At 45.7% G+C, this 132,409-nt stretch overlaps 1 protein-coding gene and 3 long non-coding RNA genes across 7 annotated transcripts; 1 reads left to right on the top strand and 3 right to left on the bottom strand.

The window, feature by feature from the left end:
* Positions 1 to 3,481: 3,481 nt before the first annotated feature.
* On the bottom strand, positions 3,482 to 8,987 carry LOC129152061 (uncharacterized). The gene is made up of 2 exons (XR_008558806.1): positions 8,263 to 8,987; positions 3,482 to 4,317 (listed from the first exon to the last, which is right to left on the bottom strand). It is a non-coding gene; the product is annotated as an uncharacterized LOC129152061 (long non-coding RNA).
* An 11,840-nt stretch (positions 8,988 to 20,827) lies between these two features.
* On the top strand, positions 20,828 to 58,325 carry SEC23IP (SEC23 interacting protein). Of its 2 annotated transcripts, none has more exons than XM_054728672.1 (19): positions 20,828 to 21,169; positions 26,135 to 26,667; positions 27,441 to 27,663; positions 28,980 to 29,173; positions 33,066 to 33,155; positions 35,115 to 35,235; positions 36,369 to 36,458; positions 37,439 to 37,580; positions 39,479 to 39,687; positions 40,056 to 40,174; positions 40,490 to 40,642; positions 42,556 to 42,651; positions 46,668 to 46,865; positions 49,568 to 49,723; positions 50,732 to 50,834; positions 52,081 to 52,266; positions 52,942 to 53,104; positions 53,607 to 53,708; positions 56,554 to 58,325. In XM_054728672.1, the coding sequence occupies exons 1-18, from the start codon at positions 20,842 to 20,844 to the stop codon at positions 53,686 to 53,688; spliced, it is 3,186 nt and encodes a 1,061-aa protein (XP_054584647.1). In that variant the 5' UTR covers positions 20,828 to 20,841; the 3' UTR covers positions 53,689 to 53,708; positions 56,554 to 58,325. The 2 variants fall into 2 exon arrangements, with proteins under 2 accessions (XP_054584647.1, XP_027992164.2); XM_028136363.2 differs by having other exon boundaries at positions 20,963 to 21,169; positions 52,945 to 53,104.
* Positions 58,326 to 58,996: 671 nt separating this feature from the next.
* LOC129151984 (uncharacterized) lies at positions 58,997 to 66,937 on the bottom strand. 2 transcript variants are annotated; one of them, XR_008558690.1, is made up of 3 exons: positions 66,720 to 66,937; positions 66,326 to 66,514; positions 58,997 to 59,079 (listed from the first exon to the last, which is right to left on the bottom strand). It is a non-coding gene; the product is annotated as an uncharacterized LOC129151984 (long non-coding RNA). The 2 variants fall into 2 exon arrangements; XR_008558691.1 differs by lacking the exon at positions 66,720 to 66,937 and adding an exon at positions 66,615 to 66,636.
* Positions 66,938 to 107,166: 40,229 nt separating this feature from the next.
* On the bottom strand, positions 107,167 to 112,206 carry LOC129151985 (uncharacterized). 2 transcript variants are annotated; one of them, XR_008558693.1, is made up of 4 exons: positions 112,189 to 112,206; positions 111,833 to 111,919; positions 107,494 to 107,512; positions 107,167 to 107,295 (listed from the first exon to the last, which is right to left on the bottom strand). It is a non-coding gene; the product is annotated as an uncharacterized LOC129151985 (long non-coding RNA). The 2 variants fall into 2 exon arrangements; XR_008558692.1 differs by having other exon boundaries at positions 107,167 to 107,512.
* Positions 112,207 to 132,409: the final 20,203 nt, after the last annotated feature.

The following is a 132,409-nucleotide window of genomic DNA, read 5'->3' as shown; positions in this document are numbered from 1 at the left end:
AGTACCCATGTAGGCTGCTTAGTAAAGACTCAAATAATAAACCGGAACACATCAAATGGACTGGCTCCTCCAGAAAAGGCACAATCCATACCACACATGACCTGCACACGGCTACCCCTAGGACCTTGCCCGACATCCCACTGCCACTGAGGACTAACATCCTAAAGGACTCGACCTCCTTCACACTCAAACAGACACCTCCAAAACTATACAGGGCCCCCTGGGAAGACACAGAGACATACTTCAAATTGGTGTGAACTGAGCCCGAAGCATTACCAGAGTCTTGGCTGGGCTACACTCCCCCCAAGAATGCAGGAGTGTTATCACTTCCTAACTTACCTTTGTCCAGGTACCAGGAGAGGGGCTTTCACATGCAAATCCAGTCTAGCAATGGCAAAGAGGGAATCAATAGGACCTGGGCCCTCCCAAGCTCCTTGGATCCAAAGTTTTCGTGAAACACCCTTGGATATTGCAAAATAAATAAATGTGCTGCGTGGCTCAGGGCACTCGTCTGTCTCTCCAGCACAAGAGGTCAGCGAACCACCCAGGACCCAGCTTGAATCTATTCCTGTGTCGACTCTCTTTAGTTCATTATTTCTCAATCCCCGGCCGCCTCTACCAAGAACCCATGTCATCTCTCTCCATGCTGGACACGGAAAAGTAAGATCCCCGCTGCATCAGGCCCCAGCACAGAACGACTTTCTTTGGAAAAAGGGAACTCTGTGGACTAAGGGACACACACACAAAACATGTCCTTATTGTGTCCCAAATGATACCATGAAACAGGAGCTGCCACTGAGGGAATAGCAACGGTACAGAGGTACGTGCGAAAAAAAAACACTCACAATCCACAAACTGTGCAACAGCAGCCTTCCTCAACACTAAAGAGCAAGCCTAGTACAATCTCACGTGGACTATCCAAACGCCTACCACAGCTGCCTCATGCACTATCAAACCTTCACAGCACTGTGCCTACTGAGAAGCTCAACGGCCCCTGCCACCCAACAGAAGATGCATGTCCTAGGAGGCGCTGACAATTCTGACCTAAATTACAGATGCATGCCTGCATTGACAATAAATACACAAGTCACAAGGGGGGGGGGGGGATGCTCCTGTGCCTTGCAAGGGAATGGGGAAGGGCCCCAGGAAGAAGGAAACCATCCAAACATTAAAATGGAAGACAATCACTGATGGAGTGCAACTCACAGGCCCTCATGAGGACAAAAAAGGAAAAACTAGGCGCAACCAAAGCAGCGCAAACTTCGGCTAAGGCAGTCAACACGAGACACGCATTTCAAGTCACACCCAACCCACAGTTGGCCACCGCACTCCCCATGTTCCCTAGCCGTCTCACCTCGGGACTCAGGAAGGCAAGCGCGATGCCTAGATCCTACGTGTGAATGCGAGAAAGGCGATCCCCCAGGAAGCTTCCATGTCTGCAAACTCCGCACGAAGGAATCATGCCGGAAACAGGGCGATGACAGGCAATCAGCACACGGGCCTGCCTGGAGACTTTGGAATCTGAACCGCAAAGCTGAGCTTAGCTGAGCACTACGGTTTTCGCAGCAGAGTTCAGGCAGCTCAAAGGTATCCGCGCAACTCTAGCCTTCCCTCCTTGAAATGCCCTGAGGGAGGAATGCTTGAAATCTGCATCTACACAAACAGCGGCTGAGCAATTGTCTTGTGCCAGCAGAGACCATGCAGCTCCAAGATGTGCGGGCAAGGAGTGACTTCCCTCTTTCCGTGTCCCTGAGGCTCTAGCTCTTTGTCAGGACCATCAACCTAATAGCCGACGATCAGGGAGCTCAAGCACGCGCCGCCCCTCCCTGCTAGAGAAGGGAATGCCCATCACCCCGCTGCGGACCCCATCGCCGCGCTTTCCGAGCGGAGCCCTGCCCCACACCCACAATGCGGCACCCAATGAATTCCGTGGGAGACAGTGACTCAGGTTCATTTTGAGGGGAAGATAAAAGTGAGCGGCGGGAACTGCCCTTCCTCTCCCCGTGGCACAAATCGGCAAGCCACCTTGCGTGCAGATGTTCACAGAAACAGTGCAAAGCATTCACTCAGGGATGCACAACAGGAGGAGCAGCAAAGACCTTGCGTTCTCCAGACTCCTCACAGCAGAGGGAGGATTCCAAAGCAGCTCACCCGGGAACATTGTGCGGAACGGGACTCGGTGCTCGGATCCAGCCAGGGGCCCATTGCGCCCCGCCGTCTGCCCGTCGGCCGCATGCGATGCACCTGGGTGAGTTGTCTGTGGGAGGCGCAACATTCCCTTCTTTCCGTCTAATGTCGGCATTCCCTGTAGTCAGCCTCACCGTTAGATGATGAGTCGGGGCACCAGTAAGAGGAAGAGGCCGGGGAAACCAGAGCAAGGCCAATGAGGAGGAGACATATGGGTGGCTGTGGCTGAGTGGGGGCAGAGAATTGGGAATGAAGCAGTGATAGTGGGAGCAGGGAAAGCAGGGAGGGCCCAAAAATAACGGCTGAAGGAGGAAGGACCACATCCCCACTCCTGGGCGACTCCCGGGTGGCCTTAGGGGACAAGGAAGGCCTGGGAGGGAGTTAATAGACAGGCCTAAGGGAGGACGCACATACTCCTCTCATAGGATAAGCGCCTATCGGCGGCATTAGTGACATTCTCAGCACGAGGAGCGCCCATGAGGCCTATCAGGCCAGCTCCACCAGACAACGTGGCAGTTTCAGGCAAGTGGCCAAGAACACAGAGCACGTACCAGGGATGAATCGCGACGTGAGGGGCAAAGGCCTCCCGGAGCTCAACCCTGAAACAGCACACTGTGGAAAGCAAGCCATCGCACCCCTTGGAAATGCAAACAGAATGCAGTGAACCCAGGGAAAAAGTAATAGCAATAAGGTTAGCAATAACAGCACAGAGGAAATAAGAAAGACCTGTAAGATGGCCCCATGAATGATGCCCGAGGAACAATTCCCAAAGTAGACACCCTTGACAGTGCTACAGTGAAAAGGCAAACCACACCTGACCGCAAATTGCAATGGGAAAGGCAGGAAGTCTGAGGAACATAAAAGCATTCCTTGGTCACGCCAAAGGAAATGAAGGCGACGGTAAAGCGAAAGGAAATAAGACCTCCAGCTTGTTGGGAAGCACTGAAGCCCTGAGGGAGACTGAGAAGACCCATTTTAGTGTGTGCCAACGACGGCTGGCTTTGGGAACGAGTAAGTGAAAACAAGCCCCAGGGCTCCACCCTGTGCTCTCCAACTGCGCTCTCTATGCCAGAAATTTCATACGTCCTCAATATCTGCTCTAATGATGCTCCCTAATGATGTAACTGGAAATGGAGAGACTGAATCGGGAAATGTAAGTCCGAAACCGCAACAGCTGCACTGAGGGAGGGGGCAGCCTTTACTCAGAGAGAGGGGAGCTAAGAATAGGACATGTTCTGTAATGCCCAGTGTTCAGAATCCCCAAAACCCCCCAGGAAGGAGCCAAGACCCGCTGTAACTGCAAGAGAACCTTTATTCGTGCTAGCACGAGCTCTCATCTCCAGCGCTCACCGGGGACCAAGAGAAATTCTCTCGCCAACACAAAGGCTTTAAGGGGGTCTCAAGCAGTGGGCAGGGAGAGTGTTTATGATTGGTCAGGGGTAGGGTGAGGGGTCCAGTTACACAAAGGCACACTGGGTAGCTTGCTTAAGGTGGACTGAGTCCATCTCTCTACATTCCTATTGGCAGGTTCATGCAATTGTTACATTCTCGCGGTTTTCTAAGAAAAAGGAGTTATATACATAGTTACACAGGGTGGAGGGTACAGTACATTTTGTGCTGTCCTGCTCTGCCCTTTCATTCCCCCCTTGTCTTGGGACACCCGGCTCAATCATGAGACGGTTTGTATTTTTACTTTGTCTTTTACTTCTGGTTAAGGCCTTTAGTACTACAGTCCCCAACAGTACTGTCCACAGTGAATTCCAGTTCTTCTCCTGCAGGTGTTGAGTTTCCTCCTGGCCTGCGTGGAGCCCAGGCTAGGGATCTCACGGGTGAGGCCGCTGGCTGCCAGGATCTAGGCCGTTTCCTGGTGCAGGAGCTGGGAGTGGTGTAGCCAGGTCTGGACGCCGTCTACTTCAACAGCCGTGGGCGTGCTCAGGATAACAGTGTAGCATCCCTTCCAGGTTGGGGTGAGTCCTTGGGCAGTGAACTTCTTTACCTATACCGAGTCCTTGGGCTGGAAGGGTTGTACAGGAACAAGCTTATGGGTGGCTTTCTGGGTATACTGCACAGCCTGTAAGGACTTGAGTAAGGGAATGGTTATGAATTCCAGCTTTCAGTTTCTTCCTGTCCCTGGAAAGGAAGCGGCAGGGGGAGGTCTATCATATATGATCTCTAAAAGGGGGGAAACCCCTACCGGTAGGGAGTACACCTGGCCCATAAGAGGGTGAAGGGTAGGAGGTTGGTCCAGTTTTCACCGGTTTCTAGGGTAAATTCAGTTAAATTCTTTTTTTGAGTCTCGCGCATGGCTGTCCTAAGGCTTGAGCTATATTTTGAGATATCTTGGCTACAAAAGGCGGGGCTGTTATCTGATCCTATGACTACTGGCAGCCTGAATCTAGGTATAATCTCCTGGAGTAATCTCTTGACAATTATAGAGGCAGTTTCTGTCCTAGTGGGGTATGCTTCAACCCAACCCGAGAAGGTGTCTATGAGAGCTAGCAGATACTTATACCCTGACGCTAGTGGCTTAATCTCTGTGAAATCTACCTCCCATGCTCTCCTGGGGAATTTCCGTGGGGCCCGAATTCTCAGGGGGACCCTCTTACCTTGCTTAGCATTTACCTGTGCACAGACATTACTTCTAGTGACTATGCTTTTAATTATTTTATCTAAGAGTACCTGCCTTGTAGAACTTCAGAAGTCTTGGTGACGCCAAGTGGGTAGCCTGGTATAATTGGGTAACTAACGTCCAACCTATAGCCTCTGGGACCAACAGTCTGTCATCTGGTAGGGTACACCAACCATCCGGTTCTTTAATGGCTTGCTTTTGTTCTGCCAATTCCTCCTCTTGTTTGGTGTAGGAGGGGGTCTGCATAGGTCCAGGTACGGCAGGGTTACTAAAACTTGTAAAGGCCCCACTGGTTTTTGGGCGGCTTCCTTGGCAGTTTGGTCTGCGGCTCTATTTCCTCTGGCTTCAATTGTCTTCCCTTTCTGATGTCCTTTGCAGTGCACTATTGCAACTGCCCTTGAGAGCCAGATGACCTTTAATGTGGCTAAAATGTTTTCCTTATTTTTAATTTCCTTTTTTACTGCAGTTGGTAACCCTCTTTTCTGGTGGATGGCACTGTGTTCCTATTGGAGGGCCTGGATTAAGGCCAAAAGCTCGACCTTTTGTGCTATGGTTCCCCTATTTAGGGACTGCGCCCAAATGGTGCGGTTCAGGGTGACTACTGCTGCCCCTGCACATCGGATGCCATCCTGAACATAACTGCTCCCAACCGTGAACAGTACCTTGTCTGGTGATGATAGTGGGGCATCTTTCAGGTCTGGACGAGCCGTTTGTACTGCGTTTGTTACCTCTGTGCAGTCATGAATGGGTTCCTCTGGCTCATAATCTGGAAGCTCTGGAAGCAGGCTGGCAGGGTTGATGGCCAGTGTCTTATGGAACCGGATGCAGGGCTGTTCCAGGAGAAGAGCTTGGCACTGGGTGATCCTGGTGTTTGACATCTATCTCTCCAGGGTACCTCGAAGGAGGGCCTCCACACCATGGGGTATAATTAGGGCTAGTTCCTAGCCCAGAGTTTGCTTATCTGCCTTCTTTACCAGCGATGCTGTGGTGGCTACTGCCCAGAGGCACGCTGGCCACCCTGCTGCCACGGGGTCTAGACTCTTAGACAGACAGGCTACAGGTCTCTTCCAGGGACCTAGAGTCTGAGTGAGAATCCCTTTGGCAATGTCTCTTACCTCACTCATGTGGAGGTGGAAGGGCTTCGTGACGTCTGGCAAGGCTAGGGCAGGTGCTGAGATGAGAGCTTTCTTTAGCTCCTCAAAGGCCCATTGTTCTACTTCGGACTAGTTCAGTGGCTGCGTTCCCCCAGTACTTGAGTCTAGAGGTTTAGCAATCCCTATGAGCCCCAGTATTCATAGGTTGTAGTATCCAACTGCCCCTAATAATTCCCGCTTCATCCCCCGCAAAGGATATGATGGCAGTCCAAATAGTTTCTGTAGGAGGTCACATCTACATAGGGGGTACGGGCATTCTGGCATGACCAGAAATGAATGAGTTACCGTGTTCTTTCCGAGGTCCATAGTCCTTTTTGATGTCTAAGGAAAACAGGCAATTTGTCCGGTGGCTTCCTGGACTGCTGTCTTCTTAGAGGTTACGGGTCCCATAGGCCCTGTCAAGACTGAATAGGCTGTTTCAGTGTCCACCAGGAAACTAACAGGTTTGCCCCCCACTTGTAAGGTTACCCTGGAGGCTTAATAGAAAGGAACCCCGGTCCTGTCAGTCCTTTTCTTCTAAGTTAAAGACCCTTGGAGTCTTAGTCTCCCCTTTCTGCTTCTCTAGCTAATCTGCCAGGACATTTTCTCTTCCTGTGCCTCTCCTTCTTACAATAGGCATACTAATTCCTTCCTATTTGCTGCTGGCTTTTTCTTCTTTCTAATATTTCTCTGTTCTTCTTCTTACTAATTATAAACTTTTATAAATTTTATAATTTTAAATTAGTCTCTAAACTTTTTTTATGTCTTTCAAAAATGTATAATTATGCCTCAAATCTTTTATTACTTTAAAATATTTAGAAAAGGCAGAGGGAGAAGGGAGCAGGCTCAGCCGCTTGAATTTCAAACTGTTATATTTTTCCTATAGATAAGAATATCAGATTCTGATAAGCCTGGAATGGGGAATTTCTAGCTGCCGCCTTTAAGCCCCCTAACAGAACACGGTGAAAAGTGTCCAAGGAGTTGCCGAGGGTTCTTGGGTCTCATTGGGGCGGAGGGGGTCACAAGGGAATTTCCCTCCTTGTTGCTGCCTCTAGCCACTTAAAACAATCCCTGGAGGGGAGGGACACCGGGTGGGCGGAGGCAGGGAGCGCGGCACGGGTCCCACCGAGGCGTTTTCATCTGGCAGCCCACTCTCTGTTCCCACTGGGAAAAGTGCTTGCCTCCTGCTAACGAAGGTGGTGTGGGGGAACCGGTGACCCCTACACTGTAATCAGACTCCCTGACCTTTCTGAAAAGCCACTCTGCTTGAGTGTGTTTCTATTAAAAATTACTGATTTCAAAATTATAACTTAAGAGTTGCCACACACACACAAGGACCAAGTGGCCTATAAAATATTTTCCTTTTCTTTTAAAGGTTTTACAATGTACAATAATCATATCAAACTTAATGGCCAATTGAGACAAACACTTCTGAGACCGTTCCTCCACCACTGATTAAGACTGGGTGGTGGCAGGTGGCAGAAATAAGATTCATTTAGGTTTTGAGCTTGCTGGGCAGCCTTGGTGACTTTGCCAGCTCCAGCTTCCTTCTTATAGTTAATTTTAGAATGTGGTCCCTGCTTTAAGTCTCTTTGGATTACAATTGTTATAACTTTATATCTTCAAATTAATAAATATAGACAGAAATGTTGTTAGGCAGGCCGATTCCCCCTCTGACAGAGAGAAAACACCCCTGGGAAAAAAGAATCCCAGTGGCCACTCGGGGGGATTGCTACCTGTCAGAGCACTCAGCCTTAAACAAATTAAATGTGTTGTTGTTTTTTTCTTCTATATATGAACAAATAATTATAACCAGGCAGACAACAAAATATCAAACAAACATCTGTCCTTATATCATTTCAGTAAATAAGTATTCTTATATTCTTGGGATCTAAGCAGATAACAGGAACACTGCCTCTAAGTCCCCTGATGGGGGCCTCCCTTTCTTATCGTCGCTTTTTCTGGCTTCTGCCATAGGCCAGTGGGCAGGACCAGTGTGTTGAAGGAAAAATCATCCTGCAGTCCGGCTCGGGGAGGGACAGGTTACACATGGAGCGTTGTTTCAGGAGAGGCAAAACCTTGATAAAAGTTCCGTAATTCAATCACACAGTCAAAGGTTAAACTAGAAGGGAAGAACCACTCAATGTCCTCTAAGAGGATTTTAACAAACTGATAACAAACTGACAAAACCTTGACAAATCAAAATTCAATAAATAATATATACATAGAGGGCCCAATTATGACAGAAAATATAAGACAAAAAGACAAAACAAACAGTCCTGATACCAACATGACAAAACACAAAACAAACACCTGTTGAGAGGGAGAGCCTCCAGCCCCTTCCGGGGGGTCCCTCTCTCCTCTCGCAGGAGAAGATTTCTTGTGAGCTTAAAGCCTGGATGGCCTCCTGAAAGAAAAGATTTTTAATCCAGTTACAGATGCTATTAGAATCAGGATGAGAGAGGAAGGGAAAGTCCAGGTTATGTCCTCTCTGAGGATCCTAATAACTGAAAACAGTAAGTTAAACAAACGGTTAACGGGGTCTATAAAGAGTTAATAGTAACTTCAGCCTTAGTTCCACGTTGGACTATGATGTCACAGGCCTGTAAATCTTTCCGCCCTGTGAAGTTGTTAGCTGGGAGTCTCCAAGCACCAAAAGAGATAAGGAAGCTGTAAATAAAAGTTCCTTTGTTCTTTGAAATGTTATAAATGGATACTTTTAAATCAACCTTAGAACTTTAAAATTCAATTTAATACAGTAAATTCACAAATCAGAGCAAACTGAAACCTTCATTTATACAAACAGAGGAATTTTTATCATCTAAGTGGGCTTATTCCCTCTCTGACGGAGAACAAAGGACTGAGAAAAAGGTGTCTCAGCAGCTGCAGGTCCGCCCTATCTTTAAATAAATTAAACAGCAGAAAGAGATAACAAATATTTTCACATTTATATTTATATACCAAACAGTCCGAGTTTTTGACTCCTACTAGATATTTACCAGAGTTTAAACAGACACCTGATTAATTTGCCTGAGGAAGCTCTATGGCCTTGGGGGGGGGGGGGGAGATTAAGCTCCCCTTTCCACTCACTTGGAGTGGACTGAGTCTGTCCCATAATGTCCGTCAAGAGAGTCCACAAAACAAAACAAAAACAAATCAACACACACAAACAGAGGATCCTTAAGAAAAGCCTTCCAACGCGAGTCCGTTGGAGCAGAACCAGAAGCGTGGACGACGGCCTCACGCCGACCGGTGGGAGCGACCCACCTCGTCCCAGAAACTGAGGGGCATACACATCCCTCCTGAAAGAGGATCGAGACGTCTCCCAATGCCTCTAGCCCGTGGTCCTCCAGCACGTCTGCCTAGACCGCTTCGGGCACTGCCAGAAATTCAGATTTGAGCTCACACAAGGGACAAAAGACAGACACCTACCGTGGCCAGTCAGGTTCTCCGGGTTTGGGGGTCCCTCGGAGGGCTTGGGGATCCCGGACGCGCCCCCAAATGTAATGCCCAGTGTTCAGAATCCCCAAAACCCCCCAGGAAGGAGCCAAGACCCGCTGTAACTGCAAGAGAACCTTTATTCGTGCTAGCACGAGCTCTCATCTCCAGCGCTCACCGGGGACCAAGAGAAATTCTCTCGCCAACACAAAGGCTTTAAGGGGGTCTCAAGCAGTGGGCAGGGAGAGTGTTTATGATTGGTCAGGGGTAGGGTGAGGGGTCCAGTTACACAAAGGCACACTGGGTAGCTTGCTTAAGGTGGACTGAGTCCATCTCTCTACATTCCTATTGGCAGGTTCATGCAATTGTTACATTCTCGCGGTTTTCTAAGAAAAAGGAGTTATATACATAGTTACACAGGGTGGAGGGTACAGTACATTTTGTGCTGTCCTGCTCTGCCCTTTCAGTTCCTAGGGCAATAGCATACCCTGGAATGCCAAGTGCAGACACTCATTCCTTTGTGCTGAAAGTAAGCAGGGAAACTGCAAAGCCATGCCTTGCAGAGACGCATGGACAATGCTGCCTCTTTTTTTCGCAGGCTGATATCACGGGGAACAGCAACAAAGACATGTCTACGGCGCACATGTGATGGCTTTCCTGGCAATACTATCTGCAGAGGCAGCAGAAGTTGAAAACCCCCTGCAGCAAACAGGAGCTGCAACACCAACAGGTGAGTGCCTCTGGGGGAGCACAGGAGAACATGTGCCCAGGTCTGACTGCGGGGGTGGGAGGGTACCAGCTGTAAGGACCGGGCAGAAGCATCCCCTCAGGGCAGGAGACAGACAAAGCCCTCTGCTCCGAGCTGGGGGGAGGGTGGGGCGGAAACTATCCAGGTGGGTGGGGCGGAAACTATCCAGGTGGGTGGGGCGGAAACTATCCAGGTGCACTGCTGGGGGCGCTAGGCAAACAAAGCAGACAGATGGACCAAGATGCTCTCCATCCAGCAGACAAATACCCTTTGTCTCCCTGGGGACAAAGAAAACAAAGATGGGAAAGGGAAGGCAGAGTGTGGGTGAGATGAAGGTGAGCCCCTCAGAAAACCTGAGTGGCATTGGCGTAAAGCACTGATATTCATGAAACGCTCACCCGCTGCACAGGGAAAAGAAAGACAGGAGACCATGCTGCTGCTGCTGGGGACAGATGACTGGAGGACAGGCTGTGGAGGCGCATCTTGCTCGGACACCACATCCATCACGGCTGACCAACCCGACTGTTGAGCGGCATGCATACGGACGGACAGCGCCACGCATCACCATCCAACTGCAGACACAGAATCCAAGGAGCTCATAAGTAATACACGCTCAACAAAAGCTGAGAAAAGGACACATGGACATGAAAGTACCCATTCACCCTGCCCGGACTCTCCACAATCCCTAGCCCTGCATAACCCTCCCTGCCATGTCCCCCTCACACCACCTTGCGCCACAAGTACTCTTCTGTCCCCCCGTCCACAGCCCCAGCACCCTGGTGTGGTGAGTGTCAATGCTTTCTTCATGGATGAGCAACTCCGACCAACATGTTGGGGGGAGGGGGACATGGCATGTGACAGGGTGGATACTGGGAGGAAACAGGGAGCGACTGCAGCCAAAAAAGTGAGGGAATGCGGTGCGTGTTTTGGGGGGAGGCAGGGGCACACGTGGTGAGTGGGTGAAGGTATCAGACAAAAGCAATAGCTGTGGGGCAACACCCAGTAGAACAGCACTTGGATCATGAGAAAAAGGTGGCAGCTCTCTGCTGCAAAAGAGGAACACTCATGAGTCACACACAGCAAGAGGTACCCTATAGGGAGCGGGACACCAACACTATCCTCACTGATAACATCTCGGTGGGTTTATGGCAGGGTGGGAAGAATCCCTGGGAGTTTGTAGGGAAGGACTGCACACACAAGAGCAAACAGCTGGAGAGCTCAGGGATGATGTCAGGAAAATCAAAGACACTCATGTCGAGGGCACCCTGGCAGACAACCCATGAAGACTGCATGACGAAAAAAGGGTGCCTGCTGGCTCCCCACAGTCTGTGGGCAGTTGTGAGGTAAAGGTTGAGGGCACAGACAAAACTTGACTCAATCACCTTGCACATATGTATTTGCAGATTTATTTGAATGCACGGATCTGACACAAGCAGTAAACAACAGCGGGCACACGCTCACACGAAAGTCCATGGGGGGCTGGGGGAAAAAGATACACTGAGGGGATGAGTTGCGGGAACAACAGGGGTGGGGGGGGGGGTGGAGTGGCAGAAATCATTCCTGCACGGATGGGTTGAAATGAACGGGCAGAATAGCCCCTCTTCTGGAAACCCGGTCAGCACTGTGAATGTAAAAACATGGTTAGAACAGCCCTGGCACTTGTCTTCGCAGCGATCAATGCTCTTGGAAGTGGCTCCTTTCGCCAGGGCAGGGCAGCACACTCAGGACTGTCCGGTAGCAGACAGCACACATGCAGACACAATCACAGTTTGCAGGGTAGTAGACATTGGACCTAACTGACAGATCACCAAAATATCAGCGACCTACCTCAGCAGGCACACACAAGTAATGCAGGGATATGGGATGGTTCCCACAGCCGGGCCTGTGGGTGGCAGCAGTGCCACCAAGGGTGGGAGGCGAAGGGGCAACACTTCTGTTGGAGATCTGGTGGGATCGAGGAGGTCTGGGTTTACTGCCATGACATGCAGAGAGCACTAACTACCACTGCCTCTACAAACCTTGGGCGGAAAGGTGGGGTGCTTGGAACACAGCCTCCATGGGTGGGGTGTAATCCAACAAAGCAGTGCCAGGATTTCAGCTGCTGGACAGCGGCAAGAGCAGCCATCAATCAGGGCTGGGGAGGTGGAGGGCTTTGCTCCCCTACTGTGCAAACAGAAAATGCACTTATTGCCCACAGACTTCCTGCAGCTGCCCAGGTCTGAGAAGCCCATGAAAATAGAGGTCAGCAGAAGCAGGTTGCTATGGCCACAAAGGGTGCTGGCACAACCATTGAAGAGCAAGTGGGGAGACGGGGGGGGGGGGGGGGGGGGGGGGGGGGGCGGTCTACTACACCCATGGGAGCACTCGGGGAAGGGAACAGAAGGAACGAGGGAAAACTGCACAGCAGAAACACGGATAGACTTAAGGGGGGGGGGGGGGGGGTTGGAGCTGTTAGCACACATACCTCAGGCAGACATACAAAAAACAATGGGCAGACAAGGAATAGAAACAGGAAAGCACACCACTTGCAACAGCAAGCAAACTACGGCCCGCGGGCCACATGCGGGTGTTTTTGCCGTTTTGTTTTTTTTTACTTCAAAATAAGATATGTGCAGTGTGCGATGCATGAAATTTGTGCACAGGAGGGGAGTGTCCCTCAGGACAGCCTATACCCTCTCTAATACAAGACCCCTTGGGGGATGTCCAACTTCCAGTTTAGGCCTGATCCCACAGGGGTCCCTCAATCTGGGACCACTGGCTCCTAACTATTTGCCTGACTGCTGGCGTGATCCCCCTGACTGGTCTCCCCTGCCGACCTGATTCCCCATAACTGCCCTCCCCTGCTGGCCTGATCCCCCTAACTGCTCTCCCGTACTGGCCTCTGCCTTGGTCCCGCCACCATGGCTTTGTCCAGAGGATGTGTGGTCCAATTAGCATATTACCGTTTTATTAGTATAGATAGAGGCCTGGTGCACAGCTGGGGGCTGGCTGGTTTGCCCTGAAGGGGGGCCCGGATCAGGGTAGGGGTCCCCTTGGGGGTCAGGGCCAGCCTGGGCAAGGGGCCTGGGGCAGTTTGCAGGCCAGCCATGCCCACATAAGGGGGGGATCTCTACTAGGGGTGGAGACAGCCTGAGTGAGGGGTCAAGGGCCGTTTGTAGGCTGGCCACACCCCCTTTGAGTGGGGGTCCCCACTGGGGGGGACATGGCCATCCTGGGCAAGGGGATGAGGGCCATTTGGGGGTGGTTTGCAGGCCGGCCAAGCCCCAAGCTTTGTCTGGAATGATGTACGGAAGGTCTCCTGGTCTAATTAGCATATTACTCTTTTATTAATATAGATTATTTTATTATTGCTTGGATTGCCTGCTCTCCCAGAACTTGACATGAGAACAGAAACACCAATCCCAGTCAGAGAGGATATGAGGGCGAGGAAGCTTCTGACCACCATCCCAGGTATGTAAACAAACCAGAAAAGGCCTCTGTGGCTCGGCCCTGACCCCTTCCTCTCCCCTACAGCTCCCAGGTAGCATCCGAGTTCTCCTTTCCTTCCTGTCTCTCCAAGAGTCTCAGATGGTCCACCCGGCAGAGAAGGACAAGACACTTGCCCATCTGGTCTGCTACATTTGCCACATCTGTCCAAAGATCCGACTGTCTAACTGTCTAAGATTCTGCCTGTCTCATATAGCCTTTATGTTTTTCCTTGCTGAGCACTATTCATTCTATAGTGCAATTATACACTGAGTGGCCAGATTATTATGATCTCTGAACGCATAATAATCTGGCTCCAAAGAACATGACTATAAGTGGGCCACTCAGTGAATTGTCCCAGAGAACTCCTGTGGCCATTTCCTGTTCCCTGTCATCCTATCTTTCCTAGTTCTTCTAGCTATTGTGTTATTTGAAGTGGAGCAAAGGATGGGAAGGTAAAATTTCTTCTTCTTCCATTCCAGTGGGAAACTACATTGGCCCTACTGTGGCTTAACCTGTTGTCTGTGCCTTGGAAACAGACAGAAAGCACACAAAACATCACGTCAATCAGGTGGAGGAGAGCACAGCCATCTTCTCTGCCTTGTGCCCACCATGGAGACAGTTCTCAGGGTCATAGTTCCCACGGGAGGCTTAGCACAGGCCACACTGAGACGCATACGAAGAACCCAAGGGTTGGACTGAGGGCCTGGACTTCATCAAGAGACAACAGGGGAGTGGGGTCCAGTAACGTGAAGTGAGTGATGGTCCGCAGAATAAGAACTCCCAAAAGCAGGGGCATGTGAGTGCTTACAGTTCCCTGCTAAAGCGAGAGCCGGGTCTCTGAGGAGCGCCTGGAGTTGGCTGGGACTCCTGAGAAAGACAGACCAGGCTCCCTACGCACGCTGTGCCTTTTGGCTGACTGGTCCTGTGCACCTAAAGTCCGTGGCAGGGTCGGGGTCTAGAGAACCTCCACCAAAAAGAGGAAGGTATGGGATTCCCAGAGACGGGCTTCCACTGGGATAGGCCAAGGCCCAATGGGTGGAGCCAAGATTCCCTCAGTTCGTAGCACCCATTCAGGTGGCCTGTGAGCATGAGCTTCAGGTGCTGATGGAGGCGGCTGGAGAAAAGGGCACCACTGAGCTCTGAGAAGGGAGGCCTCCCGTCACTGTCGCTGTCCCTGAGGGCGTCTCTCGGGGGCATGGACCTTGCTGCTGCTCCATTTTCCATCCTGGGGCGGGAGGAGGGGGGGGGGGATAGGCAACCCACCTGAGTCTTAGAAACCGAATCTCAGGGCTGGAAGGATCTTGGAAGCCAAACCTGGGGCCACCCGGTGTCTCAGCACTTATGCCACCTGCCTCCCGCCTCCTCCTGCCCCACAGGAACCCCAACCTGAAGACCCTCTTGTCCGTGGGAGGATGGAACTTCGGTTCTCAAAGGTAGGATCCCTCCCCAGACGAAGATGGACTAGGAGTTCGGAGGCATGAGGGTCACAGGACCCCAGACTGGTTAGGCACAGGGGACGAAATGGCCATCAGGGTCCCACCTCATGTACAACAAAGAAACGGGAGCCCACAGAGCCAGAGGGACTTGCCAAGAGTTGCACAACAGCTGACAGTGGATCTTATCTTTCCTTTTTACCACCTCAGACCTGAGGCTGGACGGAGGGAGAGGTGGAAAGAATGGGAAACGGGTGGAGAGCCTGGGAGGACTTCCCGGGGTGGGTGGCGTGGGAGCAGGGCATAGGGGGGGGGGGGGGGGGGCGGGGGCGGGGCACGGCCACAGCAGCTCCCATTTAGTGCGTGGTTACTAAGTGTCAGGCACCCTTTCCAGCCATTTCACATGTTCACATGCAATCCTCACAGTGGCACCAAGAGAGTATATGTATCCCCATTTTACAGATGAGCTCACTGAGACCCAGGTTACAACCTGTGCGAGTGGCTTGGCTAGTGGGTGACTGAGCCTCCCTTGGAAACCAGGGGTATCTGGCTCCAAAGAACTTGACTATAAGTGGGTCCCACTGTGGCTGTGTCTCCTGGGGATGTGGGCTCAGGCTCCTGCTCCTCGGGGTACAGAAACCCCCCAGAGGGGACCGTGCCCAGCGTCTCAGCACTAAGCACTTTTCAGTGGTGATTTCATTCCTAGATTTTCCACAACAGCCTCCAACACCCACAGTCATGGGACTTTCATCAAGTCGGTGCCACTGTTCCTCCAGACCCACAGCTTCAACAGGCTGGACCTCGCTTGGCTCCACCCTGGACGAAGGGACAAGCGGCATTTCACCTCTCTGGTCAAGGTGTGGTCGGGTCCGGGACAGGGCCAGGTAGGCGGGCAGGACCAGGAGGGGTGGACAGAACTGTCTCCCACCGATGTCCTGTGGGGGCGGGGAAGAGGGACTGAGGCCTCCAAGCTTCAGGGTTCTGGGACCTGACCCTGGAGGAGGACCTGCAGGTCTGTGTTCAGAGACCCCACAGAGCAGGAAGATGCTGTGACCACAGTGGGGGTGGGGTGGGGGTCAGTAAGCAAGCACCCATGTGTCATGCCCACTTAGGGGGTGTCACTGTGCACAGTCCCTATGACGGGGGACACTCAGGCACATCCAGGGAGGGCAGCCCAAGCATCTCCAGGGACCAGGGGAGAGCGATCCGGTGGAAATGAAGTTAAAGAGAGGATTTTAACAGTGACCAGCAGAAAAGACACAATTATGTTAAATGGAGCAAGAAGCATGAGGCTAGACAACCCTTCAGAAGGGAACACAAAATAAAGATGTTTTTGGATCACTAAGAGGGTCAGGGTTTCTCACCGCTCACCCACACTCAAAATACACATCAAACGCTCATCAGGCAGAGGGAAAACTATCCAGATGAAGGGAGTCAATACAGTCAGAATAGAGAGTGACAAACTAAAAGGTAGATAAAAATAAATAAACATTGACTGTGTTAAATAATATGTTGTGGGATTTAAAACATATATGCAATAGACATAATTAACAACAATACAAATTGCCAATGAGAACTTACAAATCTGGAATTCAACGTCTTATCTGAGCAAACCTCCCAAAATACTGCTGTGCCTACTGCCATCTAGTGGCAGCATATGATAATTGCAGGAACAGCTAGGACAAAAGATTTACAAGTTGTGCTAACCAAAAACCTAGTTATCAGTAAACATGGCAGTCTGGCATCAAGTTGTTCAATCAATATTTGTTGAGTGACTAGGTCATTGCTATGTTTTCTTCCTGTGTTTCTTATTAAGAGAAAATCACACTAAAATAAAAACTGACATCGTCTATTATAAAGAATTCAGTCAAACATGCTGACATCCCAAAGATGGAAGTGAAAACACAACCCCACTCCCACCAGCCAGAATAACCAATCACATTAGGTGAACACAATTTTGGACAAGTTAATATGCAAATACAAAAAGAGAATTATGGGTAATGAACAGATGGGTAGAGATACTTTTATAAAACCCTAACAATCATATTTCAGATACAATTTTAAATTTAATTTTACTTGAATTTCACAAAACAGAAAGACAAGAGACACTTCCCCTAAAATATCCCTTAAAGATTAAAAAAAAGACAAGCTGTGACAACATTAAAGGTTGAAGTCATTAGGATTTTCTCTAAGGACATATTTTCATTTTTGTGTGCACAGTCTGACTTCTTGCTGTGACAGATGCGTTCATTGGCCCAGCCACACGGACATGATCACGCATTTCTGAAAATACTGAAGTTCTTCTGTACCAGTTAGTACAGAAGTAAATGTCATCCCTGGACTCTCTCTCCACAGGGCTCTCCCTCTCTCCTAGAAGCCCCACCCCACCACCAGGACAAACCCCAACACCCCCCCACCCCTACCCCCGCCCCCGTCTGCCCAGAACCCAAAGCTACAGGGGAAGGGGACTCTGGTCCAGTCTCCCATTCACCCTCATCACCCACCACTTTGCCCTAAGCAACTTAGTTTACATCAAAGTATAATAATAAAAGCCTAATGCGCTAGATGGACCGGACAGCCGAATGACCTCCCAGACGAAGCCGGGGCTGTGAGGGCCGATCGATCCCCTTGCATGAATTTTGTGCTTTGGGCCTCTAGTTTTATATAATGGCCTCAGGTAAGACTTTGTTTGCTGAAAATATTCAGTTTGAAAACCCCTGCTCAAGATCAGCCCTTGCAGGTTTGCACAGTCCAAGATTTCAGGATTCTGAGAATGGAGGCCTTTCTCCCTAACACACCAGCTCCTTATAAAGCCAAGTGCCCGTCTGCCTCCTGATGTCATTACCTCACATCCAAATGGGCAACAGACACAGTCCTGCGGGTGTGGAGACGACCCCTGAGCCGGCTCCAAATCGGAGGAGGCAGAAGGTGCTGGGACCCAGGCTCAGGTGGAGGCGGCAGGAAGGGAGTGGGCTTTGCTCCGTGCCCAGGCCTGTGCCAGGTGCTCACGGCCCAGATCCTCTCCAATCCTATGAGAGGTGTTTCTTTGCTCCCTCCTCTCCCTCCTTCCTCCCGGATTTACTGAGCACCTGTCTGTGCCAGGGGCTGGGGCACAAAGGCAAAGCTGGCACCCCAACACCTCACTGCCCCCTGAGAGCGTCATCCAAAAAACGACTGATTGGGGTGAATGCAGAATGCAGGGGGAGCCCCAAGTGACTCGGAGAAGGTTCTATAGGGGACTCAGAGCCGAGCTGGGACCTGAAGGACGAGGAAGGGCATTCCAGGTGGAGGGAACTGCATGTGCGAGGCAGGGAGGCAGGAAAGAGCCCGCCTGGTCTGGGAACTGTGGGAGGGCGATGGGCCCAGGTCCAGGAGATCTGCTGGATGAGGTTGGGGTCCCAGAACCCACTACCTGGATCCTCTGCCTCCTTGACCTCCTTTGCTCTAGGCTGCCTGGCCAGGAAGAGGCCCCAGCCTACCTGCACAAAAGGAGGCTTTGAAGCTGGAGAGGGATGAGGAAGGAGGGGCCAGCTAGTGTGTATTTTTGGATTCTCAAAAATCCCCTCTCCTCCTCCTCCTCCTCCTCCTCCTCCTCCTCCTCCTCCTCCTCCTCTGACACTATGGCAACCAGGTGTCAGCTGGGGGAGCTACCAGTGAGCTGGGCTGAGTGGAGGGGGAGGTGGGCTGGGGGTAGGGCCCTCTGCTCCCCTCTCTGAGCCTCAGTTTTGGTGTCTAGAATATGGGTACGACAACCCAGTTGCTGGCTCCTGTCAACACAGGTGCTCCAGGACTCGGAGGCCCAGGCTGGACTCATTGCGGGGAAGGCCTGGGGGTGAGGGCAGGGCTGGCGAGGACCCTGCATCATCCTGCAGCTGGGGGCTGGGCCAGGCGGCGGGGAGTCCCTCAGCCATGTGGCCTGTGCTTCCCACCAAGCAGGCTGTCCTGGTGCGCCCACTGCACTGTCACTGCCCAGGAGCCCGGGGGAGCAGGAGGCAGCACTGACGCACAGACACAGGGATGGATCTCCCTGTGAGCTCTGCGATGAGAGGTCTAGGGGTCCCCCTGCCAGGGCACAGGGCTCAGCTGCTTCCAGAACCAGGTCAAAGCCCCTAAAGGAGGGGCAAGGAGGGTCTATTTCCTGGGATTGCTGCTCCGATGACTGTAGACTGGCCTCAACCAACAGGAACATGTGCTCTCCCCCTTCCGGGGCCAGAATCTCAAATCAGGGTGTCCGGGGCAGTGCTCCCTCTGAGGGCTCCAGGGAGGGTCCTTCCTGCCTCTTCAGCTTCTGGGGCTCCTGGCCTCATCCCTTCAATCTTCACGTGGCCCCGCCCCCTTGTTCCTGTGCCCAATTCTGGTTGATCACGTGGCCCTACATCCTTGCTCGTGGTGCCTATGCTGGCGTGTTCACGTGGCCCTGCCCCCTCGAGACCTTGGATGGTCTGTTTCCGGGGTGCCACCTCCCTGGTTGGCGGTCTGCCCCTGCTCTCACACCTGTCAACATTCTCTTTGCCAAAGTCCTCCCAGAAAATCATTTGCATAGGCCATCTCTTTCCTGCTGGGACGGTGACAGCAGGAGACAGGAACGCAGGGGCCCGTTCAGAGCCCAGGCAAGAGGTCCAGAGGGGCCTGTGATGCCCCTGGAAGGCTGGGGAGGGGAGGCGGGGGGGTGCTGACTAGGAAGCGGAAAGCCCTCAGGGCAACCCACACTCCTGTGAGGAGCGGCTGTGGTCCATTGTACAGATGAGGCTACTGCAGCACAGAGAGAGCAAGCAACTTCCTCCAGGGCACACAGCATAAAAGGGCAGAACTAAAAATGGAACCCTGGGCTGCCCACAGCCTGTGGCTCCTTGACCTGTGACCTCTGGGTGAGCGGCCCCTCACCCTCTGGCCATTTGCTCTGATGAGCTTCCCCCTTCCCCCCACTCTCCCCCCTCCACCCCGGTGGACAGGGGCCCTGTCCTTGCACCAGTGGCTCTGGGCGGCAGCACTCTTGGTCCCGCGATCCCTCCCAGCTGATGACCTTGGCGGAGCCCGGCTGCCTTGGGGTGAGGGCCTCTTGTGGAGAAGGCCCGCCTCCCCTCGCGTCTGTGGCTTCATTACAAGCACCATTATTGTTCCTGGGTCTGGCTTCCGCCGCCTGCCTCCCCAGGCAGAGTTTGTTTTACCTCGAAAAGAAATTGATTCGGGGTCTACAAACCCGCTGGCTTCCTGCATTCGCTCCCTGAGACACAGCTCTGCTCGGGTACCGCCTGGTCCAAGGCCCTGATGCCACCCCACCAATGTGGCAGCCTCTCCTATCCTCTGGAGCCCCCATTCAGCGCACAGCACCCTCCGCGCTCCCCTGCAGCTCCAGGGACCTGCTGAGCAGGGAACCCAGCCTTTCACTGGTCCCCCAGGTCCTGCAGGCAGCCCCAGGGTCCTCCAACGAGTCCGGGCGGGGCCGGTGGGTTGACTCCTTAGAACCGCCTCTAACTGCTCCTCTGTTTCCAGCCCCGCCCCCGCCCCCGCCCCGCCTCCAGCCCCGCCCCGCCTCCAGCCCCGCCCCGCCTCCAGCCCCGCCCCCGCCTCCAGCCCCGCCCCGCCTCCAGCCCCGCCCCCGCCTGCAGTCCCGCCCCCGCCTCCAGTCCCGCCCCGCCTCCAGTCCCGCCCCGCCTCCAGCCCCGCCCCCGCCTACAGTCCCGCCCCCGCCTCCAGCCCCGCCCCGCCTCCAGCCCCGCCCCGCCTCCAGGCCCGCTTCCGTAGTCGTGGAGGGAGCCGCGGGTTAAGAATCCGGGCGTGAATCCCGCGCCACCATGTTGTTTTATGGCGGCGCTACGTAGGGGCAAGAACACGGCCGCAGACCAACTGCCCGAAGCTCCGGCCCTTGTGCGCAAGTGCGGAAGTGTGCTGGCCCCGAGTGTGACTGGTTTCCGGCCGGTGGCGCTGCACCGGCTTCCCGAGACGTGTAACGGGTGGTGGGCCGCAGCCATGGCTGAGAGGAAACCTAACGGTGGGGGTGGTGCCGCCTCCACCTCCTCGTCCGGCACTAATTTACTCTTCTCATCCTCGGCCACGGAGTTCACCTTCAACGTGCCCTTCATCCCGGTCACCCAGGCCGCCTCGGCCTCCGCCTCCTTGCTCCTGCCTGGAGGTAGTACGGAGAGGGTTTCTGTGGGGCGAGTCTGTGCGGGGAGGCGGCGGGGCCTGCGGTGACGAGGGCCGGACCGGAGGTTTTCCTTCGGCCGCCACCCGCCCTTGTGCGGGGCTGCCCAGGGCCGTTGGTGGGCAAGTGTGAGCGGCTTGGGTGCTTTGGGACCTCGGAGGCGGGGTCAGGTCACAAGGCTTCCTTTGCGCTCATTGAAGGACCCAATGAGCCGGGCACTCCTTGCTGGCGTTCCGCAAGTTTTTGTTTTTGTTCAACACTTACAGGTGTGCCAGGTACTTGCAGGAAATGCAAATGAATCAGCTCCCCCTCTCTTAGGATACGTAGGCTATCCCCTAGGTTATGATGGGGGTCTCCTAGGATGCACCATCGTGAAAGAGCAGGGTTGCAGTCTGTACCTCTACTGTGCAGATATTGCATGTCTATGCATCATTTCCTCTTGAGCTCTTTCCTGTTCTCCTGGGTTCCCACTACTCTGTGCACCTTAGCTCCTTGTTCGTATCTTTATTGCTTTGGAGAGATTGCTTTTTAACGATTGTGTGGCATAACCCAGGGGCGGTGTTTAGAAGCAGAGACTGTGTTCCAGCTCCGGTCTTGGCAATAACTTACTGTGTGACCTCAGGCATGTTCCTTTACCTCTCTGTACTTCAGTGCCCATTTATGTATAGCCTCATAGGGCTGTAATGTGAAATGAATTGATTTTTAAAAAAATATTTTTATAGATTTCAGAGAGGAAGGGAGAGGGAGAGAGGTGGAAACATCAATGATGAGAGAGAATCATGAATGGGCTGCCTCCTGCACGCCCCGGAATCCAACCAGGGAGCATTCAGACCACAGGCCAATGCTCTATCCACTGAGCCAAACTAGCTAGGGCAATGAATTGATTTTTATAAGACACGGAGTATAGTGCCTGACACATAGTTCTATGTAAATGTTTGTGAAATAAACATACATGTCTATTTGAACTGTGGGCTTTTTGAAGTTTGCAGGTGTGACTTATTTACCTTGTTAATTTTAGGGTCTTTAGTGACTATCACATAGATTCTTAGTCAGTGCTAAATATTTTGCCAATGAATACTTTATTCTTGCTTGAAGGACGAAAGACAGTCTCATGGAGAGGGCAAACTGGAGGCACTTGTGCACGCAGATCCCTTTCACTTGTGTTATGTTTCTTCTTGGTGGTACACGTATTTGTTTGTCTTATCCCACTAGAATGTAAGTTTCATGAGAGCAGGAATTTATACCTAGAACAGGAATTTGAAGGATAAGGAAGAGCATGGTATGCAGTAGACCAATTTTTCAATAGATATTTGTTGAATGAATGAAAGTCAGGAATATGTACCTCTTGTTTTGATAACTGGTGGGAAGGTTAGGCATTGCTGTGTTGTGAAGGACTAGCCTGGCTGTAGGAGGTTGAAGGAACAAATAAGGCCATACATGCGGCTAGTTCTGTAACAATTGTTTTTCCATCTATGAAAAGGATTTGATTGTGGCCACCATAGCTCAGTGGATTCAGCGCCCTCCCATCACCAGGAGGTTGCTGGTTCGATTCCAGTCAGGGCGTTTGCTTGGATTGTGGAGGGGTGGAGGGTGGCATGCAGGAGGCAGGCAATCAATGTTTCTCTATCATTGATGATTCTACCTTCTTTTCCTCTGTCTCTAAAAAAAAAAAAAAATCAATAAAACATACTTTTTAGATAAAAGATTTGGTTATTAGAACTCTATTCAGAGAATTTACAGAGACAAAGGAAGAACCTGTCTCATTGGAAGCAGCAGTTAATCATCTCAGGGAAAGAGACACAAAGGAAGCAATTTCATTCCTTTAGCAAACATGGACTGAGCAGCTTCTGTTGGCCAGGCTGTGCTCCAGATGTCTGGGAGACACAGCACACAGCATTGCCCCCAGTGACTGCACAGTATATGTGTACACACTACCCAGCTGTGTAAGCAGTTTGATGCAGGTTTATAATGGCCAGAGAGAGGGATTGATAGTCTGTGTGAAAGCTATGGGTTTCAGGCTGGCTGACTTGGGAGAGAACATCCCTTAGGCTTCAGGGCCTCACATAGGAGGTGATTCTTGAGCTCAGTATGGAAGAAATTAGGGCATTGGGAGAGATAGGCATATGGAAAAGTCTGAAGTGTGGGAAAACCTGCAGATTTGTCAGGATTTGGTGGTAGCTGCTCACATTCTCTCTCCTCCCACTCTTCGTCTCTCTCCCTGTCCCTTCTCCCCTCTCCCAGGAGATTAGTGTGACTATAGTGTGTGTAGGAGAGTGGCTTTAGAGGTCAATAGGGATCAGATCACAAAAAGCCTCCTATAACATACTGAGGAGTTTGTGTCATCCTGTGGTGAGTGGAGGAGCCTTTGAAGGATTTACACAAGGCAGCGAAATTAGAGGTGTGTTTTGGAAAGACTGGAGTGTTGTGAGCTTGCACTGGAATGAAGCCTGCTGTAGCAAGAGCCACCAGCCTGAAGGCCATTGTGAATCAGGCAGGGGTGGATGGCATTGTAGCCATAATCAGCCACATGGGGTGTGAAGGGCAGGGAATGGATATGAGAGATTTTCAGACCCTAACATTGTTGGGACTTAGTGACTCACTGGTGACCAGACTGTCTCCTCTTTGACACAGAGGCTCCTTGTCCTCATTCAGTTTTAGCCCCAAGACCTAGCTCCAGTGCCTGGCACATAAATACTTTGTACATATGTCTTGAATGAGGATCTGACTGACTGACTGGAGAGTATGAGGGAGAGGAGTCTGTGAGGTGTGGTGTCTGGCGTGAGAGGACGGGTAGATGTGTAGGGAGAGGTGCTGCAGGAGCACATGGAGGGGACAGGGAGGATGATGGATTCCGTTCTAGGAGCCCCGAGTTTGAGTAGATGTGGCTGCGCCTGCCCGAGTATTGAGGAAGCAGTGGAAAGTAGGTTCAGGAACAATGAGCACAGTCTCATTTGACACGGAGTTAGGAGTGTCACAAGGATACTGGTAGGTGCTCACTAAAGTTGTATGTCTTTCTTTTTTTAAAAAACTATTTTATTGATTTTTTTACAGACGGAAAGGGAGAGGGATAGAGAGAAACATCAATAAGAGAGAGAAACATCGGTCAGCTGCCCCTGCACACCCCTACTGGGAATGTGCCCGCAACCAAGGTACATGCCCTTGGCCAGAATCGAACCTGGGACCCTTGAGTCTGCGGGCTGACGCTCTATCCACTGAGCCAAACCAGTCAGGGCAAGTTGTGTGTCTTGATGTCAGGTGTGCCTACATGTAATTAGCAAGTGCCCCTGAGGTGAGGCTGCAATCATGATGAGACCAGTATTTCCTTTGTAATTGATGCTAATAAAAAAAAAAGCTTCTTGAATCAGGTAGATCCTTAACTTGTCTTAAAGGATGAAACACACCACAGAGTTTTCTCTATGTTTTCAGTGGTTGAGAGATGGACGAAGAAATACAGATGAATCCACATGAGGTTTACATGACTGAAAAGAGAGTGGGAACTGGAAATACATAAGGAAAGCAGAATGATAAAAGCAACACAGGGGCCCTCGTGTAGGCTGCGATATTTTATTTTTAGTTACAAAGGAACAACCTATAAGAGTATTTGGAATTAGTGGATTATTTTAGTTAAATTGATGAGCTACAGTAGGAGCAACCGAGAGGCTTCAGCCAGAATCTCAGCAAGCCCAGTGCCCTGCTCTAGCAGGTCAGTATGGAGCCTGGAGCTTGAAAGAGGGGGCTCCCTTTGTCAGGTCTCAAGGGCAGGGACCTCATTGTGCCTGGGTGCTGGGCATGGGTACACCTCTGATGTGCTCTGTGCCTTCAGAGGTAGGAGATAGAGAGAATGAGAAGCTTAGGAAGAGGACAATGGAAGTTACGACAAGCTAAGGGCTCATGAGAGTTTAGTAAGGCTGGTCTTTTGAGGCTATGTACTAGTAGAGAAAAAAGGCTTTGATTTTAAAGTTGGGGCAGAGAGAAGATAAATAATTTGATGCTGATAATACCCACAGTGAAAATCAAGTTGGGCAAAGGGAAGCGAGGGGACTTACCTGGCTAGAAAATGACTTTCCTAGTGGTTTGGTGCTCAGTCATGATGCTTTATCTGGTTGTGATACTCTGATGTTAGGGATGGCAGTTCGTTGTTGGCCCACTTTGCCTTGTGAATACAAATACCACATGTTCATTTCCACAGTGAGTGCTTTGTGGGTAAGAGCCCCGGCACACCCTTCTTGTCAACGGAGTGAAATCTGTACTTTAGGTTCTTGTCATGACTGGAAGTAAAATTATGTGTATTTGATTTTTTACCAGGAAAAAAGGGAGCATGCAGAGGAACATGTAAAATAGTAGATACAGATTTTATTTCTATTTTTTAAAATGTCTATACACAAATAGGTATAATTTCTTTAAAAAAAAAATATACTTCATTGATTTTTTACAGAGAGGAAGGGAGAGGGATAGAGAGTTAGAAACATCGATGAGAGAGAAACATCGATCAGCTGCCTTCTGCACACCCCCTACTGGGGATGTGCCCGCAACCAAGGTACATGCCCTTGACCAGAATCGAACCTGGGACCCTTCAGTCCGCAGCAGACGCTCTAGCCACTGAGCCAAACAGGTCAGGGCTGTATAATTTCTATATATTTACAAAATAAATAATGTGTAACTATATTATTAAAAAGTATGGAAAGGTATGTACCGAAATATTGTTGAAGGTGATTATATCTGGGTGGTGGGCTTATGAATGAATTATAATTTTTCTTACTTTTGTTGTTTCCTATTCATATTTTTTTAGTTTTTCATTACAAAGAGAAGTTTTCAAATAAAAAAGAAATGTTTTTCATTTTTTTTCGTGTAAATGCAGAAATGTAATTTGGGACAACACAACAAGAGGCACAAGAACTAGGTCTGTAGAACGACAGCATGCCTTCTAACCATTCGCTCTTCTGTCCCTTTCAGAGGATTCCACGGATGTTGGTGAGGAGGACAGCTTTCTTGGTCAGACTTCTGCTCACACATCTACCCCACAGACATTTAGTTACTTCTCTCAGGTATCAAGCAGTAGTGATCCATTTGGGAATATTGGACAGTCACCATTAACAACTGCAGCAACATCACCTGGACAGTCAACATTCTCCAAGCCCCCAGCTGCTCTCCCTTTTACAACCGGATCCCAAGATGTGTTGAATACATTTCCACCATCCTTTTCGAAGGCTCAATATGTTGCTTCAGCTTCTTCACAGATGGGAACAAATGCTTATTTGCCTGCTCAGCCAAGTAGTCTCCCTCCTTCAAATGTTGGGAGCCCACCCCAAGGAATATCCCAACAAGGATACAATCCCTATCGCCATACTCCCGTAAGCAGCAGAGCTAACCCTTACATTACACCACCACAGCTGCAGCAGTGCCAAACACCAGCCCATCCCACCCATCTGCCACCCTCTGGACCCCCTGTCCACATGTACCAGACGCCTCCAGGATCTCTGCCACCGGTACGGAGACATGTTTTTGTATCCTAATTATTCACTTTAGCTTTTAATCTCTCTCTCACTTAGCCTATGCTTTTAAAAGCACAGTGCTTTTTATAATCAATATGATGACAGATTATTTTCAGAGGATATTCTTTGTAAGATGTGTGCTTTAAAGCAAATGTTCTTTTATAGGTAGCTCATTGAAGATTTACATTTTAGTTCTTATTATCTGTATTGAAGTAGTAATTGAATTTTTTTTGAAGTAGTAATTGATTTTAATAAGTTAATCTGTGCCAGTATTTTTAGATTTTAGTGTAAGATACCAATGATAAATGTGATCTAAGGACCAGTGAGAGTTGAAGCAATTATTATCTTAACAGCCTGCCAACGTCTCATTTTTAATTATACTATTCAATCAAGATACTAAATTATAGGTACTAAAGTTGATTACTCTAGTAATTTCTTTTATTTACATTTATGGAGTTTGGATCTAGACAGTTAACCTCAGTCTCAGGAGGGTAATGGAATAACATTTACGTTGGGTTATGAAATTCCCTTTTTTTTTCCCCCCCCAACTGACTTCCAAAGGGAAATCAACTAAAAAATGGAAACCATGAAAAGACAGCAGTATTATAATGAGTGTAACCTGACTTTACTCTTGGGGACAGAGAATGGGCTTCATTTTACTTAATTAAAATTATACTGATGCACAGACTCTTGATAATGGATCCGGAGCATCTACAAAACCGTTCTTGGAACTGGCATGATGGTCCTAACTTTGTCATCCCCTCCAGGTTCCTCCTTCTGTGCAGTCAGCGTTGTCTCCTCCAGCACAGCAGCAAGCACTTGCTAGACCTGTGGGTCCCTCTATGCCAGTGCCTCCTCCTTTTATGCTTCAAAACCAGTATGAGCCTGTTCAGCCCCACTGGTTTCACTGCAAGGAGGTAGAGCACAAACAACTCTGGATGCCTTTCAGCGTGCTGGACTCTTTGAATCTTGAAGAAGTCTATAATTCAGGTAAGCAGTTTATGCATCACTTATATCTGACTTTAGGGAGAGAAAAAATGAAGGGTATTTATCCATGGCTTACTTTTTGTGAATGTCACATTCCTTAATCGTAGACCCCACAAGAATCAGTACCTTAAGATGGTGATTTTAATGTAAGTTCTGAGTTATTTGAGAAAGGTATCTGAAGAAGTGTTTTAGTAATTTTCTTACTTGTTTAAAAGATTTTTCTGATTTTAAATCAGAGAAGCAGAATAGTTCATATAATCCAGGTGTCATTTTTTTAATCCTTTTTTTTTGGGGGGGGTGTCAATTTTCTTATTTCCCTGATAGATTTGTATGTATAGAGCAGGTGTCCTCAAACTACGGCCCACGGGCCACATGCGGGTGTATTTGCCGTTTTGTTTTTTTACTTCAAAATAAGATATGTGCAGTGTGCATAGGAATTTGTTCATATATTTTTTTAAACTATAGTCCGGCCCTCCTAACGGTCTAAGGGACAGTGAACTGGCCCCTGTTTAAAAAGTTTGAGCACCCATGGTATAGAGTATATAGAGCATTTTCTATGGAAATCTTATTTCTTAAGATGCTGTGAAAAAAGTATTCCATGATCAGGTGGGTTTGAAAGTGCTGTGACTACATCTGCCTTTTGAGACAGACAGTGCACAGTAGTGTGTTAAGGCTGTGAGAAGTCCTGCGGGAGGGAAAAAAGGTGTCTTTGTTTATCTTGATATTTCACCATGTTACTTAAAAATTGCCTAATAATATTCTTCAGAAATATACTTCATAAATATTGCTGCTTTGGTTTAAAAAAATTACCAGTTACTTGAATTATGTTCATGTTTTAAAATTTTGCCCTAGTTATTTCTTCATTTAGGATCATAATTTTGATCAACACAGATTAATCTTTAGCTCTTTTTATTTATTTTTAATGTTTTAAAAATCTATTCTTTTTTAAAATTTAAATTATTTATTTATTTAACTCCTCACCTGAGGACATGCTTAGAGAGAGGAAAGGGGGGAAAGAGAGAGAGAGAAAGAAACAGCAATGTGAGAGAGAAACATCGATGGGTTGTCCTCTGTATTCGGCCCCACTGGGGATCAAACCCACAACCCAGATATGTGCCGACTGGTAATCGAACTGGAAATCTTCCCATCCATGGGACAGTGCCCAACCAGCTGAGCCACTCCTGCCAGGCTTAAGGTATTTTTAAAGAAAAATGAGCTTAGTTCTTTGTCTTTAAGGATCAACTGGTCCTGTATTCATTACTTATTACTTTATATATGCCTTGTAACTGTTGGATTGAACTGTGGACTTTGTGCTCCAGTCCAGCCAGACCCTGAGAGTGTGGTTCTAGGCACGGATGGAGGGCGCTATGACGTTTACCTCTATGACCGAGTGAGGAAAGCTGTGTACTGGGAAGAGGAGCCTGCTGAAGTGAGACGCTGCACTTGGTTTTACAAAGGAGACACAGATAGCAGATTTATTCCCTATACAGAGGAATTCAGTGAAAAACTAGAGGTACGTGGGCTTTATTCCTTTATGCTTTTCTTAAAAAAATGTAGGCCCTGCATACATTGGAGCCTCATGAAATACCACCCACAGGGAGCAGACTGTTTATAAGACAGTCTGTCTTTCTTTTCTTTTTTTAAATATATATTATTGATTTTTTTGCAGAGAGGAAGGGAGAGGGACAGAGAGCTAGAAACATTGATGAGAGAGACGCTTTGACCAGCTGCCTCTTACACACCCCCTACCAGGGATGTGCCCGCAACCAAGGTACGTGCCCTTGACCGGAATCGAACCTGGGACCTTTGAGTCCGCAGGCCAACGCTCTATCCACTGAGCCAAACCGTTCTTTTTTAATTAAATTTTTTAATGTATTGATTGATTTCAGAGAGAGAAACATCGATTTGTTGTTCCACTTATTTATGCATTCATTAGTTGATTTTTCCATTCATTTTTAGAGAGAATGCAAGTGAGGGAGAGAGACAGAGAGATAGAGAAACGTCAGCGTGAAAGAGACACACATCGATTGGTTGCCTCCCACACATGCCCACACTGTGGCCAGGGACCTATCTTGCAACTGAGGTACATGCCCTTGACAAGAATCAAACCCAAAACGCTTCGGTCCGTGGGCCAACGCTCTCTCCACTGAGCCAAACTGCCTAGGGCCATTAGTTGATTCTTGTATGTGCCCTGACCAGGGATTGTACCTGCAGCCTTGGTGTATGAGGACTTGGGGACTACACTGTAACCAACGGAGCTACCCAGCCGGGGCCAACAGAGCCTGTCTTGATTCTGTACACAAGGAAGATCTTTGGTGTCAGAAAGTTGTAGGTGGGAGTGTGCAACCTCATCTAATTATGAACTTAAAATGGCTCCCGGGGGACTCTAGCCGATTTGGTTCAATGGATAGAACATCGGCCTGTGGACTGAAGGGTCCTGGGTTCGATTCTGGTCAAGGGCACTTGTCTTTCCCACTCTCTTCCACTCTCTCTAAAATCAATGGAAAAATATCATTGGGTGAGGATTAAAAAATAATGAGAAGAATATCCTAATATATAAAAAGCCAGTGGCTGTCGCCCTAGCTGGTTTGGCTCAGTGGATAGAGCATCGGCCTGGGGTCTGAAGGGTCCCAGGTTTGATTCCAGCCAAGGGCACATGCACGGGTTGCGGGCTTAATCCCCAGGAGGGGACATGCAGGAGGCAGCTGATCAATGATTCTCTCTCATCATTGATGTTTCTCTCTCTCTCTCTCCCTCTCCTTTACTCTCTGAAATCAATAAAAACATATTTAAAAAAAAACAAAAACAGACTCTCATGACCGAAACAACCAGACGGACAACCGAACAGCAGGCTGCGTGGGGCAACAAGGCTGGCAGGGTGGTTAGTGAGGGACGACCAAACGACTGAACAGCAGGCTGCGTGGGGCAACCAGGCCGGCAGGGGGGTTAGTGAGGGATGACCAAATCAATGACTGAACAGCAGGCTGCGTGGGGCAACCAGGCCAGCAGGCGGGGGGGGCGGCGGGGGGGGGAGCAGTTGGCGACCAGGCTGGCAGGGGGGATAGTTGGGGGCAACCAGGCCGGCAGGGGGGGCAGTTGGGGGCAAGCAGGCAGGTAGGCAGGTGAGCAGTTAGGAACCAGCAGTCCCGGATTGTGAGAGGGATGTCTAACTGCCGATTTAGGCCCAATCCCCGGCAGTTGGACATCCCCTGAGGAGTCCTGGATTGGAGAGGGTGCAGGCTGAGCTGAGGGGGACCCCCCCCATGCACGAATTTTGTGCACTGGGCCTCTAGTATCTATACTAATAAAAGGGTAATATCCTAATTAGACTGGATTAGACTGGACATCCTTCCAGACAAAGCCATGGTGGCGGGGCCTGAGGCAGAGGCAGTTAGGGGTGATCATACAGGCAGGCAGAGCGGTTAGGGGCATTCAGGCAAGCAGGGGAGAGCAGTTAGGAGCAATCAGGCCAGCAAGGGAGAGCAGGGATTGGGCCTAAACCGGCAGTTGGACATCCCCCAAGGGGTCCCAGATTGGAGAGGGTGCAGGCTGGGCTGAAGGACCACCACCACCCCCCCCCCCCCCCCACTGCCATGCACAAATTTTGTGCACTGGGCCTATAGTCTATACTAATAAAATGGTAATATGCTAATTAGAACGGGAGACCTTCCGGACGTCCTTCCAGACAAAGCTATGGTGGCAGAGCCAAGGCAGAGGTGGTTAGGGGTGATCAGGCCAGGAGGGGAGGGCAGTTGGGGCCGAGCAGGTGGGTGGGCAGTTGGGGGCAAGTAGGCCAGCAGGCAGAGTGATTAGGGGTGATCAGGCAGGCAGGCAGGTGAGCGGTTAGGAGCCAGTGGTCCCGGATTGTAAGAGGGATGTCTGACTGCCGGTTTAGGACAGGAATCGGGCCTAACCCCCGAGGGGTCCCAGATTGGAGAGGGTGCTGAGGTTCAGACGAATTACGTGCACCGGGCCACTAGTATATATATATATAAAAGGCTAATATACTAAGTGTCCCTCCTACCATCCAACTGGTCTTCATGACGCGCACTGACCACCAGGGGACAGATGCTCAACACAGGAGTTGCCGAGCTGCAGTGACTTGGCAGTGGCGGTTTTTGGGTGATGCACCCCGAAACAAGAAAGGAAGGAGCCCGATTTCTCACAGGGCATTGCGATTCCACCTTGGGCCGTGGGTTATGTTGTTGCTGGGGCACGTCGCCTTGAATCTGGTTTACTGCACACTTGCATTTGCATTCCACACCCTGTACAACAGCAACTTTGCAGAGTGCCCTCTCGCACTCTGGGACCTCTCAGGGGATGTCAGAGAGCCAGTTTTGGCCCGATCTCTGCAGGCCAGGCCGAGGGACCCCACCTGCTGGAGGGATCCCGCTCACTCTGCAGATGCCGTGGAGGAACCGCAGGTGGTTGGCTCCAGGCCGTGTCTGGCCCATTTCGCCCAGTCCCATCCAGCCGGTCACCTTCTAATGAATTTCCTTTCAATGTGCACGAATCTGTGCACCAGGTCGATGGTAATAAAATAAACCAATTTAATAAAAAAATGTCTGCTAGGGATTGAATTATGTCCTAGGCCAGTGATGGGCAACCTTTTGAGCTTGATGTGTCAGACTTCGCCAGAAAACTGAGCATAACTTGGGTAGTGTGTCACTTTGAGGAAAAAACATTATTTCGCAAATGTTTCATCCTCAGGAGCAGCAAATGTTTCATCCTCACCGCGTGTCATCAGAAATGGCTACGCGTGTCATAGGTTCACCATCACTCTCCTAGGCTCTAGCAGCTCAGAATGTGACTTCGTAAGTAGGTCGTTGCACATGTTATTAAGATGAGATCATAGTGGAGTAGGGTGGGCCCTGTTCCCATATGACTGGTGTCCTTACAAGAGGACAGACAGAAGGCGAGTGCTATGTGAGAGTAGAGGATTGGAGTGATGCACCGGTAAGCCAAGGGACACTAAAGGTTGGTGACAAACCACCAGGAGCTAGCGAGGCAATGAAGGAGTTCCCCGTAGGTTTCAGAGGAAACCTGGCTCTTTTACACCATTTGCTCTTCTGACACCTGGATTTCAGACTCTGGCCTCCAGAACCAAGAGAATAAGTTTCTGTTGTTTTAAGCCACTCAGTTTGTGGTACTTTTTTTGGAAGCTCTAAGGAGCCAGTAGTCTAAATCTTGGTGTTTGCCTCTGTCTAATGCGGATAATGTTATTTAGGAATGAATGAGTAATTAAGTGAGGTAATATGTGTAAAGTGATAAGTGTGGTAACCAGTTACTACATGAGAGCTGCTATTACTGTTTTTTATTACCTTCATAGTTATAATTTTCTTCCACTTTCTCTCAGTGTGAGATAGATTTGTGTTAATGGATGTATGTTGTTTTCATTATTGTAGGTAGAATATAAAAAAGCTGTAACCACAAATCAGTGGCACCGCCGATTAGAGTTTCCAAGTGGAGAGACGATTGTTATGCACAATCCAAAGGTAATGATATTTTTTAGGATATTAAAGTTTTTAGGTTCACTTAAGTAATTTTGACAAATGTATTTGCTAAATGTTTATTTTTACTAATTTCTGCAGTGGGGATATATGTATGACAAGTCCGTGGCTTTTAATTTTACTATAGTTCACATTGATCTGTGGCACAGCATGGGCCTGAGCACTGCCTCCTCCCTGCAGGCATGTGTGGGAGGCAACCAGTTGATGTGTTTCTCTCACATGGATGTTTCTCACTCTACACCCCTCCCTTCCACTCTCTCTGAAAAGCAGTAGAAAATTTATCTTCATGTGAAGATTAACAAGAAAAATAAAATAAAATTTAAATTTGTTTCATGAAGTTCCTGTTTATGGCAACATACTAGCTGAAGCTTAGTATGCAGCATAGAAGTTGCTTGATAAATTTTTGCACTTGATTAGGGGTCAGCTGACTTTTTCTGCAAAGGGCTAGAGAGAAAGTATTTAAGGCTTTTTGTAGCACATGGTCTTTGTGACAGCTGTCAACTCTGCCCTTGTAGCCTGAAAGCAGCTACAGACATTGAGCATGGCTGTTTTTAAACAAACTTTGTCAAAACCAAGTGGTGGGCCAGTTTTGGCCTGAAAGTCGTAGTTTGTCTACCCTGCCCTTAATGAAGGTTTGTTTCAACCTTTGAGACGGAAAACATATTCTTCCTCTTTTCATTTGTACCATCTTTATAAACTTCTTGTGTGTTTTTTATTTTTCCTTAAGGTATTAATGGTATTCGCATTCTTTCATTGAACACCCTTAATCTCTGAGACACAGGTTCCTCATTTGCACTAAGATTTTCCTCCCTGCCCTTAACCGGCTTCGTTTTGGGTCAAGGGCACATACCTCACTTGCAGGCTGGATCTCCGGCTTTGGCCAGGGTGCATGCGGGGGCAACCAGACACTGTGTCTCTCTCACATCAGTTTTTCTCTGTGTCTCTCCCCCTCCTTTCCACTCTCTCTAAAAGTCAGTGGGAAAAAATCCTTGGGTGAGGATTACGAGCAACAAAAAAGATTTTCCTCCCCGGGGCATATTTTAGATGAAGTCTAGGTCATTTATGCAAAAGCATCTAGCATAGTGCTTGGCACACAGTAGTTGTTCACAACAGGACATTTGCTTATTATAGGAAAGTATAAAGTAACTTACATTCTAACCACATCTATAGTCCTTAATTTTTTAAAATTTATCTTTATTGTTGAAAGTAATACAGATGTACCCTTTTCTTCCCCATTGACCCTTCCAGCCTGCCCCCTTCCCCCATCTACAATCCTTATTGATATTACAATAAACAAAAGTAAAAGCACATTTATATGTCAACAAAATTTAAACGGTATATAAAGGTGTGAAGTGAGAAATAAAAGCCCCTTACTCTTCTGTATCCTCCTAGTTTCTCCTCTTGATGGTGACCATGCTTATCCTTTGTGTTTTACATTTTTAACCTTCTGTTTTGTGTACAAACAGAAATATTTTGCATAACATCTTCATGCATTTTTTTAAAGAAGTATTTTCATGACATCAGGTTTAATTTAATATAGTTGGATTAAACAATAGGTCTTCCTAAAAAGTGGTAGATAAATCCATGTTTGACATTGAAAATGCATTTGTAAATAGACTCCTCTATTGCAGGTAACTTTTTCTTAATTTCTTATGTGTAAACTTGGGTGTTTATATTACATTTCTAAATTGAGGTATATTCTGATTTAGTTGTGTCATTTTCTGATAGCATTGGAAATAATGGTATTGATTTGCTTAGTTTTAATGGTTAATTATCACTAGCAGGACCGTTAAAGATTGGATTTGGGGGAACAGTGGTAGTACTTGATGTATAAATTATCCATACTATGAAGTAGTTTATCATGCATTGAAATAACATGGTTTTGTCTGTAGTGGAAGTGCATTTGCTAGTGAGCTGTCGTAATCCTCTTGTTGTATCTTGAAGGTTATTGTTCAGTTCCAGCCGTCGTCAGTGCCAGATGAATGGGGGACCACACAAGATGGACAGACAAGACCCAGGGTTGTAAAGCGTGGAGTTGACGATAACCTTGATGAAATTCCCGAGGGTGTGTAAAATTGGTTTAGGACCCAGGTCATTTCTAGACTTCTCAGTTTTGCCATCATCCTTTATAATGATGACAAAAAGAGACAGTTATTAGGATTTCCTACTAGAACAGGTTGGCACATATCTTTAAAAAAATTTTTATCACCTTTTTATCTTCATTTTTAAATTTAGAATTGTGTGAAGGTATACAAACCATGTAATGTAGACTCTTAAAATACGTATTGTTGTAAAGAAACACTTTGTTGATTGAAAGTAGGCTTTTGGCTGTGTTTTGGGGCTTGTTTTGTCATACTTCAATTAGTTAGTCTTATTCTAGTGCTGGAGTAGCACACATTTTCTGTGAAGGCCAAATAGTAAATATTTTAGGCTTTGCAGGCCATACAGACTCTGTAGCATGCATTCAACTCTAATTGTAGTGTGAATGCATCTATAGATGGTATATAAACAAATGGGCATAGCTGTGTTTCAATAAACTTTATTTATAAAGTACAGGCAGGGAGAAGGATTTGGCTTGTGATCCATAGTTCGCTAACCCCTACCCCAGTGTTTGTGCTTTGGTTCTCCTGTTATACCATTTAAAGTATGGATTTTATTTTGATGTACTTTATATTTGTTCTATTGTCTTATGAAATTACAAAATGAATATACTTATCTGAATCTGAATGAAATAACTAGAGTAAAATAGTAGATGTAACTAGGAGATGTCCCTTTATATAATATATACGAATCTAACAAATCAAAGAGAAGGATTTGGGGAAAAGATTTTAAAATTTTACATTGACAAATTACTTCTCCATATGGGATTTAGTGCCCTGTGGCGTTCTGAAGAAATCACAAGGTTATGGAGCCTTTGTAGGGACACAACTGCTGGTCATCATGTGCTGGTAACTTCTGGGACCAGAGATGGCCTGCTTCCTCCACTCCTTGGTTCAGTTCACTGTTACTTACCAAGGCCGACTCTGAGTTTTGTTCTTCTAATTTGGTAGAGGAGAGTGAGGCTTATTAAGGTGGAAGGGTCATGGATTTCTTTGGTAAGTTTGTGATGACAAAAGGGGTATCTAGGATATTGCTATTCAATTAAGAAAACCCAAACAAGTTTCCAGCTTGTGTGTTAGGTTTGTCTTTCTTTTGTAGGGGAAATGCCTCCAGTTGACCATTTGGTGTTCATGGTGCATGGCATTGGACCGGTATGTGACTTGCGATTTAGAAGTATTATTGAATGTGGTAAGTGTTAGTCATTTCATGGTATGATTTGAGAACTAATGAAAGGACTTTTAAATGTTCATTTTTAAAATGGCTTCCAGCTAAGGGACTGTGAAAGAAGATTTAAATGATCATTGAAAATATTAATTTGTACTTGATTTGTTGTTATGACGTGTATAACTCATAGAATTTTAGACTGTGAAAAATTACATGGGATCATGGAAATAATTTACATTTCTGACAACCTCTGCCTGAGCAATTCCAGCAACTAGGAACACCTGTGTATCCAACTGATTTATAGAAAATTAGTTGTCAGAAGTTGTTTAATGGAAGTATGAATCTACCTGGTTTACAGAAATATTTTATTTTTTATTGATTTTTAGGGGGGGGGGGGAGAGAAGTATCTATTTGTTATTTGACTTATTTATGCATTAATTGGTTGATTCTTGTACGTGCCCTGACCGGTGATCAATACACTGCAACTTGGGTGTATTGGGATGATACTGTAACCAACTAAGCTACCCGGCCAGGGCTACAGAAATTTTTGAAGTTTTATTTTTATGTCTGTATAATAGTTCATATTTTTTGAATACTTGGTATGTGTCAAGTATCTTACATATATTGTACCATTTAACCCTCACAATGAAGCCTTGGGGAACAGGTGCCGTCACTGTTATCCCCACTATTTGGTGAGGCACTGAGGCCCAAAGGCTGATTAACCTCCCCCAGATCATGGTCTGTAAGTTCTGGAGCAGGTAGTTTGATTTCCGAGTTTGTACCCACAGTTCCATGCTGTTGTATGTAATAGTTAAAGTTTTTCAGTCATTTATACATATCTCTGAAATAATCAAACGTCTGAAAGATTTTTCTAAGTATTAGGTTTATTGTTATGGGGGTTGAATCCTTGCAAAATACTGGCATAGGTGAGGTAATTGCTAACTACCAATCAAGCTAAGAAAATTATATTAATTTAATTGTTTTCCCTGATTTTCTTTTTTAAGTGGATGATTTCAGGGTGGTTTCTCTCAAATTGCTGCAGACTCATTTCAAGAAAGCTTTAGATGATCGGAAAATAAGCAGAGTGGAGTTCCTTCCCGTTCACTGGCACAGCTCCTTGGGTGGGGATGCAACAGGTGTCGACAGGTTTGTGGATTTTGAGAGCTTGCTTTTCAGGTTATTCACTTGTAGATTAAAAATTTAAACCATAATGTGAAGTAGTTTATTATCACTTCAACATGTACGCATAGATATTTTAAGAGATGTATTTTTTTATTTTAAGTTTATACTTGCTCTGACATATAATTAAATACTGGTTGTTAAATTTACTTGCTACTTTTCTGTGTATGTATTTATTCTTATAAATATTTAAGACAGTCTAGGAAGTTTAAGCTGGTTTTACAATACTGATGCATAGTGGTTTAGATAGGGTCTGATTATACATAGCTGTAGGGTGTTTGTAGCATCCCTGGCCTCTACCCAGTAGATAATAGTAGCACAGTCCTTCCCACAGTGTGATGTGACAACCAAAACTATCAGGAGTCATTGCCAGATGTCCCCTGGGCTTAAAGCACCAGGTTGAGAACCATTGATTAGATGGTTGTTCCTCAGTGGAGGCTCTTTGGGCAGGACAGTTCATTGTCATGTCCGATTGCTGCATGTGTACTGTAGGCCACTTAGTATCCTTAGTCTAAATGCCACCAAATGCCCACAACACTCATCAGCACTGTGACAACTAAAAATGCCCCCACTCAAAAAATATTTTTTTACATGTACTTTTTTTTTTTTTTTTTTTTTTCAGAGAGGAAGGGTGAGGGAGTGAGAGATAAGAAATATCAGTGATGAGAGAATATCATAGATCAGCTGCCTCCTGCACGCCCCACACTGGGAATTGAGCCTGAAACCTGGGCATGTGCCCTGACTAGGAATCGAAACCTGACCTCCTGGTTCATGGGTTGATGATCAACTACTAAGCTACGCCAGGTAGCCCCACTCAATTTTGAAACCTTTCAATTGAGAATCAGAGATTTAAATAATTTTTTTTTTAATTTTTAGGTAATATTTATGCTAGCACACAGGGCTAATAACATCTGAAATTGGTGACAGGCACATCCTATCCTATATAATCCTATATAATAAAGAGGTAATATGCAAATTGACCATCACTCCAACACAAAATAGCAGCATGCCCCCATGTGGTCAATGATGGCCACCACAAGATGGCCAGCAGGGGAGGGCAGTTGTGAAGGACCAGGCCTGCAGGGGAGGGCAGTTAGGGATGACTGGGGCAGCAGGGGAGGGCAGTTAGGGGTGACCAGGCCGCAGGGGAGGGCAGTTAGGGGCAATCAGGCTGGCAGGGGAGTGGTTAGAGGGTGATCAGGCTGGCAGGAAGAAGCGGTTAGGGGCAATCAGGCAGGCAGGTAGGCAGGCAGGCGAGCAGTTGGGAGCCAGCAGTCCTGGATTGTGAGAGGGATCCCAGATTGGAGAGGGTGCAGGCTGGGCTGAGGGACAAACACACCCCTGTGCAGGAATTTTGTGCACCAGGCCTCTAGTGATTTAATAAAATTGATCCTGCACACAGCATATGCCCATGCTGGGCCCTGTCATGAGGTGTTTTCTTTCTCTGTGGATGTTCTTGAACTTTGCTATGGACATTCTCAAATCAGGAAAGAGCTTCATTCCATTAATCTCCTATCTTATTCCTGCTTTCTCTATTGTCCTTTCCACCCACATTTGCTGTCAGGTGTCCTCATTTCTAATAAATTGAAAAACAATGAAAAAGTAGGCTTTCTTCTTTAAAATTAAAAATCTTTTCATAAGCCTTATTTTATTTGATAACTTCAGAAAATCCCAACTTTCATAGTGCAGTTAAAGGCACAAATAGCAACTTTTTTGCTAATCTTAATGTATTTATAACTCTGTCTACAAAATCAACTCATAATTAGTTTGTAGATTTATTTACTCACTGTACTTTCAGGATTCAAAATCTAAGCTTAAAAAAATTCATAGATTTTCTCACAATATACTTTTTTCTTTCTAAATAGGAATATTAAGAAAATCACTTTACCAAGTATTGGTCGGTTTCGTCACTTTACCAATGAAACCTTGCTAGATATTCTATTTTATAATAGCCCCACCTACTGTCAGAAGATTGTGGAGAAAGTGGGAATGGAGATAAACCGTCTGCACGCACTCTTTCTGAGTCGGAATCCAGACTTCAAAGGAGGGATCTCTGTTGCTGGTCACAGTTTAGGTAATATTGTCAAATATTCACATTTTAAACAAAATATTTATTGAGTCAGCACTGCTTTCAGTGTGGATGACACTGTTGGTGCATGATTTAGAATTGTAGATTTTAGGTTTTATAAAGGGTAGAGATGAATGCTTTGAGTTTAGATTCTGCCTTTGCTATTCACCTTTCATGAATACCTACAAATGTTTTCTATTTTAATTTATTCTGCTATTTGGTAAAACAAGAACACTGCATATCAGACCTTGATTGACACCTAACTTTTGTATGACTTCTGACTAGGGACTTTGAGAAAAAGTAGGAGAATGTATTTAGTAATATGAAAAGCACCTAGAACATTATAAAGCAAATGCTGCTTTTTTTTTTTTTAGGTTCTTTAATATTGTTTGACATCCTGTCTAATCAAAGAGATTTGAGTTTACCAAAGGCTTCAGGGCCTTTTGCTGTTGCTAATGGAGCTGTGAAGCAGCCACGTGTCCAGGAGAAGCAGGTACGGCCCAGCTAACATTTAGATTTGGAGTTTGAGCTGAACGTTTTTCCAAAATCTGAACTGTCTGCATATGAAAATATGCTGAGGTTTACAAGTGTAATAGAACCATATAGCTTGTTGTTATTGAAAAAAATGGGAGCATGAGTGATTTATTAATTTATATGCTTTTTCAGAATATTTACAAATTCGGATGACAAACTACAAAAATTAAGACGTGTTTTTAGAGCAGAATGGGTTAAGATTTTCTGTAGATAGGGAGAAATTTTATGGGAGTTTTTCTGAGCTTTGTAATGTTTCCCCAACTTTATTTTGCAGATGCCTGAAGACCCAAAGCCGACCTTAGATGAGTCTTGTGACCTTGATGTTGAAAATGAAGAAGTCCTAACTTTGCAGGAAACTCTGGCAGCACTTAGTCTTTCTGAATACGTTAGCACTTTTGAAAAGGAAAAGATTGATATGGAATCTCTGGTACTGATGATAGTTTCATTCATTTTTGTTTAAATTTTTTTTTCTGTGTATAAATTGAAAGTTGAAAATGATTTAAACACTCATACATCATAATACATTCCAGATAAGGCAGAAATTTAAGTGTTTAAGAAATTGGAAATTCCAGAATTGTTTTTTTAAAAAATTGATTTCAGAGAGGAAGGGAGAGAGAAATAGAAGCATCAATGATGAGAGAGAATCACTGATATGCTGCCTCCTGCATACCCCTACTGGGGATCAAGCAACCCAGGCATGTGCCATGATCGGGAATCGAACCGTGACCTGCTGGTTCATAGGTTGATGCTCAAACACCGAGCCACGTCTGGTGGGCAAGAATTGTTTTTAAAACACAATCTGAGGAGGCATTTCTAAGTGTGACACAAAACCCAAGAGCCATAAATGAAAAAATTTGCGTAGCAGGAGATGCCATAAGCAACATCTAAAGACCAGTGAGAGATTAAGAAGAGTATTTGGAGCATACATTATAGACACATGGCTTATTTCCTTATTATTCAAAGCTTCTGCAAGTTTGTTACACAAATATATATCAACACAATAGGAAAACAGGCAAAGAATAAGAACAGATGATACACAGAAAAGAAAATAACAGCTTATAAGAAAACTCGTAAGTGAAATGCACATTAAAAGTGCAATGAGGCCCCACCTGTGTAGCTCAGCAGTTGAGCGTCGACCCAGGAACCAAGGGGTTGTCGGTTTGATTCCTGGTCAGGGCACATGCCCAGGTGCAGGCTGGATCCCCAGTAGGGGCATGCAGGAGACAGCCAATCGATTATGCTGTTCCTCTCTCATTGATGTTTCTCTCTCTACCCTTCTCCTTTCCTTTCTCTGTAAAAATCAATAAACATTTAAAAAAAAAAAGTGTTCTTTAAAAAAAAAAAGTGCAATGTGATTTTTAACCTGTCAGTTTGGCAGAAATAAAGAGTTTCATAATGTAGGGTGGGGCAAAAGTAGGTTTACAGTTGTGAGTACATGGGACAGTTTATTCTTGTATTATTGTTTATTAATTATTGTATTATTTTCCATATGAACAACTGTACTAGAATACCTATGTTTGCCTCACCCTATATACTATGTGGCTGCAATGAGGGGAAGTAGGCACTGTTACATATTGTGGGAAACAGTGAATAAACAGGTGCAGCCTCTCTCGAGGGCAGTTGGCAATGTCTTTTAAATATAAAAAATACTTACCTTTTACCCCAACAGGTTAACTGCCAGGAGTATTTCCTGTGGAGAAATATACACACAAAAAATACATACAAGGACACTGTAGCACTGTTTGTACTAGCAAAACTTAGAAACACAGTTCGTGTCCATTAGTAAGGCACTAGTGAAGTCACTTATGGTGCATCCATGTGATGGTGTACCCTGTAGCTGGTCAACGAATGAGGCAATGTCAGAGATACTGGTGTGAAATGATCTCTTAGGTACGTCATGTGAAAAGAACAAAAGTTCAGTCCTGTTTGCATAGTAGGACACACACACACACACACACACCAAAGCATGTTGATGCTGTGTATGCGTAAGATATCTCTTTTGAAGGAGAGCAAGTTGCCATCAGTTGCAGCTGAGAGATGGGTTGGGTGGAATGGGTCAGGACTGGAAGGGAGAGACCTCAAACCTTCCGCTTTACTGTAGCTTTTGAATTTTGTACAACTTGCATGAGTTTTCTGTTAAAAAAATAATAGAATGATTTGGATGTGGAGGGCTAAGATTTTACAGCCTAAATTAACCCATGATTTAAAAACAAATAACTTCCAAAAAAAATTGATTGGAGCTTAGATTGCTTTAGATGTGTAGTTTCTTTTTACAATTTCCTTTTTCAATTTCAAGTCTGTCCCTAGACTAATTACCATGCTTGTTTGTATTCTTTCCAGCTGATGTGCACAGTTGATGACCTGAAGGAAATGGGAATACCCCTGGGGCCCAGGAAGAAGATAGCCAACTTCGTAAAGCACAAGGCTGCCAAACTGGTAAAGCTCATCTCCGCCCCAAAGAAAACAAGGCTCCTCTGTGACTAGCGTAGGTTTGGGAAGTTTTCATGAACACCCTCATGAGTAGGCCAGCTCAAGTGCTCCCTGCTTCAGGACACAGGGATGGAGCTGATGGAAGCTCAGACTTTGGAGTCAGCCATGCTGGATTTTAAGTTCCAAGTAGGATAACTGACCACCCAGTTTCCTTGGAACAGACATAATTCCCTGGACAAAGTACTTTTCAGTTTTAAAATGGGAATTTCCCAGGGCAAAAACTGGGTAAATCCTGGATAAACAGATGAGTTGGTTACCCTGATTCCCAGTTCAACCACTTATTTCCTACATATTCATGAGCAGTTTGCTTACCCTTTCTGATCCTTGGTTTCCTTCATCTCCAAAATGGGAATGACACCTTCCTTATAAGGTTTGAATGAAGATGAAGTAATCGTGAAGGTGAATACCCATTAGATGTTTGCTCATTTTCTCTTCCCAATCCCTCTCACCTTCTAAAGATAACACACACACACACAGATCTCATTAACAATAGCCAGAAAGCAAAAATTAAAAAAAAATTAATTTATTGATTGCTTTTAGAGACAGAGAAACATTTATTTGTTGCTCCACTTATTTATGCACTCATTGGTTGCTTCTTATATGTGCCCTGGCCACGGATCACACTTACAACCTTGGCACATTGGGACAGTGCTCTAACCAGCACAGCTAGCTGGCCAGGGCCAGAAAGCAAAAATTCTTAACAATACAAACAAAACAACAACAGCAACAAATAAAAAGCACTTAAAAAGGAAAAAAACTGGGAAAAGCCTCACTTGTTTATTTTAATTTTCATTAAATTAATTTTACAGAGTTGCTTTTTAAATACTTAATTACAAAAATTAGCACTTTGGGTGGCTACTTTATTGTTATTGACATGGTCTTTGTTGATCTGTCTTTGAACTTCTGTGGTTCTATTATTTGTGTTACTTCTTTGGAATGTAACATATGCCAGTTTATGTAATATGACTGTAGTCATAGGACTGATTTGTCATGAAACAATTGAGTTGGTCAACATTTTATAAATAATCTCTTTTGGGTCAGGCATGTTGCTCAATTCTTGGGATTTGGAGGTCAACTGAGGATATTGTGTCTAGTTAGAGCGAGATATTTGAGCACAAATGATGACACATCAGTCCTGGAACAGTATTGTCCATGCTTTCTAGCCCCGGGAGAAGGGATGGGTTGATAAGAGAGGACTTCCCCAAGGTGTTGGTACTTGAACTTGAGGGAGAGGCAGGATCTGGGGAAATGGCCTTCAAGGAGAGGGCCTGCAGCTGAAACAGCAGTGAGCTGAGAGTCAGGTGGGCAGAGGGTCCTGAAGGCCCAAATGGCAGGTGTGGAAGTTTGGATTTTATCTTTTGAGGGAGTGGTTCTCAGACGTTCATACGGCCATGAAGGTCATGATGCCTTTACACAAACATTGTGAATGTTGACCTGTCATCATTTATAAATTGGCACCAATCCCCTTTTTAATCTAAATCTTAATTTTTCCTTTAGAAATTTTAAAATAATATAAAAATACTTGTTGAAACTGCATTATAAAATTTTAGCCGTGAGCAAATGTTTCTGTAATAAATGGGTTTTTAAGCATAGTGACGCCTTCCTGGTTTTTCCATTAATATTTGTCCCTGTGTGCACATCAACAAAACAGCCTGTAAAACAAAACAAATGTAAAGCTGTCTTCAGGCCCTACACCATGTCCTTGACTGTATTCTGTAATAAAAGGGAAAGTATTCCATTGTTCTTGGAAAATTTTTAGAAGGAGCCTGGTATATACACTGATATATAAATTATGGCATTATAAGAATATTTTGAAAGGAGTGAAAATCGGTAAAGTGACCTTATTCTTTAAAACCAGCTGTATTTGCCTCTGGATGAACCGTGACATTTTCTTGGCCATGTTGCCATTGGTCGCTCTTCATGTTTCATAGGTAATAAGGTGCTGCCAGATGAATAATAAGATAATATGGTGTACCCTGTTGATTTAATGCATCTAAAATAATTGGACCAAAATTAGCTAATTACTTTATAATAAGGACATCAAGTATTTGTAGTCTGAGGTTTTTTTTTACCCTTTGTAAACTATCTAAGTGATTCCCATTTGAAAAGGATGGTTTTTAGTGTTGGGAATATTGGTAGTCACGTATGTGTATGTTGGTTCACTTTGTTTTTACAATTATCGCATGTGTCTAGGGGAAACGACAATAGTTTGGCATAGGACAGTTTATGACCTACTTAGACAGCTCTCTTAGCAATTTGGAATGAGTTCTGTTAATATAATTGGAGGTTCTTCAGAGTGAGAGAGCAAATTTAAACTGAAGAATACGAAATATGTTCTTCATTTTGGGTTTGAGATTTAATCTTGTGCTGCCTTCAAAGGGAGGAGAACCAAATCTTCCAGAACGTCATGGTGGGATCCGTTCCCAGCTGGCTGGCAGATTGCTTTCTTTTTTCTATCCTGCCTGATGAATTAACCAACTGGACTCTTCCTGATTTCCTAGTATTTGGAATTCCTTAAGAGATGAGACCTGTTGGGCCAGATGTTTTGTGTAGGCGTTGTCCACGAGTTCTTAAACAGAGACTTTCATGGTCATTCTCAGCCTGGGGAATGAGGGCACTGAGCGCGTGCCTGTGGGGAGGGACAAGTCCACCCAGGGCCGCTGTTCACATCCCTGGCATTGCTGCAGCTGCCTCAGGCTGTGATGGCAAACCAGAGTGAGTGGTTCCATTGTACTAGATACACCTGCTCCATAATGCTCCTAAAGCTTTTGTTCACATTTATTTTGGGGAACAAATTGGTCATAAGTATTTGGGGCAATAGGTTTTGACAATTCTTACACTTGTGTAGTCACAACCTAAGGCAAAAATAGAACATTTCTGTCACGCGTGCTTCTTTGTAGCCAACTCTCCTGCCATACAACTAACCATTATTCTTATTTCTGCCACTCTTGAGAGTTTGCCTGTTGTGTATGAAGGGAGAGAACAATATGTATGTACTCTTTGGTGTGTGGCTTTCTTTACTCAAAATCATCCATTTTTATTCCATTGTATGATTACACCACAGTGTGCTTATTCGTTCCTTCCAAAATGCTTTTGAGGGAAATTTGTTAGTGGCTCCATGCAGACATCATGTTGAGTGAATTTCTCCTAGGTTACACACCTTTATGGAAGTATGTATTTTAAAATTATATAGTACTTCTAAACTATCTGTCAAAATTTTGGATCGAAAAGGAAGAAATTGGCAGTTTTAAACTTTTTACTATAAAACTTTTAGAAAGTATTACAAACAGTAGAATGATCTATATATAGAAAAGGCTAAGTGACCAGCCAGCCAGCCAGTAGGTGTGACGTGCACTGACCACCAGGGGGCAGATGCTCAACGCAGGAGCTGCTGAGTGACAGCACTTTGCAAAGGGCCCTCCTCTCACACTCTGGGACCTCTCAGGGGATGTTAGATTGCCAGTTTTGGCCCGATCCCTGCAGGTCAGGCCAAGGGACTCCACCTGCTGGGGGGGACCCCACTCACTCTGCAGATGCCCTTCAAGCCCCAGCACTGCCCCAGGTGCGGCCGGCCAGGGAGGGACTGTGGGAGGTTGGCTCCAGGTCATGTGTCTTACCCCACTGGCCACCTTCTAATTAATTTCCTCACAATGTGCATTAATCCGTACACCGGGCCTCTAGTAATATTTATATTTAGACTTAATTGTAGCTGTTTTGTTTATTTTTTTATTGCCTCTTAATCTTTTTCTCTTAAGAATTTTAAAGTAAATTTAGACATGGCACTTCTTTCCTAAATACTCAATATGTGTCTCTGAAAGGGACATTTCTCTAATGACACACAATGTCATTGTGCCTCAGAAATTATTAATCACTCCCTAATATTGTGGTAGCATGTGTCGTGGTGGGAGCTCATAGCTGAGCCTTTCCTCAAGGTTATATTTTGAAATCTTGGTATTTTACAGGAACAGAAAAAAGCGGCCTCAGAGAAGAAGGCAGCGATGGCGGCTTTGACAAAAGGACAAGAGGGAAGTGCTCAGAAAGCTAAAGAAATGGCTTCTCTCCCCTCAGAGTCCAGCGAGTCTAAGAGGAGACTTCCAGTCGGTGCTTGTGTGTCTTCTGTGCATGTGGATTATGAGTCTTTTGACGTTGGCACTGGGCAGGTAAGTCCACACAGTGAGGAGGGCTGCATCTTTTACGTTGGACTCATGTATCTTTATCGTCATCACATATCTGTCTATTATTTAACCGTTTACTCCTCAGTTATGGGAGGGGTAGAGAAAACGGATTCTAATAAAAATTGTATGCTTCCTTTATAATGTTCAAAATAAGGGATTGAGTGTGTACTGAATCATCATATAACTTTTGAAATTCTCTTTATTTCAGCTTTCTATCAATTTTTGTAGCATTTTTCTATCATAGCCAATAACAGAAGTGGCAGTACTTAGAAAATTCTGCTCAGAATATATTTCAGTTTCTGTGAGAGAAACTTGCTGTATTCACTTAAGTTATGTGTTTTTAGTATTCATAGTGCTTTCCTTGGGGAAACATTCCTTGAAAAATCGATCAAGTAGTTGATAATGGAACATTTAATAATATACTTTGATATTCTTGTATCACTGGCTTTGAAGTCTGAAATTTCTTTTGGATGTTACTTTCAGCATATTTATGTTATAAATAAGGTTCCATTATCATAAGTGAGTTCATGACTGATATCAAGATGGCAGAAAATGGAACTGGATGTTTGCTAGAGCTTGTTCAAGCATTTAAGCCCAATTCATTCATAAAGATCGACTTTTAAAAATGTCTCTCTTTTTTTTTTTAAACATGAGCAAATTTGAACAGACTAGCAAATAAAGGCAGATATTCTCTCCCCTCCCTGGGAAGAAGGATCAGGTGCAGGAGATGTGTGGGACCATGAGCTCCATGCCACCACGACACGCACTGTGTGCCTTTCCCTGGGACTTGGCCTTCTTCGTGAAACTGGAATCACGGTTGTCAGGAGCTTTGACCTCATCTCCCTGCAGCTTTATGGTCACAAGGAAAAGGAATCTGCCCTGCTAGTACGTCCTGTTAGGAAAATTTCAAGAAGGGATTTTATTTGATGTAGTTTAAGTCACAAGTCCATTGGGTACCAATTCTTGTTGCCTGGAGAATGGGACACAGGTTGATTGCCACAGCCCAAATCACATGCCACCTCCATGGTGGGTGGGCTGAGGTGGGCAGGTTGGATCTGTTACTCTGTAAGTTCTTGAGCAGTCCAACCACAGCAACAGCATGCATCGTTCATTATCAGAAAGTCAAGAAATACTGATTAAGCAAATGAAGATTAAAATATAACCTTGGAATTTTCTTAACCAGAACTAATTGCCATTAGCTGCTTGAAGAAGACCTTCTGGACTTTTATTTGTGCATATACTTTAGCAAATATGGTAAAATAATACATGTAATGCTTTACTAAAACCTTACACTGCTGTTTTCAAACAATATACAGTTGACCCTTGCACAACATGGGGCCAGTTCACATTGGAGTTGTTCAGGGGTCAACTGTGAGCATTAGGAATATATTCTGTGTCAGTAAACATTGTTCTAAAGCTTTACTTTTAATGACCATTGTGTTTCCCTGTTTTGAAAGATAATGCTTTATTCTGACGTTTACCTATTGGATGTTTTAGTTTCCTTCAGCTGCCTTAGGAAAGGACCACAAACTGAGGGGCTTAAAACAACAGAAATGTACTTTCACGTTTCAGGAGGCTGGAAGTCCAAGGTGGAGGTGTCGGCCGGGCCATGGAAAGGAACTCTTCCTTACCTCTTTTGAGTTTCTGTTGATTTGTCACATGTTCCTTGGCTCAGATGCATCACTCCAGTCCTCCGTTTTCACAAGGCATTCTCCTGTCTTCACATCATCTTCCCTCTGTGCATTTCTGTCTGTGTCCAAATTACCCTTTTATCGTAACACCAGTTATATTGGATCAGGGCCTACCCTAAGACCTTATTTTAGCTTAATCATCAGTATAAGACTATTGCCAAATAAGGTCTTTTTGGGAGGACAGCCCATAAAATTGAACATACAGGATCTTCCCAGTGTTTTAATCTTGTAAGTGATCCAGTGATGAACAGCTTTAACCAGTTTTTCTGTGCACATTCTTTATTCTTTCTTTCAGTTAAGTGACTAGAAGGTTAGCTGGGCCAAAGGATGCATAAAAGAAAATGTTGGTAGTTGTTGCAACTCGCAGCTTGAATGGCTGTGGCTGTTGGCATTCCCACTGTGTGGGCCCACTTACTTACAGATTTTTTTCAATCTTATACATGTGTGTTCTCTTCCTTATGATTTCCTTAAGGAAAACATTTTCTTTTCTATAGCTTACTTTAAGAACACAGAGGATTGCCCCTCTCCCCATCGCCCTCATTATCACAGACCGTCCCCAACTGACGATGGTCCACGTACGATTTTTCAACTTTATGCTGGTTCAGAAGTGATACACATTTAGTAGGAACTGTACTTTGGATTTAGAATGTTGGTCTGTTCGCAGGCTAGTGTGTGTGGTAGCACACTGTCCTGCGATGCTGGGCGGTGGCGGGGAACACAGCTGCCAGGCAGCCAGGCCACCACTAGAGCCCACGGTTCAGTGTGTGCTGTATGGTGGGTTTTGTGTTTTCACATAAATTGCATGAGATAGTCAACACTTTATTACAAAACAGGCTTTGTGTTAAATGATTTTACCCAGCTATAGGCTAATGTAGGTTTTCTTAAACATGTTTATGGTCGCCTCGGCTCAGCTACGATGTTCTATGTTACATGCAGTTTTCACTTAATATATTTTCACCTTATGATCATGTTTTATTGCTCTTTGTTTCTTTCTAGGTTTCTGTTGTTTATAGCTCATTAGATTTTGAACCAGAGATTTTCTTTGCCTTGGGATCTCCAGTTGGTATGTTTCTGACTGTTCGAGGAGTGGATCGGATAGATGAGAACTACAGGCTTCCTACCTGTAAAGGATTCTTCAATATTTATCATCCAGTGAGTGAATTGAATTGACTTCTCTTTTGAAGCTGAAGAAGCTGTACTCTTTATCCTAATAGATTCTCAGAGTCTTATTTCTTAGGAATTAATAACTGATTTGGATTTTGTACAACTCAGTACTCTGTTCTTATAGATACAGTATAATACTCTCCAATAAACTTTTATTTTTTAAAAAATAAAATCTATTTTTTAATATATTTTATTGATTTTTTACAGAGAGGAAAGGAGAGGGATAGAGAGTTAGAAACATCGATGAGGGAGAAACATCGATTCAGCTGCCTCTTGCACACTCCCTACTAGGGATGTGCCCGCAACCAAGGTACATGCCCTTGGCTGGAATTGCACCTGGGACCCTTGAGTCCGCAGGTCGACGCTCTATCCACTGAGCCAAACCGTTTAGGGCTCCAATAAACTTTTCAACCAAAAAGCCTTTGTTCATGGAAACTAGAGGCCTGGTGCACGAAATTTGTGCACGGGGGGTGGGGTGGGGGTGGAGGGTCCCTCAGCCCAGCCTGCACCCTCTACAATCCAGGATCCCTCTCACAATCGGGATCGCTGGCTCCTAACTGCTCACCTGCCTGCCTGCCTGCCTGATCGCCCCTAACCAATCTGCCTGGCTGCCTGATTGCCCATAACCCCTCTGCCTGCCTGCCTGATGCCCCTAACTGCTCCCCTGCCACCCTGATCGCCCCTAACCGCCTCTGCCTTGGCCCCCACCACTGTGGCTTTGTCCGGAAGGACGTCCGGAAGACATCTAGTCTATGTGGTCTAATTAGCATATTACCCTTTTATTAGTATAGATAATTCTATTGCTTTGTGGCAAAGTAATTTTACCTACAAACTTGGAATTCTTCTTACAATTACCGGTATTTGAATAGGTGTGAAAAAAATAAATATGTCTGGTTTGCCAGTTTTGTGTGTGTGTGTGTGTTTTTTTAACCCAACTAAGGTATATAACTCAAAATAAAATAGATTTTTTATAAATTTCCATTTTCCTATTTACAGCTTGATCCAGTGGCATATAGACTGGAACCTATGATTGTTCCTGATTTGGACCTAAAAGCAGTTCTCATTCCACATCACAAAGGCAGAAAAAGACTTCATTTAGGTAAAAAGTACATTTATACTGGTAAAACTTACTTCCTTCCCCTAAATATTAAAATATTAACACTGAGTCCTTTCTTACAGAATTAATGTTCAGTGCCTACTATTTTGAGAACTTGTTTACTAAATATTTGATGGTGCTATAAGGAAAGTTATGATGAGTTTCTTCTCCTTGCTGACTCTTAGCCATTGATGACATTCTAACTGCTGAGACATGTAGGAATCAGGGAAGGTGGTAATAAAGTGATATGTTGCATACACGTTGATCGAATTTGATTATAATCTTTGAAATTGAGAAGCAGAGTAGCATTTGAACTAATGACCAAATCGTCAAGAAATAAGTTTGATGTTCTCAAGTCAAGTGGGTGTTTATTTCCTTACTAACTAGACTGACTTTTCATTCCCCATCAAATAATCATGTAAATCCTTACTGATATGATAATCCGCTTATTACCTGCCTAAGGGCTATGGGTGTATCCCATAGTCTCAATAAAAGGGATAGCAAGGCCAGAGCCTAGCAGCCGTCCTCCCACTATAGGTGGGCTCCCACCTGGCCCCCCATATTGCCAAAAAAGAAAATAAAGACTGCCTTTTCATGTTGAAAACATCCATTGATTCTACTAAGTGAGGTTTAAGTATCTCTATGTCTGTTAATGGTGTATATTACTTACCCACAGGCTTAAAAGAAGGAAAAATGATCATGCCCTCTTATTTGACCGTTCCTTTTTTTTCTTTCATCATGCTTTTAAAATAAATTTAACTCTTTTAGAGTTAAAATGAGAAATTTGATATTTAAAGACCTTGATTTCAAATAGGAATTATTAGACAAAAGTAGAAAAGGTGAAGGGGTAGGAGTTTCTTCATTTTTAAATTAGGTTATATCACAACCTCGAATTTTTAAAATTGTTTCACTGTTACAGATTAGAAAAAGTCATATTTTTACAGTAAGAAAAGCACATGCCTATGTTTAATTACATTTTTATGGTATTGAGCTCCTTTTTTTTGGAGAGAGGAAATTTTCAGATTTTGGCTGGATCAGGTTTAGTCATTACAGAAATGACAGGGATAAGACTCCTCAAAACGTTTTAACATGTTGGAGGTTTTTGGTTGTGATACTCCATCTATATGACATTTAAGAGAGGACGAGGCACTTGCACCCTGCCTATGAATAATGTTAACTTTAGTGTTAACTTTTGTGGAGCAGAATTTTATCCACTGACTAACCTGATGTGTTATTTTCATCTCTCTAGAGTTGAAAGAAAGTCTCTCTCGCATGGGATCTGATTTGAAGCAGGGTTTTATTAGCTCTCTGAAAAGTGCCTGGCAGACATTAAATGAGTTTGCCCGTGCTCATACCTCTTCAGCTCAGCTGCAAGAAGAATTGGAGAAGGTAGCCAATCAAATCAAAGAAGAAGAAGAAAAGCAAGTAGTTGAAGGTAAATTTGATATCTAAGGCCTTTTCCAGTTGTTCAAAATGTGTTTTTTTTTTTCAATCTAACCCATAAATCATTTAATGATGCTTTTTCATTCTAGTCTTCTTTGTTAAAATGTAAAGACTACTCCTATAAGAGAATATTTTATGCTAAACTATATACCTGAAAATGCATGTCATCCTTTCTAACGAGGTTTTTGCCTGATAGTTGCTGAACTTGTTACTCTGCAATGTTAGTTTCATTGAGATTCCAAAGGCCAGAGTGGAAGGTCAGAGTTGAGAACCAAGTTTATGTTCAGGCACTTGAGAGAACCACTCGGAGAAACGATCTTTTCTGATGCTGTTGTTTGCCTGTGTGGTTATGGACTTTACTGCAATGTCAGGTCATTGTGCCGTGTTGTTTTTGAATTTTTCAGATTCTAATTCTGTTTCCTTTCTTTCTGCAATGCTCTCTCACCACTTTTCTTCAAAAGTTCTGTCAGCTCGTGGGCTCTTTCTCCTCTCTCTGGTAACCAGCCCCGCTTCCCCAGGCTCTTTGGAGGAATGGGAAGTGAGCCTGGTAGCTCCCCAGGTTGCTGCGTGTGTCAAGCAATATTCTCACTGAGCCCAGAAAGTCAGCTAAAGTCAAAGGATAATGATAAAGTGATTGACTTTGATATTGAAATGGTTTAAATTCTAGCAGAAAAGGTTGTTGAAAGTCCAGATTTTTCCAAGGAAGAGGACTACTTAGGAAAAGTTGGAATGCTAAACGGAGGCCGTCGAATTGACTACGTTCTTCAAGAAAAGCCAATAGAGAGTTTTAATGAATATCTTTTCGCTCTTCAGAGTCATTTGTGCTATTGGTAAGTATTTTCTTCTTTGATAACATTCAGGTGGCCTTTAGGTGCTAGCACAGGAAGCAGTTGTAGTATTAGTGAGACTCTTACTGATTTATCATTCATTAAGGAACATTCATTTGAACACCTGTATATTCAAAATTAATATTTCCCCCCTTTAGTTCAGTTACCCACAAGGTGGCAGTAGGTCATCTGCCTTTGACCAGAGGCCTTTGGTGCTAGCAAGGACTGTTTCTGCAGGGATGCCTTTCCCAGGAGGGGAGTGGTAGGAGGGACTTAGAAGAGCCGTCCCTTTCTGTATCCCTCTCAGAAAGGAGAGCTGCAGTGGGGTGGTTTGCAGCTGAGTGGTGTCCATCCAGTTTTTAAGGACAGCTTTGAGATTGCACTACTTGTTTTTCATTTGCACTTCTTCGGTAGAGTTGATAGAATAAGAGCTGCGTTTCCCACCTTTATACATAGAGATTTCTTCTAATTGTCTCTTAAGAACATGTGGGCTTATTTTTTATAGGGAATCTGAAGATACTGCCCTGTTATTACTTAAAGAAATTTATCGAACAATGAACATTAGTCCAGAACAGCCCCAGCATTGATTGGACTTCAGCTTCACTCTGTGAGTTTATCTTTATTGTGTGTATAAATTCTGAATGTTTCATTCTGAAGTGTTTTTTATGGCGTTGATGTTGACCAACAATTTTCCCATTTTTCTGTTTTCTTTGAGTGTTTTTTATTTTTATTTTAAAGTTCAGAATAGTGACAGCAAAGGAAGGGAATTAGTGTACAGTTTACACTTCTGACTTATAACAGTCTTCTAATTCTGCATAGAATTTGAGTTCTTTTAAGTGTCTTTTAAAAATAGATTCTCAGGAACATCAGCTAGGAATTTCTTTGGTTGTAGGTAACAGAACCTAAGAGGTTTACTCAGACAAATGGAGGTTTACTTTTATTATGTAACAGGAAGGGTTCGTTTGTTGAGTGATGCCAACAGATGCCCAGATTGTTTGCATCTTTTCGCCTGCATGTTGGCTCCTGCTGCCTCATAGTTAGAAGATGGCTGCTGTAGTTGCAAACATCACATCTATACTCAAGGCATGACTAAGGGTGAAAGGGCAGTATTGGTTGTATCTGTCCCTTTTAACTAGGAAAGCAAAATCATGTCCAAGATTTACTCATATGTATTGGCGGAGCCTGTGTCACATATCCCATGTCTCCCCACAATCCCAAACTGCACGGAAGATTGTAAAAGTAACGTTTGAAGCATTTCCAGTCTTATAGAGGATAGGACTAGAAAAAGGGATTAAACATGATGAGCCAACCTACTAGTCAGCAATACTATATTCCTGATTGTCCTCCTGAGACACCTGACACATACCTCTTTTTCCTTACTAGATTATGCATCACTTTAAAAAGTAGGTAATTATTTTTTACAAGTTAGAAGTTTTAAAGCCTTTGAAAGAGGAAAACACAAACTCTTGAGCTCTGAATTACTGAAGTCAAAAGTAGTTCATGCTAAATGTTGGTTTTCTAATAATAAATTATAAGTTCAGCTTCTGCCTTATTTTGGAGAGGTACACTTTTAGTAGAATTTACTTAGAAATGTTCCTGTTCATACCCAGTCAACAGGAACCTCATTGAATACTAGAGGCCTGGTGCATGAAATTTGTGCGTTGGGGGCGGGGGGGGGGGGGTGTCCTTCAGCCTGGGCTGTGCCCTCTCGCAGTCTGGGACCCCTCGGGGGATGTCCAACTGCTGGCCTAGGCCCGATCCCCATGGGATCCCTCTCGCAGTTCAGGACCCCTTGGGGGATGTAGCGTGTGCCAAAGTGGCCAGGGAGGAGCTTGAATCACAAGGGGCACCGCTTATGCTTATCCCAGCCCATGACAGCTGTGCTCGCCAGCAGTGAGCCCGTCTTCTGGCTGAGCGGCACTCCCCCTGTGTGAGTGCATTGACCACCAGGGAGCAGCTCCTGCATTGAGCGTCTGACCCCTGGTGGTCAGTGCGTATCATAGCGACCAGTCGTTCCACCGTAATGGTTGCTGAGGCTTTTATCTACACTAATAAAAGAGAAACATGCAAATTGACCATCACTCGGCTACGCCCACCAGCCAATCAGCGAGTATGCAAATTAACCCAACTAAGATGGCAGCCGCTACGGAGCTGGAGCAAGCAGGAGGCTTGGGTTGCCCCCAGCGATGGAGGAAGCCAAGCTTCCTGCCCGTCCTGGCATGCCCTGGTATTTCAGGCAGAGAAGGAATGTATCAGAAATTGAGTTGCCTCATTGTTTTTCATGATAGTATAGTACTCCATCAACTTACACCATAATTTGTATAACATGTTCCTTGCTGATAGGTATTTATTATCCTAATCTTTACTAGTATAAATAGTGCTTCAGTGGTACATGATATTTAATAGCTGCATTGTAGTTTTATTTATTAAAATGCTTTGTTGGGTGTTTAGGTGATTTTTCTATTTTCACTATTATAAATAATTCTAACATGTAGTTGTACATCCTTTTTGTACATTTCTGACTGTTTGCTTGGGATAAATTCCATAGAAACAGCATTGTTAGATCTAAGTATGTTGCACATTTTAAAAGGTTTTGGATCTATAATTATTGCTAAATTACATTTCAGAGAGGTTGCCTAAATTTTCATATCTACCACCAATGCATGTGCTGGTTTTCCTGCACCCTTGCCAACATTGGGTAGAATTGTTTTCAAAAATTTTGCCAATTTGATAGTCAGAAATTGTTATGTCATTGCTTTACCTTACATTTTTTAAAAAAATATATATTTTATTGATTTTTTACAGAGAGGAAGGGAGAGGGACAGAGAGCTAGAAACATTGATGAGAGAGAAGCTTTGACCAGCTGCCTCTTACACATCCCCTACCGGGGATGTGCCCGCAACCAAGGTACATGCCCTTGACCGGAATCAAACCTGGGACCTTTCAGTCTGCAGAACGACGCTCTATCCACTGAGCCAAACCGGTTTCGGCTACCTTACATTTTTATTACTAGTGAAATTGAGCTTTTTTGGTGTATTTATTTGGCTGCTTGTATTTATTCTATTGTCAATTGCCTATTCTTGACCTTTACTTATTGTTCTGGAGGTGCGGGGTAGGGTATTTTTATTTCTTATTAATGATTATGATATTTAACAGTAATAACCCTTTGCCATTGCAAATATATTTTTTCCAGTGCACATTTGTAATTTATTTTTGCTTATGCTTTGGGTATTTTGGGGATGGAGAGCATGGTTTTAAAATATGTAGGCCAATCTTTTAAGATTCTTATTTAAATAATACACACACACACACACACACACACACACACACACACACACACATATTTATGTGGCCAACATTTGTTTTTTAGGGTTTCTGTGTCTCTTTTATTGACTTATTTATATATTTACCATATTTCACTGACTTCAAATTATATATTTTTCACATTTCAGCATCTTTAACTTTGGAATGCATCTTAAAAACAGCTGTTGCCTGGAGGGAAGTTGAGTTCTTCTGGACATGGTTTGCATGTTTTGGCCAGTCATTGGGGGCACCACCACCCTGCGTCTTCTTAAGCTAATTTCTCTGAGAGTTTCTTGGACTACGCTGGTATTGTGAATTCAGACACAAAATTTGCAGGCAGGACAGGGTGGGTGCACTAGTTTAGCAACCAAGGTATCCCCTCCCTCCCTTCCCATTGTCAAGGAGGAGGTGTGCAGACTTCTCTGCCATCCCTTCTGCGGGAATGGTTGTTTTTACCCTTCCCCGAGGCTGTAGCCATTTGGCACACTCACTTTTTGTGAAGGTCTCTATCTCCTTTTAGCTTCGTATCCTGGGCGTCTTTTATTTGCATGGTGCGTAAAATAATGGTGTATTAGATTCATTGAAATATGGTGTTTTATTATAACCTTATAGTTTTTACTGTCTGACAGTGCAAGTTATTAGTATGCCATAGTCGTCACAATGATTCGAAATAAATTTTGAAATTATTTAAGTTCCCCATTAGTCTCTCTTCACTGAACGAACAAAACTCAAACAATATAGTCCTAGGATTTTAATATCACCTAATATGAAAAAGTAAGACCCTTTCATTTCACACTTAATTGGCTCATTGTTCATTGTTTTATTTCTTCTTCTACTTGGTTTTAAAATTTAGGCAAGAACTTAGGTTCCTAATACTGTACTAATACTATGAAGTAATTAATTTAAAATATTAACAATTCCTGCATACATGGTTCATTCAAGCAGAGATCAATTTTGCTGAATTCTTTTATGTTTATCTCATTTATTCCTTTCTAGAATTGTCCGTAAGCCTCAGATTAACCTGTCAGAAACTTCCTTTTATTCTCCATACCCACTATGATATGAAGGTCACCTGCTATGAACCTCACCGTATGTCCCTGGCTTACTCTGTCCCTTCCCTCCGGTGGCCTGTCTGTCTGAGGACGTGCTCACAGGCTTGCTTTCTGCAGGGCCCTCACAGTGTGTTCTTTTGATCTAGAAAGGAACAGCAGTGCATCACTATGTTACACTGTAAGTTTGTGAGGTTCACCAGGATTCCTTTTTCTTTGAAGACTCTTGTCTTTCCAGAAGTCAACATATAAGTTACATTGCTGAGAAAATTCTCAGAGGACATTCCCATTTATTCCTGTGATGGATTGACAGACAAAGTGATGCATTGACAGTTGCTCAAATACAATTCTCAGATGTAGGGATTCATTTAGAAGAAAACATACAGAACAAAAAGACAATGGAAACAGTACCACATTTGGGCAGTGTAGATGAAAAATGTCATCATCAAAATGATGCAATTAAAGATACCTCAGTTCAGTTGTCAAAGTAGTGTGTGATGTCCATGAGGAAATACAGCATGCAGACGGTTGTTTCTGTTTCTTAAAAACCTGTTGCAGTGGGCTGTTAGACTTGCGTTTTTTAAATGTAGAATGTTCTTTTTATTCAAGTATGGCCTGATTGAGACTATAGTACAATGAGTTAAAAAAACTTGTGTTCTACTTTAAATGTGAATTGTTCTGAACTGCTTTAATGAAGCATCACTGTATTTGTTAAGAGGCACTAACCACAGTCACTTATATTCCAAGTTGAATCTGAGGTTTTGGTAAAGCCTTTTGAGCTGCTGAGGAGAGCACAGCTGTGGGAGGAAGTGCAGCGCCTGACTGACTGCATGGCAGTCCTCTGAGGCTCTCCCTGCATGTCGATTCCGGGGGCGGGGGGCGGGGGGGCGGGGGATGCTGCAGGGTGCTGTGCAGTCACCCTATCCTGAAGCTCCAGGTAATGTGAGAACCAGACTAGAGGACTTTTGATTTTTTATTTTATTTACTTTATATTAATTTCATTTATACCGAAGTGTTTGAAAATATGAAATGTATTGTTTCTAGACCATAAATCAATTTCATGAAAAGACTGTTCTGTAATATTTTATTTTGTTTTACTATAACTTTAGATATTCTTAACTCTTTTCCTAATACTACATGGAAATACTGATTTTTCTCCGTTTGTTATGTAGTAGAAACATTTTACACTGTTTACATAGTTCTCATGGAACATAGAATTTTTTAGAAGCAACGTATGATACACATTTTTGTGTATATATTCTAATTAGTGTGAATAAAACAGTAATATCAGTGTATCTTTTTAAAGTATCAAATGTCTGTATTTCTCTTATCTTCCTTAAAAGTTTGGCATTTATTTACTTTTCTTTGTGAGTACGTGCTATATATTAGTAATACATAGCATTTGCTCCTAATAATAGAATAGGACAGTAGAATTGTAGAGCTGCAGTGGACCCCAGACAACGTATATTCCAAGCACCTTGTGTGTAGCTGAGGACACGGCACTCGGTGCCGTCCGCAGACGGTGAGCACAGGCCTGGGCCGGAGCACAGCTTCCCTGCTCCTCTGTCTTCACTTCTCCAGGCCAGTGCTGCTGCTTTTCACTTGTTCTCCCTGGATGTCCAAAGACTGATGAAATTCAGAGAAATGAGGGTTATTTATGTATATTGTAATAAATTCTAATGTGATTTTGCAATTTACAACTGGTTTTGTCTGCGTTATTCAGCCTGTGTCTTCTAAATATTGGGCAGAGGAGGAGGATTACCGGGGGCAGTTCTGGGAGAAATGTGTTCCCGCCCAGGTTCAGGAAACCCTGTGATTTTAACTCCAAGAAACGTGCTCCGCCTGTGATATTTAATACATTCTTACTGATTTCAGAGAGGAAGGGTGAGGGAGAGAGAGATAGAAACATCAGTGATGAGAAACTGATCAGGCCCCCAATCCCGGCATGTGCCCTGACCTGAAACAAACTGTGACTCCTGGTTCTTAGGTTGATGTCCAACCACTGAGCCACGCTGGCTGAATGCCTGTGCTATTTGTATCACTCTTCAGTTTCTTACAAAAACCAAATAAACTGTGTTCCCAGAGGGCAGTCTCCACTGACTAGCATATTGTTCACTATTGTCATCACCATGCCTATCAGGGTCTTGTCGCCCAGTCACTCACTTTCCAAATATTCGTTGAATAAAAGAATTTTAAAAATAAAATACATAATTTTAACACTTGGACAAGACCTTGGAAGACCATATAGATCAGTGGTCCATTTGCCAACTTTTAAAAGACAGGAAAACCTTTTTTCAAATGAAAACTCATCAAATTTCTCATATAAACTAGTTGCGAGTATAAGCTGCTGAGTAAAGCTTGACACCCTCCCCTTTTTCCCAGGATACAGCCCCCGATCTGGATCAGTGCCCTTTTTTCTCAGGAGGAAATCAAGTCTGCAGTTGTTCTGATTTCATAGGAACGTTTGGGGCAAACACTCAACTTGTCGGAAAGTCATCCTCAGCAGATGAGGACGGTGACCTGGTCGTGTTTGTTAACATGGTGTGAAACGAGAGGAAACTGCTTTCTGAGTCTGACAGACCTCTGTGTATGCCTCTTTTTCTTCCTTTAAAAAAAAAAAACACTAAATTTTTTCCCATCGACGTTTATTAGATTACCATTGTTTTAGGTGTTGACGACTTGATACCTTAGTGCTGAACCATAGGTTTACCCAGCAACATTCCGGTGGTTTCCCAGGCAGATTTTGCCACCTGAGAGGGGGGTGATTGAACTGCAGGCACTGAGTGTCGGTTTTCTTTCCAGTTGCAGCTCTCCTTGTAACCTAGTAGCTGGCATTTGGGCCGAGTGTGAGTCGGGGCCCCAGGACCGGGTCCTCGAAGGGAGCGAAGAGGCCTTGGCTCCTTTGTGCGCGGAGGTGCCGTCATGGTGACCCCACTGTTGCCCGTTTCCCTGGAAGCATTGGTGGACTGTCAGCGGCTCGTCTCCTGGGTATTTCTGTACTCGGAACAGGTTATCAGTCTTGTCCTGGCATTTCACCTCTGCAGGCTCTGACTGCACTGAGCTTACCAAAACCGATGGCATAGTCACGAGCTCTGGTGCACGCCTGGTTGTGTTTGTGGTCCAGCTCTAGCTGTGGGTCCTTGGGAAGACCCGCCCCGCACTCCCCAACTCTCGGCAGGCAAAGTGTGGTTTGTTGTTGGTCCGTTTCCTGTCTTGAAATTCCTCCATTTCATACAGTGGCTGTGAGACTTGAACCAAAGTAAGAGCACAGTCCATGTGACAGTGCTGGGCGTATAGTAAGGACTCCAAACGTCAGCTGGTTACCAGCGTTGTTGCTCTTCCTTCACCCTGAGCACTGGGTTCAGGAAGACCCAGGCCTTCCGGGCCAGGTCGCTGCCACTTCCTGTCCTCCTGGCTTGGGCTTTGGCCAGGTATTTCGTAGCTGAGACAAAAACGAGAGAGGCTGAGTGTCTGCTTCAGTGGCCTAGGTGTTTGCAGGTTGTGGGTACTTGTTCCATGGCTGGCTTGTTTCATTTAGCACGATGCCCTCAGGGTTCATCCATAGTGTAGAATTTACCAGAACTTCCTTCCTTCTTAAGGCTGAATAACATTCCATTGAGTTTGTAGACAACAGTTTGTTTATGAACACTGGGGGTACTTGCCCCTTTGGCTATTGTGAATAATACTGCCTCGAACATGGGTGAGCCTATGTCACTTGGAGTCCTTGCTTTCAATGCCTTAAAGTATATATGCCAATGGATATTTGAAAGCTGTGGAGCATTGAGGAAGAAACTCCAAAGTGCCTTCCACGGTGTCAGTAGCCCTGGCTCGACTGGCCTCACTGTCGCAGCCTCTGCTTCTTAGCCTCCTGCCTCTGATTGTGTCACCGCATGTTGAGCTTGCAAAGTCCTACCAGCCTGCTGTCGCAGCACTCGGGGCTGCAGGAAGGGGAGATGAAAGAGAGGTTTGCTGCTGCTGCTGCGTTCAGGACTTCCACAAACGTACATTTGTCTATTTTATTGTGTAATTCCAACTGCCAGAATGACCCTGAACAGTGCACAGGCTGCAATAAAGCATCAATACTCGGCTTCTAGGACAATAAAAATCAGAAGGAAGAAACAGCAGCAGGAGAAAGAAATTACTGGGAAACACTCAGAAGGAAATGCCTTGGCTGTTTTTTACGTTTCCCCCGATTGTTTAAAGTCTGTGTATTCAATGCAGTGCTGTTGGTGGTGGGAGACTGCTGACAGCCTGGTCTGCCAGAGGGAGGTGGTTCGATAAATCACACTCCTCCACAGCATGGGACACTGTGTAGCAGTGAAAAGGAGCAATCACCCTCTGCAGAGAAAGAGCTACCAGACATTTTAAGTGAAATACCAAAGGCAAAATGCTGCAGATTGGAGAGTATGCTGTCCTTTGTGGGACAAGGGAGCAACTGAGAGAGAGAGAGAGAGAGAGAGAGAGAGAGAGAGAGAGAGAGAGAGAGAGAACACATATAATACACTCTTACGCTTACTTGTGTAAATATAATGAGACTCTGGAAAGATGCATAAGAAACCAGTATGAGTGGTTACATATAGGAGTGGGAAGGAGATGGTCACAGTATGACTTTATATATATATATATACATTTTTTTTTGAGTGATGTGACTATATCACCTACTATAATAAAATGAAAGGACTTATATTTTCCCACCAGCTTGACTGGCAGAGAGGCTTGACATCTAAATTAAGTTGATTTATAGGCAATAAACAATTATACAATTTGTGAGAAAAATCTGTTACAGGCTACTTAGAATTTATCTGTGGTCAAGGAAGCCAACAGCTTGTTCTGATTCCAGTTTTGGAGATGCCTGAGAAGAGAGGGGGAAGGGATGGGAAGCCAAAGCCAGGATGGGCCAGGACTGGCTTTTCCTCTCCCTCACATTGCCCTGGGTGACCCAGGTGGTTGCTGGCACTCTCCAGCAAATGGCTAGACCAGAGCTGACTCCTCAGCCAACAGTCAGCAAGAAACTGAAAAGAAACCACTTAGCCCTAGCCGGTTTTACTCAGTGGTTAGAGCATCAGCTTGTGGACTGAAGGGTCCCAGGTTCGATTCCCGTCAAGGGCACATGCCTGGGTTGTGGGCTCCATCCAATATGCAGGAAGCAGCCAATCAATGATTCCTCTCGTCATTGATGTTTCTATCTTTCTCTTCCTCTCCCTTCCTCTCTGAAATCAATAAAATTAAAAAAAAAAGAAAAAAAAGCAACTGCTTGGTGAGTTTGGATTGGATTCTCCAGTCCTGATCAAGCCTTGTGATGATTGTAGCCTCAACCTACAGCTTGATGGCAACCTTGTCAGAGACCCAGAGACAGATTTGCTCAGTTCCGCAGCTCTGTATGTCAGATAATACTGTTTGTTGTTTTAAGCTGCTTAGTTTGGGGTTGACTTTCTATGCAGCAACAGATAACTAATATATAAGAGGAAAATCACAAATGGATACTTTCATAAGTGTTAGCAATCACTGTATTTAGATATCATAAGTTTTTGAGAATTCAAATACAGATATGAGCTATTTTTAAAAAAGTAAGCTTTTTATTTTTGAATCATTTTAGATTTACATACAAGTTGCAAAGGCAGTGGAGAGGGTTTCCAAGCAGCTCTCACGCAGTTTCCACCATTGGTACATCTTATATCAACATTGTACGTTTGTCAAAACTACGACACTGATGTTGGGGCATTGTGTTACCAAAGTCCGGTTTTCCATGATGAGCCTCTCTCTGTTGCAGGGTTCCCCCAGGGACCCACACTGCATTAAGTTATCAGATCTCCGGTGGCTCAGTCTGTCTTTGTCTTTCATCCCCCGGACAGCAGTCTGGGCTGTGCCAAAATTACTCCTGTTTGGTGGGTTTTCTTTGACTGGGACAATGCTAGGAAACTGAACCACTAGTATCCAAGCTTTACAATGGTTGCAACACTTACCCATTGATAATTGGTTTTGTGTTTATTTGTACAATTATATGGTTGTCTGCCGTCCCTACTAGCCTCTAAAGTCCATGAAGGTAGGGACTGTGTCTGCTTTTGTGGGCCTAGCGTGATGTCTGCAACATCGTAGTTTCTCCATCAGTATATGCTGAGTAAATATGTTCATTCACACCTACTAGTATAGGCGCACGCCTATAGTTAATGATCCATAGTACTTTTAATGAGTAAAGGAGCCTCAGTATTCCTCTGAGGACTGAGAATTGTGTCTAAAGTATATTAAGTCCTAAACAAATCACGACTATTTGCCAGATACACTACAGTACTACACTAGCCGGGGAAGCGAGCATGCGATTCAGTTACATAAAACAGGAATTGCAAAATTCCGAAGTGCTCTGCCTCCCTTAGTTAGGAAGTCTTGTTTGGTGCCTGGGAATTGCTCCTCAAGTCAGCCTGGTACAGTTCGTGGGTGAAGCTGTGATGGGCACAGCGCTGCCATCCCAGAGGCAGGCACCAGGTGTGGGCCGGACAAGGAGAGAACCGCCAGGTCCTCAGGAGCAGGCCTTGCAGGGAAGCTACACAGGCTAACAGCACGAGGGGCGGAATGTGGATTCCTAGGGCTCATCTGCCTCTCAGAAATCTGAAGCCTAAGTTCAGAAAAATGCCCTAACTGAATGCAATTTCATTTTAATTCAGGGCAAAGCTCTCATACATCTCTTAACATTTGAGGTTAAAATAGTCACTCTTTAATATTCCAATTTGTATTATATAAATGTTGGTATTTTATATTTATGTTTATAATATGATATTTTTATTATGGATAATTATTGGTATTTTAGTTGAGATGCTAAGTGCAAATCATTTGTTTCACTTTTTAGGGTGGGAAAGGTTGAAGGCAGCGGTGATGGCACCATTTGGGAAGTCCCATGTTAATGGAATTTGGGGCATGAGGAAAGCTGAGCTGGTGACATCTGTGGCTGCAACAATAATGCGTTCCAGTGGCAGCTGAGCTGGCTTGTTCTTACAGGCTTTATGGGGTGCTTTATACGTAATTCAGAAATAATAATAAACTGAAGTTGGATCTTGGCTCCTCTCCCAGATTAAATCCCTTGAATGTTTATCTGACACAAGAGTCAGAAAGAATTCAGTTTTAGACCTGTATATTTAGTTAAATGCAGTGACAATTTTTTTTTGTATATAGAAAAAATAAAAATGTGTTTCAGAGTAAAATGCAGAAAAAGTCATTAAAGTAACAATTCAGGATTGGAACTATAACATTTTGCTAGTGACTATGTAACCCAATAAATCAGGTTGGTTTGTTAACTTTCTTTATAATTTATTTTCCATGTTTTTCAGCAAGCTACCAAAAATTCAGCTTTAATAACCTTTTGCACTCGGATGTCGAGTGTGACTCGACACAGTTAGCATTAGAATAAAGGAATCGAGAAAAACAAGCGAGTGCAAAGGGTTAAACATGTCTGTGTTTGATCTAAGACCTTCTATGGAAAGAATTACTTGTGTCCATATTTTAAATTATTTGCTCTCATGAAATTTTCATGACCTTACCCAGATTGCTGTTCCATAAAAGGGCTCATTCATTCATTCATTCACCCATTGTGTGTAAAGGCCTTGCATTGGCTTCCCAATGATTAGCTCAGTGACTATAGTGGCATTTCAAGCACATGAATTGGATGAAGAAATGTCTGCATGCACAGAACATCATTTCGAATGGATTTCCTAAGATGTCATCACTTGGGATGGCTAATTTTCTTTCACTATATGTTCTCCTTTTCTTTAATAATAAAAACAATAATAGGTGATTTTTGTTAAGTATTTACTATTTACCAGACACTATTTTCTGGTGAATGGTGACTGCCTCCCTTCCCACAGCCCAGTAGGCAGGGACTTGCCCTCTCTTAACTGCTTCCCCCTTCTTACTGGTTGGAAAGTAGATGAGATGCTGAGCCAGTAATTTATGTTCTGCCCCATGCTGCACCATCCTGGTTCCAACCTGTCAGGTGCAACATAAAAACTGATGAGCTAATCTGTCTCCAACTAATAATGATAAGAAAGATTAAGTATTTGGGTGTCCTCTCTGTCCCAGCATTCTCGCACCCCCGCCCCCCCCCCCCCCCGCCCGCCCCCCTGAGTTGACCAAATAGAGACTTTGGATTAAAACCAGCCACCCGTTGGAACATTTCTAAAAGCAGAAGTATCAGCCACTCATTTTTATTCACGGGGAATGCTTAGCTCATTTTTCTCCCAGCACCAAGCTGATATCTACATTAAGGAAGAGGTTTATCTATTTACAGGTGAAGGAGTGGAGGTCTGGGAGAGGAAGGAATCATGGCGCATGGGGGCGCTTTTGACAATTCAGAAGGCAAGGGAGGCTTGGTGGGTGCTGGGAGGGGAGGAGGGGAGGTGAACTCTGGCTCTTCAGAGATTTAGTCCAAGTAGGAGGCGTTTATAATCTCTGCTCTTTTCTATATATTTAAGGAAAATCATGCTGAACTCACCGGTGGGACTCTTGTCCTTAGTGCTGCCTAGGGAGGAAAAAAGGAATTGGGGTTTTTGCTCAGGGAAGCTTTTGCCTTGGCAGCCTTTCACCTGGTGGCTAACTGTGAACCTCAGAAGCTGAAACTAATTAGAAACCAAGAAATTTGAAATCTCAGTAAATAGGACATTCTGAGGGTCTTTAGTAGGAAACTGTTGTTTCCCTCTAAAAGCCAAGGTTGCTTATGAGCACCTCCTGCTATTATGAAGGAAAGTCTGATCTAAATGTCCTAACACCAGTAGGTCTCCAAGATCTATTAAGAGAACAGATGCAGTCACATTGAACTGTGTGGATACGCTCCGAGAAATGCGCTGCGAGGTGATTTTGTCATGTGAGCATCATAAAGTGCACTTACCCGGCATAGATGGTGGCGCCTTTGCGGACGGAGGCTCTGTGGTGGAGGCCACTGCTTCTAGGCTACAAGCCTGTGCAGCATGTTAGTTGTCTAAGCAAACACGAGATACAATCAAGCCCGAGAGAAAAGGATGCAATCACCAGACGCTGTGAACGCAAGGTGGATGAGGCTGCTGCCAGCAACCATTTTCTATAAGTAAAAAGAGTTCACTCTAAAATAATGACAACTAGTATAGAAATACATAGACCAGTAACGTGCTTTTCATTATAATTATCCAATAGTTATGTACTGTGCCTAATTGTAGGGACTCAGCTTTTATACGGCTGGCAGCGCAGGTTTGTTTACACCAGCATCACCACAAACACTGGAGTAATGCCTTGACCTATGATGTTACCATGGCGACGACTTCACGCGGGCTACTTGTCACGCTGGCGGCTACGTCTTCACGCTGGTGGCTATGTCCTCACGCTGGTGGCTACGTCCTCACGCTGGCGGCTACGTCCTCACGCTGGCGGCTACGGCTATGTCCTCACGCTGGCGGCTATGTCCTCACGCTGGTGGCTATGTCCTCACGCTGGCGGCTACGTCCTCACGCTGGCGGCTACGTCCTCACGCTGGCGGCTACGTCCTCACGCTGGTGGCTACGTCCTCACGCTGGCGGCTACTCTACATCGTCAGGCCAGCAGCTATGTGGGCATTCTGGCGGCTGTGTCGTCACACCTGCGGCTACGTCGTCACGCCTTAGCGATAAGAAATGTCTCAGCTCCATGACAATCCGTGGAACCACCGTGGAGTGTGCAGCCCGTCGTTGACCAAACGTCCCTATGTGGCGGCGCACGACTGTAAGTGTGAGGACGACGCCCCGCTTCCGAGGCCGCGGTGTTACCACGCGGTGCTGGGGCCTCGGAGTGCGTGTCTGAGCGGAGGAGCTGTCAGGACGTGGGTCGGAGGGTTGGAAGGCGTGACGGGTGGAAGTTTGCGCTGTCCGGCCAGGCCACAAGCACAGGCTGTGGCGGTGATGGAATGCACTTTGAACAGTTTGTACCAGACTTGCAGCCAAGCTCACAGCGGTGGCGGGTGGATAGAGGTCGGTCATCACACCGACGTCCACTCCGGGAGCGTGAGAGGAAGGGCAACAGCCCGAGCGAGGGGCGCCTCCCGCAGGCCCCGCTGCCTCCGCGAGCAGCGGCCAGAGGAGACCAGGTTCAAGGCTTCGCCTTCTGAGGTGTCACCTTAGCCAGTGCACAGTGTGTGCGTGGCGTCGGCGTTGTTTTCAGCCGTTTATTTTCAAAAGCTGCCTTTCTCCTGTGAGAACGTAGCAAGCAGGTGACCAGCCGCCTGGTTTGCCAGGGACGCACAGGGCAGTCCGGAGGAGCCAGCGGCACTGGCCACCCAGGGACAGATGTTTGCGGCCGTTCACGGTCGGTGTTGTCCTATGTTCTTGGTGACCTGTGGCTTCTGGACAAGCCACGTGGCAGGCAACCGGTGACTGTGTTATGGCAAAGAGGCTCTCCCCGTGTAGTGAGCAGGATTTAGATCCACCTCCCTCCCACCCACCCTGGGCCTGTGGTGGTCGCCAAGCCCCTGCTTGATGGGTAGGACGACTCTGCCCCTCCCCTCGCCGTGTGCTTTCAAGCACTGTTGGCTCTATGTCTCGTGGAAAGATTTTTATCTCATCAAAGCTGGTAAGAACCTTGGAGGCAGGAGGTCAGATCTCTGTGTCCCAGGCAGGGGAGGATCACGGGCTCTTGGTTTATGGCCCCAGCAGCGTTGGTCAATTCACATGCTGCTTGATTTATTTATGTCCTGCCCCAGGCTGCACCATCAGGTCGGAGGCAGTCCTGCTGCTCTGCACTCTGACAGCCGGTGATGGGGCAGATCTCATAAACTCGCTGCTTCTCAGTTTACTTCTGTGAAAAGGGGGAGAATGAACTTAGCTGATCAGCAGAGCAGACAGCAGCACTGGCAGGTGACACATGAGCGGTTAAGAGTCAGGCCTCGGTAGATTGTTTGTTGACTGATTCGAATGCACATTCATGCAGCTCACCCCCTCACCTTTACTTTCGCCCGCTGGTAAGCTCTGCACTTTAAGGTGAATGTGGTCGTGGGAACATGCCTTGCTGCCCAGGCTGCCACAGGTTTCTGTCAGTGAGGTTCGCAGAACCCTGTCTGCAGTGGGGCTTGCCTTGAAATAGAAGCTTTAAGCACAAGGCCACCTGATAGTCGCGCTTCAAGATTACTCTTCATAAGTGATGCTGTAACGCCTTTGATCATTTAATATAAGCATGTGATCAATTAAAAATACTTTAAAGGCACGTTAAAATGACAAGTAATTTCAATTCATTGGGATAGGTCTTTATTATATTTCATGCATAATTTGAATTTTATGACCGAGATGAAAAAGTTAACTCTGATAGGTAACTGAAATATAATATGTGCTTCAGAGGAACTTAACTTTTAATTTTTATAAACCTTGGTGTAAGTAATAAAACATTTCTCATAGCAGAGTTGCACAACTGAATGAATCCATGAGCTCCCTGAGTGTCAAAGCATATCAAGCTACTTCAAACCTTATTTAAAGAATAAAACTGTTCAGATTGTTGTGGCTTATGAATTCCTGACTGTGGGTTATGGAATCTATATGTCTTTGGAAGATGGAATAAACATTTTCTGTAGTGCAAAGCCATATCTTTTCTCCTACAAGAAACCCAACTAACCATGATGACAGTGCATATCAGTGTTGTGGCTGCAGTACTTGGCTGCCCAGCGCACTTTATCCCCTTCCTGTTAATGGATCCCCTCCTCATTTTGGGGGTCCCTCCCTCTTTTCCCCTCCAGCCATGTGCTGGGGAATGCTGTGTATAGTATCCCGCCTCCCTGACCAGTGCAGTGGCACCTGACCAACCTGGGTCCTACTCTGTGTCCAAGTTTCTGTGGCTGCACCAACCAGGTGGCTTGCCTCCCACAGTTCTGGAGACTAGAAATCCCAAATCAAGGTGCTGGCAAGGTTGGCTCCTTCGGGTCCTCTTGGTCATGGTCTGCCTCTGCCTCTCACCCAGCGTCTGGTAGTTGCTGGCCATCCTTGGCGCTCCTTGGTTTGCAAATGCATCACTCCAATCTCGGCCTCGATTGTCACACGGTGTACACCCCGTGTGTGTCTCTGCGTCCAAATTTCCCTCATCTTCTCAGGACACGGTCATTGGATTAGGGCCTCATCTTAACTTGATTATATCTGAAAAGGCCCTGTTTCTAAACAAGGTCATATTCACATGTCTTTGTAGGGTACACACTTATACCCACAAGATTTTATTTCCCATAGTGATTACTCCAATGATAATCATGTTACCCAGCTGGGCCAGTCAGAGTCCCTGCTCTGAGTTTCTGTTTTGGGGATGGTCTTGATGTTCTTCTAGCCTGTGAAGCCAAGGACCCTCAACACCTGTACAAACTGGGGGTCTGTTAGCAGGAAAGGGGGAAGCAGGCAGCAGGACCTGCCATGGCACTTGGGGGCCACTGATGGAAACTCAGAAAGTCCTGGGGTCAGCCTTACCCAGCAGGCTGCTCACAACTCCCTTGGGTACATGGTCCATGGGGAATTGGTAAAATAGAAAAACTTATGGGTGTTTCTCAGAAGGCAATTGATAGTGTTAAATATTTTAAAAATGTATTACACATTAAATTTGTTTATGTACTAGAGTCATCTTAGCACATACCAGAAAACCATTTGTGAGACTTGGTACTGTTCATGATACAAACTCTTATGAACTAAGCCTGGCACTGCAGCCTGGCCAGCCCATTGGCTAAGAACCAATTTCTCAGGACGTTCCCTCCTACCTTTTGGGGCTCCTTTCCAAATTTTCATTGTTGAGTGATTATGGGAGTCTTGTGTCTTTTTACATATATACCTGTCTCCTCCTTACTTAGTTTCATTTGACATACTATAGATATATTTTCTCTTAATATGTACAGATCTGCTGCACTCTTTAATAGTTACATAGAATTTTATGTATACAGGGTGGGACAAAAGTAGGTTTACAGTTGTTGGTATGGAAAATAGTACAATTATTAACAAATAATAATGCAAGAATGAATTCTTGTTTCCTGTACTCACAACTGTAAACCTACCTTTACCCCACCCTATCTATAATAATAAAAGCATAATATGCTAATTAGACCGGACGTCCTTCCGGATCGTCCCGGAGGAGGCCGGGGCCGAGGCAGAGGCACGAATTTCGTGCATCAGGTCTCTAGTGTAAAACATAATTCATGATCTTTGTTAAGGAAATATAATTCAGCTGCCTGACGATTGAGAACAACTTTTACCATGTATATAGAATCGTAAGTTGCACAGAAAAGTTGGACAAAAGCAACTTTTAAAGGATATCTTCCTGTATATGGGTCCAGAAGTGAGCATTACTCCGTGGCGCACACAGCGAGGGCGTCCTGCTAGTTCAGCAGACAGAGGAGAAGGGCGTTCTGCCAGTGGGCGAGTCAGTGAGTGGCTGTGCTTGACCGCCTGTTAACTCCCCTGGTTCTCAAGATGAACTAGAGAAGGCACAAAAAACACTGAGTAGCAATTTTCCAACCTGCCTTGCTTCATAGTTACCATTTTAAAAGAATCATCAGCATTTCAGCAGAACTTAGACATTTCTTTTCCTTTGTGCACTTTCCTGCCACAAAACGTTTGTCTTTACTTCAATAGATTTTGTTCAAATCAGTTTTCCTCAAGCAATCCACAGTGAAATTCTACAAATAAACCACATTTCCTGTCACTGATGGAGACAGAGTCAAAGATGGAGGAACCTGAGTCCTCACTTTTCGCTCCTCTGATGGCAATATTTTCCGTGTGTTTTCTCCCCCCCCCCTTTTTTTTTTTTTGAGGAAAAATAGGAGCTGACCTATTTTCCCCCATTAAATTTTGACACGTTCTTTGGATTCATTTGAAATACCTGGACTCTGTGCTTTTAGAACACTTTTATTTTCTGACCCAAAGGAGAACGCTACCTGAGGAGAGCCAGTCACACAGACTCAGACTCAGGGTGGCTTCTGGACCAATCTCTCTCAGTCTGAATGGACCGGCCACCGGCCATTTGTTAGAGGGTCGCTGTAGTTTTTAGGGATGTATCCATAGGAAGTCCCAGTGTGGTTTACAGCACAGTGTCTCTGTCTCCTGGGCCAGAGGGAGCCCTCAAGGAGTCTTCCTTGTCTCCATAGTCTTGGTGATTTACAGGCTCAGAGAATGCAGGCCTCATTACTAGCTTCTGCTGGTAATCTAGTCTGCAAGCTTACTGCTTTCAAGAGAATACTAATGTGGTTTCAGAATATGGCCTCATGTCCAATTCCAGTGGAGAAGTGAGGAATAATGTTCTCCCTCCAGTCCTCAGGTGCCAGTTTCTGGTTTGTGACAGGTAACAAGAGAATAATGAAGGGAACAAAGGCTCTTGGAGCACTAAAAACATCACAGGGGAACATAGTGAAATGGGGTCCCTTGTGTTCAGTTGTCTTCTCACGATCCCTTTGGGTTCCCCTCTCACCGATTCTCAGTTCATCTTTTTCTTAAGCCCCAGAAATGGGAGCTACAGGTGGTTTAGAAGCTGATCCTTGGTTCTGGGCTCTGCCATTTACCATTGGCATCATACTGAGCAAGTTGCTTTACATCTGTAAATCTCAATCTCCTCTAATCCCTTGGGGTTAATGTGAGGATTAACTAAGATCATACATGTAAAATTCTTAGCCCAGGCCCAGCTCCTTAAGGAAGGGTGCACTAAAGGGTGCTTGTTTTTTAAGTAAATGCCAGGCATGTCATTCAGCTTCGGTCATTTGAGAAAAACATCCTGAGATCTGAAACACATTAGATGGTTTCCAATTAAGTGTTCATCGCACCAGATAACATTGAGTCCACAAAAATGAGAGTGCCTTATATTCCAGAACACTATAATATTGGTAAATGAAGCAATATCAAGTTCAAATGGAAAATTTGCTTTGCTGGAAGAGAATGTGCCAGACTCCAAGACAGGATAAATGTGTGTGAAATGGACTGAAGTTGGCTGCTGAGAAATGGGATTCCATAGGCAAGAACATGGGGGTTGGCAATGATTAATATCCATCACATAGGTCAAGAGCAAGAATTTATCTTCTTGATAATTCATATATGTGTACAACAGACATTTATAGAATTTCCAGGACCAGCCACACGCAGTACTAATTCCAGGAACAGATCCCTGCCTTCCAGAAGCTGGTGATCTAACTCTGTGCAGAACACAGTGGGAGCACAGAGCACCCAACAGGGCCCCAAAGGCTTCCTGGGGTGGGGGATCCATGAGCTGAACGTTGAGGGAGTGAAGCTCGTGAACGAGCCAGTCGGGTTGGTATTCTTCCAGTGAATTCTCTGCTGAAGAGAGCTCAGGCAATGTTTATTAGTTGCAGCCAAAAGAGCATTAATAAAAGAGAGGTCTAAGGAGGCAAGGTTGATTGACAGAGGAACATGAAGGAAAAGAACAAAGTGATTTAAAAAAAAAAAAAAAGGCAAGAAAACCACATCATCACGGAGGAGGGAGATGGACTGGAAGCTGACTGCAGGAACAGAGGAGGGGCCATTGTTTGAGATGGAGAACCTCGAGCATTTGGTATTGCTGGTGCCTAAAGGGAAGGCTGGGGTGTCGACAGAGGAAATGGGCAAGGTGAGAGGGGCTGCTGTGCAGGGCGTGAAGGGAAGTCATGGGAAGGCATTACACGTAGGACGATGGGGTCAGATTTCTGGGCACTGTTATGACAAGACTTAACCTAAGTCACATGTTGAAGGCCATGCACTGACTAGGGGGCATTACTGGGATTGGAACCCAGGTTCATATGAGTCTAATTTCCATGGTAAATGGCTTGCTAATCAGTATCTAAGTGAGCTGGGGAGTTAAGATACAGTCATATGGAAAATGACAATTTGCAGAATATTTGATAAATGGCATGAGAATTCAGAAGTGGATGGATGGTCTTGGCTGGAGGTGGGGGTGCAGAGAACATTCTACAGCGGGTATCTGCACTAGTCCTAATCACGGGAGCAGAACCGAGTATCCTCTTCAAGGTCTGGAGGTCGGGAGGGATACTCTTAAGCCAGTGCTCTCACATTTAACATGCATCAGAATCACCTGGAGGGCTCATTGGAGCACAGGCTACTGGGCCCCAACCCCAGAGATTCTCATCCAGTACGGCTCGTATAAGAACTTAGAAACTGCAGTTCTTACCCCTTCCCAGGTGATGCTGATGAATCACTGCTCTCAGCAAAGGCAGGAAGTATAGACTTGGGCTATATTGGGAAACCAGTAATTTGGCCATTTGGGTTCCAGTGGAATGTTTGTGTAAATCAGGGCATTTGTGGAGCTGAGGCTGAAAGGGTAGTTTAGAGCAACATGCATTCCTGTCACCTTGAAATAAAGTTTCATAATTGAAAAAAAAAAAAAGTACCATGTCCAATCATAATGGGAATTTCTGTTAATATGCATTATGGGAAAAATGTGTTTGCCCCTCGGAATATTGCATTATTGGATTATAGGATCAGATTGCATTGACCCCAACGCTTGCCCTACCTTGTACCCACCCTCTCTGTCATGTGACCTTGGATTTCTTGGGTAGAGGCAGAACACATTTCCCTGCCCCTTGAGTTTGGATTTAGCTGTCACTTTGGTTTGACCAATAGAATGAGGTGGAGGAGCCAGGTCTGAGCCTAGGCCAAGTGACCTTAGGAGTTTCCACGTGATCTCTTATGCCTTGGCCACCACCCTGAGAAAACATGCCTGGGCGGCACACTAGTCCAGAACATGAGAACCAGTGCAGACTAGAATCATCATCCCCTACCCCCCAGATGCAGACAGGAACTGATTGCTATTTAAGCCACAGAATTTTGGGATGGTTTGTTTACTCAGCAATAATATACTGATGCCTCCTCTTTAAAACACGTATATGATTTGAATTTATGTTATTTATAGTCTACCAAATTAAAATACCAATGTCATTATTCATTTTTCTTTGTGTAAAAGAATCCTAAAGGAAACTTATTATGCTTGCAAAATTGATGGTAATCTGCAAAATACCAAGTCCATCACCCAAACGATTCCTTTATACACGGATCTGCTGCAGCCTGGGCTTGTTCACATCTTCACCTGTGCTTTCCTGATTTCAGGCTCAGGCTGAGCCCCTCAGTTGGCTGGGACTTATTATTCTCGGAGGAATCTACTGAGCAGTCCATTAAGTTGTCAGTTCCTTGATTAAGTGTCTTCAGCTGGAGAGATCATTGTTATGCAAATTTCCCTGCCCCTCTCTGTTTTTTCCTAATAAACTGGGCGGAAATCAGAACCTGAGCTTGAGAGAGAAAAGTGAGCTGTTAAACCAAATACTGGTTCAGACTAAATAGTGGTTTAGCATTTATAAAACATTGTATCTTAATATTTCATAAATACTATTACGTTGATGTGTCACCTAGGTCCTTGGTTTGTATCGGTAGCTGGTTTATGAGATCAGAGAGCATTCTGGAAGCTAAGCGACCTTGATACATCCTTTCTTCTTACTAACAAGTCTGGATACCCTGGTCTTTCATGGGAGTGGAACGTTCCTGATTATCATCATCTTGGTTGACTATATGGGATCCAAGGACCTCAGTGACGAGCCATTGGAGCCGTGACCTCATGGACTTCTCTTTGCTTCAGTGTCCAAGTGTCCAACCACACAATCGTCTCCTTTGTGGGCTCCTCTTGGACCTTCCTCAGTCCTGTTCCATCAGCGTGTCCTCTCCCTCCCATGGAGTATGTGAGACAAACATGATTGTTCTCTGCACCAGAACTTCTCAAATTTCAGTGAATAAGAAACACCAGAGCATGCTAAATCACACACACCTGGCCTTACCCACAGGCTCTGGTCAGTAGGTCTGGGCCGGAGCCCTAGAATTTGTGTTTCCAATGAGCTCCCAGGTGATGCTGGTTCTGATCTCAAAAACCAGCTACAGGACACAAAATATTTTTTATTTTTATTTTTATTTCTTCCTTTTTTTAATTTATCTTTATCATTGAAAGTACTACAGATGTCCCTTCCCCCCCTTGACCCCACCAGCCTGCTTCCACCCCCTCTCAGGACCTCACATTAAATAGTACTACTCACCTGCCCTTTGAATTCTTATCCCAAATCCCTTTCATTCAGTGCCCTGAGCTTTTTCCTCCTCATCTCACAGGTCTGTCATCACCAAAGCTCTAACTCCACGGGCCCTTTAATTCCACTGAACTATTAATCGGTCCTCTCCCAGCAGGTGTCTGGGGTAGGGTCCTCAACGCAAGCATTTTCTTCCCTGTGCAAGGCATATGCCCAAAAAGAGTAATATTGGAAAGTTTAGTGTATTTCTGCTCTCAGACACTTGAAGCTCTAGACAGGAATAAAATTTTCCAGGAAAGGGTTAACCTTGCCCAAAGAAAGGCTCTGCTCTCACGGGCAGCTGGGAGGTAACCTCTCAGGCTTGGAATTTCTTGCCAGGTAAGAGGATCTTGTTTACTTGGGGGCATTGGGTCACACCAGGTAGTTTGTGCTCATAGTGGGGGCCTTGACACCTGGAGCAGCTGAGACTGAGGTCAGGCACACAGGTGGTCAGTCATGCTGACCTGACCAGGTCCCAGTAAACACCCTGGGCACCGAGGCTGGAGGGAGCTTCCCCAATGGCCAACACTGTGTGCTGCTGTCCACGGCTGCTGGGAGAGGGAAGCTCTGTCCCCGCGGGTCCCCTGGGGGAGAAGAACTGGAGGCTCGTGCCATCTGTCCTGGACTCTCCTGTGAGGCTTTTTCACTGGCTGATTTTAATCCGAACCCTTTCACGGTAATAAACTGTAACTGTAATGACTTTTCTGAATTCTATCCTTCAAATGAAAAAATAAACCTAAGTATAGTCTTGGGGACCTCCCAAATGCAATAAATATGTATAAAACAAATCACCAAAGATATCATGTGCCAACGGCTAATGAGAAAACGTGGTAATCTCACAGGTGCTGAGTGGGGGAAGCAAACCTTTGGTGGGAAGAGTCAGGGAGGTTCCTGGAGGGGAGAGGGTGGAGTTAGTCCTTCCTGAACCCATATATCTCTGCCCAGTTGTTGTGGCCAATCTTAGTTCCTTCATATCCCCTTTCATTATACCTATGCCTAAATTATTTTGAATCCCTAGACATTATATAATTTCGTTTTTAAACATTTTAGTATAAATCTAAATCTAAGAGATGAGGACCCCCCCCCCTTATAAATGTACAATACCTTAATCACCAGCACCCCAAATTAGGAAGAATGACTTACAGCATAAAATACCCAGATAATGTTCATATTTTCCAACTTGTCCTATAAGTTCCATTTTCCCCCTAAACTGTTTGAATTGGACTCTAATAAGACCCACACCTTCCAAATAGTTAATAAGTCTCTTAAATCTCTTTTAAAAAATCAACTTTACTAAGTGAGAGAATGACTATAAAAATAGACAATAGCAGACCTTATAGATGAAAGTAGAACTTTGACCCACAGTCTGCAGCAATCTGCCCGGGAAACCAACCTCTCGCCTACTCTAACCAGCCCAGGAAGTCACCCTGCTCTCCGTCGGACTTGCAGGAATCCAGGTTGCTTTCGCTAGTGACAGTCCAGGAAGCCAAACAATAATTTCTACAATAATTGGCTCCAAATGGCCAGGACTAGATCCATAACGTACAGCTTCCTGAATTTTGCCCCTGCTTCTAACTTAGGACCAACCAGAGAGAGCCAAATATGCTCCCCTAGCCAGTCTCACAGGTGAATGTGCCCTGCTTCTAGCTGTCCTGCCAGCAGCCCCCAGTCATCGCACGAAACCCTTCTCTTTCTATTTCCCTGTTATAAAGCATCCTCGTGCATTTGCCCATCTTTGAGACTCTGCCAAATGCAAGTCAGCAAGCTCTGAATAAATAGCCCTTGCTTTTTTCATTTGGATGGTTTTTGTTTCTTTACACACAAGGTATATAGTTTGCATATAATTAAAAGCACCCATTTTAAGTCTATTTAGCCACGTAACTACCATTCCAATCAAGACATGGAATATTTAAGCATCCTAGAAGTTCCCCTGTGCCTCTCTCAAATCAATCCCCACCTCCCTCTGCAGCTCCAGGCAAGTGCTGACTAGCTGTGATCTGATGCAGCGTTTTAATAAACCTCCCTGGTCCTGGTCCTCGGCCAGCTCCCGCACTCGGCTTTTCTCTCCTGCTGTGCTGGAGCTCTCTAGGGACAAGCCTCGCCCGTCTCAGAGCTCTCGGGTGGGAAGTCTCAGTGCTGATACGGCACACAATTCATCCACTTAGGGCGTATGAGTCCATGGTTTTCAGTAGATTCACACATATGTGCAGCCTTCACCATGGCCAGCTTTAGAATATTCCCATCAACTCATACCCTGAAGCTACCATCTCCCCAGCTCTCATTCTTTCCACCCTAAGCAACCACATCTCCGTTCTATCTCTATAGAACTGCCTATTCTGGGCTTTTCATATAAATGGAAACATTACATATATGGCCTTTTGTGTCTTTCTTCACTCAGCGAATGTTTTCAAGGTCTGTCCATGTTGTAGCTTGTATCCGTGTTTTATTCCTTTTTATTGCCGAATAATATTTAATGGTACTTAAATACCACATTTTTGTTTATCCATTCATCAGTTGATGGGCATTTGGGTTGTTTCTACTTTTTGTCTATTGCAAATAATGCTGCTGCAAACATTCACATAGGTCTCTGTGTGGACCTATGTTTTGATTTCTCTTGGGCAGATGCCTAGGAGTGGATAGCTGGGTTGTGTGGTAACTCTTATCCTTACTCACCTCATTCTTGACCCTCCTAAGAATCCTGTAAAGCAGGGATTATTATTTCCATTTTAGTGGTGACAAAACTGAGTCTAAGAAGTTAAGCATCTTGCCAGTGAGACACCTAGGATTTGCTGAGTATGGGTTTGAACTCAAATATTTCTAAAGCTGGGGCTCTTTGTGCTCAGCAGCCCAAGGTTAGGTCTGTTTCTGGTCTCGTGCATTCGATGTAGGACGGCTACCAGGAGCTTGTGGAATTACCTTCCTGCACGTGGCTCCTCCCTTCCTTAAATCATACAGCTGTTCTGCTAGAGCCCATGGTGTAAAGTCCAACAGGAACTGGACTTAAACAGAATTCTTTGTCTGCAGTGACCTTTAGGCATTTAACCTATGACTGGACCACACCTCAACTGTAAATACTTTCCAAGTTGCAAGGTGCCCATCGCTGACTGTTAATTACACTATCATCCTTTCCTTTGTCCTTGAACCATCAGTTCTGGTCCAGCAGCTGGTACACCCTCACTAGGAACAAACTCCTGGTTCCTTGGCTCAGCGGCTGCTGCCAGATTGTTATTACAGTAGTGTGCACCCCTGGCAATTCCTGGCAGCTTTGTGTTCATCTTGTTGAGTCACTTTGATTCCCAACTCTGGGAGAGCAGGCAGCAGATGGCCAGGAGGGTGCTGACTCTGTGATTGTGTGATCAGGAATCACTGAACGGAGGCCAGTCACAGAGCAAAGCTAGATAGAATGCGCGGTGTGATTTTGGAGGTGAAAATGTTTAACTGGATTGACATTTCCCCCTAGAATATTGCTATTTGTAAACAGATGATTTTGCTAAAAGAGCTTCCAAAAGAAACTCACTGTGATATTTTATGTTTGTACATCACTAGAGGCCCGGTACATGAAATTCGTACATTGGGGGTGAGGGGTGTCCCTCAGACCAGCCTGCACCCTCTCCAATCTGGACCCCTTGAGGGATGTCCGACTAGGGCCTAAACGGGCAGTCGGACAGCCCTCTCACAATCCAGGACTGCTGGCTCCCAACTGCTCGCCTGCCTGCCTTCCTGATTGTCCCTAACCGCTTCTGCCTGCCAGCCTGATCACCCTCTAACCACTCCCATGCCAGCCTAATTGATGTCTAACTGCTCCCCTGCCAGTCTGTTTGCCCCCAACTTCCCTCCTCTGCCGGCCTGGTCACCCCTAACTGCCCTCCCCTGCAGGGTTGATCGCCCCCAACTGCCCTCCATTGCAGGCCTGGTCCCTCTCAACTGCCCTCCCTTGCAGGCCTGGTCCCTCCCAACTGCCCTTCCCTGCTGGCCATCTTGTGGTGGCCATCTTGTGTCCACATGGGGGCAGGATCTTTGACCACATGGGGGCAGCCATCTTGTGTGTTGGAGTGATGGTCAATCTGCATATTACTCTTTTAATAGATAGGATAGAGGCCTGGTGCATGGGTGGGGGCAAGCTGGTTTGCCCTGAAGGGTGTCCCAGATCAGGGTGGGGGTTCCCTTGGGGCATGGGGCGGCCTGGGCAAGGGGCCTGTGGTGGTTTGCAGGCCAGCCACACCCCCCGGTGACCCAAGTGGAGGCCCTGGTATCTGAAATTTATTTATCTTCTACAATTGAAACTTTGTAGCCTGGAGCGGAGCCAAGCCTCCTGCTCGCTCCGTGGCGGCAGCCATTTCTGTTGGGATTTATGTATCTTCTACAATTGAAACTTTGTAGCCTGGAGTGAAGGCCTGAGCCGGCCAGGGCTGAAGAAGCTTGGCTTCCTCCATCGCCCGGGGCAACCCTAGCCTCCTGCTCTTCCAGCTCTGTGGCTGCCGCCAGTTCTGTTGGAATTTATTTACCTTCTATCATTGAAACTTTGTACCCTTGAGTAGAGGCCTGGGCCCGCCAGGGTGTGTGGAAAGCTTGGCTTCCTCCATTGCCAGGGAAACCCAAGCCTCCCTCCTGCTCTCTGTGGCCGTTGCCATCTTGGTTGGGGTTAATTTGCATACTTGCTCTGATGGGCTGGTGGGTGTGGCTGGTGGTTGTAGCAGAGTGATGGTTAATTTTCATATTACTCTTTTATTAGATAGGATAGTGCCCCTCCCTAAGGAGCCAGCTGCTTTCCTAACATTTAGGACCACGAGTTATCTGAGCTGAGGCAGAGAGTCGACAGGATTATGAGGCAACCTTATTTTCATTATGAAATTATATAAGATAAGAAAAATTTACATATGCCAATTTTGATACAATCTGTTAAGCATTTTGGTTCCTTTCCTTCCCGTTTTTTTTTTTTTCTTTCTTTCTTTATACACAGGGTTAAAAGCAAGTCTAGTTTAGACATTCCATGTATACAATTTTATCTCACCCCATTTCTTATTATAATTACATAATATATGTATTATGAGTTCCTCATGTTATTATATTATTTTTGTGACCGTTTCAAATAGTGGTTAGGGATAATTATCTTACTGTTCACCTACATAGGACATTTAGATAGTTCCTGTGCTTTTAGAATTATTTCCTTGGGAGAAATTCCCAGAATTGGCATTTAGAAGGGTCTCTGATGTCTGTTCTCAGATTGTTTTCCAGAAAGAGTGGAGTGGGTTTCACCACATTGTCACCAGCCTCGCCTGGTTGGTGTGGGAAAGTTGAAATGCAGGCGGTAAAATCGTGCTCAAAGGGAAGGGACTGTCCTCCATCTCCCGGGAGTGTCCTGGGAAGTCAGGAAACGCGTCTCGAGGAGGGGAAACTGGGCTATGTGTGTAATAAAAAGCAGTGTGTGCCAGTGATGCCAGAGGAAAGACTGAACGCCCTGTTCTCTCTGTGGAAAATGACATAAAGTCCTCACCTCCCAGGAAGGTGGACAAAGACTGCGGCCAGAACCAGTGGCCTTTCCCGTGACCAGGGTCAGGAGCTTTGGCCAACAGGACACTCATATTGGAAGAGGATGAGCTGACACATCGAGTCCTTTCTCCATGGAAGTTTGTAAACGTGAGACATGGGGAGGGCACAAACGGAGGCAGCCTTGGGGTGAGAACTGAGCATGGAGGAGCCGGGAAGGAGAGCAGCACCTGCTCCTGCTGAGGTGACACGATTTCCTGGGCTGTCGGGGCTGTTCTCGGGCCTCCTGTTCTCGGCCATGGCAGTGACCAGTGACCAGTGACCAGTGACGTAAGCTACCGCAAAGGAGAGGCTGCCTCATGGCGCTCCCTTCACTGTCATCTAGCTGCAGACCTGGGAGTGCGGGAGAGGCTCTGAAGACTCACATTCCAGGTGATCCCAGGACAGCAGCAACACGTGATGCGTAGGAGGTGAGAACACTGTGAGCCGTGTGTGGAGGAAGGGTCCTGGGTTACAGACCTGGCCTGGCGGCTTCTCCAGGTTGGCAAACCCTAGGGCAGGTGTCCTGTCTGGGCTCCCTGGATTTACGCATCAGGCTGAGTGACTGCAGACATAATACCCTTCTCTGAGGCTCCCCCAAGCAGCACGTCAGCTCCCCTTTGGCAGGAGTCTGGAGCGTTCATCCAGTGCAGGGGCAATGTGGTAAATGGGCCCCAGGTCGAAACAGAGTTAGACCGTTTCGGGAATAATATTTCTCCATGGAGGGCTGGGGTGCACAGCTGGGCCCGGGCTGGCACTTGTCTGTTTTGGAAGAGAGGAGACACACTTCTGCCCACATAAATCATACATCAGATTAATGACAAAGTACTTGTTTCCAGGCCTGGTGGATGCCCTGCAGCGGCCCCTGAGATACACGCTGCCAGTTCAGCATTCGCAATTGTGGTGGGCAGTGATGCGGCTCGTGGGGAGCTGTTCTCCATTCCCTGGGTGGGTCCCTGCTCCCAGCACTCATGATCTCTACGGCTCCTCCTTTAACTTGAGGAGCAGTTTGCGCCTCTGACAGGTTCTTTCTCAAGAGCAGAAATAATCCTAATGGACCTGGAATCAGTTCCGTGGTCAGACAGTGAGGTCCCATCGAGGCGGGATGGACTTCATGGTGTCCCCTGACTTCCCTCTCCAGGAGGATTAAGTGGGGTGACTCATGGCCTTGGGGCTCAGCAGACTGGGATTCAGTTCTCATTTTGATTTTTGGCTGGAACTAAGTTGTAAAAGCATATGGCCAAGCCTTGGCACTCACACAGGGTCAGTACACGTTGGTCATCATTCATCTGCAAGGCATCACCTGGTGTGTGGCGGGCAAACCAGCAGAGCCCCTCTCCTCTCGCATCTCTGACTGCGTGGGAGTCACAGCTCTATCCCATTTCACTTCCAGCTCTAATACACTTTCCTTCCAGAATCCCAGGCAGGGGACAGATGACCTCGGAAGCATTTTCAGTACAACTTGAATCACTTGGGTGACTACTGACACTTTCTGAATTTAATAAGGAAGTCCTAATGTCTAGGGCAGCTTCATTTCTTTAGTGGTAAGGTTTTTGTTTAAATAAAACAAGCCAAACCAGAAACAAATACAGGATAAAACATCAAAAAGCCAACGTATCTGCGAGATGATACATAATCCAGAAACAATCTGAATGGATTTAAAGACGTCTTGGAGATGGAAATGATGCCAATCGCTGACAAGGTTGAAGGACAGTGCAATGGAGAAATAGAACTGAAAGTCAGTTGCAGGAGTGATTCTGTGCTCCCTGTACTTGAGAACAAATAAACAAATGAGGTGTGCAAAAGCATTCTATAGACCTCATATAAAGTGCGTGCCCATGTGCCAGGGCACCCATGTTTCTGTGCAATGCATAGAAAGTAAGCCTGGAGGTTCTAGAAATAATCCAGGTGATAAATGGTCTCTGTCTACATATATTGTAAGCAATGATGCCAAATTATTTGGACAAGTTTGCTAACAGATGTGATGTGTTTAGCTAAGCAGATACACTAATTTTCCAGCTCTTTGACCAGCTGATAAATTACATCCTATTGGAGATACATCATGACAAGTTATAGCAAAAGCTGATGTTCTTTGTGATTGTGGAGACATAACTCAAATGTAGTTCTTTGGTTAGAAAATATCCAAAATGTTATTGATATTGTATGTTAAAATTTTTTTTGTGTGTGTGCGAAATGCTGTGTTAATCCCACTGGGGTTTTCAGTATTTTGAGCCATTTATCATACCTGGGATGGGTTTTGGAATTTGTGTCTCCTTTCAGAGTGGTGTTTTCTCTAGCACTTATGCGTTATCTTTTGACACCCATACCTGGCTTAAAATGTTGCAAGGCTACGAAACAGTTGCTCGGGTGGCCTAAAATATGTTGCTTTCATGTGATGTGTGATCATGATAGGGCGTTCCCAGTGATTGAACAGTTGCTGCCAATTTCAGCTGATGTTTGTTTGTTTGTTTTAATCCATGATAAGCAGATTTCTTGGCCTTGACACTGTTGACACTTCAGACCAGTTATTTATTTTTCTGTGTGTCTGTCCTATGTATTGCGGGATGTTTAGCATCATCCTTGGCTTCACCCACTAGGTGCCAGTGCCACTCTCCCAAATGGGATCATCAGAATATCCCCAAACATTGCTGAATGTCCCCTCGGGGCAAATTTGCATCCCTGCATCCCCATTGAGAACCACTGATGATGAAGCTTCGGAGTGTGCGATGTCTGCAAACTGCACGTTGCCCTGATGTCATGGATGGTTATAGAGCATTTCACATGTACTTTCTCTTTGCAGCAGCTATTAACGTAAGTATTTGTATTTGTAATTTTGGCCACAGTCTGGCAGGGAAGACTAATGGAGGGAAAGCAAACACCCTCCTGTGAGATTGCAGTGCAGTGAACTGCATGCTATTGCAGTGCCAATACAGGAGACGGTAAACAGCATAGACTTCAGTTAAATGCCGTGTTCCCTAAGGATGTCTACTTCCTATTTAATGGTGCCCTCACTAGAGCCATCCTTGTGGATCAGTTAATTGTATGTTTCCTTTTAACCTTTGTTGGTATCAACCAGTGTCAACTCGCTAGTATTTCATTTTTTCACAAGAGGCCTGGTGCACGAAATTTGTGCACGGGGGGGGGGGGGGGAGAGGGTCCCTCTGCACGGCCTGCACACTCTGGAAATCTGAGACCCCTCAGGGGATATATCCCCGCGGGATCGGGCCTGAACCAGCAGCCGGACATCCCTCTTACAATCCGGGACCACTGGCTCCTAACTGCTCGCCTGTCTGCCTGCCTGATTGCCCCTAACTACTCTGCCTGCCTGCCTCATCACCCCTAACCACTCTCCTGCATGCCTGATTGCCCCTAACCACCTCTACCTCGGCCTCCACCACTGCAGCTTCGTCCAGAAGGACATCCAGAATGACATCCAGCAGGTAGTTTGGCTGTCTGGTCTAATTAGCATATTACACTTTAATTATTATAGATTTTTGAAATCAGCAGCGCTCTGTTACCCATTTGTCAATAGTGCCAGTTTGTGTTTGTTTTATCCTATATATCTGGCTGACTTCCTGCTTGGATTGATGGAAAAATCTATTTGATTTTGATGAAGCTAAGATTATGTTGCTATTGATCAGTGTCTTTGGCATGGCAACTCTTGTTCAAGTAAAATCATAGAATTTTACAGCCTATGCAGGTGATCAATGATACTGAAAACAAACACAATAAATAGTCTGTTGGCAGGCTGAGGAGCATCTCTTCACCTAGACCCTAGACCATACCTTCAGATTTACAGGACTGTGAATGGAAGCATTTTAAGTTCTAAATGGCCTCTCCAGCCTCCTCACTTCGTAAATGAAAAAATTAAGGTCAGGTGAAAAAAAGAGTTATGCTGTCAAAACCATACCACCAGATGGTTCCAGGAGTTGGACTAGAATCCTCTGTGCTAGACTGCTCCAGTCTAGGGCTGGCAAACACTGGCCCTCATGGAAAATCTGGCTGCTGCCTGTTTTTCTAAATAAAGTTTTATTGGACCACAGCAATATCCATCAGCTTATTCTCTATGGCTGCTTTCATGCTCTAATCACAAAGTAGTGGTAGTAAGAGCAGAAGGACCCAAAAGACAAAATATTTCCTATATGGCCTTTGATAGAAGAAGTTTCCATATACCTGTATGTTCGTCACTCCCTCTTCCCTCCCCACTTCCTGACTTTGGGCTGGGTGCTCTGTGCATCTGCTGCTGCCATGAAAAAAGGCCCAAGCCTCCAAGTTCTCCCAAGTAAGCCAGCCTAGACCCGCTGTCAGCTGCACACCATCAGTGAGCAAGTTCACCCAATATCTGCCTATTCGTGCAGAACAAGCACGGCAAGTAATCATGGCATATAAAATGGATACAGCTCCCTTAAGAATCATGTGGTAGTTAAGGATTCATATTTTAGACATAGATGAACCTGGATTTGGGTCCTGACTCAGCCACTTTTTAACTACATGGCCTTGTTCTCAATTCATGTTGCATCTCAAATCTCTCCCTCTTCACTGGTTGTGTAGATATTAGCGCTTTCTCAACATCCGTTTCCTCACCTCTGGACATCAGGAAGGTCATATTCTCTGCCTTCTTAAAGACGGGAAGGACTACATGACTTTGTGACGTGCTGGGGTCAACAGACTGGGGGTGAAGGCCAGGTGTGTCGCTTCTGGGTGGAAGAATGAATTGCTGATGCTGGCTCTCCACTCAACTCTTCGCTGATGTGGCATCTGTGGAAGAATGGGTTGATGTAGGGGTCCAGGCTGAGCCACTGCATGGTGGACAGTTTCCATGGGGAGTCATCTGGACCCACAGTGGACTTTGCATGAATGAGAACTTTTGTTGAGCTAAGCCACTGGAATTTGGGGGGCATGCTGGTTATCAGTGTTGAGAACAAATAATTTTTTGAGAATTTTTTTTTTTCTGAACTAGAAATTACCACAAATGGAATATGTGGTGGTGGAGAGAAAGGCATTACTATGAGTTAATCAACAACCATCCGCTGGAGGGAGACCTATTGTGCACTAGGGATTAATGGGAATCCTCAATTTCTAGTAGGATAGGAGTGAACCTATTTATCCTTTTCAGGATGCTGCAAGGCATTCAGTGAGGTAATATGATGATTAAGTATACAGATTCTTGGATGAACAGGTGGGAATGTTACCTGCAAGGCAGAACAGATGGAACATTCTGGAGCCTGGACCAGGCTGGGCACACAACAGTCCAGTGGGCCACGGAATCTGAGTTGTTGGGGAGAGCCTAGGTTACTCCCAGGAGAGGCTTGGAAGATCTGTAAGGATTCTGAAGGGATTGAGGCCAGTGCAGGTGGAGTAAGGACAGTTGGGGAACTCCAGTTAGCATGTCAGGAACCATGAGAGGCAGAGTCGAGGCCAGAGTAGGGCCTGGGAGTTAAAGAGTCCTGTGTCCGAATCCCAGATCTGCTCTTACTTGCTGTGTGACCATGGGCAATGTGTTTAACCTCTTTGAGCCTTAGTTTCCTCATCTGTGATATAGGGATGATAATAATATCAACCTTGCAGGGTTATTGCAAAGAGAAAATGATAGACTATCTGTAAAGTACATTTGGTAAGTACTTAATTATTAGGTGCTATTCTTACTTTATTATTGGAGTTAATCTACAAATTTGGGAGATATGCAGGCATGCCCAGTTCAAGTGGTATCCACCTAGTACATATCCACCTGGTACACACAGCTGAGGTTTCTTAAAAGGACCATATTGGGAGGGAGGTGGAATGGGGTGAGTGTTAGGGCTGACCAGCAGACCCTGAGCGACGGATGAACAGATTACTCCAACACAGGTTCCTGTGAAAGAGAGGGCTAAGGGACTCTTTTACTTCAGTCGTAAAAGCAGTCCTGTTTGCTTGCCTCATTGGCTTTTTATTGTAACAACAGCTTGAACTCAGATTAACCTCTAGATACAATCAACAGGGCAAGTATCCTTGAGAAAGTATATGCTTCTACAAGGTCAGGTCTTTAAAGACTAAACAGAGATTCTAGCAAAACACCCCAGGGGATTGGGCTTGTTTGGAAAAGTCAAGGTAGGGGCTGCCGCCTTTGGCAAGGCCCCCCCTGGAGGCCCCGAGCTTTCAGAGAATCCTCCTTACAGACATTCCAACCAAGTCCCATGCTTCCCCACAGGTGGGCAACCAGCCTGTTGCTTGGCTAATGCAATGGGGAGGCTACTTGGCCAGTATTGACCAGGGGTGGGGGACGTGTGGCCTGCGGACTGTATAAGGCTGCAAAATTATTTGGTCTGGCCCTGCCAAGGCATTAGGGGTGAGTTAATTACATGTTTGACCAAATATAGCAGGCTAATTTTTAAGTTAATAATTTTGTATGGCCCTCCAGTGATGTTATAAATATCCAAATGGCCCTTAGTAGAAAAAAGGTTCCCCAACCCCTGATTTAGACCTCAGAGGGATAATGTTTTGGAAATAGACTGAACTTACTGAGTTCTAAGTTCCTTGCCCGGTGATGCTAAACAGAACTAAGGCCCCATGGGGGCCATGAAAGCCAACAACCTGCTGTGATGTTGCCTGATGTCTCTGTGACGGATGCTCAAACCTCCGGTGTCTCCCCGCCCAGAGGAATTCCACGTGAACCTGAAATCTGTTAGAGGCTTTAAAGCTTTAACTTCTTTTAGGGGAGGAAAAGGACAGAATAAAAACTTCTCAATTTATTGACTTCTAGTTGCATAAAGGTAAGATTACATCATGTGGCAGTTTCCATTTCTAGCTGGGCAATGTTAACTAAATGGAGACCATGAAGAACAATTAGATTTCATACCCGATGTGCATGGTCCAACCCTGTGCCTTCGGCTCTTCTTTTAATTGTTAAGTGCCTCTGGGGTTTGGCTCATTGGAAGGATCAGGAAGCAAAATAATAAGTGGGCCAAGTTCCAGAACAGGAGGGTGAGAGTGGGAAAGTTCTTTCCCTGTAGGTACCATGTGGGATGCACACAGATGAAACGGCCCATGTAGATCCAAGCCCAGGCTAGCAGACGAGCTGAGCGGAGCCCGCGGGGAAGCAGACAGACCTCCGCAGAAGCTGGAAATGGCTCTCCGTTCAGTAGCTCCAGGGGGAGCTGGGGTCCCTTTCAAGTTCACGGTCACATTCTGGTGTCGCAAAGTCATATCCCCCTTGATTAAAGATGCTGCAATTAAATGTGCTTGAAACCAAGAGTTAGCATGTCATGTCTTTAATAGAAAAACACCCCAACTTTTCCTCACAAGGGAAAGACACCCTGCAAATTAATTTTCCAAGCCTGCATTCTTGTTTAGATGTTGCCTGTGCCTGAGATCCAAGGCATAAATCTCAAAGAACTGAAATGATGAAACAAAAACTCTCCGTGATTTTTAGGCTAACACAAATAGGATTGTATTTATTTGGAAGCCTTTATGTCTAGAAGTATTGCTCTCCACTGTGTCATTGATAATGCATTCTGAGAAGATATTAAAACACTTTCATGCCTGAAACATAAAAAAAGACTGGCCCTGGTTGTATGTTAGATTCATAAGCAGAACTCCTACAGTCAGCCGCAAGAGCACCTGCTACCATCTAGGAATTCAGATAACTATTTTAAGGAATGTTTCCCCAAAAGTAAGCAGTATTATCAAATAAAAATGCCTCATATTTGGAGATATGACTTTTTAAAATATTTTTTTATTGATTTCAGAGAGGAAGGGAAAGAGAGAGAGAGAGAGAGAGAGAGAGAGAGAGAGAGAGAGAGAGAAACATCAATGATGAGAGAGAATCATCAGCTGCCTCTTGCACGCCCCCTATGGGGATCGAGTCCGCAACCCAGGCATGTGCCCTTGACTGGAATCACACCCGGGACCCTTCAGTCTGCAGGCAGATGCTCTATCCACTGAGCCAAACCAGGTAGGCCTGGAGATATGACTTTTAAGGGCAAATTTTATTTTTGTTATTTTACTTTGCTTCTCCCTTTTTTTTTTTTTTTTGTCTTTGTATTTGTCTGAGATTCTTTTAAAAGATTTTGTAACTTAGTTTAAATTTTAGATGAAATCAGTTTGCTCAGGAGATTCCAAGAAGGATCTTGGGATACAGCTTTCATTTGTTCTAGCTTCAGAGAATTCAGGAGATATTTCAGCAGTGCTGTGAAGCCTAGTTAATGTGATCAAATTGCTTTACATTCTAAGACAAAAGCGCCTAGGTACGTCTTGAAGAAGCAGCCAAGGTTTTGTCCCTGTAACTCAGTGGAAGTTGGGCGCAGAGAGTCACAGGAGATGAAAACTGGTTCACTTTCATGCTGCCCGATATCTGTTCTACCTGAAGCCCAGACTTTGAAGTGTGTGTGTGTGTCCACATGCACATGTGTATATTTGCTTACGTGTGTTTGCATATTTTCCTTGGATCTCTTTAACTGGTCCCAAGTAATGAAATTATGATTGTTACAGGCATTATCCTTGGTTTCCACCTTCTATACATAAGATTATATAGAATTTAAAAGTAGGAAAAGCCAAAGCAATTTGCAATTCTGTGCTTGATTAATTGGCTTTTGGAATTGGAATGTGATCCTGAGGGGAGGGAAGTGGCGTTTATATTTTGAGTGGCCTTGAGACCCTAACTCTGAGCCAGAGTGCAAAAAGGCTTGTAGGCAAAAGGCCTGGGGACACTGTGGCCCAGCTCAGCACACTTTCTGAGACCCCTGGGCCGGAGGCAGCGCAGCACTTGGAAGAAAACCAACGCACACATTGCAGAATTGTGAAGACCAGTTCATGTCTGTGGTTAATGCTTTAATCAAGAAGCTCTGAGACGTAAAACTGTAATTCCGAAGAGTGAATGTGTCGGAGGTATTTGGGTTCCAAATGCAGAAGAGGGGCAGTTTTGAGTGACTGCCTCCCTGACTCGACGCTGTCATCGCAGTGCGCTCGCTCGTCAGTGCCCGGCTCTCCCTTTTTAAGCGCAGCAGAGCTCCTTTTGTGACCCCCGCTTACCACGGGTGAAGGCTCCCCAAATGCTTGGGTTCTGGCCCTTTGGACAGTGCCCACCAGCCAGGTCTCCTCGTGGAAAAGGCCATTTGTCATAGGATAAGGCAGGTGTGCAGTGGTTGGGAGCTGACATCATTGTGGTGGGTTTGATTTCTTGCTTATGTCCTGTTCTGCCACCTTCCGAGCTTACTCGAAAAATTGCCTTATGTGATCGACTCATTTTTTTAAAAATATATTTTATTGATTTTTTTACAGAGAGGAAGGGAGAGGAATAGAGAGTCAGAAACATCGATGAGAGAGAAACATCGATCAGCTGCCTCCCTGCACACCCCCTACTGGGGATGTGCCCCCAACCAAGGCACATGCCCTTGACCGGAATCGAACCTGGGACCCCTCAGTCTGCAGGCCGACGCTCTATCCACTGAGCCAAACCAGTTTCGGCTCGACTCATTTTTAAACCTTCAAATTTATTGAAAGTATATGGGTGTTGCTAGTTTGTACGTTTTATCCCCTTTTATATGATTTTAAACACTCCAGAGCATTGTAAACCTAGGAGTAGTATCCATGAATTGTAGAGGAGAATTTTACTTGTTTGTTCTTGTGATGATTTGCATTTTTCCCAAGGATGTGCACTTTTTTTTTCTTTTTAAAAAATTTTACCTTTGAGGCTCCTTCACTTGAGACTTATTATAGCATGCACTGTTCTACCCAAATTAGTCTGTAACTACATTGAGGGCAGAGACAGCGCCTTTCATTTTCCCCGTGAGTGAGGTCACATGTTTGGTGGTGGGAATATTTTTAATGTATACCCCTCCCACTTGACATGGCTCTGGGTTTGTGAGATACTCATGTACTGTATACACAACCGTCTGTGTTTACCTGACTGGTTTGCCTCAGGGCTGGTTTTTCTTGAGAGCTGCCGTGGGGAGGGATTCTCACCTCAATTGCTTTCTGTGTCTTCCTTTTTCTCTTCTGTTTATCCTCCACCTCCATTGCCAATGGCCTTTCTAGCTTATCAATTTTCTATCTGTTAACTTTTTCCTTCTTGGGTAAAACCTCCTCCTTTAAATAGGACCTTTTTCTTATTTTATGTACCATACCTTATAATGGAGCTGGGTACTGTGCCTATGCCGCTTTTCAATACTTGGGGTGTGACCCAAGCCTGGAAGATTGGGGTTAGTGCTGCAGGACTCCAGAACATTCTCTCCAGGCTCTGGGTGGGACTTCAGGTTCAGACATTGCGGAGATTGTGACCAGACTTACCAAGGGGTAGAGGTAAAGCTGTGCCCTCAGGTGCTAGTGGAGACGAGTGCAATGAGTTTGAGAATGTGCTGCACACATTCCAAGTCCTGAGATTCACAATGTACATCGGCATTTTGAAGGACCTGACAAGTCCTGCGGTACAGAAACCTGCCTAATGCCTGCTTCCCCACTGATCAAAATGTGTTTATGTAAGGGAGCATGTTTACATCCAGCAGGTCGAGTGACATCACTCCTACCTGGGCCTGAGTAGCCCCATTGCTCTGTAGGGCTTGTCAACACTGGGCCTTAACAAATGAGATGCCAGAGCTTTTAGGGCTCAGAGTACACTGGACACTTCTCGGCCATCTAACCCATCTTTTGAACATATGAACATGAGTAGAAGATATAAGTGAAGAGTTGTAATCATGACTAAAATTGACTAAAATTCAGATGAGGTCTTTGTCATTCTTTCTTGATTCTCATAAAAAGGTTTCTTGTCAAAGTTTCCTTTTCCTGTTTTTTACTCAGAAGAGAACTTGTGTCACAACCTTTAAAAGTCTATAATTTCTGGAAGAGATCCTGTGCTTTATTTCCTTTCAGATTTTCTTTTTCTTCCTCTCTTTTGCACAGATCCAGTATATGTTCATAAAGAAATAACGTGATAAAAATAGGGAAATGTAGCTTATAAATGATAAATTCTGCTCAAATCAGAAGAAAATAAATGCATGACTAATTGGCCACGTGAAACAGTACTGTGCTGGAGGATTTTTTTTTTCAGGCGTTGCATGGTGGGGGGCGTCTGCATTGGGTTTGTGTACCTCTGCAAAGTGAATCAGTTACTCCTGCTGACTAGTAAGGTTAGGCCAATTGTTCCTGAAGCCTTGGGCCTTACTAGGTGCTAGCAGTTGGTGATTCTGAAGCAAACGGAACAAAGACTTTACTCTCCTGGGGACTAATGATGCCCTGGGTGAGACGGGGATGGGGGGGTGGCAAATGGGTATGTCATGTTGGGTGATGGCAAGTGCTGTGAACACCAGAACACAGGTGAGGAGCCCGAATTTGAGAGGGGCCATGATTATACATGTGAATGTGTGTTTCTTGCCCTGTATGGTCCCGAAACAGCACAGGGAAGTGATGGCAGAGCTGAGCGGGAGGCGAGGTCTCCCGTTTCCCAGGTGGTGCCTGGGACATCCTAAGGTTGGCCTGCAGAGCACTGGAGAGCAGTCTGCTGGCAATGGTCTGCTTCTCACATGTGTCACTTGTCCCTAGAAAGGCTCTGACCTTCTTCTCCCTTCTCTTCCCTCCACATTTGTTTCACTCCATCCCTCCTTTCACTTTATTTAGTCTAAAATGCGGTAGCGACGAGCTAGTTTGCTTTGAAGGTACACATGCAGAAGGCTTGGGTTCATAAATCTTTCCTATTGCTTGCATGTAAGAGAACTTCCTTTGAAAATTATTCTTCCCCTTGAAATCTTTTTCCTAAGTATATATGTTTTGAAGCCACTGTCATGCTATTATGCTAGTTAGCTGTTTATGATCAATTGCCAAATGGGAATTACTTAGAACAGGTGTCCTCAAACTACGTCCTGCGGGCCACATGCAGCCCGCCGAGGACATTTATCCGGCCAGCCAGGTGTTTTGGCCGCCGCTTCCTGTCCTGCTTAGCAGCCGACTTAGCAGTGTGCATAGGAATTTGTTCATAGTTTTTTTTTTTAAACTATAGTCCGGCCCTCCAACGGTCTGAGGGACAGTGAACTGGCCCCCTGTTTAAAAAGTTTGAGGACCCCTGACTTAGAACATTTACTAGTATAAATGAAGGACATTTTTAAAAGAACCCAAGGGAATACAAATACAAAATCTTATACTTGGTGTAAAACTTTTATTCTTGTTAAATTCAAGGAAATAGAGAATTGCTTATAAGCTGGTCACTGCCAGACTAGCATCTTCCCTTTAGAATGTTATGGTCTTGTTCTGAGGAAAAACAACTTTATTGGAAGACCAGTGCAGGATCTAAAACACCTGGTGCCATCAGCACACACATCACAGCACCCTGTTGTTCCCTCAGCTCTCAGGTGCTCGGCCCACCTTGCTGAGCCTTGGGAGATGCTGTTACCGGTAAAGTGAAACTGGACACAATGGGTCTGAGGCTGCCTGTCACTACTTGAGCCAAATTAAGGAGAGACAGGATTGAATCATATATGAGCGTTTATTCCAATAATGCCGTCAGTATGGGGAAAGCTGTCAGTCACCCTTGAAATTCTGCTCCAACCCCCTCTCCAGTTGGCTGGTTATAAACACACTAGAGGCCCGACGCACGAAATTCGTGCAAGAGGCTCGGCCCTCACAGCTGCAGCTTCATCCGGAAGGTCGTTCGGCTGTCTGGTCTAACTAGCATATTGCACTTTTATTATCGATGAAGGAGAAGATATCTCTGTGCAGCTGTGAAAAAAAGTGTACGGAAAGGGGAGGGTTGGGTCTGCAGTCTGGCCTTCAGGAGCTCAAAGTCCTATAACATGGTGGCTAGTTATCAGGGAGTAATGTGATCAGAATTGTGTTCTTTATAGTCATTCTGACTGATAATAGATTGAAAGGGAAAGAAAGAGACAGAGGCAGGGAAATGATTTTATTCCCAAGATCTAAGCCGGAGGGGATGGGCCTAGAGAAGAAGAAAACCAGCTCTTGGAAACCCAGAACCTGAAGGAAGAAAAAGGCACAGCAGGTAGATTCTCTCAGACTCCCTGGGAGACTCCATTAGGACACAAATGTGTCCTGAGACACAAATAGGTCTCATTTCTGTATCCACCACCTCGTCTTACCTCTCATGCAATTTCAGGCTTCAACATTAATATCATCTGAAACATTTTTAATTAAGTCTCTAGAAAAGTAGGTGAATAATATGTGTAGTGCACTTCTATCATCTTTCAAGCACATCATCTGTTAAAGGCTTTTTTTTAATTCTCTTGTATTACAGGCATCTGTTGAGGGAGTTTGATTTAAAGGACTTCCTGTGAGGCAGAGTTTCTTTAATTGGCAATTCAGATGTGAACTGTGTTATTAATCACCGACATATTAATAACATTGCATTGTCAGATGCTGAGCATGTTCTTATACTACAAGGTAGGTGCTGTCATTCTCATTGTATGATGACTACTAAGCCGGTTGCCCTTTACAGAGGTCATGATTATAGAAAGAACACTCAAGTGCCAAATATTTGTACTCCTCTCTAGCAGTCCAGAATTATTATTTACCTCCAGAAAATAAGTGTGGCCACTCAAATCTTTATTTATTAAACTCAACCTGCTGTTGACTAGGTAAAGTAGCTCATCTATTCCTTAAACTAGTAGCTATCCTAGTTTAAGTTGTTCCTTGTGCTTAGAAATACTAAGTATGGCCGAAACCGGTTTGGCTCGGTGGATAGAGCGTCGGTCTGCGGACTGGAAGGTCCCGGGTTCGATTCCGGTCAAGGGCATGTACATTGGTTGCGGGCACATCCCCGGTAGGGGGCGTGCAGGAGGCAGCTGGTCGATGTTTCTCTCTCATCGATGTTTCTAGCTCTCTATCCCTCTCCCTTCCTCTCTGTGAAAAATCAATAAAATATATTTAAAAAAAGAAAAAAAAAAGAAATACTAAGTATGAGTCTACTTAGAAACATAATAAATGCGGAATTTATCTCTTTTCCCCAATTATTTTATGTGGAAAATACTCATAACTTAAAATGTACCACCGTAACCATTTTAAGTGTATGTTTCCATGTATAAAACATCCATAATGCTGTGCAGCCATCACCACCCTCCGTCTCCGTAACTGTTTTCATCTTGTAAGACTGGCACTGGCACTGTACCCACTAACAAGAACTCCCCCTCCCCCTCCTGTGACAACCACCATCTGCTTTCTGTCTGCGATTTTCACTCTAAGTAACACAGCTCCATACAAATGGAATCAGGCCGAGTGTGTGACTGGCTCATTAGTTCACTCAGCGTCACGTCCTCAGGGTTCATCCAGGTTGTAGCACAGGACAGTATTTCCTTCCTTTCGAAGCCTGAATAATGTCCCATTGTCTGGATATAGCAAAGTTGGCATTTGCTAGGTCAAAAGTGGGCATACATTGCATCTGACAGCTTCCATCGAATCACTGTTACATTAGGGTTTTTGGTCATGTAGACGGACCTCTTCCGCCCCTTCCTGCAGGTGCTGTCAGGGGGAACGAGCAGATCTTGGTAACAGCATCTGGGACCCTGATCATGAAATGGGGGAAGGGGCCCAGCCCTATAATAAGGGACTAAAGAGGCAAGGTCACCCCTAGAAGAAATAACATGCTTCTTATATTCGCAGTTTTGAAAATCTGTTTCAGATCCATTAGCTCCCAGGCCAGTGAACATATTTGTGTCTAGATAGATAGAGATATGGTGGTTTTGCTGCACCATTAACTCACCCAGAAATGTCGGGGCCATGTCTTTCCATGTTGCCCTTTTTGTTCTCTTTCTGGGGTATGTGTGTAAAACAGCTCATACCTTACCTTTACCTCACACTCAGCTTCTCCCCAGGTGTGGCTTTCGCAGCTCAATAAGGCATTAGTTTTGGGAGCATCACACCTGAGCGCTAGAAAGGACACTCCTAATAGACTTCATTGTTGCTGTTTTGCACGTGGAAAAGTGGGGTGCAGGGAGCTTGGGGTCTTGGCCGAGCCAGGAAGGCTGGCCAGGGGTAAAACCAGGGCCAGAAGTCATTCCGGGATATGAACTACGGTCCACTTTGCGCCACACGATGTGAGTCCAATTTCCTTGGACTTCAACCACTGAAAATAAATTATTCCCTGGTCTTTGGGAAGCAGAGTCTCTTTTGCAGACTATTCAGGTGCCAGGTAAGGATTTATGAGAATACATTAATTACCGAAACCGTTTTCAAAGCCCACACCAAGGCTCCACCCACATGGAAGGAGCAGCTCGCTGTAAGACGGGTCCCTGGAGGATCTGGTCTCTGCCTGCTCATCTCTGGGAAGCCTGGGCCTTTCCGAGGATGTGGGCAAAATCCTGACAGGAGCAAGCAAGGGAGCCCAAGAGGCCCGGCCAGGGCCCGTGCCGGCCTGCCGATGGAAGCCAAGCACATGAGCGCTGGCAACTGCAAGCACACAAATGCCTCCTCTCTCACATGTTTACAGTTTCCACTTCAAGGTGGGTGTGAGGCACTTCTTCAGTGCTCAGTGTCCATGCCCTTGATGAAACTAATCTCTCTGGTTTTATTTTCAACCAATAAAAGTGATCAGTTGGTGACCAGAAATCAACATTCTTAAAGTTAAACCAAGCAGCCTCTCAACTGTTTCTTGATCGGGAAATAGGACTGAATCTGCCAAACAAGACCCTCCCCTTACTGGAGGTTCCACACCCAGGGAGTCCCCTAACTGGGCTGTATTATCATAGGGTTCTCCTGAGGGGCAGCTGTCTCTTTTAAATGCTGGCTACATCAGTTTCATCTGCAAGGAACATCTGGAAGCCATTGTGCAGTGTGATGTGTTGCAGAATACTACAACCTGTTAAATCCCACCAACTTTCAATAGAAGACAAGCCTAAAGTCTAATTCCACTTTAACTGCATTAAGGAAAGTGTGACTTTTGCCCAACTCCTGAATCTCCTCAGTGGCCTGTTTATTAAACAGGCACCACTGACATGTTTGTACTTGTCCTTATAAACTCTCCTGGATAGGTAATTATCTTTTTACTTCCCAGCTCAAAACACAAGACAAATATCCCAGAAGGTGCAGATGGCGGGTGAAGGTTTCCTTTCTCACCCAGGTACTGTTGAGAGATGAAATTGGCACAATAATTACATGTCCATCATCCTACCTGTATGTGCAGAAAAACTAAATGGTGGCTGTAGGAGTATAGACCTGGAAAGGGAAGTCCCAAGGGGTTCATGAAGTATTAATTCTCTATTTAAAACATTTAAAAATTTTTGGGCCCTGGCCAGTGTGGCTCAGTTGGTTGAGCATCGTCCCATGTACCTAGAGGTCGCTGGCTCGATTCCTGGCCAGGGCGCATGCCCAGGTTTCAAGCTCAATCCCCAGTAGGGGGTGTGCAGGAGGCAGCCAATTGGTGTTTCTCATCCATGTTTCTATCTCTCTCTAAAATCAATAAAAACAATTTTAAAAGTTTTAATGGACATATGTAGAATAAATTACTAAATTAAAATAAACCTACCTCAAGTTCCATTTCATCTTTACTAGGACACATTCAAGGATGCGGTGGGAGCAAAATGAGGAGACTCACTAGCACATTTACTGCACCCTTTCCAGGAATCAGACATACGGGTTGTTTTAAGGAGCATAAATGGAACGAGGGACAATCTTGTATACATGAGAGTTGATAGTCAAACTGGCTCTGGCTCTGTCATTAGCAGCCTCGGCTCTCTCCTCCATAAAGTGGAGACTGGAAATAGTGCCAGAGTCACGGTTATGGTGAAGACTGAACAAGATTACAGCACACCCACACTCTGGCACATGATAAGTGCTCAGAAATTATTAGCCAAAGGGATGGAAAGCTCTGTAACAAGAAAGGGGGAGGAAAGCATTCAATTAGTTCTTCAGGCCTTTTTTTTTTTTTTTCTTCACTCCCTTTACACTAGAGCTGCTGAGGGGTCTCATTATTGCTCCATGGACTGTAGGCCCAGGCGTCTACAAAGGTGACCATAGTTACTCACTATGGCAGCAAATTCACACCTGGGCATAGACCCAACAGAAATGTGTACAGGTGTTCACCAAAAGGCCTGTGCAAGAATGTTCAAATATCTTTGTAATATCTTTAAACTGGAAACTACCCAAAAAGTAGAATGAAAAGTACCTAGCCATCAATAATAAATTTTAAAAATTGACTGCATCAACAATAGAAGAACAGATCAACTGTGGTACATTCACCAGTGGGCTACCACCTGCAATGAGAATGAGCAACTACAGCAGCTGAGTGACTCTCCCAGGCGTAACATTGACAAGGAAGGCCAGGCCACCAAGAGTGTGTAGGGCATTATTCCACTTACATAATGCACTAGACACAGGCCACACTCTTCTAATTTCCACTCTCAGAAATAAGGAGACAGTTACCCTTGGGGGACAGTGACTGGAAGAGACCAAAAGCATCTCTAGGTGATGGTCACGTTCTTGTGCTTGAGGTGAGCACACTTAGGAAAAGCTTGAGCTGTCACCTAGAATGTGTGTGCTTATCTGTAGGTATGTGATACTTCACTAACGATCTTAGCAAATAAGTAAGTGGGCCCTTTGGGCTCAGCATCAGGTACAGTATTACCGATGGAACATTCCTGGAGACGGTGCTCCCAGGAGGCTGTCTACACACTGCTGACAGCTAGTCCTCACTGCCCACCTTCTAACCTTACCAGATACACTGCACAAATGTGCAGGCAGCTGCAGCCAGCACACTGGCCTATAGTCCTAGACAGGGCCCTTAGAAACCGTCTCGTAGCCAAGATCAAGACCTCTCCAATCCCCATTGTCCTCCAGAAGTTCAGCCTGAAGGACAACATGGAGATTGTTCCAAATCATTGCTTCAAGGGACACAGTGACCTACGAGCACCGGGCATATGGCAGATGAGTCACTCTATTTCAAGAAGAAACACAGATGCACAGAAAGAAACAGCAGTGCAGCTTTTAGTACAAAAGACCTCAGTTGGGAGCTTCTGGAACAACAGAAAGTATATATCATTCAAAAGCCATCTTAACAACTTATATGCTTGAATTTCATAATTATGATCACTGTATATTCATACTTCAAAAACCCAAATGCCTCTTAAAGATATATTTTTCTCCTTGGCCTCCGAAGTTTCAGAAAGACTTTCCTAAAAATCTTGCCAATCAATTTATAATTCCAATCTCCACAGGTATAAAATTCACTGGGTTTGCACGAAAGCTGTACATGAAAGAGTTATCCCCAGAGCCTGGCTTTTTCTCTCCCCTCTGCTGGTTTTTGTCTCTTCCCCTGAGGCCCTAGCATAGGGACTGAAATAGGGCCAGTGTGGCTGGAGGAGCGAGATGGGACAGGAGGACAGAGCCAATTTGTACTTCTTAACCCCTTCACCTTTGTAACTCAGCCCCCAACCCCCCTCTCAACTGGCACCCGCCGGTTTGTTCTCTATATCTATGAGTCTGCTTCTCTTTTGTTTGTTTATTTTGTTTTTTAGATTCCACATATAAGTGAAATCTTATAGTTTTTCTCTTTCTCTGACATTTCATTTAGCATAATACCCTATAGGTCCATCCATGTTGTCAGAAATGGTAATATTTCATTATTTTAGGGGGCTGAGCAACACATCATTGTGTATATGTACCACATCTTTTTTACCCATGATGGCTAGATGGACACTTAGGTTGCTTCCATATCCTAAAGGCCTCACTTCTTTTTTATTTTTATTTTATTTCTTTATTGATTAAGGTGTCACATATTTGTCCTCATCCCCCCATTCCCATCCCACACCCCACACCCCTGTTGTCCTTAACCATTGGTTAGGCTTGTATGCATGCACACAAGTCCTTTGGTTGATCTCTCCCCGCTACCCCCACCCTCCCCTACCCTCCCTCTGAGGCCCGACAGTCTGATCGATGCCTCCTTGTTTCTGGGTGTGTTCTTGTTCATCAGTCTATGTTGTTCATCATTTCCCCTAAATGAGTGAGATCATGTGTTACTAGAAATATACTTATAAGAACCGAATGTGAGACGAGCAATAATAGTTATGCTGACAGGCAAATGAATCAGTCTGTAGTGGGTTTCTTTCTGGACCAACAGTTCTTTTGAGACCCAATTTCAATGTCCACCAGTTCCTTATGTGTACATGTCGGCACTGACTTTTCAGCTCTGGGTGGTGGACCAATGGTGGTAATGCAGGTCCGACTCCTTCTGGTTTGGTCTCGCCCAGACCCAGGGCGCGGCTTCACCCGGACTCAGGGGTGTGTGGCCTCACCCGGTCCCGGGATCCAGCCTCACCCGGACCCAGAGGCACGTGGCCTCACCGGGACCCAGGGGCGTGTGGCCTCTCCTGGACCCAGGGGCGCGGCCTCACCTGGACCCAGGACCCAGCCTCACCCAGATCCAGGGGTGCACGGCCTCACCCGGACCCGGGATCCAGCTTCACCCGGACCCAGGGGCGTGTGGCCTCACCTGGACCCAGGGGCGCGTGGCCTCACCTGGACCCAGAGGCGCGTGGCCTCTCCCGGACCCAGAGGCATGTGGCCTCACCTGGACCCAGGACCCAGCCTCACCTGGATCCAGGAGCGCATGGCCTCACCCGGACCCGGGACCCAGCCTCACCCAGATCCAGGGGCGCAGCCTCACCCAGACCCGGGACCCAACCTCTCCCGGATCCAGGGGCGCATGGCCTCACCCGGACCCGGGATCCAGCTTCACCCAGACCCAGGGGCGCGTGGCCTCACCCGGACCCGGGACCCAGCCTCACCCAGATCCAGAGGCACACGGCCTCACCCGGACCCGGGACTCAGCCTCACCCAGATCCAGGGGCGCACGGCCTCACCCGGAAGGCCTCACTTCTTAACTTGGGGCCTTACCTGACTTCTCCGAGCTTCAGTGACCTCCTATGTGAAATATGTTCCGTGTCCCTCAGAGAAAATGCTTATAAAGTTCCAACACAGTGCCTGGTGCCCAGCCAGTGGTGACCAGTGATATTTGTGCACAAACATAAAGGAGCACTGTTGTCCTATCAGGTTGCTGCAGAAACAGAATTTACTGGCACCCCAACTCCAAATCTGAACATAGAAAACTGACACTAATTCATTAACTTGTAGAACACAAATACGATCTAAGGAAAGATGTACCTGCCACCTTATACAAATCAGCCACTGATCTGTTAGACTTTCTGGTACATATTCATATACCCAAGGAGGTTCCCGTTATAAGGTTTGCTGGTGATGAACAATGATGTATATTGTAGGCGTTTGATTGACATTGGAAAGACTTTCAACAGTTTCTCAAAGGCAGTAAATAATTATTCTTTCATCCTTCAACTTCTCTTTAATAGAGGTCATTCGAGCGTTATTGAGCCGAGTGAGCTCAATGGGTGCCCTTTTTGAGTTTATGCCTTAGGTTGGTCCCTGTCTGACCACTTTGTTCTCCTGATGAAAAGATGACTCAGTCTCCAAAGAAGAAATAGTTTGATGTTTTCAGACAATTCAAGAGGAAAGAAACATAGCTTAGTTACATGAAAACTCTTTTTTAAGCCAACTGCCCTAGGAGTTTTCCTTGATTGCAGCCTCTAACATCAATTTAATGTGAAGTGTTGACCTTTACTAGGTATCTTTAGATAGAAATCAACTCCAAGCCCTCCCGTATTTACTGAGCTATACCACATACTGTGTATGCATTAATTTTCTAAGCTACAAACTCTCTTAACTTTACCTACTGAAAATATCCCCAGTAAAATAATGCTTCATTCCTTTTTTGTATTTCCAAATCCTAAAATATACAGTGTACCAGTGAAATATTTGGGCTACATAGTGGGGGTTGGGTGGCTATGACTTTTGTCATGAAATAGTTTCTTCAGTTCTTATTGTTAAGTAGCTTTTCCCAAGAAATGTGTTGTGTTTATTAAAGTACAGACTACATGCAGACCCCAATGATGTACATTTTTTAAATATGCAGATCACTGTCCTGAGCTCTTCTAGCTAAAAGTTAAGTTACTGGTCATTGCTTGGGGTCTGGGTGAGTCACATGTGGGTCTGAACTTCAGCTCCGGCATTGAGGACACGAGAGGTGTGGGACAGGGGCAGTGGAGGAGGGGCAGCCCCTTCCCCCCTCAGAGTGCTGTGGGCTACAGCAAAGTGCACACCCCCGTCGCCTGGTGTCCTTTGCTTCAAACCATGTTGGCCTGTCCTAGCTCCTGCTGCGGGGGACAGGCCAGGACAGGAGCGAGACCGTCCCACTCACAGCAGCCTGCACTTAAAGGGGCAGAGACCATAAACCAGGAAATGAAAGATGTAGTTATATACTTTAACACTTGCGGTCTTTATAAAAAGAATATAGTCAAGAAAGTCAGAATGCAAGCTGAAGTCCTGGATGGTGTTGCTCAGTGGGTTGAGCATCTTCCTGTGCAATTTCTGGTTCAATTCTCGGTCAGGGCACATGCCCAGGTTGCAGGTTCAATCCCCGGTTGGGTGCATGCAGGAGACAAGCAATCGATGTTTGTCTCTCACATTGATTTTTTTTTCTCTCTTTCTCTACCTTCCTCTCTCTCTAAAAATCAATAATAACATATCAGGTGAAGATTAATTTAAAAAAAAAAGAATGCAAGTTGGAGATGTTTGCAACTTATTTCACTGACAAAGGACCAACAGCACCTATCACATGTAAGAATAAAGGATTCCTTAGAAAAAAAGGGAAGCCTGAATTGCCAAAAAATATGTGAAATGATGCTCAATGTCACTAATAATGAGGGATCAGCAAATCGCATCCAGCGCTGGCTGAGCCCAAGAAATGACAATAATAACAGGCAGAGCAGGAGAAAGGTCCCTCACAAGGGGGTTGGGGAGGGAGGCACTGCCCTGCTCCCTCTGCAGACAACCCTCCAGGAATACAGTGAGGTTTTTCTCTCTTTAAAAAGTGTTAAAAGCTGGGGGAAGGTCAGTTGGGGGAGGAGGGGGCAGGAGATACAGGTACTATTATATGTAATACTTTAAACAATTAAAAAAAAGAAACATACAAAAAGTGTTAAAAATCTGAAGCAGCCATGGTCAAATGACATCGGAGAAACTTGTATAGGCACAGCATGGTATTTTCTGAAATTTTCTGCATGATTAAAATATTTCATAATTTTTATAAAGCTCACAAATGATGAAAAACAAATGAAAGTCTGACATTAGAAACGAGGGTAGACAGAGTCAGAAGAGGACCCCAAAATGCAGAAGCAATTTCCCTGAAGCACAGACTTGGAGGGGACAGGACCGGACCCGTACTCCAACCCACACACGTGCTGCGTTCCCAGGGTTACCGGTGACCTTGTGAGGCTTTCCCTGCTGAGTCTGGGATCCCCTTGGCCCGCCGTGCTGACTGATAACAGGCTATCACGACTGAAGTTTCAATTTTTTATATTAAGAAAGTGCTGATGTGATTAGCCAAGTCCTGAGGTTAATGACATTCATTACTCGTTATAAGTGTGAACACTGGGAAAGGGCAGGACCTAAGTTCTAATCTACTACATACCTTCATTTAAATTTCCTGAGGTTTGAGTTTGTGTTCATTTCCGATATTTAAAAAAATAAAAAAATTCACTGTGAGAGAATATCAGTTCATGTTGGGTCAAAGATAATCATATTACTTTCCAAAATGTCAAGGATTCAGACTTTGTATTCTGTGAAATATCTGATCACAGCAACTTACGTTTCTTTGTGATAGCAATTAAGTTCAAGTAGCAAGAACCTCTCATTTTAGGCTTGAAATGGATGAAAAAAATTTATTTTTCCTTTGGTCTTTCTATGGACTCACATAATGAATGGAATGCAGGGCTCTCTTTCTTGATTATTGCTTTAGAAAGAAATTGTCCTGCCTCATTACTCATATTCAAAGAGAGATGATAACATACTTCATTATGGGATTTTTACATATTGCTAATGTCTAGGAAACTCAGCGGATTAATTCTCTCTGTACAAGATGAAACCGACCGAGTGAATGGACATTATCAAAACCCAGCCAGTGTGACCTGAGAACTCCAAAGAAGAGAGCACACAAGGACCCAAACACTTAAGTCCAGCGTCAGGCCTATAAAATTATACCAGAAGTCCCTCTAAGATTGACCTAAGAACCATAGTATCCATTAGGTAATTTTTAAAATACAAAGTAGTATAATTTACCTATAGGAAGTGGAAGTTGCGAAAAATAGCTGAAAATGTATCGTGAGATTTATAAGAAATGGCCAAATTAAAGAAGCTAAATTATTTATAACCATCTCAAAACCAGCAAAGTTTCAGGTGTCCGTTTGGAAGAGTCTCTGATAAAATATGACATCTGTGGTCACGGGACAAGTTTTAACCTCAGGAAACTGTAGTAAAAGAACATTGGACTTGAAGTCCTGAGACATGGCCTCCAGGGTCTCCTCAGTATGGGGAGGAGAGGCTCCCACCGTCTCTGTTGCCCAGCATGCGCTTCTGACCCCTCCTCCGTGGGAGGAGCCCACTCCAAGGGTTCAAGTAAGGCAACGCCCTCTGACCTACATAAGATGCAGGGAATCTCACGTTGGCTCCCCAAACCCAACCTACCCCGTCTCTGCCCAGTCCTGGGCCCTGGGAGACCAACCAGTCGGCCTGTGTCGTCAGCTCCCCGGCACCCTGGCTTCCATGAGCATCAGAGAGAAGGGTTATTCCCCAGCTCCTTCCCCATCCGGTGTCACCACTTCTGTCCAAAGGTGCCCCTGGTTCCAGGAACTGCCCCCCTGCCCCTTCAGGCTGAGGAATGGTGACCGCAGCCTGGGCACTGTATTCTCTCTCCTGGCTTCCCTAAGTCCTTACTACAGCTTCGCAAATAACCCATTCATTATGTTCTTCTCAAGTTGCCCGTCGATTTCCTGCAGGGACCCTGGCTGATGTCCTTGGTCCTCTACCTCCAGCTCCACCCAGGGGCTGAGCCCCGGCAGTTCTAGACTGAGATCATCAAACGGCTGGTGCTCCTAGTGAAAAGAGAGCCTCCCTCTTCGTGCTGCAGTCCGAGTGAGGTGTAGACCTGTGTTTGCAGAGAAACCTCTGCAAGAGAGTGAAGGACGATTAGGAAGAAGGCAAACGAGGCAGAGAGACGTGTTTTCTCCTACCTTTCCCTGCTGAGTCTGGGGACCCCCCCCCCCCCTCAAGCACACTGGGCTGACTCTGCTAACACGTGCTAGGTGCTGGGAATGTAAATGTGATCAGAAACAGCCGAGTCTACAGTCTGAAGAACTCATTGAATATAAATGTTAACACCTTGAACTGAATTGGACTTTATTTGAGACATTAACATTGTTTGCAGAGTCCCCCAGATTTAAATGTTCAATGCAGAAGTTTCTGATTTATTTTCCTGGAGTAATGTTTAGACTGACCAGAATAACACAGGTCTGGAGGTTATACCTCATCTGGCCGTTTCAGTCATTGTGGGAATGGTGCACTGTCTCACTTAATCACCATGCCAGCAGCGGAAGAAGTTTCTGTTATTAACCGAACATTACAGAAGAGGAAGCCAAGGCTTAAAGTCACATACCCAGCATGGTAGGGCTGAGAGGCCCTAATAATTCAGATTCCTCTACTCTTCATCTTAACCTCTACCCTATAGTATAATCTTTTTTGATAATTAGTCTAATCAGATCTAATCTTCTAATCACTAAAAACCTCCAACAAAATTTAACCCATGGACACAGACAATAGCATGGGGAAGCCCTGGGGTGGGGTGGAGGTTGGGTAGAGGGGGGCAAAAAGGGAGAAAATGGGAGATATCTGTAATATTGTCAACAACAACTATTACGCCAAAGAATGGTGTGTAGGAACTTGCTAAGTCCCCATAGCACTTTTCCCTCCGAAAACTGTCAAAACTTACATACATGCACATTTTCTATATTAACACATCATCAAACCAAACTGTTATTCATACCATTCCAGGGGTAAAGTCCCAAATATCTCAACAAAGTGTTCTTAGCATGGAGTCTGAACACAGTCAGGGAGAACCTAATCTATTTCCGATTGTACCCGGAACATCATGGAGACAGCTGAGGCTCTCCAGTTCAGTCGCGCATTAGCACTTAGCGGTGGCGGCTGCCCTGTCATCATCATCCATTATAACCGAGCTGCACACTGTAATGAGGTGCACTAATGCTCTGTTTACCATTTTCTCTTGCCATTGGACTGTCTGTTGCGAAGGGCAGCACACGCTGTTAGTAAGTGTGAGCACTAGGCTTTGAGCGGGCAGGTTTCCCTGCACCTGCTTCACTCCAGGCAGGACAGGTACTCACTGTCTTTTCTCCAGGAACTGAGGGTGACCCTGCTCTGTTGTAAGTCACACTTTGCTTGGCGTGTCTCACTCTGTTCAGAACTAAGTTCTGGGGATAGAGAAGGAACTGGGTCCAGTTAGGAAGGAGACAAGAATGTTTCAGACACTTGCCTTGGGGATAGTGGGAGGGCTTTGAAAGGACACCGGCCAGCAGGTGTCATGCCCTCACGTAACTGCTCACCAGTTCCATGATCTGCACTGGGGTCTTGGGGTTGCCTGGAAGGCGGAAATAGGGAACCAGAAAATAGGAGAAATGGATTGCTTGGGCTCCATGGATAGGTCAGCAAGTAGGTAGGCAGATGATGAAGGAGGGGGGCACCGCTCCCCACCGGCTCCAGAGCCAGGCTCAGAGAACAGGTCTGAGTCACAGCCTCTAGGAGCCCTGACTGACTAGGGACTAGCTGACCTAGATCTGCAGGCAAATAAACCTGCTGAGGTGAGGAGCTGTGGAGACTTCAGGTGACCTCACACTGAGAGTCTTCACAGCTCCGCCTCCTCCCTGTGTCACTGCCACCCCAGGAACCCTTAGACCCGACCCGCCCCTCCCTTCCTCATCGCCATGTTAGTGTCCACATGCCTGTGCACAGTGACCTAGTTAACTGGGTAACTAGTCAGTACTTGACTTCCCCAGGCCAGGTGCACACAGCCTGGAAACAGTTTTTAGCCGGGTGAAGAGTCTTACGAGGACCCTCCTGAAAGAGCCAGCCAGGGCTGACCGGGCACCACCCAGTGCACATTCAGCAGTAAGAGGCTGGCTGTGGCTTAGGAAAGAAACGTTTAAAATTTTTTATTTTAAAAATAATTTATTTAAAAAGTTTATTTTAAAAAATAAATGAAATCAAAACACTACTTGAGACCATCAAAATGAATTGTACATGTCAGTGTGACTGGCCCTGCAAGTCCCAGATTAAGCATTATCTCTGGATGGGTCTGTGAGGGTATTTCCAGATGAGATCAGCTCTAAAACCGTGGGCTCAAGAAAAGTAAACTGCCCTCCCCGTCGGTGCATCCAATCCAGGATCGCCTGAGAGAACAGAAAGGCGGAGGAAGGAGTAATTTGGAGTAATTTGACATTTTCTTTTTCCTCCTCACTGTTGAGCTGGGATATCTCTTCTCATGTTCTCCTGCCCCCAGACTGGGATTGGCAGCCCCAGCAGCTCATATGACTCCTCAGCCACTGTGATCTCGTGAGCCAACTCCCATCATAAATAAATACACATACCCTGTTGGTTCTGCTTCTCCTGAAAAAAATAAAATAAAAAATAAAATAAAAAAAAATATATATATATATATATAAAATGGCGGCCCCCAGACCCACAAGATGGCGGCGCCCAGTCCCCTCAGCCCCAGTCCCCTCAGCCCCGCTGCTGGAGTGTCTGGCCTGTCCCACCAGCAAACAGAGCACTGAGAGCAGGGCATGGTTGCTTCCTTAGTGCTGTGGCAGCGGGAAGCCGCCAGGCCCTGCACACACGGAGCCGGCGGAGGAGCAGGACCCTCTTAACATATACAACTGCTGGCTTATGTGTGCACCCAGTTCTCCTTTCCATTTTATAACTGTTTAAATTAAAGCTGACCGTGCTCTCTATTTAAAAAAAATACTCATTAGCTGTCTAAGAAGGGGAATCTATCAGGTTGGTTCTGTATGCTGAGAGAGATATTATATACACAGATGTTTTAGGCATGACAATGGTCTCTCAAATTTTGTTGATATAAATATTATGTTTTTGATTGATGAAGTTTGAGTCTGTCGTTTGCCTGGCCTGACAGTCTAATTGTCAGCTCTTCCTCCAAGTGCAGTTGATCGGAGTTTCTCACTTTTGGTTTCTGTAATCGGGTAGGATATACCTCAGTAATTTTAAGCATCAGCCTTACCTCCCGGTAAAGGAAAACTCATAAACTGTTCAAGGGCTCTAAACAGTCCTGCATTCACTGTGTCCCTACTTCAGTGTGAGGATAAATAGCCTCTCTCCACTCCACTGGATTAGAATCAGCCACACATCTCAAGATTTCCCGCTCCAGGTCCTCTTATCTCACACTCCGCATGCAGAGCCTGCTTAGTGGCAAGCTGAGCTATCCATTTAAAGGGGTTGAGTGACTTGTTTACCTTCACACTTTTGGGGAAACAAATCAGTATTTTGCTTAAGAGCCAATCGCATCCTAAGAAACTGATCATTTTTTTAAGTATGTGCTGCCAAAGCGAGCTCAGTTCTTATTTTCCCCTCTGAATGTGGAGTATATGTTTCTCTTGAATTCTAATTAAATTCAGACGATTATCAGTGGAATACCAAAAAAGTTTGGAGCAGAATGTTGAAGAGATATGTGGAAAGTATCCAGAAGAAAGTAGTGAAAATAAATAAAAGATGCAAACAGAAGACAAACTGGCTGAGAAGGAGTTCCTCCTGCTGCCCGCTCACTAATGCAGAATGTCAAGTGCTTATAAGCACAAATGGATGTAATCCCTCAGTGTCTGCTCAGAAGCCTTCCTGCACCAGTTTTAGGTTTTAGGGCAGTGTGATTGTTATTTCTAAAGAAGTTCAGCATTTAGGAGTTATCTCAAAATAAAACCAAGTTATAATAACACCCAAGTACGAATGGTGAGCGAGGACCCCAAGGATAACGGAAGAAAGATGGCATGCTTTTCTGAATCAATCACCAGCATCTTCACATTGATTTGTGCTGAGTACACATTCAACTCCATACAAAGTACGATAGACAGTCACCTTGAGTTGTTATTTTCATTTATAAAAATTATCCAAACATTCCCTATCTCGATGCTGCCCTTTTAAAAAAAAGTTTTAATTTATTTAGAGAGAGAGGAAGGAAGAGGCAGAGAGAGAGAGAGAGAGAGGAATGTGGATGTGAGAGAAAAGCATCGATTGGCTGCCTCCTGCACGCCCTGACCGGGGACGAGCCTGCAACCCAAGCTTGTGCCCTGATCGGGAATTAAACCAACAATCTTTTGGGGTAAAGGATGATGTCCCACCAACTGAGCCACACTAGCTCAAGGTAATTATCAAGTAATTTAACTGCTAATAAATTAAATATTGTAGGACATAGAGATATTTCATAATGATAAAATAATTATTTCATGAGGAAGACCTACAGTTCTAAATATTTATGCGCCCAGTAACAGTTTCAGAATATACGAGGCAAAAACTGACAGAACTAAAAAGAGAAAAGATAAATCTACATTTATTATTGGAGATTTGCCATCCATGTCTCAGTAATTGATAAAACAAGTAAACAAAAATTCATTAATGAGACCTAACTGGTTTGGCTCAGTGAATAGAGCATTGGCCTGCGGACTGAATGGTCTCAGGTTCGATTCCGGACAAGGGCATGTACCTTGGTTTCAGGCACATCCCCAGTAGGGAGTGTGCAGGAGGCAGCTGATCAATGTTTCTCTCATCCATGTTTCTAACTCTCTCTCCCTTCCTCTCTGTAAAAAAATCAATGAAATATATTTTTTTAAAAAATTCGTTAAGGAGGGATATCGGAAGAATACTATAAACCAATGTGACAATATTTACGGAATGCTAGACCCAAAAAACATCAAAATACACATTCTTTACAAGTGCACACAGAATGTATGCACCAGGATAGACTATATGCTAGGCCATAAAGTGAGCTTCAATAAATTGCAAAACACTGAAACTCCAGATATTTAAAAATTAAATAACATACTCCTATATAATCTATGGGTTAAAGAAGGCACAAGGGAATTAGAAAATATTTCAACTGCATAATAATAAAAATACAAAATATAAAAATGTGTGGAGTGCATCTAAAGCTGGCTCAGAGGGAAAAGCTAGTGCTTTAAGTGCTTATACCAGAATAAAAAGAGACTTAAAAGCAGTGATCAAAGTTTCATCTTGAGAAGCTAGAAAAAGAACTTATTTAACAACCAAGACAAAAATAAGAGCAGAAATACAGAAATGTAACAATTTAAAGTTGTTTTTTAGGAAAAAACCTTGAGTCCAGTGACTGCCATTTCCTAGCTGTGACCATGTGGAATGTGGAATGGACTTGACTCTCTGGCTGTACGATGGAGTAATGACGGCACCTCCATCAGATGAGGGATGAGAGAATGCTTGTAAGGAACTGGGCACAGCAACAGCTTGGAAGCAATAGCACAATAAGTGGTAGCTATTGTGTTTATTATTCCAAACCCTACACTTACTCCACATGCCCCAGGACCCTCTGCAGCTGACAGATGGTAATGACTAATGCTGAAAGACAGACATTCTATTCTCTGATGCCATCACTTCTACCCATAGTACGTGGATCGTATACAAAGTTAACCTTCAGCCCATCCCTTGTAAGGTACCCCGAACTGTACTTATCAAATTCTACACTTTCAAACTTCCACCTGGCATGTTTACACCAAAGTATTCTTTTTACTTACGCCTAGTAGTAGCCAATTCAATACATTTGAGTAAAATCAATGAATTTGTATATTATAGAAAGTATACCAATAGAAGACATTATAGTAACTTCCTCAAATGTTTTGAGAAGGGTTAACCCTGGCAAAATTACAGAGCATGGAAATTTGCTCTCAACTTCTCCCATTTTTCAGGGGTGACTCTCACCAGAGCCCCATCCAAGCTAGAGGCCCGGTGAGGTGGTAGTCGATAAATGTTTGACTGGGCTTCCTGGGAAAATCTGCCTATAAATAGGGCATTCTTAAGAACTAAAGAGCCCGTGGATTTAAAGAAGTAAATATGGACCTTCCAGCTACTGCTTGGGAGAAATCTGGGTCAGGAACACCTCTCTGGTTTCCTTTACATTCATCCAACACAATTGTATGTCCAAGGTCTGTATAATGTCACCAGAAATGCCTTAAAGGAAGGAATAACATGCTAAGTTTACAGAAATATTAAGAATCATAACATTAAAAATACCCCTAAGATGTCATCTAATTAGTCCTCAGCTTTTGGCCAAGATTTCTCCTGAGCTCTCTGGCTGCATGACTTCCAGAAGGTTTTGGAGAGTGATGGAGCTACAGTTGTTTGAGGTGTAACTGAGAACCCAGAAACACTCGAATAGCAGTGGAATGTTCTTCACTTCATTGTTGCTGCTGCTCAGCCAAAAGGAGAGGCACATACAAACATTACCAAAGCGGAGTTCCAGATGGGAATGCAAATGCTGTTTCAGCTGTTAACCAACCCAGCAGAAGCTGAGTGACATAGACAGTCCCTCTCCACCAGCCACATCGGAGCGGCTCCATTGCCAGGCTGACCAATTGGAAGGAGAGCCATGGTTGGTTGTCCCTGCCTTACTCATTGCTAATAGCAGGAGGACAGTAATTCATAATAATTACAGAAGTGAAGGGCAATAATTAGCAGGACAAATTAGCTATAAATGATTCAGAATTTCAAAGTGAGAAGATGACCTTTTCACTTCTTATCTGGCAGTGACAGATTGCGTCCTGATTTGAGAAGAAATTAAAGTACTCTAACACATTATGGATTTTCTTCACCTTCCAATGGGAACTGGGCCAAGGTAATTAAAACCATGGTAGGAAGCATGAACTTCAGGATATTCCTGGGTGGCTTTCTCACCTGTTCACCTGGAAGCAGCATCTTTCTCTTCAGCCCATCCTCAGCACACGCTCTCATAGTTATGAGAAGGACAAATGGGAATTCCTACTGCATCATACTTGATTTAATTAACGTTAATAAGCTTGCTATGATTCTCACTCTTATTAAAAATTATTGTTGGAATATCCACATGCTGAGATATTTATTAATCTAACAAATAATTTCACTTCCCAATAAACATGGCATTGTGGACTTATTCTTGGATATTACCCCTCTGAAAACATGGCCAGGTTATTCTTGCCATTTCACCCGATGAGCAAAATTAGAGTCCACTATGAGGAGTTAATGATGCCATTTACCTCCATTGGCATATTAACCTGCTAAAAGGCCCTCAGTTGCTCCTTCTCTAGGAAGAGGCTTCCTCTGCTCTCGAATTGCACATTCTATCCACATGACAAACCCCTGAGCGGCTACGCTTCACACTCCCCCCACAGACATGGACTCCCTCAGGGATTTCCTTTGGCTGAGTCTTCAGTGGGGTCCCTTGCCCCTTCTCCCCGCCCTCCCTTCTGTCAAAGGCACCTCCCTTCAGTTATTTGGTAAAGAAGAGAATCATAATCGAAAGTTAGCAGTGGTGGCCTGTTCATCCCCACACTGGTTGGCAGTGTCCTATGGACTACAGGAAGTGACTGATGGTTACCAGTTCAGATCAAGCCTGGATTAGATCATGTCCCCTGAGCAGAAAGAGCCTAAGAATGTGGCACTTGCCACTGAGGGGTGGGGTGGGCGTGTGGTGTGCATTCCTGTGTGAGATCTGGGATTGTGGGAACCATAGGGAGAAGGAGAAGGGAGGGGAGTGTCTACCTCTCAGTGGTGCATTTCCAGGTGGCTGCTTTTAGGAACAGGCAATGTTCCTTACAGGGACTCTGAACTGTTCTAACTCTGGGACTTGGATCTAGTCATCTACCAGTCCAGACTGAAATTTCTTCCTCTGTTTCCATGAGAGTCATGGGTTTATATGGCTGCATTACATAGGATCAAACCTAATACCTTTTTCTTTAGTACTTTAAAACTAATGTGACTTTGTTTTGTAAAAGTTACATGAACTCATAGTTTAAAAATCAGAAAATAGAAAAAAAAAACCAAATCATTAAAAATCCCATCAACCTGAAACAACCAATTTTCATTCATATTTGATGGATATCATATGTACAAACAAAGTGACAGATAGATGGTTTAGAAAGATGGGATTATAGTATATTTTCTTTTTATTAATAAAATATTAAAATTCAGTTTGCTTGAATGTAACTAAGAAAAGGGAAATGAAATGGATGGAATTGCTTATTTCAGAAGAATGTCCCCATGCTGCCGTTGATGGGATTCTGAGAGCTCTTTGTAGGTCACTGCGATATCTTGTCTGAAGCTGTGGCCTTAAAAATATTGGTTGAATGAATAGATGAATATATTCCTGTATTATTTGTTTTTGAGAATTGATCTTTCTCAAACTAAAATCATTCAGCCTTGCATGGCTTTGAATTCAAGATTGATTTTGTGTTTGTTCATGGATTATTAATTCTTTCTCAAACATTTATTGAGACATTTTTCAGGCACCATGCTAAGGGCTGGATTACATGTCAACATGTCACCGCCCGCCCGCCCCCCCACAACCCCTCTGACTGGCTGTAGACTTAAAACCTCCTGCCAGACCTGCCTTTGCCCCTCCAACCTCATCTGTGGTCACCCTGCCTGCCGCTCTGGGACTCTAGTCACACTGTCTCCCACTCTTCTCCTTAAATGCTTCTTCTGGCCTTGAGGCCTTGGAGTAGGTTACTCCTTCCATTGAGTGCTATTCCCTATCTTCTTGCCTGGAGTGATGGTTATATTTTGTGTCAAGTTGACTGGGCCGTAGGATACCTAGTTATCTGGTTAAACATTATTTTGAGTGCATCTGTGAGGGTATTTCTGGGTGAGATTAGTGTTTAAATCAGTGGGCTGACTAAGCAGATCGCCCTCCCCAATGTGGATGGGCCTCACCCAATCAGTCGCAGGCCTGGATAGAAGAACAAAAGGCTGAGTAAGGGAGAACGGGCTCTTCTGCCTGATTGTGGTTGAGTTAGGACATTGATCTGCTTTTGGACTTGGACCAGAATTTACAGCGTTGTCTCGCCCAAGTTTTCAGCTCATCAACGGCAGATCTCAGGACTTCCCAGCCCCCATAACCATGTGAGCTGATCCCAGATAATAATTTCTCTTGATGCTTTTGTGCAGCCAGGTTTGGGAATGAGTAGAGCATGTGTCCCCTTCTAGTTTGAATCTTGTTTGAATCCATATATTCTTTGAAAAGTGCTTTGCTGACACTTATGTAGACACACGTTTCTTATTGTTTTTGGAGAAGCTAATAAGGATTGGGCCTCACAGAACTGCTGAGGACTTAAAGGGAGCAGTTTAATCCTGGGCTGTCATGTTGAATTGGTGGCTTCTGGCCGAGCCATCTGGTCCAGTCATGGTGCACCGCATCCCATCCTGCGTGCTTGGCAGGGTCTCCTTCCCATCAGTATTGTTCAGAGAGCTCTGGATGGGAATTTAAGCTTCTTCAAATGGGATGTGAGGGAGAAATTGTTGATGAGTGGAAGGGCTAGATGACATGTGTCCACCCCTACCATTTTACATGGGGGAGGGGAGAGTGTGTAATAGTGTAATTGAATGACACTTCAAAGTCTTGCCCAGTAGAGCTCTGTGGGCATTCCCCCCCCCTGCCAAGCAGAAACATCTCCATTTCTTGCCAATGTGTTCTTTTCAGTCACTCTTAACATCCCTCCCGCCCCCCCCACTCCCCGGAACTAGAGATGGAGGAAATGGCTGGTCGGCGGCTCTTTTCTTTGCCAGTGCAGGTGTTGCTCAGCCTCATGCTCTCCATCGTGATGCCCAGTTCTTAGTCACAAGCCTGCGCCGTGTGCAGTTACTTCGCTGGTACAGAGACGAGGATAAATCGTGTCATTTCTGTGCTGCGAGGCCCTTTCACGATAGCTATAACATGCTGCATCTTTGGGGAAGGAAACCAGTGGATTTCCCCATCTGCACTGAAGACCCTGACAGTGTTGCCTGCAAGTCAGAAGGGAAAGATCTGGGTGTTTGGGGAGATAAACAAAGCTTCGGGTTGTCTTGTTTTTGAGGTCTTAGTCTAGCCAGATGTGGCATAGACACAGGAAGCAGCACAGCCATAGTCCCAGATATTTCAGGGCAGCCTCGATTAGACAGGTTCTGCCCTGTGGTTCTCCTAGTCCTTGTCACATAATTCCCTCTGAAACCGAACCAGCTGTCGTCGGTTGTAGGTTATGTGCCTCTTAGCTAAATTGTTCTTTTGAACCTTGCTTTTTTATTTTTATTTACCAATGCATCCTGGAAGTTATTCCATATCACTTTATAGAGATCATCCTCATTCTTTAAATAAGATGGGCAATATTACTCCACTTGGTAATATTAAGTACCATAGGTTTATGCAGCTAGTCTTCTGTGGGTATGCATTTGGGCTATTTCCAGTATTTCGCTATTTCAAACAACATGAATAATGTGTGCATATGCTGTTTCTGACTTGTAGAGATGGCTTTTCAGGGTAAATTCCAGAAGTGAGATATCTGGGGAAAAAGTTATCCACATGAATTCTGAGTCAGGCAGATGAAGAGGAAAATGTCAGCTTTATTACTCAAAGAAGCAGTTGGGAAACGTGGCTTAGGAGCTTCCTATTGTATGCCCCCAAATTAGGCAGACTTCCTAGTAACCCCCAGCCCAGGCCATTCTGGAAAACATGGTATCACTTATATGTGGGACCTAAAAACATCCAACTGTAAAGACAGAGTGGAATCATGGTTACCAGGGGCTGGGGTGGAGGAATAGGAGAGAGACCTTTAAGGGTATGAACTAGTAGGTGAGTCCCGGACACCCACTGTGCAGTACAGTGATATAGGGGACAGCACGGCATTTTAAACATCAAACTTGCCAGGAGGCTGGATCTTATTCCCTCCCACTAAAGAAATGATAGTCCTGGGAGGAGATAGAGGGTTAGCGGACACTACAGTGGCAATCTTATTGTAATATATACATGTGGCAAGTCAACCTGCTGTACACCTTGAGTTTACACAATGTTCTGTATAGTTACATTTCAGTTAAAAAACATCTGCAGTATAGTAACTGCTCCATAACTAGCCCTCTTTCTGTGATTAGCAGACATTGGGAACATTGGGCTCGGGGAGATTGGCGTGGTGCTTACGCATGCGTGAAAGGCCCCAGGAAGTTGGTTTCTTTCTTTGTGATCACACTGAATTTTGAAATTAAGCCTTTCTCTTCTGCTCAGAAACAAGGCTGCAAATATGCCTTGAAGGTTTGTTTGCAGGAAATAGGACGATTTACTCTGGTACCAGGAGCCATTCCCTCTGGAATCTCTGCACTGCTGGGTGGCCCCTACGAGCTCAGGAAAAGAAGTACAAACAAGCTTCTCTCTTGGTGGTGAATCCCCGTCCGCTTGGAAATGAGGCCGGCTTCTGGGGCCTGCTGCCCTCATCCTGCCTGGTCAGAAGGGTTATCCTATGAGAGTGGGTCTGGGGTTGGCTGGAGCAGCACTGAACGGACAACTGAAAGGAGGTGCCAGTTAATCTGAGCCTGACCCCCGGAGCCTCGTGAAGGCTGCCTGTGCTTTTGCCCTTTAGATGCTGCAGCACTGGAGGCCGTGCCTCGCGTGGGCACCAGGTGTGCTGGGTTTGCAGGGAGGACGGTAATATGTCATTCGGAATGTGTAACCTGAGCACATTGGGATTGAATTTCAATCCTGCGACCAAAGAAAAATGATTGCTATAGAGAAGGTAAATTTTTCTTTTTAAATGACTGACAACGTTGTAAAGTTGTCTGTAAGTTATTCTGGAATGCCCCCAATTGCAGTGCTTCAAGGCTAGTCTGCAGAATTGTGTAATGCCTCCATCATTTGTTATGATTGTCATTTGTCCGCAGATAATTGAGCCCACGGCTCAATCCACGTCAGTACGGCAATGATTTGAGCATGTCAGTTCCACAGGGGCTCCGTGCTCTGGACTGCACTGCGGCTCTGCGGGAGCAAGGACCAAGCAGCCTCACTGTTGATGCTCATACCACAGCAACAAGCCCAGGCCTGCCTCTTGCAAGGTCTGAATTAGCCCTTATTGTGATTGGCTGGTTAATCTCTGAAGCATGCTGCTCTCTCAGCTATTTTTTAAAAATCTATATATCATCTCTCTGTCCATCTATCCATTGCATCCCAACCTCTGTTAAAAGTGCTTTTCATGTATTCATGCATTCAGTTCTCACAGCAACCCCATGAAGTGGGTAGTATAATTAACCCACATTTTTCAGATAATGAAACTGAGACACAGAGAGGTTTAGCAATTTGCCTGAGGTCACACAGTCGTAAATTGTGGAGCTTGGATAACCTGGCAGCTATGCCTCACCCTCACTCATTTATTCATTTGCTCAAAGGGCAGGTCAGTGGGATGGGGGGAAACCAGGAGGAGCATAGATTTTTTTCTTTTGTAGACTTTTCCCAACCTCATGATTCTAAATTAAGCTGAAGGCAGAAAAGATGAAGGCCCAAAGAAATGCAACAGTATCTGAGTGCATGAGCATACGATGCATACCCCGCTCGGAGGGCATGATGGAGAGAGGTATGAAGACCCAGTAAGAGCAACCTCACAATCCCTCCCAGGAGAACTTGGTAATGACTCCTTCTGGAAACATAAGAATAAGACTCTTCTGATATTTAAGAAAATTCTGTTCACATCTCGAGGCTGATGGTATTCCCCTGGAAGAAGATTAATAATATAACATAGCTGAAAATTCTCTTGCAGCTCAGAAAAAGTATTTAACATTTAATAACAAATTTCACCCTTGAAACATTAAATATATATCAGTGATTACACATAATCCAATTTTGTTTTTCTGTATCTTTAATTGTAGTGATGTTTGGATTTTAAGAAAAATAATAATTAAGGTAAAAGCCGGAGTGGTGATGCTAATCTATATTCCACTTTCTAAAACTTCTGTGGGTTGGTTTGCTGATGGCATAGTTCCAATAATGAATAATTCAGAGGAGCACGGGGAGGGTGTTCGCTGGAGGCGGAAGAACGCCTTTGAATTCCTGCCCCTCTCCTGGGCCTGGAAGCAGGCACTGCCTACAGGAAGCCCTTTCCACGGGAAGATGGGCCCTGTTCTAGACTCATGGGAAGCAATGGCATGACCAGTGAGTCTCTTTTTCTTGGAAACTTAAGATGGAGATAAGCCACCTGTCCTCCCACATCACGGCTCTGGTCTCTGCAGTATCATCAAACGAGGCTTTGCAGGAGGTCCTCAGTCCACCGAAGCCGACTGGTCTCCGGTGTGTGGATCTGGGAGGAAGCCAAACTGAAAACTGCACGGAGTCAGTGCTTCCAGCAGCCCCTGCACGCGCTTCTCCAGCATGCTCTGCTTTTCTGGTTTCTCCGGGTCCAGAATGCAATCCCTTCTGCCTTCTGGATTCTGAGCCTGTTAGCCAGCCCTGCCCCCAAGGAAGGCGGATGGGGATTGAATGTCATCAGTCAAGAGGCCCAAACACCCTCTCCGTTAACCCGTGGCCTCTTGATTTGCCTGCCCCCACCTCCAGTTGGTGCAAACCCCGTGAGTGGTTTCCTTGTATTTGTTGAACATACACATAGAAACACATGTCTACAAAGGAAGTGAATGTGTCCGAGTCAAATGGATGATCTGTCCGCATGCCCACCCATTGCTCCCAGCTTTGCTGCCAAGTCTCCTTCTCTCACCTCTGAAATATTTTAGGAGCCTTTTACTGTGATGACTTGGCATCGACGGAGAGGGAAGGGCAGGAGTGATGAAAGCTTGAGGGGTTGAGGCAGGAAAGAAAGGTTTGCTCATCCTCTGGGCAGCTGTGCTCAGTGGGCTGGTGCTCCCTTCCCCCCAGTCAGCGTTGAAAATGAGTGGGTGCTTCTGATTATCACATGACTCAGAGTGGGGGGCGCACATTGCTACGGTATGTCCTGTAATGTGGGGACAGGCTTCAAAAACAAGCCATGCTGTATTAAGTTTCCTATGTGTGCTGTAGCAAACTGCCACCAACTTACTGGCTTAAAATAATTTGAATTTTTCTATATATATATATATATATATATATATATATGTGTGTGTGTGTGTGTGTGTGTGTGTGTGTGTGTATATATATATATATATATATATATATATATGGCTAATATGCTAAGTATCTGACCATCTGACCAGTCACCATGACAAACACTGACCACCAGGGGGCAGACTTTCAACGCAGGAGCTGCTGTGACGCGCACAGAGAAACGGCCCCTCTGACCTGCCGCCCACAAAGCAATACTCGGCTTCCCCCAAGTGGGACACAGGCCCCAACCCCTCCGTGGAGTGACAGTCCACCAAATCAAAACCAACGCTGCCAAGATCCCATGGCACAAAATGTGGCCCACAACCCAGGCCAGCCCTGAAACAGTGACTGTGGGCACCAGGTAATGACATCACATAGCAACACCCAGCTTCCTCTCCCTAGTGACGACTAGCCTCCTTGCAGTTTCTTCAGCCCAGGAACATGACTTGCTTTATAGCCACGTGCAAACATTTCACACTTTAACCAAATGTCTGTGAAGCATTTTCCCGTGCCTCATCTCATTTGATCTGGAGTAGATAGATAGGAGACTCGGTGGAATCCTGTTTTCTATTTATTGGCCGGAAAACAGATACTTAGAAACCTTAGAAACTTGACCCGACTGAAAAGAAGTAAGAAATGGTGTACCTTGAAAATGACTTCAGGTTTTCTCACTGCACAGAATATAGTCAAACACTGCTGCAGTTAAATATTTTACCCTTTGTTCTCCCTGCATGATCTATAATAATCATCTGCTTCATGTTGGTATTTACTGCTCTGTTGCTGGCAATTACTTGAAAGAGAAGTTGGGGTCCTTCACTGGGCTGGGAAAAGTTTAGCTACTTCAGAAAGCAGGTCTAATTAAGCAAGCTTATCTCTCTCTATAAAGCTCTCACTGGCGCCAGTCGCACGGTGTGTTTCCATCTGTCATTGTCGATCGTGAATTTGGTTGACACTTCGGTTATAGAGAAAGGCGAATAGTGATATTAAAATATTTCTTCTAATTAATTTCCTTTCAATGTGCACGAATTCATGCACGGGGCCTCTAGTTATAATGTTCAGTTCAGCGTGGGTCTCACTGAGTTAAGGTTGGGATGTCTGCAGGGCTGGATTTTCTCCCAGACTCTGGTTTCTCTCTGTCCTCTGCCTTCTCACACCTCTGGAGGCCCCTGCATTCCTTGGCTCACAGCCCCTTCAGCCTCATTAAACCAGCAGTGCAGCTAATCGCTCAGACTCTGAATTTTTCCTTCTGTTGTCACACACCTTCCTGACTCTCCCGCCCCTCTCTTATCCTTATAAGGACCCAGACATTGGTCTACCCAGACAATCCAGCATAATCTCCCCATCTCATCTTAAATTTTCAATTTAATCACATCCACCAAGTCCCTCTCACTACATAGGTGACATGGTCACAGGTTCCAGGAATTAGAAATCTTTGGCAGGGGCATTATTCTGCCACCCACACATGCCCTTCACCAATGTCCAAGTGATTTTGGACTCGATGGGCTAAGAGTCAGTTTCGTTCTTTTCTTTCTGGTGATGGCTGGAGTCTTGTGTCTTTCTGGATAGAGAAGCCTGATGATCCACAGGGCTTTTGTCCACTGCATAGGAGATAGTGGGTGTCCGGGCCACACTGAAACTCCCTGCCTCGTAGGCTAGAGTTGGGCTGTGCCAATCAGTACCCCTGTGCCCCATCTTTCTCTCTGAAGAACCAATATGGTGTCCTGCATATTTTCAAGTCTCAACAACATACCTTTGTCTGGAGGCTCCCTGATGTGGCCAGTGAATTTCTCATTCTCCCCAAGAACAACACCCATCACCTCCGTTCACCCACCAGCCCAGCTGGCCAGCTTCTTGGTTTCATTTCCATGCCTGCTCAGCCACTTCCTCCCCTTCCACTTCAGTTTAATTTTTCTACCTGAGTTGGTTCATTATGCTTTGTGTATTGTTCAAGTTCTTTTTTCTTTTTTTAATTAACTTTTCTTTGATTCTTAATTTTAATTCCAGTCCAAGTTTTTTTTTTTCAATAAGCACTTTAATAATTAGACCCTCCTCTACCCAGTTCCCAAGATAATAACAACTGAGTGTGTCCTACCCATCTCCTGCGACTCAGTTTCCCTTTCCTGTATGAACGTGCCTTTTCTTAGTGCCCCACCAGATCTCATCGCCCACCTGCTTGTAGTGCCCATTCATTTGCAGCTATTATTTATGGTGCACATGCCATGAGCTAGGCCCTGTGCTGTCACACTGCGTAACTTATGGCATCTGCGTTTCTGTTTTCCCTGGTGGCTGCCCCTCCACGTGGTGTCAGTTATGCAGAATGAGTCTCTGAAGGCCGTGCTGGTGCACAGACACCGAGTTACTGCTGGGCAGCAGAAAACACATTTTCCTTTTAGAGCTGCTCATGGAGTCGGCATGCTGACTCACCTTGTAATGAGGCGACTACAGAACTGCCTCGTGGTTGGTGTGAATTGTTGGGATATCTGTCTGAATTTTGGTTTCTCAGCCTAGATGTTTCCATAGCATTTTGTGAGGTCAGAATGGCCAACATTTTTGAGGTCACAGTGGGTGACATTGAGTCTCTGGTCAGAGGGCCAGCTGAGGAGATCTAGGTGTAGCTCTGGGGGGTGAAGGTCAAGCCTATAAATTCAGTAAAGGGAGATCTAGGTGTAGCTCTGGGGAGTGAAGGTCAAGCCTATAAATTCAGTAAACTCACCATCACCCAATCCTAGCTCCAGCCCCCCTTCCCTGGAAGGGCCCTTCTGCTGGACAGTGTGTGCCTAGATGGGGCCTGACCGCTGACCTAACGGAGCTGGCGCTCTCTTGGCACCCTGGGCCACTTGGGACTTAGAAGGCTGAGACCTATCGCTAGAGCCCAACCCCCTGGGGCTGGCCCAGGTCCCGGATCCCCAGGCTGTGCGCTGTTTTCTCCCTGGCCTTGCCCTTTCCTGACATGCTTTACCCTCCGTGGAGCTACCGACTGTGCCCTGATCTCTCTGTGGCCTCTCGTCAGCATCCACTTGTCTTCTGTTCCCTCCCTCTGTCCCTCTCCCTCCTCATCTCAATTCTCTTCCTCGCCTCCACACACTTACTGAGAACCTACTTCTAGATCAGGCAGCTATTTGATGGGTGTGCATTGTGGTCTCTGAGGCTGTGTTCTCTACTGGGGGCTGGGCAGGCTGCAGAGGGTCGGGAGCAGGTTGGTGAAGAAGGAAGAGGCAGCCGGTCTGACAGGAGCTCTGTCCAGATCCTGCATGAAAACAGCAGCAGAGCCCAGCCTTTCTTAAGGACGTGACAAGTTGGGTCCCTGTGGTGCTTTGCAAAAAAGACCATTTGGCAAATCATGTGACACAGGAGCTGTATACACTCGGCACGCTTACTGCGAAATTGTGGACCCAGACAGAAGAGCTGCCCATAACATGTGGATGGCCTCAGCCAAGGGTGGGGCAGGGTGGGAAGCAGTGGAGGCTGTAAGTTCACAGGAAGGCTTTCCAGAACATGCGAAAAGATGAGACCTCAGACCCAAGAGCTGAAAGCCTCGCTAAGACCGATGTCCTTGAGGATGGAGGCTCAAATGCTCAGCGACCAGCGATCATTCTCGGAAACACTCCAGGCAGAAAGGCTAACGATGCTGTTTGCTTTGAGGGAGTGTGTAAAGGAGATGAAGAATGATACTCTCCTTAAAAATACAAAAGAAGGATGGTCTCGGAGGAAAGGCATGTTGACTTAGAGTGGAAAGGAAGTGTATGTATTCCTTCAATGCCTCAGAGACAAGCAGCTGTATTAATTGTCAGTTAAATGATGAGCAATCAATACTAATAAATTCCCATGTCTATGAAAGGGCAGCACTCCATGAGGCATGGGTCCTTTCTGTCCTACGGATCAAATTACCCTGCTAATATCTTCTCGGGGCAAAGGGCTCCGCCCTAGGAAAGGTTGTGGTTAGACATGGAGGTGAACTTCCTGGCATGAAATGAGACTTTCAGACACGAGGAGCAGTGCTTGACACCAACCCTCATAGGAAACAGGCGCATGGAACCACAGTCCTACAGCCCTCCTCACCCCACACCACCTCCTTCCAGAAGTTCTAGAAGAGCAAAAACGGCACTTGATCGGGCATCACCTGACAGATGTGGTGCATCTCTGAATTATATTGTAAACCTGAAAATATATGAGTTGTGCTTCGCATTATCCTTTTGAAATTCAGGTTTCCACTTTGGAAGCAGCAGTTTCCCGACACATTAATATGCCAGAGCCTGGCCAGGCCGATAGCCCGTGACCTGGCTCCAGCTGGGGTCTCCCCCAGGGGAGCAGGGAGCCTCGCCGCTCGGAGCTCATTAGCTCAGAGAACACACACATTATGCTTCCCGGGCAGGGTTCTGTGTGTCACCCCGTCCCGCTGTGCTGAACTTTGTGCCTGCAAATGAGCCTGTGAAATTGGGGTCATTAATATGCTTCAGGAGCTCTGGACACGGTTAGAAAGGAAACGTGGCAGCAAGCAGTTCTCATCACCCCCTCCTCCTGGCCCAGGTGCCCCCTCCTGTGATTTCCAGAAGGCCTGCAGCACAGTGATGGAGAACACGCTGGGGGATGGTGTGCCCTTGACTGGGGTGAGGGATGCCCATGGCTGCACAACACCTTTGGGTGTGTCTGTGGGGTGTTTCCGGAAGGGGCTAGTGCTTGCATCGGTAGCCTCTCCAATGTGTGTGTAGGGGGGTGGGGGGGTGGGCACCGTACGATCCCCGAGGCCTGACCAGAGCCCAGAGAGGGAGAAGGTAGGCATCTCCTGACCTCAGACGTGGGCTCCTGTTCTCAGGCTCAGTCCGAGGTCACCCCCACTCTCCAGGTCTCCAGCTTGTGGACGACAGATCCTGGGCTTTCTCAGCCTCTGTAACTGCCTCAGCCAATGCCAGCAATAAATCCTGTCTTGCAGACATCTCTCTCTATCCTGTGGTTCCATTCCTCTAGACAACCCGGACACTTCACTGTTAACCAGCCTTTGGACCCAGGACCCAGTGCTCGTCTCCCTGGGAGGGTGGTTTGACCATGTCGACGGCCTTTGTTTTTAAACCCAAGTGGCTGCATCGCTCCAGGGGTACTCGTACCCGGAGAGAAGGAACTAGCCAGAGAGAGCCCTGCTTGTCCCTGTGCCGAGGGCTGCCCTGCCCTGGCCTGGTGACTTTGTGGGCAGAGCGCTGACCTTCAGCTGAGGAGAGTGAGAGATGAGAGACCTGCAGCTGAGGGTGGCATTGACCTTGCCCTGCAGGTCAAACATCTGGCCTCACACAGTCTCCTCTCCTCGGGGGCAGCCAGGGATGGAGTGTGATGGAGAGCCCTGGGTTTCTCCCACCAAAGCCCCTGAAAATCACCACCTAGATTATTTTTACAGTTAGTACAACATCTGCCTCCTTTTAGGATCTTTGTTATTAGGATCTCTGTTATCTCTGAGGGCAGTGCTGAGTATGAATTTACACAAATTTTTAAAAAATCTATTTGAAAACTGTATATTTTACATGTTGCTAATGGTATATAATTAGCTATTGAAGTCAAATGTTTTTAACAAAATAAGGAGTTTGTAAAAAATTAATTGCTAGATTCCATTTTCCCTTTTATACAACAAAAACCATTTCACGAGCCCTGTAATGCTTTGAGACCTAATCTAAAGATAAGATTGCTTTGTCAAGATTGTTCTTAACAATCTGCTTCATGCATTCAATACTGAGGGTGCCGACCTTATTTATTTGAATTTCCATCATTTCCGTGTTTGTGAAACTTCGAGGGATAAGTTAATGGTTTTTTAAAAAGTGTCTTTGCCCCTCATTGCTTCGTCCCTGCTTCTCCATCCATCCATCCTGGCAGCAGCGCCTCCCCGCCCCTCTCCCCTCCCCAGGCCCCAGCCAGAGCAGGCCCCACAGCGCCCACAGAGCTTCCTCTGCAAACAGGTCAGAGCCCCCAGCCCTCGCTGGTGCCTGGGCCCCACCTTCAGGACAGTGGTGTGAACACGGCATCACAGACGGCGACCTCGGTGGAGAGGCTGAAAGCACACGGTTAGCATCGCCGTTCTCTAGGCCGGGAGCCTCGTGTCTCCTTGGGCTACACTCAGGGTCAGCAGGGCTGCCTTCCTTTCGGAGAATCTGCAGGAGAATCCGATTCCTTGCCTTTGACTTCAGGAAGTTGCCTGCATGTCCCTTCTTCCACCATCACAGCAGCAGCAGAGGGCCACGTCCTGCCCACCCTGTGTCTCTCTGGCTCTCTTCTGCCTCTCCCACGTTTTAGGATTCGCGTAATTAGATGGATCCCACCAGACCATCCAGGCTAACCTCCCCTCTCCTGGACAGCCGGTCTGTGCCCTGTGAGGTCACCTAAGCACAGGGTCTGAGACTAGGATGTGGACGTCTTCAGGGGCATTATTTTGTCCTCTGCCCCGACCCAGGCCTGGTCTACCTGTGTTTGTGTCCTCCTTGCTGGTCAGCCTCAGGGCACTGGCCCCGGGTTCTTTGCTTCTCCAATGCAGGCCCCCTTCCCCATCTGGAGGAGAGCTCTCTCAGGTGGAGCAGGAGTCGCTCAGGCCTGGGGAAGCAGGATGAGGCCTGAGGTTGCAGGGTGAGGGTGCTGGCCTTTGTGGGAGGGAAGGACCTGCGGAAGGTGTGGGATTGTCTTGTCTGGGAGGTGCCCTGAGGCCGTGGTGGAGGGAGAAAGGATGTGGGGTGCAGACCTGCCTCTGCCAGCCATCTGGGTAACCTGCAGGCCCAGGGGGTCCCCTGAGTAATGAGGCCTCCCTGTGCCTCCCTGACGCAGCTATGCCAGGGGCCGTCTGCTCCTGTGGACCACGCCGCGGCGTCTGCAGCTGCAGCAGCTCAGCCCAGGGAATAAGTGACTGCACTCGATGATGAGGGCTGGGGTTCCCTTTCCCACTTACAGGAAGACCATTCCTGGCTGACACTGATGTTTGATTTTCCCGTCCACACGCTTCATTCCTGAAGTGACAAACAGTCCTTTGGCAAATCCCGAATCTCTCGGAAATCCTGCTGTTTTCTGTTTCTTGGCATTGATGAGAGTCCCGCCACAGACACTGACCCAGCCTGTTTGCAGTGGGTTAAGCAATTGATTGTAATCAAAGTCTCTTTTGAGAAATCAGAATGTGTCCATTTTGCACCCCTCTTCTTGGAGCATTAATCAACTTGTTGAGTAATTTCTTCTAATTTATGGGCCCCAATTAGTCTCTTTCCAGAGATCCAGAGAATGAAGTGAGACAAGCTGTTTATTTCCATAACCTACAGTCATTAATTTTGAGTCCTCACATCCGGAGTTGATGAAAATTAGCCAAGAAGACTTCTCTGTGTTTTCATTTGACATTTCACGTCAGTGATTGGCTTGCAGTTATTGGGTAAGAGCTTTGGACGAGATCCTCTGTTGATGGGGAGAGTCCTGGCTCCCCTTCCTCCTCTGTTGCTGGAGCTGCCGGAACTCTGGCGGTTTCTGTACGTCAGAAACTCCCCGACGAGTGTGCAGAGGGCCCCGCGAGAGCTTGTTGACACAGGGTCGTGGGCCCCTGGTTCTGATTCAGTGGGTTGAGCCAAGGCTGGAGAACTTGTGTTTCTTTATTATATTTTAAAATTAAAGTGCATATGTTTAAGATGTGCAACATGAGTTGACATGCATGTGCATACACAGTGACATGGTCACTACAGCCAAGCTCATGGACAGATCCTCTCCTCACAGCTCTTCATTTTCCTTGTGGTAGAGGCACCTGAATCCACCAGCAAATCCCCAGTGTTCATTGCAGTATTAGTAACCAGTCGCCCCGTTGAACGTTAACTAGCTCTCTAGACTCATTTAACCCACATAACTGCAGCTTCACACCAATGCTGCCTGCACACCTGGGCAGGAAGGGCTGTGGGGGGCTGTGCTGGGCTGTGAGGGGCTGTGATGGGCTGTGGGGGCTGTGCAGGAAACTTCTGGGCCCCAGATATCGAGTAGCTGTGATGTAATTCCTATTAGAATGTTAAATGACCCCTGACTCCTTTCTTCATGGCTCTCAAAGAGCAGATTCTGAGTGTCCGCATGTTCTGGGACTGAGGTTTTTGTTGTTTGTTTTTGGCTCACAGCAGGATGATGGGAAAGCTGTTATCCACCCTGGATTCATTTCGTGGCCCAGCAAGGGCAGGTGCTGCCTCGCCTCATACTGCTAATTCAGGTCACTCTGTGAAGGAGCAGCTTGGGTGTCAGTCTTGCTTATTAACCAGAACCAGAGCTTGGTAACCGGAGCCGGGGGCTGGGCTACAGAGACTTTAAGAACCAGGGGGAGACCACTCTTGTATCTCAGACTTACCTTTATTTCCGAAGGTCTCCTCTGAAATACCTTCCCCACTTTCTCCCTCCAGCCGTGAGCTCCTCCGTGCTCCGAGGCTCATTCCCAAGTGTGCCTTCTCTCAGAAGACCCTGCAGCCACCCAGGCACAACCTAGTGCCCTGTCGTCTGGGCCGTCCTGCGGTGTCCACACCCACCTTCAGGGCAGCAGTGGCCTCGCTGATTTACAATGTTTGCCCTGCGTCTCCTGCTGTTAGCACAAGGCCAGGCGGGTCGTCTTTCCTTAGGAAATAGTGTCACGTGTGCCCATTCATCCTGCTCAGCACGTGTGACACAGACCTCCACACATCCCTTCCCCTGACCAAGGCCCTGTCTGATGGCACAGACACTCAGTTAAACTTTTCATCCAGGTGGGTTTGGCCCTCTCGAGGCAGAGTCCGGTTCTCTTGGGAAAGAGTTAGTGTGAATAGACTGATGTGTCTGGAGTTAGACCTGGAGTCAGATCCCAACTCTTCCCTTGCTGTGTGGACTGGACCAACATGTCTGCTGTCTGAGGCTGTTTCCTCATCTGTGGAATGGGACAGAAGTAGCATCCTTGAGGAGCCTCCTATGGGGCTGGAGAATCCATGGCCAACCCCTCCTCTGCGTTCCTTGATGGACTCTGGGTTCCTGTTGTAGGTCCAAATCTCCTGTCTTACTGTGGAAAACAGAGAAAAAACCATTGGCTGTTATTACTGAGTGCTTCAGGAGTTCAGAAAAGGAACCGTGTCTTTCCTATGGTTGCAGAGAACTCGAATGAAATTGAGACACAATCCTCATGCCTCTCAATCCCATCTCTGACCGCCAGCCATTCCCGAGAGCTCTGCTCCTCTCCGATGTCTTTGCTCAGGCTGCTCCCTCCGTGAAGTGTGTTCCTGTCTTCTCGTGGGGGCCAGACATGAGCTGTTCTTGTTCTCTCTGCTGGGCATCTCTCAGTTCCCAGCCCAAAGCCATCCACATCCTTAAGTTCGCCGATGCATGTTTCTATAATCTCATCTGCTATTAAATCCCATCCAGTGAGTTTTTCATCTCAGACATTGTCATCTTCATCTCTACAAGTTCAATTTTGGCCCTAGCTGGTTTGGCTCAGTGGATAGAGTGTCGGCCTGTGGACTGAATGGTCCCAGTTTCGATTCCAACCAAGGGCACATGCCCAGGTTGCGGGCTAGGTCCCCAGTGGGGGGCGTGCAGGAGGCAGCCAGTCAATGATTCTTTCTCATCATTGATGTTTCTATCTCTCTCTCCCTCTCCCTTCCTCTCTGAAATCAATAAAAACATATAAAAAAATAAAAGTTCAATTTTGGTATGTTTAATATCTTCTTCCATATAGCTGTGTAACATCTGAACATATGACTGACCATCGTACCAACTGTTTTAATATCTTTGTCTGCTAATTCTAACATTTGTGTCAATTGTTGGGCAATTTTAACTGATTGCTTTTTTACTCTTCAGGGGTTCTATTTTTTCACTTCTTGGCATGCCTGGTAATTTTTGAATGTATGCTAGACATTGTAAATTTTCCTTGTTGGGTGCAAGCTTTTTTTTATTTCTATACATTTTTATTGAGCTTACTCTGTGACATTTAGGTTAGTTGGGAGCAGTTTGATCCCTTTGGGTCTTGCTTTTGAGGTTTTTTTTAAGGTGGGACCAGAGCCATGCTCAGTCTACACTTGTATTTCATTACTAAAGCAAACCCTTCTGGGTTCTCTGGGCACTGTTACCCTCATCCTTTCAGGTGGTTCTTTAGCCTTGGGAAGTGTCAGCTCACACCCTTTGAGGTGGTTCTTTAGCCTTGGGAAGTGTCAGCTCACACCCTTTGAGGTGGTTCTTTAGCCTTGGGAAGTATCAGCTCACACTTGTGCCGATCAGTCCTCAGCCAACTGCGTGAAGGGAACACCCCATACATCCCCGGAGCTCTCTCTGTGGGACTTTCCTCTCCGGCGCTCTGTCCTACACACTCTGGCTGCCTTGGTCTCTCTGGACTTTCAGCTTTGTCTCTTCAGCTCAGGGAGTTCACCAGGCTCTGTCTGGCATCTCCAACCTGCGCTGTGTCCTGAAAACTTTCAAGAACTGGAGCAATTGTAGGGCTTGTCTGTTCTGTTTCAAGTCTCAGATAACCCAGCAGACACTCTCTTCACTGCCCAATATTCGGTGTTTGGAAAGGATGACTTTCTGAATTCACCTGCCTTTTGGTTGGTTTGGGTGAGAGGGTAAATCTTCCTGTCACTCTGTTTTGGCCAGTTCTGTTTTGGTAAGTTCTGTGCTGCCAAGCTGACTCTCGTGCTGTAGACAGCGCTGAAGCATCACACCTGGGATGACAACCAGTCCTAGGGGTTTGGGGGAGGCACTGGAGGAGAAGGTCAGAGGCGGGGAGGCTCTTGCAAAGCTCTAACAACAGGCACTGAGTCCCCGGGGAAGGTAGGCATTTGAGAAACTCTAAAATCTTAGTGTGGAAAGTACCTCAAATAAAATGCAAAGGTCCACGCTTGCCTAATAGAAACACCTTGCAAAGTAACACATTAACCATTTGCAGCATTTCGTGTGTCCCTGACAGCACACATTGAAGGCTGGAACCATGTTTTCCACGATGCCTCCCAAACAGTAGGAGCCTAGCCCTCCGAACTGGGGGTTGTGGGTCTCAGAAGCATCCACAAGGCCCTGGGAGTCTGTGGACTCAGGTAACCTCAGAGAGCTTCCAAATGGCTGTTCTTGTTTGGCCATTTGAGGGTATTTCCCATGAGAAGTCCTGATGTTTTATTCATGTACGTTTGGAAACTTGGTGAATATCAGAGATTATTTTAGGGTTTTAGAAAGCAAGTCTCCACATGTGCTTATCACAAGGCCTTTGAGTTTTCGAGTCACTTTGGAATGAGGACATTTTTACTCCGGACTACAAAGTGTCAGTTCAGCTGGGAGCTTTACAGTGGAGCACTGTGTTCCCCAAGTTACTGGTGTGCTTATTGCAAAGGTAATATATTTAGGATGGTCAGGTGTGGAAGGAAAAAGCGCAAAGCATAGGTGAGTCATCTTAGTCTTGAAAAAATGTGCCATTTCCATTTTGAAAGACTTGGGCTTAAATCGATCTATGAAAACGTGGTGTGGGGGATGTTTGTTGGAGGAACAGAGATGAGAGAATATTAGCAAGTTAGTGTTGGAGAAAGGCTGTGGAAACCTCTGGGCATCCATTGCCTTGGGGGAGCAGTTCTAGTCCTAAAAGTCTCTATGGCTAGGAATGCGGGCAGCGGAGAGGCGGGCATCAGCAGTCCAGGGCCGTGCCAGCTTCCTCTCAGGCCAGGAGCCTGCGCCAAAGCTCTGTTCCCCGTGAATTCCTGTAGGTTCCAGAATGACTTGCAGACCGTCCCCCAAGATCCTTACTGATAACTGCATCAGGGGACCTCCAGGGAAATAGAAACCCCCCCCACACAAGCCCTTACCAACAACCAAACGTCATCTTCCCAAAGCTTATGGTCAGGAAAGAGGACCTGCTATTTCTCACACATCTGAATCTGGTATAGCTGCTGCGTAACTGTTTTTATTGTGAACAAGATGGCAGGAGAGGGGAATCGGAACAATAGAGGACCTGAGTAAACCAGTGAACCAGTGGAGAAGGAGACCAGAGGTCACGTGGTGTGGTTGCTGATGAAGCCGTGGCCCTGTGTTGGCTGCTCTCAGCACAGCCACAGAACGGTGACCACCTGGGCTGCTTTCTCAGCTGGTGTGGCAAACTGGCCCCTTTGAATTGGCATGATATCAACTCCCTTCTCGTCCTTGCCAGTGCCCTTGAACGCACCATGTGGGAGGCTGGCATGATAGGTCGTGATAGCTACGGTGCTGGTTGCTTCAGGGGCCTTTCTCATTCCACCCCACTCCTTGTAGTCTTGGTGGGGAGTCGGTCAGGGTCCTCTGTCCTGCCACAGGAACGGGTATGGGACCCAGGCTGGCCAGTGAGGAACCCTTTCCCATGGAGAGAGTGAGGTGAGGATGGGCTCATGACCTGAGCAGGACCATTCGGAGTCTTCCCTGGATGGGGATGTGGCTGTTGAGGGGGGTCGGGGAGGATGTAAGTCAAGAGGCTGCCCGACTACAGTCGAGGGAAGGAGGAGGCCACCAGGGAAATGGAAACAGTGGAATCAGAACCTGTTTTGATAATTTTGTTAAATACCTGATGAGGTTGGTATAATGACAGGTGGAGATTTTAGGGATTTATGGTATTTTTTATCGCTTCCTAATTGCAGACACTTATTTTTTATACAAGTGTGTGATCACATGGACTCAAGCTATCAGTCAGTTCTTTCCCAGTCCTCCTGTCAAGATGACTAATGATCCACATCAGAACAGTACCAGCTGGCCGACTGTCAGCTCCGCCAGGGAAAGGGTGGGCAGCTGTGCTTTCTCTTCCAGGTATTGGATTTCTCTGGAAAATTGTCTCCAAACATCCACTGTACATGGGTAGTTCGAATGAGAAGCACTCCTCTTAAATAATTGCCAAAATTTAATGGGAATTGGCTATCCTCCCAGTGGTTGGCTGTTCTTCATGAATTGTGTGAGGTGTGAGGGAATAGACATCCATCATTCTGAGGGGCTGGGGTTTAAATCATCCCCTAAAAGCAGGTTTGGCCAAATTGGTGACTGAGCAGGGCCATGAGGGAGATGGTTCACAGTCTGGGCTCAGTTTTGAGTTTGTAGGGACACAGTGACACGGGCTGGGGTTTGATGCTCCAGAGAAAGTTAGGTGTCATTTGAAAGGTGGTGTGTTACCGGAGAAAAGATGTATTTCTCTCTTCAGGCCCATCAGGAGCCATGAACTTTGCTCTGTCCCTCAGATCGGAATCTCTCTCAGCTGAGTGCTCCCGTGGGAACTCTTTGGGGTACAGTCCAACCTGTTGTCTAGAAATAGTTGTTATGAATGAGAAAGGTAAATCATTCACACACACACACACACACACACACACACACACACACACACACACCCTGGGAGCATTCTAATTGATGGCAACATGGAGACGATGTCAAAGTTGAGTAGCTGCAACACAGTATGTCCTACAAACCCTAAAATAATTATTATCTGCTTC

Source organism: Eptesicus fuscus, chromosome 17 (genome assembly GCF_027574615.1).
Source record: "Eptesicus fuscus isolate TK198812 chromosome 17, DD_ASM_mEF_20220401, whole genome shotgun sequence".
Lineage (NCBI taxonomy): Eukaryota > Metazoa > Chordata > Mammalia > Chiroptera > Vespertilionidae > Eptesicus > Eptesicus fuscus.
The sequence above is the reverse complement of the archived record's forward strand: the minus strand, read 5'-3'. Positions and strand labels throughout refer to the sequence as shown.

Excerpts from the sequence above, each read along its gene's own strand:
- SEC23IP (XM_054728672.1), top strand. The coding sequence starts at position 20,842 with ATGGCGGCGCTACGTAGGGGCAAGAACACGGCCGCAGACCAACTGCCC. Across the intron at positions 42,652-46,667 it reads AGCACAAGGCTGCCAAACTG|GAACAGAAAAAAGCGGCCTC; the intron begins GTAAAGCTCATC and ends GGTATTTTACAG. Across the intron at positions 50,835-52,080 it reads CAGAAAAAGACTTCATTTAG|AGTTGAAAGAAAGTCTCTCT; the intron begins GTAAAAAGTACA and ends TCATCTCTCTAG.